The sequence below is a fragment of the Leptosomus discolor genome, chromosome Z, assembly GCF_034619465.1.
Source record: "Leptosomus discolor isolate bLepDis1 chromosome Z, bLepDis1.hap2, whole genome shotgun sequence".
NCBI lineage: Eukaryota > Metazoa > Chordata > Aves > Leptosomiformes > Leptosomidae > Leptosomus > Leptosomus discolor.
Genome location: NC_141419.1, coordinates 21,011,994 through 21,137,485, shown reverse-complemented (window position 1 = coordinate 21,137,485; position 125,492 = coordinate 21,011,994). Strand labels below are relative to the sequence as shown.

General features: G+C 41.0%; 1 protein-coding gene and 1 pseudogene across 1 annotated transcript; one reads left to right on the top strand and one right to left on the bottom strand.

The window, feature by feature from the left end:
• Positions 1-23,047: 23,047 nt before the first annotated feature.
• On the top strand, positions 23,048-27,186 carry LOC147413240 (uncharacterized; annotated as a pseudogene).
• Positions 27,187-27,256: 70 nt separating this feature from the next.
• MOB3B (MOB kinase activator 3B) lies at positions 27,257-102,119 on the bottom strand. The gene is made up of 4 exons (XM_086480044.1): positions 101,702-102,119; positions 65,363-65,565; positions 64,876-64,941; positions 27,257-27,367 (listed from the first exon to the last, which is right to left on the bottom strand). Exons 1-4 carry the CDS (start codon positions 102,117-102,119, stop codon positions 27,257-27,259), a joined length of 798 nt encoding a protein of 265 aa, XP_086336170.1.
• Positions 102,120-125,492: the final 23,373 nt, after the last annotated feature.

Here is a 125,492-nt window from a genome sequence, read left to right as displayed (position 1 = left end):
AGCATAACGCTACCAGTGCTAAGTTTTCCATTCCAAATACCCCACGTCCTAACATTCTTTATACATCTCCACCTATTTACACCTGCCCACATCTATGCACAAGCTTAGAGTATCATCAGCTATTCCCCATGGTGCCTTTCAGTATCACAGCACTAGTTTTCCCATATTCTCTCACATAAAGTTTTCAAGCTCCTACTCAGTACAATTTTTTGGTTGGGAAAGAAGCATTTCAGACAAGGGGAGTTGGCCATGCTTTGAGGAGTAGGTGACACAGAATGGCGGGCAACTGCTTACAGTTACATTTTATCTATAGTTTAAAAAGAAATTATCAGACACCTGATCAGAGAAAATGGAGCCTTTGAGAACAAAAAGGCAGAAGTAAAGCCTCCACACAGCTTCTGCCCCAAGCCTTCTCCCTCACTATCCTTAAATTCCATTTAGCGCCACAGCTCTGATTCTTTCCACAGTCTGAGAGCAGATAAAATAAAAAGTCCTTAACATGTCTGAGCAAAACTCAAGAGCTACAGAAGGACACAGCATGCTTGGCAGGAAAGCTAAGAAATTACCTGAGAACAGACATCACTAGGTAGCATAATGCAAGGTTCACTAGATACCATTGTGAGGGAAGCGGTGATAAAAAAAACCTGTAAACAAGCACCTTTACCCTCATTAGACTGGCTGAAAAGTAAGGTATAACTAGCCTTGGGGATGTCTGAATTCAGCTAATCCACTCAATGGCTGCATTTCTCCCACTCCTCAGTAACCCAAAAGGAAGCACATCTCTGGTCTTAAATGATATTTAATTCTTACTTCTCTGTGGACAGACTGCGCCTGACGCAACTTTAAAGTCGAACACAGCCCCTCTCTGCTACCCAAAATACAATGGTCAGCCTGTTGCCAAAACTAAAATACAAAATGTTGACTATTATATACATCTCATCAAAATGTATAAATACCTGATGGAAGAAAGTAAGCTGACGGAATTTATCTCTTCCCAGCATATCTAGTGACACGATGAGAAGCAGTGGGCATAAACAAAAACCTAGGAAGTTCTACTGAGGGTGATCAAGGAATGGAAGAAGTTGCCCAGAGTGGTTTTAGACTCTCCAGCCTTAGAGATATTCAGAACCTCACACTGCAAGTGACTAGACGAGATGACCTCCCAGTCCCAGCTATACTATGACTGTGAATTCTGCAAGATGGGGGAAGGGAAACACAGAAAATAAGTAAAGGCCCAGCTAAAGAGCATAAGCAATTAAATAACAAGGGCATAGTTAACCTGTGGCTAAACACAAGTTTTCCCTCATGCTGCTAACTCCCTCCCTGTGCTGGTACACAACGTTCCCTGCTCTCAACACACCATTTTGCTTTTCTCCAAGTCACATACTGATCAGCCATTCCCACATGCAAGGCAATGGGTTGGTCACATGGAAATGCTGAAACAACACTGGAACAAAGCCAAACCTTTCTAGGCTATAAGTCAAAACCCTAAAGCAAACCTAGTGTAATGTTTCTTTGTAGTACTCCAGTGCTCTTTCACATATTCACTCAATAGCACAATATATGACAGAGGTGGTGATACTCCCACAGCAGGAGCTGAGGGTCTTAGCAACTCCCTTCATAAACTGTGAAGGCCCAATCAAACCACACATCTCTCACATCTCCAAAACACGAGGTAAGCTTCCAGCTCCTGAAGATGCTGAGTCAGGTTTTCCAGAAGCTAAGTCTGTATCATAAATATATGTGGGAAAAAGTACACTTACAGCAGAGAGATGACAGTGATATGAATCTGAGGTAAGTCACTGTTCCAATATACTGCACTTATATGTACATCACCTTTCAGTTTTGGTGAAATTTCACTAGTTCTAGCATCAGAAGATTGTTTTATTTTGCCATTTTTACAAAGTTAGTATCTGAAATTATTTTACTTATTGTGCACAGTATTCTACCCATTTGATTTTAATAATTCAATAGTCAACTACAGGAAGTTATAAAGAAGACAAGTCAGATGATGGAGGTTCCTTAGATGGCCTATTGAGCCTCAGTTACCAGCTTGGTCACTGCCACTAGCTTGTTGGATGACCAACACAAGTTCCTCTGCTAAGAAGAACAGGTTCTACAACATAGACATTCACCGCTTTCCTTAGATTTACTCAAAGCCAAATAATAAAGGCAGTCTTCACTCAAAAGACCTACTTTCAAAGCTGGGAGTATCCCTGAGCAAGTCCATTCCCTTTGTAAAGAACATGCCAAAGCTGTAGCAGGGCCTGTATACAGCAGTGGTCTATAAATACAGAAAGAGGTATTACCTATTATTGTTGGGTAAAGGAAAGTCAGAAGCTTTATTTTTTCTTTGCCATTCTCAGCAGCAGACACAGGACAAATACACAATGCTATTGCTAACCACAGCTATCACCTGTCAGTATCTCACAGAACAGGACACGTCCCCCAAGTACTTTAATGCACAAAAATCACCTACAGTGATTTTTACCCTCCAGTACAGATTTAGTCATGCAGTGTACTCATTCTTCAGGGCACATCTGTGAGATCTTTACACTGCTGATCTACTCTTACAGAGTTATCAGTCAAGACCATTTCTCCTCACCACTCAGCTTTCTTTGACTAATTAGTGCAAAACATAACTTCAGCTCAGAGCCAGTACTGTACAAAAATGTGGTCCATTCTTATATTTTCGTTTCCTTCTCTCTCCACACAAAAATAAGAGGCAACAGACTTTAAAATACTCTCTCTGAAGGCAGATGTTGAATCCTATCTTAAGCAGGAGACAAGTAATTATGTCATGGAGTATAGTCCAATTTTAGCTGAAGCAGAAGTACTTCTTGAAATACTCTACTTTTTGTGAACCCTTGTAAGTCAAAGCTTATTGCTTTTACAGTTGAAAAGCTTCCTACAGGCTCAACTTATTTAAGAGACCAGCTGATTCAGCTCCAGAAGAGGTTACATTTCTACGATTACACCTCGTGTCGATTAGTACATTAAACATGACTAAGCTTGTTTTCTCTCTCTCTGAAAGCAGATGGGGAGGTAGAGAGAGGCAGGAAGGGAAAGGGAAAATGAAAACAATCTTAAACTTTAATTATGCAGCCAAAACTTAAGTTTTATTTCAGAAGCTGAACAAGGTGAAATGAAAAGTTATATCCAGAACTTATAAACAATCAGTTCTTTCATTTACTGCAAATAATAATTTTCAGCTACACAGAGTAGTAAGGATTATTATAGAAATAATACTCTTAACAGAACAAACGCATGGGCTTGCCATTCAACACAAGAATTTACTCTGTGCATCTTGCACATAATTTGTGCATTTGTGTTTTCTCCTTCCTGTACATCTTAAGCTTCAGAGGTAGATACAGTCAAATTTTCCCTTTGGATTGTCCCATCATCCTCTTTTACATCAGAAAAATACTTGTGACTGGAGCATTAGAGCAATAAGCCAAATCAAGGTTGATTTTCCTCCAAAACTTGTTCCTCCAAATCCATAATAATCACTGTTTCCTCCTTTGATTCTCCTTCTTGACCTTCCAAAGGATTAGTTCCATACAAGCGATTGCACTTTCCCTGGAATTATGGCCACCAACTAGAGAAGAGCAAAAAAAACCTGAAGTGTTAGATTATGTATTTTTTTTAATAAAAGAACAGTAGTTTTGTTTATTAAGCCGAACAATTGTTAAGAATAAGACAATACTTGATATTCAGACAGGTTTTGGTGTAACTTCTTGCTACCAGGATGCAAGGTAATAACCACACACTTCTAGCAGCACAGTGTTGTCTGACAATATTCAGTCTCCCACTGCATCCTCCAGCTTCAACACCCAAAGGAGCTTGGATTAGTAACCCAGGGTATCCAACATAACTGTCTTTGGAAAATCAGCCTCCAAGTCACATACTTTCACATCAGAAGTTGAAAAAGCAACAGATGACAACCTGATTTTGCAACTAGACAGTAAACTTCTACATTGGTTAATTAAGGACAATCTACTTTTCCAGATCTACTGAAATGCTTCACAAAATCTGAACAGAATGGAGTTAAAGGATTTAAATTATATACAGTTATACACTTTTATTACATGTTTAGTCAAAGCTACAGTCAACAACTTACAAGTTTACACATTTCATACAATTCCCATAACTACAAAAAGTAGAAAGGTCTTAATGCATTCTGGCCAGAAAACAGTGGTAGTCATCCAAACAAGAAATGCCTACAGTCCTCTCAGTAGTTAGCACTTAACGTAGGCATCAGAATAGCCTTCCTAACATTAAGTCAACACAAGAAAATGCTGGCTGCCAGGATAATGGTGGTTAACTAGAAGTTCTAAGCACTCCCTACTGAAAGCCAAAGCTGCATGTTGGGGACCTCCTAGAAACTTGAGGATAGGTGGAGAATAGATCTACTATATTCAGCCATCATCTTCACAAACAAAAATCTGACAGTGTAAAAATTGTCACATAAGGTGTCACATCAGCTCATTTGAAGATGTGTACCTCATTAAATCCTATATGAGCCGATCAAGGGAAATCTAAATCCTGTATGGTTTAAGTTATGTTAAAGATACCATTCTGAGTACAGAAGTTCTAATAAAGGTACAGAAGATTTCAGATAAACAGATTTGGGACAGGGGCTGGTTATTCAGAAACCAAAAAAGTTGTGGAAGAAAAATTTGACAGCATACAGTTCAGCATTCTCTCTTGAAGGTGGCAAAATCCCCTCCCCATTCCATGTTTCTGAGCTAGTGGCTCAAAAAGAAAAAAGTATTTCTTTGCACTATAGCACTGCATTACTGATGTGGAATCTACTGATTCCACAACTGCTTTGGGCACAGGAGAACACCACAATATAGTAAGTTGATACTACAAATAAAAATAGTTTTCTTAGATTTAATCAAGATGTCCCATTCCTCAAAGAAGCAGAGGACTTAAGTGCAATCACAACAAAAGATGACTCAAGTAAAAAGTACAAGCTTCTGGCTTTGACTTGTAAAACTTAAATGTCAGTGATGTGAGACAATTTTTCCTATGTAGCAGCCTAGACCCAGAAGTAAAGATCTTCAGACATTTACTGACATGTAGTTGCAACTCAGATTATCTACCAGCTTAAAGCAGTGCAGTATCTCCTTGCATGTGGACGTAGTTACACTTTCCTCACTGAACACATGATTTACACAGTCATGGTAGCCACCTGCAACAGCATTAGTATTACAGGAATGCTTTCACCAACATATTTTATAAGAACTATCCCTGCAATATCTATTGGACACAAAGAGCTGTGGAAGCTAACGGAGGAGAGTCACAGCTTTTAACTGTGGCAGAGAAATTACTACCACTTAGTAACCTCTACTATTCACAGATTCAGTAGATAGCTGGTAATAACCTTGCAGGTTCTAGTTTTCTCCTCTCCTAAATGTACCTTAAGACATAAAACAACAGTTGTCAATAATCAAATAGATTAACTATTTTGCCATTTCGATAAGCAAATGGAGGTGATCCTATGAGCTCCCCCTCTGTCCCCACTATCTTTCATCAGGGAAAGTTTCAATTCTCATTTATTTTCCAACCTAGGAAGTAGTGCTCTGCCCTGCCATTTCACCCTTCAGGTGCTGATATTTTTAACTGCTCAAGAAATACTTGTATGAGACACGCTTTTCAAGTAGTCCAAAAAGGCTCAATTAATGAAACCATAATCTTCTAGTTGTGTTATATGTTCTTCAATTTTTCACTCAAATCAAGTATATGATATACTGTAAGTCAAGCTACCTCAGCAGTTGCAGCTCTTGTACCTTGGACACCAAAAACCTGGAACTGAGGCTCTCTAAAATGCACTCCAAGTCAAACTCCAGTTTGAGATGGTCAAAAAAAGGTACACAGTTAATTAAATTCAGAGCAAGTTAAATCACCGCAGACCTACTGCTTTCTGATAGCAAAGAGTGTTTCATTCTACTAATCCCCAGGTTTACAAAGAAACACCCCCAAATCCAGACCTGAAGTTCATAACCTTTCTCTTGCACTACCACAAAACTAACACAAACTAGCACAAAGCAACAACACAAACCAATATAAACACAGGGAATGGAAGTCACATGTTGGCAATGTTTTTTTATTTTTTCTAGAAATGGCAGTTACCTAGCTCTATAGGTTAAGCTTGTATTTTAGCTCAGTGGTGATCAACAAAGAATGATTAAATCCAAACGTAAGAAGAGACTGATAAAGGCAGAGTTTTGGCTATTTGAGAATAGTTATTCCTGTAGAAACAACTTAGGACATCCCCCTTACCCCCACCACAGTGCTGTGCATCAGACTGTCACAGCGAACTAAACCAGAGGATATTATAAGCTTTGAGATGCAGCACCCAGCTACTCCACTGTGTATCAAAGGCCATCGAGTTTTGCTCAGTGCAACCATTCATATATTCCCCGGACAATGAAGATATGTTAGCAGAAAAGAATATTATTTGTTGTCCAGAAGGCTTCACTGATAAAAGCAAACATGAATCTGCCAGTTTATTAGAACAAATTTAATTTGCTCTAAAATCAGATTAAAAAGAGTTATTTAGAATGGCATGGTCAATGCAAAATATAACTGTCAAACGCAAATTTCAATAGTATTATATGCATAGAGTAGAACAGATTTATTGATTTGTCTTTGACAGCCAGCCAGGAAATTTACTATAATTTTACTACTGAAAACCCCAGCTGAAGAGCTCTTCTGTCAGCTTGGATAAGTAAGTGAATCTTGAAACAGGTGTTAAGACTTACCACACTACCTTCAAAACTAGCAATGTTGCTTCCACAAGGGAAGAAAACTGGAACGCTTTCATATGGTGAACACTTTGACAAGCCAACCGTACTGAGAGGAATGAATGAGAGGTTGTGTGGTGCTTAGTTGCTATCCAGTGTTAAACCACAACACCAACCATCTTACCCTTCAGGTATATCTTCTGCTTACACTATTGAATTAAAAGTATCCAAGACAAAGCTTTAAGTGACAGCAAGTATATTACCAATTTTTCAGTTTTCTGGGTTATTCCTGTCTCCCATTTCATGATGCAATATACTGACTGCTTAATAAGAACCTGTGCTCTTACCATCACCCTCATGAATCCTGCTGAGGTATTCAGCCACCAGACATCTAAGTGCTCTTTTGTAAGGCAAACCTAGCCGATGAGGAAACACTGTTGATGTGTCCACTACTGTGTCATGAATTAGCTGGAAAAGAGCAGAGGCCACAGTTAATTATTACACACCCAGTTACAGTCTTGCACCTCCTTTATTAAAGAAACCCCAACTAGCATCTAAACCATTTCCTTCCTTAACAGTATGCCCAAACTAATCCTTGAGCCCCAAATGCTAGGTCATCTGTCTTGTGTTCCTCTATTCCTTGTAGAATTGCAAACCACAGGCCAAGAACTGTGGAGAAATTGTGCTTTGTGCCGATTTCTGTACATTGCATTGACATTTATTCACTAGTGTGTATATATATACACACACAGTGAACATAAGCAATTCTGTTTTCACACAGCCAGTACTATACCACAAAGTCTCATTTGCTTTAGTCTTTAGATATCACTAGGAGGGAAGCCTATCAAGGCTAAATTCTAATTCCTTCATTAGTAATAATCACAGAATGGTAGAGGTTGGAAGGGACTTCTGAAAGTCATCTTGTCCAACCACCTACAGCTGGTTGCCCAGAAACATGTCCAAATGGCTTTTCAGCATCTGCAAGGTAGAAGACTCCACAACATCTCTGGACAACCTGTGCCAGTGCTTGGTCATCCTCACAGTGAAAGTGCTTCCTGATATTCAGAGGGAACCTCCTGTGTTTCTGTCTATGCCCACTGCATCTGGTCTTGTCACTGGGCACCATTGAAAAAGGCCTGACTCAGTCTTCTTCACATTCCCTTTTCAAGCATTTATATACATTGACAAGAGTCTTCCTGAACAAATGGTTCTGTTTCTTATGGAATATTGCTGCCTTTGATATTTAATAGCATAATTCGTGCATTTCAGGTACCTAAGATAATTACCTGATAGAATCTCTGTAACAGTTACAGAGATTCTAAGAGCAGTACCTTAGTATTACTTGAATTGTCACTGCCTTTTACGTATTTGCCAGCATGCGCTCAGCAAGATCAGAAAACATACAATTCTAGGTTTCTGTGAACCCAGAAATAGATGATATTATTCAGTAGTGATGTAGGGTTGCACAGTTAGGAGCACAAAAGGGCAAAGTAGGAAGCTCGTAAGTCAGAATCTTTACCATACTGTGTTTGTACACACATCTCTTCCTTCTCTGAATGTAATATTATCCTTAATACAGCTATCACAGAACAATCAAGTACATTTCATTCTTTTTCATATGTGTTGATCTGCTGAAATGCAACATTCTTTTCCTTTTTGAGATTAATTAGAACACAGTAAAGACAAGTAGTCACCTCTTAAAATTGGCTTGAAACAAGTTATTTTACCTTGAGAGCAAAGAAATCCTTTTCTAAGCTGTGTCCAATTAAAACTGTATCTGCACTGAACAAGTCTAGCAGTATTGCCTGTACATCCCGAAGAGATGTTGTGGCATTCTTCAGATCATCCTCTGTTACTCCTGAGAGTCTAAAGACAGATTTAGAAGAGCTTCATTAACAGAGACACTAAGTACTATCTAGAAGAACTAGGTTTACAGCTGTCCTTCCCCCAGCATCTAAAGTTAGCACTAGGCAGCTTTGAAATCACACAATGTTGAAGTCAACATAAGGCATTTTTTTCATTCTCTTCCTTTTCACCCAGGTAGTGTAAGATAAACTAAGCTAGGTGATATTAACTTAGTTCTACCACTGCAAATGACTGAGCCTGTTTTTTAAGCATGGACCAAAGACAGGGCTCTCAGCAAACAAACAGTGCTGCTGAACAGGTACGAGCACATTATGTTGGCTCTCCTCCAACATTTTTTAGAGTGAGGCTCAAAACCTGTGTTTCTTCTCACAAGCAGTTGCAGGACTTCAAAGAATTAACAGGAACCAAAAACAAGTCTTCCAGGTCTTAATGACAAAACCCAATAGGAAGACCAAATACAAGTGATCTGCACTAAATACAGCCAAATCTCGCCAAGCTGTACAGTCTTATGGCCTCAATGCATCACTTATGACTACACTGCTTTTCTGTGAGACAATATTTATTTGCATTTGCTCCTAGCCCCTTAGGGAATTTAGCAAGTTCTGGGAGGCTTAACTTAATGTTTTTTGAAGCAGAAAAAAAAATCTTCAAATGTAGAAAAAAATCAGTTGAACTAGGCAAGAAGCTTCATTTCTGATTGAAGGTCTTTATGTTACTAGAAATAGACATTTAAGAGAGGCATGTTTCTTTTTATATAGTTATCTGACAATGTATTAAGTCTAATCCTGAAGTATTATAGACTAAGTAGCATACCTTGTATCGTAGTCTAGAACTTTACCATCTGGTTTAACAAGCGTATCATAGACAACCTGTAGGTTAGCATCAACCACTGCCACTCTAGTTAGTTCCATGCCATGAGTTGTGTAACACTGAAGAAAAAAGTAAATTTAACAAGCATTTACACAGCAATGGTATTTCTTTACATTATGTAAGTTGTACAGAAAGCAGAACTGGCTACCAGCTCAACAGATCCAAACAATATTGTTCACTGCATATTCGACATTAAAGGTCTAGTCACATGGAGTCACTGGTCAGACTGAAGGTCTAGTCATGCAGAGTGACCAGCCAGAGTTCTGCAGACCTCCTGGAGACATGAGTGCCAAACTACTGCAGCTCGCACATTGCTTCATAAATAGCAATATAGGTTTCTATTAATTTTTTAGCTTGCTCATACCGTCTCGCAGTCCAGAGAATATATGCCATACGTTCCACCAAAAGGCGGTGATTTAACATATGTCTTCACAAAGCCTTCCAATTTCTCCATTCTCCCATCATGAACATGAAGCTGCAAAGTATTCATTAGTATTTAAGTGCAAGTTTGCTGGATATATCTTGCCCAAGTTTCCAGACAATTTTCTCTAACAGACTCAGAAGCTTATATATACCACTTCTTGTCAGTATTTCCCACATAATTTACACAATGCTAGTAAGTAAACCTAAAAGACTTATACCAGACCTTTCACAAAAGCTATGACAAACTTTTAAGTCAGAAGGACACAGAAAGGAAAACAGAAATACTGCATTATATAAACCTCCTGAGAACATTATTCCTACCTTTCCAATCTGACATCCAGTAGACCCAACTATTCTCTCACAACAGCTATAGCATTTTTCCATGCCACCAGGAACTGCCAAAAAGCAAAGATGAAAACTGAGCAGGTTTTGCAGCAACAGCAATAACAAAAGCAAATCAGTACCCTTACTCCTCCTCTCAAATTTCTTTTCCATTTTCTCCGAAGACTGCAGTATGGAAAGAAGCAAGTCCCACCTACAGGTCCTACCTATGCCAAGATGACAAACTGTACATTGTTCCCTTTTGAGCCAAGGTTTTCATCAAAAAATGAAAGAGAAATACCAATGAATGGGAGAATGAAAGCTGTAGTATGCTCTACAAAGTTCTCCCTGAGGGAAATATTTAGTGTGGCTTCCAAGTATTTAAGCTGTCTCTCAGAAAAGATTACAAGGTTCACAAGCATAAGGCCATACAATGAACACTTCTCTACCTTCATCCCACAGTTGTTTTTAACATCAGCTTTCCTAAAGTGATAGCATATTTAGAGAAAACAGGCTTTACTGATTATCCACAATCCCAAACGAACAGCAGAACACATCTCAGTTGAATCTTTTGCAAAAAAGTTTCATACTCTGATCTTGTTCAGTTTTGACACGATACACTAACTTTTAACAGCTTCCACAAAGATTGAATGCCAAGGATATCTACCTTTTTGTTCTAATACTCTACCAGAATGATAGTTGCACTCTTCTTTACGTATATGTTCTCCTGAAGAAGTAACAGCATATACTTCGCCACACCTACAGCACACTCTTTTGAAAGCTAAAAAAAAAAAACCACAATAAACAGATATTTCCTAGCTGGCTCTCCATGAAGTTAAAAAATGCTGAAGTATAAAAGTTACATGAACAGTAATTGTGAGAGAAGAGTATCAATACATAAGCAGCCTCCCAAGATTAGACATGTATAAAAAACCCCAAGTTTCTCTACAGTGCAGTAAGTTTACCTGCAGCTTCTTCAATTACTATGTTGAAATAAAAATTTAAAAAGACCTATGAAGCTTCATGGTTTAGTTATGAAAGCCTGTGAATTCACTGGTAGTCCAAGCACTAAATAGAGAACACTGTGTTAATGTGTAATTTTGTACACATGTATTTTACTGTTCTGTGAACGACTGAATGAAATTCAATTTTGTCGCAGTCTAGTAGGCACTTACCATCATATTTAGCATTTTTTATAATCCCAGTAAGTATAGCACTACCACTTTTTTCAGGATTTCGTCGAGGGAAGTTATTTTCATTCAATTGTTCCTCAGTCAGAAGATATTTTTTTAAAAGTTCATATAGAGCACCACCTGTAAATGCTAAAAAAACCCCAACCTTTTAAACCTAAAAGTAAACAAACCCAAAGCTTAAGCAATAGCAGAACATTTCTAAGTAGCACTTAAATATTCTAATACTTCCAAAATAAAACAAAATAAATTTTAAGATGTGCAATATAGTTTACGTGCAAAAACTATATGCTTGTACCTTAGAACAATTAGAAGTGACTAGAGGTGAAGCATTATTCAAAACACAAACACTAAACAATAGGGATGTTAATTCACTAGCTATCCCAGAAAGGCCAGGCATGCAATACTAAAGAACATGCTCTCTTCAAACAGAAGTTCAACACTTCTCCCTAAGAATGAGCCTTAATATATAAACAGGGAATTTTGTTGGAAACCTTTGCAGTAGCCAATAGATAAGGCTTGACCAAAACCAGAACATTTCCATACTGAAATAAGCCCATTTATAGGCTTAAATGGAGAACTGATATCTCCCTTCCCCTTCCTTTACCTTTTTCTTCTTCTGACTTTATGGATCCAGCACCACTGGAACACCTGCTGTTACTAAGTTGCCCTGAATGCAGGAAAACATATTTTTAGCATTTCTTCTCAATTATAGATTTCCTGTTAATATCCTAAGCAAATATTTATAAACCAAACCACCAACAAACTTCAGTGATAAATTTCTACAAAAGGATTTAAATATGCAGAAATACCTTCAGTGAAGTTAAACTAAATAATCTTTAAGACACATCTCTGCTGTTCCAACTCCTACACTTACAACTCATTTTAAAAAACATCTTATTACCATGATCCCTCAGCTTTTTGAAAGTCTTCACAGCATAATTCAGGTACATTTTTTTACTGCCACAACGGTCATAAACAGATTGCTCTTCTATCAGGGCCTGTATTTAAAAAAAAAAAAACAGAGACAAGACTGTTAGTGGAGTACTGTACAAAAAGTACTCCATTTAGAATCTGAGATTCTGAACCTAGAGGTAGATACGCATGCAAGTAGTGTCCTAAATCTGAAGTGCAACAGAAGCCAAAGTCAGATGGATGAGACACCTAGAAAGACAAATTCAGTACTTATGAAGCAAAGATCTGTGGGGGAAAACAATGTTCCAACTCAGAATTTAAATCTAATCCTTGGGAGAATTTGAACACTCTTAGGGTAACCATTCCAGGGGCTATGGACAGCTTTTTCTGGTCCTGCTTCAAAGGAGGCATTATTACTTCTTTAGGTCAAGAAATGTTTCCTTAATTTTCTTTCTGTAAAGTCATAAGAAGCAGAAGTGAAAAGAAGGTCCAGCACCTTTTAACTATGAATAAGCACACTCAAACTAAGTATGTTCATTTATCTTCCGGGGAAGGAAAATGCTTCTTCCCTGGTTTTATTTCACTGTTTACACTACCCATGTATTCAACAAAAGAGCAGCTCATTTCAGGCATAAACAGTGCCTTCTAACAATTGCTACAGCAAGTACAATTCACAAGTTACAACCCCTAAGCAGAGGAAAACAGAAAGCAGAGAACTGATGAAGCTGAGAAACAACACAGGAGGAAGATAAAGGGAAGGTAAAAGAAATATTACTTAGTGAGAATGAAAACTCAGGCATACAACGTACGCTGCATAACATACAGGACACAGAGGAAATGGCAGAGTAGTAACATCTGATGTTTTACAAGCTTTCATTCAACATATAATTAAATACATAATTCAACATATAATTAAATACACAGAGTGACTTATCAGGACACCTCCACAAACCCTTTTGATTTCGAGCACACAAGAAATTTATATCACAAAGGTTAAACTTAGGATATTTGCACCTGTCAAACTGTATCTGTTGGCTATAAGCTTGAGTAGCACTTAGTGTGGAGTAAACAGTAAACACAAGATCAAAGGTTCAAAACAATTGAGAGATTTATGGTTGTTCTTCAACTATGTTTTCCTCCTGTCCTGAACAGATCTCAAAGTCACTATTACATTCCAGAAAGCCTCCAGTATTCACAAGAAGATTTTTATTTCACATTTGCAAAAGAGCTTTTTCTTTTTAATACTAAAATTATGTATCTTTTTGGAAGTTAATTAGCAGTGCTGAGTGTTTTTACTTGGAGAAAACTGAAACTGACCGATAACACTGGCAAGTTTAAGATCAAGTACATTTTAACTTCTGCTTACTGAAAAGTCTGAAATGCTTGTCTTAAAAATATTAATCAAAAACCCCACCAACACCTCATGCAAGATAAGACCTACTGATTTAATTCAGGAGTTACAAGGATCTATTATACATTACAAACCTTTTCAGTAGCCTCATTCACTGTGCTACAAATTTTGAAGTATTCTGCAATAAACAACCCAACATATCGTTGTCTTGTCTCAAGTGGTACTTTGGATGCTGATTCTGGAAAGGAAGGTCTTTTCCGAGTAGAAACCTAAAAAAAAAAAGCACCAACCCATACTAATGTATTCAATATGTAACAAACAGCCCAAAGAACTAAAACCAGCTCAGACATATTTTTTGCCTGTCCTCAGAGAGAAGAAAAAAAAATCTGAACAGCTTTTCAGCTGTTCAGAAAACTGGAGCTGCACATGACCAGGAGCCAGAAAAAAGCTATCAGTAGTAGCTGTAGAGGTTTTCGCTGCTTGAACTAAACACAGTAGTATGCTCAAAGTTCTGTGAGGTATTAAAACTATTAACTACTTTTTTTACTACTTTTTTCCTTAGGAAAAGTCCAGTCCTTCAAGAAGCACTAGCAGCTCAGTTAAGTCACGCTGTCCATCTGGCCTTTATTTCAGGAAGTACTTCACTCCGAGCATAAACTAAGGACCCAATGAACTATACTGAGCAAAATGAGTTTAGTTTTAGGAATCTATATCCTTTGTTAGAAAATGCAACATGGAGTTTTTGCTTATCATGATATACGTACTTTAAAATAAAGCACAAAGTTTAAAATAATCACATTTCAAAAATCTAGAAGTTAGGTTAACCACGGTACTGTTGCACCCAAACAGTTACAAAGACGCATTCTGTATATCAAACAAGGAGTAATATGTCTATAGCACATTCATTCACTGAGGAAGATCCTTCAAGAGCCGCATTTAAATGTGCATGCTACTACCAAGAAGGTGGTAATTTTTCCATAAAGGGAACAAAGGCAATGTGTATCATTGTCACAGCCTAGTTTCACCATTACTGAGGCATGTAGTATTCTATTTAGGAAACAAGAAGGTACATATTGGATATAGGAAGCATGAAGTAATCTGTACTTAATATCTTAGAAAAATGTCAATAACTAAACTGACTGAAGCCATAACATTTGACGTTTTTAATTAAAAAGCAAAACTCTGATCTAGTAATTTAGCTGACCCCAAGAATCTTCAGAAACCTCTGCTTTAAAAAAAAGGTTAGTGTCATTTTTCTGAGAAGAGAACCTTATGACACTCTGCTACTCAAGGTCACAAAGCAAAGTTGGCACCAATAAACCAAAATGTGCCTGCATAAACTTTTTGACAAGTTCCTTGAAAGCCCTTTCATTCATAAGGGTACCTCTCTTGAAGCCAAATAAAGCCTTTCATCAGACAATCATCTCCCACTATATATGGCAAGAAGTTTTAAGGGAAAATAACCAACATGCAAGCATGACTTGACTGAAAACAAGCTAGTACTTAATTCTCCCATCACAACCACTTTGATTAACAATTTATACATTTAGTTGCTTACATTTGTGTAGGGCTGGCTAGTATAACCAAGGAAAACGAAAACAAAACTTGCATAGCAACTTGATTAAAGCACACAGAAAAAAAGTAATTTTTTAAAAAAAGCCATACTGTTGTTATCACATTACTGGGTCTACATTATAAAATACTGTTCGAAATCAATTGCAGTTTTTCCAATTCTGTTCCCATTCGTATATCCAAGATCTGCAGCAGTAACTCTACAGTACCTTGCAAGGCACACAAGTAGTCCTTTTGAAGGAACTAACAGAAAGTCCACAGGGCACTGATGTTGTCACATTTCCTCCCAGTAGCATACGCAGTTGACCACTGCTGGCTTCAATGGGCTGAACTTTAAGGAAATTTAAAGATGATGAAACACACACAAGATACAGACTGAATCTAAACTCTAACGGTAAGTTTTATTATTTAAATTACATTAATCTGGAACACAGGCATTTCTTAGGTCCTTTGTTAAAGCAGGGTAAAAGTAAACTGATGCATGGAAGCAAAGCTGGAATGTCAGGAAACACATTCAGATTTCACTTCTACCAACAGATTTTATGTAAAGTGTTCTCCCGTATTTTTGAGATCATACTTCAGTTTGGAGACATTAGAATAAAGCAGCCACACAAGTCAAGTTAAAAGCTATTTTCAAATTGTAATGACTATGATTTTTAAACACCTACTTGTCTGTCTTCCCCATCCCTTTCCCCTCCCCCCCCCAAAAAAAATACCCACAGGAGAATCACCACTCTAACCTCATCTTCCAAGGCAATCATTAAGTGCCTTGAAGCATTGCTTTGCCTTTTTAAAGTCAGGAAGGCTACAGATCTCAGAAATAAAAAATTGTCATGAGATTCTGGAGCTATCCTTGCAGTCATCTTCCTTAACTTTACTTGCATCAGTACCTATTATACAGCAAGACACATTAGTACAGCATGAGATTCACTAATCCTTTTTACAGTCATTCAGAAAGAATGCATACACTGGCAGAATGACTCAATTTTATGTGAAGATGTTTTACAGCATCTATACTAAAAACACAAGAATGAAACTAGAAGGCAGTATTTTACTAATTTAATTGCTATGTAGGTTACTTTGTGAACGTACATTTCAAGCAACAGTAGAACAACTGGAGGGGGAACTGTTTAACTACTATCAAATGCTGAAAATAACTTCTACTCCAGGACTATTCACATATGAAGGAGAATTTAAAAGGAGAAGAACATATGATTTTGAAGTCACAAGACTGAACAAATTGTTTCAAAAGGTCTGAATGCTTCAGACTAGAAACCTAACAGTTGACATCAGTGCTAAAAGGAAGTTTACCAGATTTTTTTTTATTATTATTATTTCAAATGGTGTATCAAAAGATTTTCAACAAAAATGTTTTTCAGGATTTTGGTTAAAACTGTACATGTTCAAAGAACTTAGCACAAAGTACTTGTCCCCTTTTCACTACAGCTATCAAGACTACAAATATAAACTTGTAGTTGGATAGGGTATCTATCTGCACAAGCTAAATGCTCACCACCATTCAACTCAACACTAACATTCACCACCACAAAATGAACACATTCACGTGGTGCCTAACTGAAGCAAAACTAAACTTTAGTTTGTCAAACCTACAGATCAAGCTGTCATACCCATTGGTCCAGTGCTTTGAAACCGAGTAGCTGAGAATCCAGACATAGTTTTCTTCTCTTTAGAAGTTGTAGCAATAAAAGCTTGTCCCTTCTGAACAGCAGCTGCAACCTCCATTGCCTCCCAGCGTGTCTGCTGAATTTTTGCATTGTAACCCTGCTGCCAAGGACACACTTTAAAAGCCGCCATTTCATTTTTGTTAGGTACCTGATACACACATACACAAAACCAGAGTTAACATTCAAGCAGTTCCAAATCACAGCAAGATGGTGTCAAAGTTAACACATTGCTGCTTAAAAGTGAATTTTGCTATCAGATTCAGAGCTCAGCATGGTGCCGCTGGAAGAAAAATGCCAAGCTGAAAGAGCATTGCCACCTAAAATACTGTAAAAGCAGAGAAAGCAACAGTCACTTTAGGTTTCCAAGTGCTGTATTTGCAACCCCATGTTACAAGCTTCCACCCAAACTGACTTTTTAATATTCATTAACTTCAGCTGCCCTGGGCAGCAGCTTACTTCACCGGTGTTAGGAATCAAGTAGTACAATATTTTCTACAACTTTTAACAGAGGAGTTGAGACATTTGTTCTAATTAATTTCAAAATATTTTTACAATTAGATTACAAGACATTGAAGTTCCACATGAGTCTACAGAAATTAAGTAAAGCTATGTTGACCTTCAGTTTATTACAAGATTACAACTCACATCAAATTTTGCTCTGTGTGCAATTCTTCTCTTTTGTCCAGGAACATTTACTTTGGTTTCTAGTAAACTGATATCTGAATTTCCTCCATGGGCCTATTAAAAACAAGAACAGCCTATTTAGACCAACTGTTATGAAGCTTTTGACTTCAGTAATATTCTCATGACCCATGCACTCCAACGCTTCAGGATATTCAGCCAAAAAACTCCCCAGGAAAATTATAATTCCACCAGTATTTGACAGTTATTTTACTCAGAATAGTTAAGCCACAGTACTTTGAAGCTGAGGCAGTGGTACTCACAAGTTCTCACGTTTGTTTATAAGAAGGAGACTACTGAATACACAACTGCCTCTAAAACTTTGCTTATTACAGTAAAAGGAAAAAGGGCTACCCCAAAGCAGATCACCCATTGTCAGACTAGAGTCATAAGTGTTCCTTATGATTTTGTCTACTAGCACTGAAGGCTCAAATATTTAACCTTTACTAACACAAATTTTGTAGAGTATTTGAACTTGACTGTGTATCACATTCCACTCATATGCTCAGAAGAAACCCCCAGGCTCTGAAAGGGAGGGAGGAGGGGGCGGGGAACTACCTGTTTATCATTGTCCTTCTTTTGTGCTTCTCTTTCAAATTCATCAAAAATTCTCCGACATTCCTCTAAAGGATCATCTGATTCAGAGATGTCTGTGTTCTCCCCTCTGGGTTCCTCTTCCTCAGCAGATGAACTTGACAGAGTTACTTCACTTTCTTTATTATTTAAGAAACAAGTTGCATATGGGTATGTATCTTCTGGGCTATCATTATCCCCGTTTCCTTCCATATTCTGGCTTTCCTCTGTATTTATTATTTGTTTATAAGGCCTTTCAATTCTAGTTGCATCTTTTGATGAGGGACCAGTACACAAGACAGACTGTGTTACTCTTCCACTCCTCACACAGTCTTCATTAATAGTATGCTCCTGAACAAATGCTTTCATCAATATACTGGTGTCTGCATTCCCTTGCTTCAGAATTCCCTTCTGCTTGTCTGCCTCAATAGAAGCAGCTGAAATTGTAGGTTTCTCCTCACTATAAGCAAGGGCACCACTTTCCTCCAAAACCTTCAGTATATCAGTGTTTACAGCAGGCAAATTACTCTCATTTGCTTTTGGAGAAACATTGCCTAGCTTTTCAGACTTATTTAAATCTTTGTGGTTCTGCAATATGACAATTCTGTCTGATTTTTCTTCTGTACACCCAAGAATTTCTGCTATTGCACTATCATGTAGTTTTTCTGCACGTACTACAGGAGCCAGCTTTTTCTCCCTCTTCCTATTTGTATAGGCCCTACTTACTCTCTGCTTTTTATTAACAGCTTGTGGTGACACATCAGTGATAAGATCACTTTCTTCATCAGATTCTTGAAGCTGATCTTCATTCACAGCAATTTTCATTACGGAAGAGTTTCTTGATCTCTTTGTGAATACACGACTTCTCCTAAATGTAAACATCTCTGAACTCCCATTCTGATTTTCACATGGAAATATTTCTTTTGGCTTATGATGCTGCTTAGCATTTTCATCCTCATTTGATAGAGAAGAGAGAGAGGGACCTGCAAAATAATTTTGTAGGAGACTATATTCAAGAACAGTTGCTAGGCAACTATAATAATAATGTATTTTTCTAATTAAAAAACAGGCACTATTTGTATACCAGGAAAAACCCACTTGACATGCATGTGCCAAAAAGATGCACCACAACTTTCTCCTTAGGAGAAAGTATCATATTTTAAGACCATTTTCAAGGGTTAAAGTGTTTATAATAATTTAATCATGAAGACTGTATTGTAGAGAGTCCCTTCTGTTCCTCAATTTCATTCTTGACTGGATCTACTGCTATTTTAATCCTTTTCAGCTTTTGTACATCATCTGCCTCTCTGAGGAAAGACAGCTATGACCTTAAATGAAGTCATCCTAAACTGCACTCCACAGATTTCAGCTGAGGAAAATGAAATACTCCATTTCATTAATTATGCACAAGACTACAAGTCTCATGGCCCAAATACCTGGTAACATTTCAAGCCAGGCGTATCTATAATTGTGCACAAACTTTAGCCAGCCTTGAAAGTCAAATTTTCCAACTGATGACTTAAGCAACTAATGGCTATATTTTTAGCTTTTATAGGCTGTACACTGCTTACCAAAATTCCACCTGGCACTTTCTCAAGGCACTATCTCCATCCTCACACAGATACTTTGGCAAATCACCAAGTATACTGGTTATTTACCTCCAAAAATTTCATTAATTTTATATAGACCCTGTCATCCAAGAGATCCATTAGCATCAATCACATATTTTAACAACAATGCTATTCACATTGTTATTTAAAAACACATGTCACCATTTGATTTCAGCAATTAATTTATCAGTGATTACAAAACACTTCAGGGAAGTACTAGAAAGTTACATTTTGTTAGTGAATGGGATCCTTTCCAGATCACTCAAAAATAAGTAATTTTGGCATTAACACAATAACAATACAGTAAAACAGGGCAGTACCACAAAGCCTCACTAGCCTCTTGTTGTGGGTTAACCCTGCCTGGCAGCTGAGCCCCACGCTGCTGCTGTCTCACTTCCACAGCGGGAGACCATAGAGAATCAGAAGGGTAAAAGCAAGAAAGCTCGCGGGTAGAGATAAAAGCAGTTTAATAGGTAAAGCAAAGCTGTGCACACAAGCAAAGCAAAACAAGGAATTAATGCAGAACTTCCCATTGGCAGGCAGATGTTTAGACACTTCCAGGAAAGCAGGGCTTTGTTGTGCCTAACTTACTTCAAATGCCTCCCCTTCCCACTTCTTTCCCCAGCTTTTATCGCCAAGCACATCATATGGTTTGGAGCATCCCTTTGGTTAGCTTGGGTCAGCTGTCCTGGCTGTGTCCCTTCCAAACTTCTTGCCCGCCCCCAGCCTCCTTGCTGGCAGAACACCATGAGAAACAAAGAAGCTCTTGAGGCTGTGCAAACACTCTTCAGCAATAACTAAAACATGGGTGCGTTACCAACATTGTTTTGGTCAGAAACCCAAAACTTACCACCATACAGAGAGCTACAGAGAAAACTTACTCCATCCAAGCCAAAATCAGTATACCTCTCTACCTCAAAGAAATACTCTGAGCCACTACGAGCTGGTAACTGTTCTTATCAGAAATACAAATAATCAGAGAGGTAGTGTTTCCCCACCTTTTATACAGCTGAGATACCATTTATGTAGTAATCCATGCTACAGGATTATTCTTTGACTAACTAGAGCCTGAGCAAAACTTCAGGGTTCAAGCTTCAAGCTGCTAGATATTGCAGAAGCCATTTAATGACAGATGTTGGTCGCCTGAAAGGAAACACCTATGGACTCAGCCTTCGACAAGTCACATCATGCTGCACAGTCAGCGTCCTGCAAAATCAGTAAGTGGAAGTCAGGAAGGGAATGACTCCACGCAGTTTGTTTGGGTTTTTTTAACCCAACTGCCACAGACCTTAGCAATCATCAAATTTTCCCAGTACTTTTTCGAGGCTGCAGTTCTTAATGGTCAAGCACATAAATCTTTAAGAAATAAACCATTACCATTTACAGGTAACTGTGAAAATGAAAGCTCTTGCTGTACGGAAAGAGACTACATGCACAGTGGGAACCTGTAGTGTGACTTAAGTTTTGGCACTCGTAAGCTGTGAAGGCAGAAAGTCAGTAGCATCTGCTGAAAGACCACAGACATGACAGAGTAAGAATCACTTTGATGGTTCCTTAGATTACACACTTATCAAGGAGCTCTTAAAACTATCAATGTAACTCACAGCAAACAACATGGAGGAGACCAATCCAAGTTCAAGGTAATCAGAAAGTCCCATTCAGAAGCAGGTTGCTTTTTTGATTAACATAGGCTGTTAGTATTGCTAAATTTTGTGGTTTCCACTTTCAAGTCATTTTAATACTCTTCCTTCACCTCTCACACCCATTTGGCTTTATTGCCAACAGTTTGAATACACTACTATTTCTGCTAATGAGGTCTAGTTTACAGTTGCCTGAAAACATGTGGTCATAAGAGGAACATGACAAACATCAAAAGAGTTTGCTACAAATCTTATTATGCTTAACAAGAAAGTGGAGCACCACTGGAGATGCACACTGAAGATTCAATAGAAAATGCCAGTTATTAGCTGACTTGCAAGCCAGCTCTCTGCAGACTGCTAATCCTGGAAGGATAGCAAGCATCTTACAAAGACTAAAAGAAATTCACATTAAAATTTCTGCTCTTCATTACAAGGGCTAAAAGTCATGCAACCGCAAAGGAACAGTGATAATTCTCCTACCAAGAAAACGAGAAGTCACCAGCTTTTATTATACTATCATACATCAGTTCAAGCAATCCTCTCAAATTCAGGTGTCTGAAGCCTAACCCCAGGCACAAACATCAGTTTATATTCTAATCCTAGGATTGCTGCTGCTGTTTGCTAAGGTGGGAGTGTTTGATGGTCTTTTTTCCTCCTAAGAGCAAAAGCAAAAGCAAGACTGTAAAGACCTCCTATGATGTCATGCCACTCCAGCTCTCACTCATGACACCACAGCTCTTCAACTACCATTCTCCAGCAGCAGAAACTAAGCCGTGCCCACGCCTCAGCGCCTTTGAGCACCTGCCACCACCACCTCTAACGATGGCGTCGCCACCCAGAAAACAACACCCTGACCCCCCCCGAACTGGCTGGGTCCCGCGCCCTCAGCACGGCAACCCCTGGCCGCCGCCTTCCACCCACAAGCCCCTCAAGAGGGGCGGCGGGGCCGACAGGCCGGGCCACCCTTGCCGTCCTCCTCACCCTGGGAGCGGGCGGCGGCCAGCTGCGCGCCGGAGGGCCGCTCCCCGCTGAGGGGCGCCTTGCGCTGGCGGCCGCCACCCTCGTCGCCGCCGAAGGAGCGGAGGGAGACGCCGAAGCAGCTGGTGGGGCGCATCGTCCGCTCCTGCCGCTGGCAGCCGCCAGGCGCGTGACGGGGCAGCGCGGGAAACCGCGGAGACCGCGCCTGCCCCGCCAGCAGCTCCTTTCTGCGCTACGCCGGCGGCGCGCGGGCCACGCCTCCCAATGGGAGCGGGGGGGGGGCGGGGCCACCAGTTCGCAAGCACGCGGCTGCCGGGCCGCTGTGAGAGAGCGTGGCGGGGGGCTGGCGGCAGATGGCCGGGAAGGGCAGGGCGACGGGAAAGGGCACTGCTGCCCCGTCGGGCGGGGAAGGGGTCCGCGGCCGTGGGTGGTAGGAGCTGGATAAGGTAGAGGCCCCACGGCAGGAACGCAGCGCGTGAGGAGACGTGGGGGCAAAGGGGGTGAAGGCATCTGTCGGTGTTGGCAGTGGCGGTGTGAGGAGCGAGTGTCCCGCCTCCACCGGTGACCCGCTGAAGGAAAAGGAAAGAGCTGCCGGGCCAGCCGTGCGGATCAGCGGCCTCATGGCTGGGAGCTGCCACGGGCGGAGCAGTCCTGCCCGCAGCGCAGTTAGCGGTGCTGCCCTGCCGGTCTGCAGCCTTCGCTGGTGAGAAAAGATGGTGTGTGGCACTGAGGGGGATACCTGCTCATGGTGGGGAAGCACTGTTTTGCCCTTCGGGTGGGGTGCCCTGGCTGCGGGTGTTCATTTGTGAGCTATGTACAAAGGCCACAGCTGTTCTGTCCCGGCTGGAGGAGAGCTACGCACCCGCCGACCGAGAGGCTCCCTGGGCTGTAATGACCAGATCCACCTCACCTGGAATGAGCCGCACGGCCTGCAGCTTTTAGCTGAGAACAGATGTCAGAGTAAGTTCACACCACCGTCCCTCTGTCCCAGTGCTCTGCCTCCAGCAGAGACCAGGAGCCAGATGACTAGGGAGCTGTAAAAAGACATACTCATACAGCCTGCCTTTACAGTTGCTGATGTGGAAGCAATTCCATATTTATGCTGATCCTTGTTGCCCTACACTGAAACTTTTCTGGTTTTGTCTCTTGCTTTTAAGAGTAAAGGACCAGACCTACACTCCATATTCACAATATGAATTAACAGGGAATTTGTAGAACAGCACTGTTATGTTTTATATGCTGTTTTGTATTCTTTTCCTATTAATTCTGGTAGGTTGAGTCATCGACACTTGTCAGCTCTTACAGGTGAGTTGAGCCTGAGTATCACCCCTAAGGCGAACTTTATTTTCAGATGTTGAAGGACAATTTCAAAACATGGAAAACATGAAGATAATAAGAAGAAAAAGGATGAAGAAACTAACTGAAAATGGGCTGCTAATGTCACTGTCTCCTGCTGGCCAGTAACGTGGCTAGAAAAAGGAAATCTGCTCTGTCAGGTGCCAAAGAAGATAATAACTAAATACCAGTATATAAGAATGAAGAAAAAGAAATCTTGCATTGCTATCTTGAATTTCTGCATTGTGGGACAAATTATTTTCAAAACTGAAGTCATTGTAGCTACTTCTGTGTGCAGGGTCCTGAAAGTTAATGGAAGAATTCCTGGGGTTTGAGCTGGCTTCAGAAGACCATGGCCGAGCAGTTTTTCTAAATTGATTGCATTGCCTTGAAGACAATACATTTCAGCTATAATCTGGAAACCCTGTTTTTTCATGGCCCACTGCTTAAAATCTCTCTATAGACCTGTCCTTGGTTTGGCTGGGATAGGGTTAATTCTCACCAGAAGCTGGGAGGGGGCACAGCCTGGACAGCCAAACCGAAGTAGCCAAGCGATATTAGATACCATGCTGATGTCATGCTCAGTATATAAGGGGGAGTAGTGGGAAGGCGCGTGGTGCAGTGTGGTGAGGCGAGCGGTCTGGGTGGTGAGCTGTTGCATTTCGTGTATCTTGCTGTACCTATTACTCCATCAGTGGTGGTGGTGTTACCGTTGTTTCTTCTCTTGTGTTGTTCCATTAAACTGTCCTTATCTCAGCCCATGGGGTTTGACTCTTTTTCTCCCTGTTCTCCTCCCCATTCTGCCACGAGGGGCAGGGGTGAGTGAACAGCCCGTGGTGCCCTGCTCCTGGCTGGGCCCAAACCACGACTGTCCTTTTTGGTGCCCAACGTGGGGACCAAGGGTTTGAGATAGCGGCAGATTGGTCAGAGCATGTTGAAAGTTTGCTACACACATTTGTTGTATTAGTTAAGTAGCCACTGCTCACCATGTTGGTTCATCTGTTCATGTGGTGGTGCTGTGCAAGCTCGTACATGCACTATGTGCTCCCTGGGGTCATGTTTGACTGCTGGGAGGGGGATCAGGGCTATTATCTTGCCGCACTGGCTAATGTCGACTTATGATATGATTGCATCACTGGTCATGAGGTTAAGCTGGTATTTGTATGCGGCATTGCTGTCCTGCCCATAACTCAGGTGCCTCCTCTTGGAATTTGTTGCTAATTGCACCCAGTTCACAGGAGGGGGATACTTTCTCCCACTCTTCTACCTCTCCTTCCACCTTCATGCTTATTGTAGCAGCTTTTGAGTATTTTGAATATCCCTGGGATGCCCAACCCAGCATCTTCTTATTGGTGTGTCTCCTGAATGTGCCCCAGGTATTGTTCATGGTTAAACATTTTTCCAATCTGCCCTGAGGCAGGGTGTGTGGGCGAGTATGGGCAGGTACATAGGACAGTGATCACCCCCAGCGTTTTGGAATTTCACCCCTGAACAAATAGAGAATTCTAAAAAGCTAGTAAAACATTTGGAAAAGGTATGCTGTCACCCTGGCAATTCCAGAGTCACAAATCATTGCAACATGCTGGGGCCTGGCCCATGCTTACCAAGCCCTTCTCAGCACTACTCACTGCCCTCAAGGGGAGCAGAAGGTCTTTGGCCTTGGAAACTGACCAACAGGCACTACAGCTGAACCAGAGAATGAACCTGTGCTGGTATCAGTTGCCCCTATACAGAAGAAGAAGCACGTAAAGAAATAGGTCCGCTTAGTGAGCGATGAAAGTGAACCAGGGTCCTCATGAGAACAGGAGGAAGAGGCAGAACCAGAGATCATCACCCGGTCCTTGTCCCTGAATGAGCTGTGGCATATGCAAAAGGATTTTGGTTACCATCCAGGTGAGCACATTGTCACCTGGCTGCTTCGATGCTGGGATAACGGGGCCAGTAGCTTGGAATTAGAGGGTGGGGAAGCCAAGCAGCTGGGCTCCCTGTCTAAGGAAGGGGCTATTGACAAGGCCATTGGAAAGCGGGCACAAGCCCTCATCCTCTGGAGATGACTCCTGTCGGGTGTGAGGGAGAGGTACCCCTTCAAAGAGGATGGTACATGTCACCCAGGCAAGTGGACCACCGTGGAGAGAGGTGTCCAGGACCTGAGGGAATCAGCTGTGCTGGAGGTGATTTATAAGGATCTGGATAAGGGGCAGTCACCTCTAGATCCAGATGAAGTCCGATGCACACAGCCCATGTGGCAAAAGTTTCTACAAAGTGCACTGCCATCATGAGTCAACTCATTGGCAGTAATGTCCTGGAAGGAAGGTGAGGGACAAACAGTGGATGAATTGGCTAGGTAACTCTGGCAATATGAGGGAAGTCTCTCTTCTTCCCTACGAACCTGTGTCTCAGCTGTGGAGGAACTGCCCTGGGAGTTCCAGCAATTCAAAAAGGTATGTCCTACTCCCCACCTGTACAGGCCCATATCTCAGCTATTAGAAATAGGCATGCCTCTGCTCAAGGGAGACAATACAGAAGGTACGCACCACGGGCTACCCTGTGGTTTTACCTACGTGACCATGGAGAGGACATGAGGAAGTTGGATGCAAAACTTACTTCAGTCCTAGCTGCACGAGTACGTGAGTTGTGGGGGAAAAACACCATGAAAGGGTGGTCTTTCCATCTTGCTGGAAAGATGCGGCTCGGGTTTCTAGTGGGAAATGCCCCAGGCATGGTAGAAGGGCTGATCCTATGTCTGATCCCCTTGAAGGCACTTCTAAGTCATTTTTACAAGAAGTGAGTGATTCTGATCAGGATTAGAGGGGCCCTGCTTCCAGCCAGGTGGAGGAAAGGGACAACCAGGTTTATTGGACTATGTGGGTCCGATGGCCTGGCATGTCAGACCCACAGGAGTACCAGGCTCTAGTAGACACTGGTGCACAATGTACCCTAATGCCATCAAGCTATAGAGGGGCAGAACGCATCTATATTTCTGGAGTGACCAGGGGATCCCAACAGCTAACCGTAGTGGAAGCTGAGGTTAGTCTAACTGGGAATGGGTGGCGTAAACACCCCTTTGTGACTGGCCTAGAGACATCCTTGGCATAGACTACCTCAGGAGCGGGTATTTCAAGGACCCAAGAGGGTACTGGTGGGCCTTTGGTATGCTGCCTTGGAGACAGAGGAAGTTGAACAATTGTCTACCTTGCCTGGTCTCTCGGAGGACCCTTATGTGGTTGGGTTGCTGAAGGCTGAAGAACAACAGGTGCCAGTTGCTACCACAACAGTACATCAGCGGCAATATTGCACCAACCGAGACTCTCTGATTCCCATCCATAAGCTGATTCATCAGCTGGAGAGTCAAGGGGTGATCAGCAAAACTCACTCACCCTTTAACAGCCCCATATGGCCAGTGCGAAAATCTGATGGAGAATGAGACTAACAGTAAACTATCATGGCCTGAATGAAGTCATGCCACTGCTGAGTGCTGCCAGAACTTCAGAACCTCAATGCGAACTGGAGTCAAAGGCAGCCAAGTGGTAAGCCACAACTGACATCGCTAATGCATTTTTCTCAATCTCTTTGACAGCAGAGTGCAGGCCACAGTTTGCTTTCACCTGCAGGGGTGTCCAGTACACCTGGAATCAATTACCCCAGGGGTGGAAACACAGTCCCACCATTTGCCATGGACTGATTCAGACTACACTGGAACAGGGTGAAGCTCCAGAACACCTGCAGTACATTGATGACATCATCATATAGGGTGAGACAGCAGAGGAGATTTTTGAGAAAAGGAGGAAAATAGTTCAAATACTTCTGAAGGTGGGTTTTACCATAAAACAAAGTAAGGTTAAGGGACCTGCATAGGAGATCCATTTTTTAGGAATAAAATGGCAAGATGGGTGCTGCCAGATTCCAATGGCTGTGATCAAGATAGCAGTCACGTCTCTACCAACTAGTAAGAACGAAACACGAGCTCTCTTAGGTGGTGTCGGTTTTTGAAGGATGCATATGCCAGACTACAGTCTGATTGTAAGCCCTCTCTATCAAGTGACACAGAAGAAGAATGATTTCAGATGGGGCCCTGAACAACAACAAGCCTTTGAACAAATAAACAGGAGATTGTTCACGCAGTAGCACTTGGGCTGGTCTGGAAAGGCCAAGATGTTAGAAATGTGCTCTACACCACAGCTGGGGAGAATGGCCCTACATGGAGTGACTGGCAGAAAGTATCCATGGAGACAGCGTAGCTTTCAGAGTTTTGTGCTGAAACAGTTTTTCTGCACTCTTTAGCCAAAATGGAGCTGTCTTGCCACCACAAGCCTCCCTCTCTCAGCTATTATCTCCCCTCGCAAGGTCTGTAGAAGAGAGAAGCAGATATCAGCACTCTTATCCTTTTGCTGTTTTTTGCCAGATGAGCAAGTTGCTCAGCTCTTGTCCTGGCTCTGTCCAGGGCATGATAAACATGTTGCTTTACTTTGCTTAAGTCAGACCTTACAAGCCTGGCATTTCTCCACATCATCATCCATACCTCTCACGCATCATTCTGTAATTTTGTTTAGTGGCTTGGGACTGCGTTAGGATTTATTGACCTAACCTCTCATTAATTTATCTTGTTCTTAGAACAGTTGTATAATAAGAAATGAGTGCAACACAAGCTATAATTTGAGATGCACAGGTGCCTGATACGTGTGCCAGGCTCTTCTTTCTGGGTCTTACTACTACTTAAGCAGCTGTATATAGTTTCACACTGCTTAAATGATATCTTCTGCTACTTACAGTTCTGCATACTCCTCTTTAACAGGTCATCTCCATCACCAAGTTGGGACACAGCTGTCCTTGCAGAAATTTCTAAATTAACACATATTAAGTTAAACTCCTCTCTTTGCTATATAAGTCTGGCATTTTCTAAAGAGCACAATGGGAGTATTCACAAAAACACTCACATCCAAGTGAGGGAGATTTTTTTCAAACTAGCTATTTGTAACTGATTCGTGGCTCATTAAATGCAGCCATTTTTAAAAGAAACCAACCATTGTCTTCTTTGAAAATTTGGATTTCACAATTCTGTAACTGCCTAAAGTGCAGTTGAAATGAGTGTTCTGAAGGACACTCATGTTTCTTCCTCTGTTTTTTTATTCATAATCTTTTTTGTTTCTAGTCTGCAACATGCTTGTAAATGAATAGTACAAATTTTGAATGTGCTTAGTTCAAGGACTGAACAGTACAGCAGAGTTCCTCTCTCTTCCACCTTCCCCTCCTGATGCGTTAGAGGAAGAAACAGTTAACTGAAATGTTTTCCTTTTATTTTATAATTCCTTTATTATGATTCCAACATTATAATGCCCTGGTATTACAACTCTGTGTATTTCAAACATTGCCAGAAAAAAGTCAAGCTGACCTTGTCCTTGAGATGTTCTAGTCCACTCTTTCCTCTGTCCCACCGGAGACAGGCTTTTCATTTCTGTCCTGTCTGTGAGAACTAGGCATGCCATTGCATGATTTAAAAACAGGGCTCTATTTCAAGGACATAGCTAAGAGGATCCTAGATGCATTTATCCAACCCTGTTAGCAGAGACTCCCCACTGAATTTGTGTGAATGTATAACTCATTCAGTTGGTTTGTGTGAAGCCAGCAACTCCATGAAACAATATTATGAGCAGGGAGTGCAAACATTAAGTTCACGTTGTATAAAAGGGAGAATTCCATGTCACATAAAATTTTGAATAGCTGATCCTGAAGTGACAGAATATCTATACTTTGAAACTTAATTTCATTTTACTAGTGTCTATAATCTTCTTACCAGGACCTTATTCATAATTAGTGTTTTTTTCACTGTCATCATTTTCTTCCTTCTCCTCTTCCAAATAATCTCCAGGTAGTAACCCAGAAAATACTTAGTCAATAATTTCTTCACAGGCGGGAGAGGTGGGCCCATGCAAACTTCATGAAGTTCAACAAGGCCAAGTGCAAGGACCAGCATCTGTGTTGGGGTAATCCCTGGTATCAATACAGGCTGGGGGATGAAGGGATTGAGAGCAGCCCTGCTGAGAAGGGGTACTGGTGGATGAAAAGCTGACATGAGCCAGCAGTGTGCGCTCACAGCCCAGAAGGCCAACCATATCCTGGGCTGCATCAGAAGAAGCGTGGCCAGCCAGTCGAGGGAGGTGATTCTCTCCCTCTACTCTGGTCTGGTGAGACCCCACCTGCAGTGCTGCGATCAGCTCTGGGGCCTTCAGTGCAGTAAAGACACAGACCTGTTGGAGCAGGTCCAGAGGAGGGCCACGAAGATGATCAGGGGACTGAAGCACCTCCGTTGTGAGGACAGGCTGAGAGAGTTGGGGTTGTTCAGCCTAGAGAAGAGAAGGCTCTGGGGAGACCTTATAGCGTCCCTCCAGTACTTCAAGGGGGCCTACAGGAAGGACATGGGAGGACTCTTTACCAGGGACAGTAGTGATAGGACAAGGGGTGATGGTTTCAAACTGAAAGAGAAGAGATTTAGATCAGATATTAGGAAGAAGTTCTTTACTATGAGGGTGGTGAGACACTGGAACAGTTTGCCCAGAGAAGCTGTGGCTGCCCCCTCCCTGGAAGTGTTCAAGACCAGGCTGGATGGGGCTTTGGGCAACCTGGTCTAGTGGAAGGTGACCCTGCCCGTGACAGAGGGGTTGGAACTAGATGTTCTTTAAGGTCCCTTCCAACCCAAACCATTCTATGATTCCATGATTCTTAGTCAAATACATGTTTTTTTTTTTAAAAAACTGTATTTGCTGATGGTTTGCAGGCTGCAAAACATGTTTGCTGCAACAAGTGACTAAAACCAGTTTAATGAATTATGAAGCAATACTAATTACTTTTTTTTAAATGCTGTTATTATTTAATTACGATCTAAGTAGTCGTATGACACTGTATTTCTAAATATGGCCTGGTTCCAACAGCTATGTATATACACTGACATTCAGGAGCTGTCTCCTATGTCAGGCTCCCACTGTGCTCTGATCTGTAGCCTTCATGGTACAGCATGCCAGTCAGAATATTTCTCAGTCAGGACAAAAAAACTATATATGCTAAGAAGACAAACTTCCAGTTTCCAGTCTGGAGTGTAAGATAACAGCTGCAACGGTCAGGAAACCAACAGTCCTTTTTTTACCTTGTGAAACAATTGGGGTTTTATTTTCCCTTTGTGAAACAGTGAATATGAGGCAGAGCCAGCCAGAGAAACAGTTGAGAGTGTTTCAGTGTTACTGTTTCACTGTTCCTGATGACTGTCCCTGCACCACTAGAAAGCTCAGGGGCAAAGCTTGTGCAGTTCTCAATTCAACTCATTACTTGGCTCACAGAATTCTGAGCAGAGGCTCTTTTCTCTGGTGTTATGAGCTCTAATGGGTATGTTCTGAATGGATGCTGTGAATTTTGCTCAGCTCTCTGAGGAAAAACTTCATTTAACTAAAAATTGATGAAGAAATACCTTCTCCCTTTTTTAATACCTAGCAGAGTATAAGCTCTGTAATAATTTTTACCAGAGTAAAGTTTTGAGTAGAACATACAGTCAGGTGAAATAAATTTTCTAGTAGTTTTTTCAGAAGTTGGGAGGGATAAAAAGACAAGCAAAATTACTTCCGTTGTGGAAATGGTGTTAGTTCGAACTCCAGAGATGACCCTGGTCTCTACTGCTGCCCTTCTTTGTTAGAAGTGGGATATATCTTCAAAGGTGGGGTACTGTGACAGCATCATCATGCTGAGAGCTGTCACGAGGCAGTCAGAGGAGTGGGTAAGCCTGCCTACCTGAAAAGACCCCACAGATTACACTGGAGGAAAGAGGACACTTACTTAACATAATACAATTGTTCTTTAGTCTTACAAATTGAGCTGCAAAGGGCCCTAGGGTTGTAGGACTGAACGGATCCTCCCCCATGGAACTCCTCACTGTTAAGCCACTCTGTGGGTTGCTCAGGGGAGAAGGTGCATTTGACACTGTAAAATCCAACGGATCCTATTAAAGAAAAAAAAAAAAAAAAGCCTGCTGCTTGAAGAGTCCTGTTGCAACAGGCATCCTGTGACTCCATCTACAAACACAACTTAGTTCTCACCGGTTATTTTTGCTTGGCTGTAAGCTACAACTGTTTCAAACGCATGTTTCTGATTACAAGGCCTTGTCTAGACTTCATTGCTTCAAAATACAGTGTTCTTTGTTTAGATAATGCAGAATACAGACTTCTAGTAATATTTGGCATGGTTAGTTTTAAATAAAAAACCTAGGAAAGGTGTCCTATTCCTAATCTGTAACAATTTGTCAAACTACCTATGTGACTGCCACTGTACTAGAGCCTTCTGAAGAAATTTTAAGGCATGGGAATCATTCTAGTTTATGTGAACTGAAAAAAAAGGGCAAAAAAGAAGATTCAAAGCACAAACCGCTACGGTCTTACATAAGTAAGTGACACAGCTCCCTCTGCTGACTACAGAAAGAAAAGCCTGGGTTTTAAAAGAAGTGAAAAGATCGGCGGTGAGAGGAAAGCGTGTTGCAGAACAAAAATATGAAGACAACCCGAAGGCTGAGAACAATATAATTATACTAGGAGAGTAGAAGTCCATACTTTGTAAATACTTATTTAATCAACACTCACAAAAGCTGACTTACTGTTGCCCCACATTACTCAGAGAAGCAAGAATTGTAAAGTTGGTGGAATAATGCAAATATGAGAAGGAAGAGCATTTCTGGTGTGGCACACACAGACCCAGTCTGTAGCTTTTGGCAGTTCAGTAAAATAGCTTTTGGCTCAATAAGATTGAACTGAGAGTTTGAGTTAGCAGAACTGGACACAAGGTAAACAGGAGGCTATGGAAAAAACCCCAAACATCTGAAACAACATTTCGGAAGATATTGAAGGGCAGGGACTGAGGTGAAGAAGTAACAAAGAACTCTGGATCGTCATCAACAGTCTTTTACCCCAGGGTTCAGTGATGTTGTATCACCAAAGCAGAGGAGTATTTTTTATCCCCCTTGTATTGCTGCTGTGGGGAGGATGAAACCTGCATGGAAGAAAAAGAAGGTGATGATGAACATAGAGGAGCAGGGGGAAAAAGAGAAGAAAAGAAAACCTTGCCAATGTTTAAACAAAAGCCACTCGCTTATTCTTCCCCTTTACACTGCACGTTGCCTTGGAATCAGCATGGTGCTCTTTCAACACTTCAGTTCAATGAGTGTAGCTAACAGGGGGAGCCCAGAGGTCCAGCAGTTTGCATAACAGTTTATGCAGAACGAGGCAGGAGCTCTGCTGAGAGCTGTGCATGTGTGCTTCATGATGGTGATGGTGATGCACCACCAGTCACAGTCCTGAGCACCCACTGGAGCAGCTGCTCCTGATCTTGACCTAAATGGGAGGACTCAGGTCTCCAGGTGTGGGGCTGAATGCAGTGCAGAGGACCAGGGCCTCACTGGGGCCAGGGTGAGGGTGATGGTGCCCATGCTCACAGGGGTGTGCGCGCGCTGTTGGAGGATCTCTGTTGCCAAGTAAAGGAGCAGCAAGAGGAGGTCAACAGGCTGCAAAGTCTCAGGTTCATCAAGAAAGCGTTAACTGGGTCATGTCCAAACAAGAGCCCCAACATCCCAGTTGTGCCAAGGAGGGGCAGGCAGAGTCTGTGCTTATCAATCTGGGAAATGGAGACTCCTGCGATGGCAAAGGCTGGGAGCTGGTTACCTCTTGCACCAGGAGGACAACTCCTGCTCCATCTGTAGATCTTCAGCTACAGAGAAGGTTCAGTGTCCTATCAACAGTGGAGAGGCTCGAAGCTGTGCCAAGCTCTGTGGCAGGCCAGCAGAGCCTGAGCCCTGCAGCAGTTCTAGGAGGAAATGTGAGAGACTCTCTGCCACGGGGATGGGTGCCCCATCTGCTGACCTGGCCTGCTGTAGGGGGGTGTTGCTCCTTGACAAGGGCTTGGACATTGTGGAGACACCACTGGTGCCTATCCAGGCCCTGGACTAATACCCTCCATGTTCCTTCTCATGTACACCAAGTGATGCTGCCAGGGAGGCCTGGAATGTACTATCTCCTGCAAATGCATGGTAAGATACCTGTATAAACATCTTGGTTGCTGTTTAAATTACTGACTTGCTGGACAACACACATGGGCAATACTGCCGTGCATGTGATCTGCCATAACTGAAGCTAAAGTAACATGACTGTGCTTAGTGTGGCATGTACTAATTATTACAGTACTGCTGTTGGGATATCGAGGCCAGCCAGCTCAGAGTACTGGGCAAACAGTAAATGACAGCATAGGAGTCACGAAGTGGGTTCTGAGGTACCTTTTATTTTCTTGCACAAGGTACTGATATCAAAAGTAGCAGACAGGCGATTTAGGTCTCTGCTTGAGGTAGCACAACAGCAGATTTTAATTGTCCCTTAATTAGGGGTGTCCAAAATTATTTTCAAAATTGACATTTGTTTATTTACATGGCCCAAACTACCTACCAACTTTAACAACCAGGCACTGAAATTATCCAGATTGGTTATATATGTTGTTTTTTTTTTTTCCATACAGAGAAAATTAAGAGATATGTGCACATCTGTATTATACATATAACCCATAACAGGTTTAATTTCAGGATACTAGTTCTCAGCTGTCTTGCAATTGATCTACAACAACCTAATTGTCTTATTACTTGCTTTTCTTGTTTTACCATAGATCACAGATTCTCTTCCATTTTCATTTTTCAAGAACTAATTATACTGCCTGCAATCTTAATGAATAGTCATTGCTACAGGATCAAAGTTAATGAGATCCATCTTGTTAATTTCCTGTCACAGCCTTTGAAAGTGCATTACTTTCCACATATAAATAATTGTTCTGTTTAGAAGTAAGTATCTCTTCTTCTCTTTGCCCTTGTTCAGTGCACCAGAAGGGGACCAGTTGAGTGTTCACCAGATCTGATAGTACCTCCTGCCTGTGGAGGATATTCTTGCATCAAATGACATAATTTTCTATGATTTCCTTACTTGTTTTTTCCCAAAACAACTACCAGAGGAGGTACTAACAACAACAAAAAAACCAACCCACAAACACACACACACAAAAAACCCAACCGAAAAACAAAAAAACCCAAAGAGTGAATCAAAAACCCAGAACAGAATGTGATAAGAACTTCATGCTAACCTATGAAGTAATTTCTGCTCAGAAAACTCTTAGGAATTAGATTTGTAGTTAAAATCTGCGAACACAGTATGTTGCATTTCACTTTGAAAGAAAATACAGCTTTTTCCATCTCAAAACTTACAGGCTATGTAGTGATTACACAGCAACCTTAAGCATTGGCAGCTCCAGTGCCATTTCTAGCATGCTGATTTCTTGCCATAGCTTTACTCTGAGCAGGATTTTAGGAATTTGCTTGCATGAACTTGGGTTTGACAACCAAGAAAAAGGCTTAATGACTTTAGCCTACAGAAAGAACAAGATAAAAGGATTTGGACATCTAATTTTTTTCACATCACCCTAGGCTCAGAACAGAAGGTCAGAGGCAATACAGCACAAACATTTCAACTCCAAGAAAAAAAAACCAAGAAAACCCAACCTGAAATGCTTGGTGTCTGGACAGTCAAAACAACTACATAAGAGACATTCTGATTTAATTTTAATTAAATAATATTTTAAAAAGTAGTTGGTAACAGTTTCTAGCTATTGCAATAGGTAAAGTTGAATACCTAGCAGCTCTCTTTATGGTCTTTTATTCTGTTATTTATTCAAACAAAAACATTTCTCCTTTACTCACTTGTGCTTCTGGTTGCTCTGCTCTGTTATTGCCTCTCTCATTCCTTTTGAGCAAAGCAGAAGCTATTTTCATCCTTCTGAACGTGGTACATAACAAATCCTAGCTGGATCTAATAATAAGCCTCTGTCTGGGCTGCGGACCCTCAGGGAACAGCCAGCCCGTTAGAACAATCCAGTGTTTTGAATTAATGCACCAGGTCTACTTTGAATCCTGCAAAACCTCCTCCAAACTAGGAACAGGAAATGGCAATAAAGTTTAGTCCCATTTGTTGTTCCAGCTTGTTAACAAGTGAGCTGCTGCAGTAAGGTTCTTTTATCACTTGCTTTATAGAGGTCAGATTTTCAGACATTTGTTTGAACTCAGGTGCAAGTTTTGAGTTTTGTTATGTTCCTGTTCCAGTAGTTTGAACAATTTTCAGGGAGCAGTTTGCATCATGACAACTTGTGGAAATGCAAGAGCCCACAAATCAGAAGTAACAAACTGAAGACAGTTTCCCAGCACCAGAAGTGGTGGTGTCAAAACCAGGCTGACCTTCACCACTCTCCAGGCCTGCAGAGTAAACCTCTCAGATTGTTTTGTTGGGCTTTTTTTTTTTTTTCTCTGCTAAGATATGTTTCTTCTTTGCTGTAGTTTGTATTTTGGAATTGTTTTTTCCAATGGTCTGGCATAAAGAATGATTCATACAGGTCCACCCAATGAAACCATCTCGTGAAATGTTAGCTAATAGCAACAAAATGCTGTGTCAGACTAAGAGAGCAGCTTTACCACAGTTCCTGCTCATCTGCAGGAGCATTCACGTTGTTCGACATGGGAACCCTGAGAGGCATTCAGACATTCAGCTATCAGTAAATTCAATTTTCCATGCATTATTTGGAAAAGACATTTTGAAGGTCAGCCACACATCACAAAGCTCAGGATCATGCACGGGTGACAAGTAAGTGCCACTTACAAGCTTCGCTTTGAGTCAGCTCAGCCTCTTCCTTTAGCTTAGCCTTTCTCCTCTTTTTATAACTATACGTCATATCCAAGTAAGTCAGAGCTAGAAACAACATAGACCAGGCAAGGCTGATTTCACTGCCATGGATGATCAGCTTAGAAGTACATTACCAGCAGGCTGGCTGACTGATGGGCTCCAAATGTCATCACTAAAACAAAACAACAGTGTTTGTGTAATCTTCTTTTCTAATACCTATTTTTTTTCTGCTAGGGAAATCTATCGCATCTATCCTTAATGAAGGATGTCCTGTCAGTGAAACCTGGTTACTAAGGAAACTAGCTCTGCTTTTCAGGCTACATGCACCAGCCCAGAAATGTATTGTATACCGCCCAGAAATTTATTTTATACTACCCAGTTTGAGAAGGATAAATGCAATGCATTAGATGATTAAGATTTGGAGTTTTTTATCCCTCAAGAGTTTGTCAACTGGTATGTACCATTTCTCTACTCACTCTTGATCATGTCATAGCTACTTAAAAATTAAGCAAGCAAGTATGCAGATTAATTTGACATAGTATTAATATGGTTATTATGGCAACTGGGAGGGCAGGTGACAATTCTTGGGCTTAACTGTGCAGGTCTTACATATGCGTGTCACTGAGACTACTGATAAGTGTGAGAGTTACTAGACTGCGCTGTTCGCATATTTCTCTGGTCATTTGCTAAGACAAAACCTCAGAGAGCCAAAACAGGTGGTGGTTTGCTTTTCTTTTTTCTGTTAACATAGTATAAAGTGCATATGCATTTAGTTTACTAAGCACTTGTCTGTTGGGAGCAGAACAGAGTAATTTGTGGAAACATCTGATGATTTTACAGCTTGAGCCCAGCAGAGCCTGAAAGACTCAGGGACTGTGAGTGAAATGCACTCCAGTGCAGCATGCCAGTACAAAGCCTGGATAAGTGCTCACAGCTGACCTTAGATCTATCTGCAGGTCACTAAGGAGGTCTCCAAATGTGGGCCTGAATTCTGCTACTATCACTGCATCCGCTGACTCTTTTTTCCTTATGAATATGAATGCCACTGGGTAGAAAACAAGTCGTTCACTGATTTGTCTAAAATGACAGCATCATGGAGCTAGAGGCTACCAGCAATAACGGATGCAGCTAAGTTCAGCAGACTCCCAGCCACTTTGCTGTTTTGTTGCTCCATCTACATGAAGGTGGGTGCATTCAGCAAACTTCTTCCCTGACTTGGTGAGAGCGATACCACTTCCTAGAAGTCAGCCTCTTCCTGTGAACAGCAAGGACACCTATGAGCACTGCCAGCTGACAGAAGTTGCCCATTTTGAGGCAGAAAGTAACATGGCAGATGCTTAACACTGAATTTTTTTTAAAAAAAGTGTCCTGATTTGCAGAGCTAACTAGCCTGACAAGATTTTGCAGTGCTCTAAGAGGACTCCGTGACACAACTCGTGCTGGTACAATGTAAACGTAAAATTGTAGAATGCTCTATTTTTGGTTATGTGTTGTTGGTGGTGTGGGATTTTTTCTGTTCAACTGCTAGAATGTGATATAATTTGGCTTACAGCAGGAGAGGGGCTTGATTTACTGTTTAGGCAATGAGGTGCCACCTCCCCTTCTAACCACTGCTCCACCTTGTGTGATATTTATTAGTGAATGGTTAGTAATTACCTACAGTGTGGCTTTTAGGGGTATGAGTAATGTGTGGCTTATACTCTGCTACTGATGGTGCCAGAATGGCTCCAGTTAGCTAAATACATGCATCAGGTGCGTGACACCTTCAGATAACCAGTCAATTTTCTTGAATTGCTCTGATTGCTGTGACATACTAGATACAATCCAAGGGCTCAAATCATGAGACCCATCTGTTGTATGTCAGAACTATTTTTTTAATCAGGCAGATCTGTTTGTTTTTCACTGTGTTGCCTGCTGTGTTTGCCACATTTTTATTTTATGCCGGCTCTGAGGACCACAAAGAACAGTACGGAATAGAAAAGGGAGGCTGAATCCTGCTTTGCCATCAAGGAAATTGACAATAGCAGACTGCACAGCCTTATCACTGCTGAAAAGCCTATACACGCTGCTGTAATGGCAGGCTCACCACACCTCTGGGTTGGAGGCAATGCTGGAGGTTGCTAGTCCAACCCCCTACTCAGAGCAAGGGTCATTTTTAACAGGTTGCTCGGGGTTGTGTCCAGTTGGATTTTTTAATATCTCTGAGGATGGAGACCCCACATCATCTCTGGGCAACCTGCTCATGGGTTTGACCACCTTCACAGAGAAAAAGTTTTTCCTTATGTTTAATAGGAGTTTCCTGTACTTCAGTTTGTGTCCATTGCTTGTGTCATCGGATACCACTGAGAAGAGCCTGTTTTCTTCACTCATCTCATCAAATATCTATACATATGGATAACAGCCCCCATGGGCCTTCTCCAGGCTAAACACTCCCATCTCTTTCAGCCTTTCCTTCCGTGAGAGATGCTCCAGTCCATTCATCATCCTTGCGGCCCTTTTCTGCACTTGCTCCAGTCTGTACTGTTTCTTGTACTGGTGCACCCAGGACTGGACCCAGCACTCCAGGTGTGTCTCAGCAGGGCTGAACCTGGGGAAAGGATCAGCCCTTGACATGCAACACTTCTCCTAATGCAGCCCAGGAGGCTGTTGGCCTTGTTCTGCCTTGAGGGCAGATTGCTGGGTCATGGTCAGCTTGGTGTCCACCAGGACCCCCAGGTCCTTCCCTTCCAGCTGGGTGGCCTCCTGCATATGCTGATACCTGGGGCTGTTCCTCCCCAAGCGCAGGACTTTGCATTTCCCTTCATTAAACCTCGTGAGGTTCCTGTTGGCCTTTTCTCCAACCTTTTGAGGGCCCTCTGAATGGTGGCACAGCCCTCTGGTGTATCGATATGCACATGCTGTCCTGAGAACCTTCCTGCTACCCTTGCCACTGGGCTTCTTTCAGCACTGCCAAATTCCTCAGCTTCCCTCAGCAGCTGTTCTCCAGTTACTCCACTAATCCCAGCATCTCTAACTTCAGCTCTTCCCCACCATCAGACACCCAAAGATGAGCATCAGTGCTTCTTCTCCTGGGTGCTGTCTCTACACAGCCAGCAGCCATTCTTAACCCCTATGCTCCCGGTCCCCTCAAGCTCCGTAACTGACTCGTATACAGTAGCTTTATATATAATAGTGCATATATATTTATGTTGTCATACATGTTTTAGAAAGTAGGCCAAACGACAAAGAGAACAGTCCAATGAGGTGTAAGTTTATATGCTCGAGGTAGTTTCTGTTGTCTTATTACACCTCCTTTTCCTTCTGTGGAATTCTAACCAAGGCTCTTCAGTTCTGTTTTTAGGAGATGAAACTTTGCCTTGTACTGGCTTGGTGCTACTTACATGTCCCTCCTGTCTTTGAGCGGCCCATCAGTAACCAGCTGAAGAACATGATGAAACCCATGAGTTACCCAGGCTCAAAGAAGTGTTGGGCAAGTACTAGCTGGCCAGCTTAGCTAAAGAAAGGTTACTTGTGGTGTTAGTCTGATCCTGCTGGTGTCGGTGCGAGGCTGGCCAGTTTTCATTAGCATGATGTTCAGTCAATTTTTCTTGGTGTTGCATTGGTGCCAGGAGGGCTGTGAGGAAGTTGGTGTGTTGGCAGTGATGGATCTCATTCACCTGTAAGTCCTGTAAGCCTGCCAGGAAACTCTACCCCAGGGTATGAAACCCACATGCATTTTTCTTGCTGAAGAGCTAGGTCCCTAACAACTTCACAACACTTCTGCAAGGTTATGTTTCTTTTATTTGTATTTGTATTTCACCTCTTCATCTACTAGGATTGATTGGAAAAGTAATCTTTCCTTTTAATAACTACAACCAGTGTCGGTCTCTCTTCCCATACAGTTGAACCACCATTTAACAACAAACAACTAAAAGAGCCCAAGGCACATCTGACATCATTAAAAATATTAACCTAGCAAACAGCGCTGATGCACAGAGGAGGAAAAGGAATCACTTATTTCTTAGAAAGATACATCCCACTTAAAAATTGCCAAAATAAAAAAGTGTATTCTGTGGGGAAGAGCAGGGAGTGTAACATGCACACACTGACACTTCCACATCCATAACCCCACTCAAACATATATATTTATACGTATGGGCGCACGCACATAAACACACATGCATGCATTAGACTGGACAAGTAATTTATTTTTTCCTTGGGAGAATATTATTATAATTCTTTATTATATTATATCTGTCTTTAAACAGGAAAACTCATTAAAACAGAAAATAAACAACTACTTTAATAGCTCCAACTTACTTGTCTAAACCTTGAAAAACACTGTCTCTCTATTTAGCATGAAATAAATGAAAAATCAAGTTTGATTATTTTAGATTTAAATGTATATCACTACCAGGTTCTTATCAGTGATTTGGCTTGGTTTGCCCTTGGAATAGTCTCCAAAATACTAAAAATGTCTTTAATTTCTTCCAATATATAGGAAAAAATGTCTAAACACTGACTACTTGTCTATACTGGGTCTCCCAGTGTTATCCCCTTTCTAAAGTACTTAAAGCATGTTATATAATAGCAAGCATATTGCTGTTTCATACATAGTGCATCCTGTTTTGCAGTGATTGCAGGTATCTCTTGCTCTCTGCTTCTGCTCTTCTGAAGAGATAATGCAAAACCAACCCTCGATGGTCTCTCCTCAGAGGGTGAAGGTGAGAGGTATCCTTTCCGGAGGCACAAAGAGAGGTGAGAAAGCTACTTTTTGTAACAACATTGTCCTTGGAGAAGCAAAAAGAAGATAAAAAGGCAGAAGGCCAGCTCCGAGACATCAGTCCTGGAAAATATGAGAAACTTGAAGAATATGCAGAAAAAGTAAAAAGTGAAAGGAATGGCTTTTTGTAAGAGGGCTCCAGAATGCGTAATCTACTCAACCTGAAGTACAAAGGTGCTAGAAGATGCTTTTAGTCCATTGTTAATAGAGACTTGATAATGTGGCTCCCCAACTACAAAGGGTACGGCTCTCTGTGACCTTTCCACAGAGCCCCAGGAGTTTTCTTGCACATGACCACTGAGACAATGACCCCTTAGGTTTCTGCACATCTTGAGTAACTGTCTGTAGGTCCCCACAGAGTTACACATTAACAGTTTTCCTCCTCTTTCTCTGCCTTGTTCTTAGTGAATCCATTGGTTAGAGGAATCAAATACTTTGTCTGGTATGTTTTTCTGCTTACAGCTTCAGCTGTTGGACAAAGCGCAAGTTTTCTGAAGTACGCAACTTCTCTCAAATCTGATGGAAATCATCAGTTTCACTGCTGTGTATCAGTTAAAAAAAAATACCTTTGATAAACCCTGGGACTCTATCCTTCATAAAACCTATGGGATGTTAAGTTTTTGTTTCATGTTACATTTGTCATTACAGTGACACTACTCTATGTTCACACCAAGTAGAAGTTCATTACAAAATCCCTTATTACAGAGACAATCGATGAAAGCTATTAAGTCTTTAATCACTGAAGGCATTTTTGGTATCACAAGAAACTTTCATACTCTGACTGAGGTCCAGTTAGCTGAAGTGATCCCTCTTATAGTGCCTTGAAGTTTAACACAGCAGCTCTTCAGTACGAGACTAAAAGAAATTGGTTTTAGGCAAGAAAAACAAGACCTGATTGAAAGACCAGAAAGTTGATTAAAAAAACCCCAAAACCACAAACCCAAACAACAACCCCTTCTCCCCACAAATCCCAGAACTGTATGAAATGCTGGAATGATTAGGAACATACATAATTTGGAAAATCAGGTAGAAAGTTTTTCTCAGTAGGTGAAATGGGCGCCTCTGCATTCAGTCATGTTTAAACTCAGTTCTCATTACATATCCCGAGGAATCACATAAATCAGGACCTTCAATTAACAACCAAAACGTGATTCTGTCCAGATGTGGTGGCGAGCAAAATCTGACGAAGCTGGAATCCTTGAGCATGAGATTCAAGATGCTGCTCCTCTTTCTTCTATGGGAAGGGCTAATATGGTACTTTTATGTAGTGATGCCACATTCCAGACATTATTCTTACTGGGATATCAAATACCAGGCGCAGAAAATGGAGAAATGGCCCACGCCAAGAGAGGCCAGGCTGTGCCTGAATATCTCTGCACTGGAAGCAAGAATATCTGTTGGGAGATATTCAGCTGAAGGCCAAACCCTGCCGTTTGGAGAAAGTTTATTTCATCACCTAGCAAACTCCATGTTCTTCCCAGCAGAATAAGAAATCAAAACAAGAGTATTTTGCACTTCCTTGTGGCTGGTTCAGCTCCTGGGTTGTGATGGGCTATTCCCATTACAGCAATTTTGGCCAGGTAAAACAAAAAACCCCTAGGGTTCAACTCCTCATTTCCCTCCTTTGCCTCATACAGTGTGCTGTACTAAAAGGAAAACACAAGTGTTTATGAAAAACAGTTTTAGAAAAAGAAAAATACTACAACAGATAAGTTTTGCATTCACAAAATTAATGCATTCACAAAAAGGTTATTAAAAAATAATTCAAAGTAACTGGGAACAAACTCTGCTTCATCTTCAGACTGAGCTACAGTGAATAGACTCAAACCAGCATATGGTAAGTAGTGTAATAAAATGAAGAATAAATTATTTTATGCACAAAATACCATGGTTTTCAATTAAGTAGTGACCTTGATCTTTATGTGCAAAATTCCACGCATTCGCATCTTCACGTTACTCTTTAAAATACAGCACTGCAGTACTGCCCAGCCGTAAGAACACCAAATGGCAACTGACCACAGTGAATTCAGGAGCACTGTGTCAGCTATAGCTCCATTTCCAAGAGTGCCACAGCCCAGGCATTTTGGAGGAGTACAAGAAACCCTTTTGTATGCAATTGATGTTGTAATTCCAGGCAGTTGTCATCCACATGTACCACATACCTTCTTCCAAAGATGTAACATTTCTCATCTTCTTTAAAATGAGGCAACTAAACTCAGCAGGAGCTGCGGCAATGAATTCCACAAGCTAGTTAAACCCTGCGAAAGTGCCAGCAGGCCAGAAATTATCTGTGTGAGCATTCCAATCCCCAAAGAATTAACCTGATTGCAAAGACCACTGAAGGAGGTAAGAACACTTCAGTCCATCCCCTTGAAAGCAAAGGATGATGCTGCTTGCATAATTCTAAAGATGTAGAAAAGCCTCCACTGTAGCTACACTGAATGTTCACAGACAAAAAAGCTCTTTGTCCCAGCAAGGACGTGATCACTAAGCCCTATTTTAACCAAGCAGGCAAGTAAATCAGAACGTACCACAATATGAGCTAGAAAAGGTTTGCAACTGTTTAGTGTCTGCTACCCCTCTATTTTAAATGTTCCTGTCACTGAACACTCTGTGAGATTTGCTTCTGATACTGTCTCAGAAGATGCAAACATACCTAACGCACTTTTAGAAGGCAGCAAGACACCAGCACTTACTAAGGAAGGAGTTATTCTTCACAATAACAAAAGTGTGAAAAATTCATTAGAAGGCACAGAATATATAGGTGTGTTCCACTTGATTCCCATTTATTCAGCTGTATCTCTCTTCTGACCCTTCTGTTAAGTATTGCTTTAATTTTTTTTTTTTTTTTTTTTGTAGAAGAAAGCCTCTTATCAGGGCATATTTGGCATAGAAGACTTGATTTACTCCAATGGATCCTGCTAGGCTGTCCATATATGTGTTAGTTAAGTTGGACTGAGAACTGGAAAGAAATTTTGTATTAGTCCAGTGTGGAAAGCAAGCCACACTGCTGGACACTGTTTAGATGCAACAGAGACCTTCACTTAGTCCCTCTTGCTCTAACCTTTATACTACTCATCTTTACTGTATCTTCCTCCCAGTTACTAAAATTTCTCTTTCCCTGAAAAGATAAAACTTTACGGTGAATGAGAGGGATCCTTTTCTAAGAGGATGAGAGGGTATCAAATTACATGACAGACTGGTGTACTTCAGTAGGGTACTTCAAGAAAATGCTGACTATAGCTGGTTTTTTATGTAATATAGAGATACTGAACAGATTTGCTTCAGTCACAGTATGAATTCAAAGAAAAGACTTCAACACTGCAGAGCTGTATCTGGATTCCTGCTCATGTAAGTGAGATCAGACACTGCCCCATTGTCACCCAATTAAGAGCTACAATGAAGCACAAACTGCCTGATCAGCCGAAGGACACACTGTGTTCCTGGAAACACAAGGCTCACTGGCATTTGGGAACGGTGGCCAAGCCTTGGGTGGCCTGGTGAGGGGTATTGAAGGCTAAAAAGTCTTCTGCAATTCCAGACCATCTTAATATTCTGCTGCACTTAGGAAACAAAGCACATACCAAGAAACAAAAGAAAAAGAAAACAACATTGCAGCGAACAATAGTTTTGTTTCCAAACAACTAATCTGGAGGTCAGCCCAGGGACCTGAATTTCAGTAAAGCTTTAGCAGCAGGAGCACAGTCTGGTATCATCTGTGGCTGAAGATGTTCTCATCCCTAACAAAGGAGCTAGACCTAATATGAAATTTACTCTTATTTTTCTCAGTAATCCATGATGCTCAGATGAGATGCATATTCAGGGTTAAGAACACTGACAGTGGAGGGCTGTCATGTTCTTGAACTCTGCCATACGAAGAAAACTGGATTTTGCTTTTCTTCAGTGGGTAGCTTTTTAGTGACACATCCTGGTTGTCATCTCTTTCTGTAAAACAAGAAGGAAAGATTAAAAAGCAGATGGCGTTTGTTGGTAAGTGTGCACATATCTCTTCCCAGTTAACATTTCTGCATCTCTGCAAATTCGTATGGTTTTGTATGCCACCGTGGTTCTGCTCCTCTCCGTCACTTTCAAGGACAATGAACATAACTGGCAATTAGCACGGAGAATTTTGTCATTTTTGACAGCTTTATTTCCCCACCCATGTCAGGCAAATGGTGCTGCATGCAACAAACAAAAAGAAATACATCACCTGCAAAAGCAAGAAACCTTTTAATTTAATGTAAGAAAAGGGATTGCAATCATCATTGAACCTGCAGCCAACAGGAAACATGGAGATACGTTCTTTGCCTGGTTATTTCTGCCTACATGTGGGTGCAAAGGGCACGTGGACACAAATCTTCTTTAAGACTTGACCAGAGCTGTGACATTTGTCTCTAGGATGGGGTTTTGGAGCATTCACAGACTCCATTAGGAACTGGGGTCTGGGATCCATTCAGCATTTTTTTGATCTGATTTACAGGCGCTCTGGTGCAAACTCTCTGATTATTGGCTGCCCCATTCTATAAAACTCTTCATATTTGTCAGCAGATTTTCTGGAAAGACATATCAGATGGTCTGTCCAACAGCCATCCACATACAAGGCACACGTGTGCCCTTTGCTGTCAAGGCTGAAGGGCTGCTGCATCTAAGGGTCACTATAGTTGCCCCTTTAGGTACTCTTTCACAGCATCTTCAGCCTGTACAGCATTTCCTTTTGAAAACCTATTTAGATTTACCAAGTTATCACAAGTTTATGAAAATCTTCACAGCTTGCTTGAATAATTTGTTATAAGATCATTAATATATAACATAAAGGGCTACCTGACAGTCTTGTAATTGTATCTTACTCTATGCTCCACCTAGAATCCTATCCAGAACTGTAGGACTTTCCTTCCCTTCCAGAGCTTTCATTAGATTTAATTTCTTAACGATTCATCTTGCATCATTTGTTATTTTGCTGTTGGACAGCTTCCTACTTTTTTATACATAAGTGGATACAAAATGCCTCTCCCTCTTCTTTCTTTGAGAAATCAGAAAAAAGCAACTATGCTAGGAAATACTGAAGAGCAGCATATAATTTACTACTACATCAACACCACGATAACTAGCTCTGACCAAAGTAGGCATCTAGAAGCTGGTAAAATCCAGCAGCACTCAAGTTTGATCTGAAGCCCTTGGGAAGCTTTTCCTGGGGAGGGCAGTGCAGGGGCCACAAGCTCTGATGTGGTTCAACACCATGCATACAGAGGTTTTACCGACAGGGCCTGACACCGTTTCCAAAGCTGGTTTTCCCAGCTGAGGATGCCAGGTGCTGCCCCGGCTGCTCCCCAGCGGTTTGCACCTCAAGCTGCTGCGGCAGGGTGCTGCCAGGCTTGTGGGGCCAGGCTTTTCGCTGTGGGCTGAGGAGGCACATGTACTTCAGAGACTGTTCAGCACCTTCCTCAGCAAAATCTGCCACAAGTAGAAAGGACCTAAAATACATTCAGGAATGGAGGAGTCATTACCAAAGTCAGTGTTTTCTTCCCAGACTTTAAATTATTTTTTTATTTTCTTTATCTGAAGATTAATTAGTGCTAATGCTTCTCGAAGCAGCGCTAACATTTGCAGACCTCTAAACTCACACATACTCAGTGTCTGCACGTCCACACTGTGTAACCAATAGCGACAGCTGATAGGTTTGCCAAGTACAATGCCACCACTTTCTGCAGCTGCTGCTGAACAGCTATTTGCAGTCAGACAGTAGCATCTTATCTCATCAGAAAAGCAGTAAAGAGGGTAATGTGGACCATATCGGACTTATTGTAAACTCGGCGACCCTCCTTCAGGAGCAGTGGAAGGCAAACTGCCTCCCAACAGAATAATAAAACATTATAAGCAACACATTCAACATGCAAAACACATCTCCATTCTTACCTTAAAAGAAAAAAATAGCATCAGAGGCAGGAGTTTAGACATGGATAAATGTGTCCAGTCAAAGGAAAGAGCAGGAGCCTAGATAATCTATGCAAGAGATGTAAACTAGAGTGCTTTAAACCAGTTCGCCATGTGAGTTTCAGCTATGTGCAGCTGTGAGTGTTTCACTGCTCAAAAGTCATGAAGCATGAACCTACCATGCCATTCCTAACCCTTCTGTAGAGGCAGAATTTATTTTTTATAGTAATATAAATTCTCCCCAAGTGTCTCTCTCTCTTCATTTTTGGATTTTTGTGTGGTTATACAGTTATGTTCAAGGTCCCTTGCACCCACTGTCTTCCCCCTTAACCCTATTGCCCCTACCCTGTCAGGAGAAAGTTGCTGCAAATGGCTCTGCAGCCTTCTCCCTGCTTCCACTGAACAGGCCTTCACGTTCCAAGACCTGCTTGGCTTTGGTTTTGGAAATGCTCACCAAAGTTACTAAGTCACAAAAATATTAAAACTTACAAAACATCATCATCTCCGATGCACAGATATTTTTCTGTATTGACCTATGTTGCTACTGGTAAATGATGGACACAGAAGTACAGACATATGGCCACACTCCATTCCTGCACACATGTGCATAAGCTTTTACTGATTTCAGCCAATGACAATGAAGAAGACGTGCTTTTCGAAAACAAACAAACAACAAAAAACCCTCATGATCCTTATAACAGTGAATAGGTACATGCTTTGTGAAAGTGACCTACTTTTAGGGTTTTTTTTTTCTTAGAGGAATTTACAATAGGGAAGGAAAACAAACAGGAAATGGTTTCTCAAAGAGACTGACAGAAACATGAAGCTGGCAAAGAAAAGGTTAGCTTCACTCAAAATGTTGGTGAGAATGAGTGGAAGGGTCATACCCACAGCATCCAGACTCAGCTGGGCAGCAGCACAAGGCATGCTGTGTGCCGCAGAGCCTACTGCTGAGCCTTTTACAGAGCAAACTGCTCCTACTTACCAAACTCTCCCTCTGAGATATTTACCTTTGAAACCTCATCACCCGCTCTTCACAGAGCCTGCTGGAGAATCTCTCACTGATTCTGATGGGCACCAGGGAACTTAGCACACAGCCCCACTCTACTTAACTCAGTGGAGAAGTCCCTCTCAGACCTCATCAGCCAGATGGCTTTTTAGTTATTCTGGTGCGCACAGCCATTAAGTGAGCACTGCCTTTAACAGAAACGGAAAGCTGAGTCTTCTTTAGTGTTGCCTGAGACTTTCCGGTTTTGTGCTTCTCTGAAACTTTACTGTTCATTTTAATTTGGGAAAGGTGTAGAGGTATGTTATTGACTAATAATTACCAATTAAAAGCACATAAGGGTACTTCCCAAACATGGGAAATGAAAACTAGCTGCTGAATGACTCTTCTGAGAAGGCAGGAAGACTGGAAACACTGACTCTTTGGCTTAAGGTACTACAATACCCAGCCCCAGCTGTATATTAAATGAAATATACAGGCTAGACAGACAAGTTAGAGAATCAGACACAGACAGGCAGACAACAGACACAAACATTTTTAAAGATATTAAGACTTCTAAAGTCTTTCAGTGCCGACTAAACACCCAAAACATCATTAACAGAAACTCTGCGTACCAGAGCCTTGATACCAGATGTGCTTCTTCTTGAAAATGAATTACAAGAAATTCCAGAGCATTATTCTGTATTGATGCATTCAGACTTGTTCCTGCTCTCAATTTTGGATTACACAATTAACTCAAAAAATGAAGGCAGAAATAAATGCTGTTTTTCAAAGCCAAAATACAAAACAGAAAATAAAATCTGGACCCTATCTGTGTGTTGAATATGCCCACAGATCAGCCACTGAGGAGAATTTAACACAGGACTAACTTCTAAGTAACTTAAAGAGAAACATTTGCTATTTTTTGTCAAATTCTTAAAGTACTTCCTCACTTGCTGGAGTTAATACTAACAAGCTGCTTGGTAAGCATCAGAAATCTGTCTGTTTTGTTAGCATTTGTGATTTCATGGAAGGATGCATTTCTCAATACTTTTCAGGGAGCACCAACATGACTTCCCAAAAGATGGGAAAAATGCAACACACAGTCTTAAAAGGGTAATAAAATCTTTATCTCTGATGGATGTCTGGTCTCCTCCCCTCCCTACTGCTCTAAAATGCATGTTAGATACATTCGGCATATAAATCTGTAAGGTTAAGGAACTTGATATCTGTGTAACAATCCTGTGAATAAATATATGGTGTTGGGCAGGAAGGCAATACACAAACAGCCCTGCTGATCAGTGGTTCATGACTAGAAGGCTCTGCTGGAGCAGACACAAGCAACATACCGTTCTCCTCCCTACTCTCACAGGCAGAAAAGCAAGCCCCACCCAAGGGGAATCCCATACATATGCAGAAAGGCTCACTGATGTACCCATGGAGCCAGTTCACAGTCTTTTCATTGTTCAAATCAGAACCCCAGCACAAATAGATGAAAAAGGTGTAAGAGAACATTTTACATACTGTTCTTCAAAGCACAAATCACTATGACTTCTGTGACTTTTTTTTGTTTTCTACACAAAGTTTTCAACAATTGGCAAATAATCATCATGTGGACAAAGCTCTTTGTCTCCTGGTCACCAAACAGGCTGTTTACTATGGAGTAGCACAGATTATGCGGTCCAAGATCCTGTGCTGCACAACTAATCTATATTCAGATGAGGACACGAAGGCTGAAGCCAGATTTGTAAGTCAAGCAATTTGCAAAAACTTTTTTTTTTTTTTCTGGCATTTTTAGTTACAGCCATGCCTTAAATCTTCATTTAGAAATTGTTTTCTCCACAGTTACTAAAAAAATTTCCTCTACTTCTTTAGCTGCCCCTGTCTCTGTACACTGACAGAAAAAAACCGACAAACTCGTTAATTGCTATCTGATGGGCATATTCATCATTTGGGTATTTCCTTTATTAGGTTTCAGGATGTCTTCCACTTGAACGAGTCTCAATTATCATAATATACTAGACTAAATTAATCTCTCCTACAATTTGTTTGTCCTCAGTGTAGTTATTTTGAAGCTAAAGATGGCCTGATAATAATCCTAGTTGATTACACTTAAATTTGTATGGTGATGTCTGTAGGACACAGTTAATATTCTTGTCTGCAAATGTAATACCTTATCACTGATAACAAAGGCGTTTTATCAACTGACTGCAAGCTGGAACAGGATCAGGAAATCACACTGTGAAATGCACCTGTCAGTAGGGTTAGATCCAGGTAGATATACAGAACACACATTTGGATGACCGACTTGCTTAAAGGCATCAAGACACTTTCAGCTTCTATGTGCTTTTGCCTTCTGTAACAATAAAATAAAAGTCCTTCTGTAGTCGGTTTCAGTGTATCTTACCCTATTAAATGGACTTTAAATGTGCTGCTTTTGACACTGAGGTCATGCAGAGTGAATAAGCAAACACTAACGCTACCTCTAGTATAAAATTTTGCAGAAATGTATGAGGATACATGTTAGTCTATTGTACTATTATGAGCAACAATTTGGCTGCATATAGTAGGTATTCTGCATAAATAATTGTATACATTAACAGATCTATTAAATGGGACAATAAATACATCTTTCCTTTTTCTTTTTCTTTTTTTTTTTTTACAAAACTGCCAACTTCATGAGGCACTAGCTTTTTTCTTTTGGCAATTAGAAAAACTGGACTTGCTGTTTCTCAGTTTTCTGGTTCGTGTGGGTTTAGGAAAAATAATAACAGCCCAGACCAACACTCAATAAAACTAAGATTCAAAAATACATAGTTTTAGTTAGGTAGAATAGCATTCCTGAAACTTGTTCTTAATAACGTCTTCACAATTCCTTTCTGATGCCACTTAGACTACTGGATTAAGCCATTAAGCGTTACAGAAAGGAAATTATAAATATTTTGTGAACAGTTATCCAAAATTTCAAGTTGTTTTGAGTTCTAGGAAATCTCAAGTTTTGCTGCTGTTGGGGTTTTTTAAGCAGTCTTTTATTTCTGAAGATTGACAAGACTAATTCAGTGGATAGCCTCCTTGTTTCAGTCTAGTAAGGGCAGCTGATCTATGCTATTCAAAGAAGCAGAGGATATATCTAAACTGGGAAGATGATCCTTTGCTGAAGAGGATGAACAGCAGTAGTTCTCTCCATAGTAATAAGAGCAGTGGAGATGCTAATGCAGACAGGACAAAAGCATTTCCAAAAGCATTACAGGAATCACGGTGGAGAAGCTCCCATCATATTTGTTGCAATGATGGCGAAAAGCTTCTTCCAATCTCTGCTTGCAGTTAATGTGCCTTCCCCACAGAGCACAATCAGCAAGGACCCCTTTTGCTAATTGTTACAAGAAATAGTATATATGGACCCATAGAAATCATATGCAGAAAAGCCTATTTGATTAAAGTCTTAACAGTTTTGCCACTTTCTCATCCTACCTAAAGCATATTCTCCAGGGTTTTTCCTTGATGAGGCATGAATTGCAACTCTGATTCACATCAGCGATAGGATTATGAGAGTCTTTACAAAAATATAGTACCATTTACCCAGGCTGATACATGATACCATAGACCTAAACAGTGATAGATAAGGAGGAGAATGTTTTTGCAAGTACATGGCACTGTTTATCCAGAGGAGACGTGTTTAGTAACAAGACTAAGACAAGGAGGTCTTGACAGATATACAACACTATTCAGCAGGCCTTGTAAAACAGGAGGTGCCATATATCTCAGCAATTAGACAGGAACCAAGGACAAGACTACAAAGCTCTGTTAGATAAGAAGATAAATCTTTAAAAAAATTTTTTTCCTTGAAAGTTTCAAGGGAAGTTTGAACTTTTCAACTTTAGGAAACAGTGCGCAGGCTTAATAGACTTATTAATATTAACTTCTCCGCCCAGGAGATGCATAATGACATGATAATGAAACATAGGATGCATGATGCATGATGCAAAGGGGGTACATGTTAAGGGGTAAAAATACAGTATATGTAGTAAGCGGATCGGGAAGTCTGTGCCTTCCTAGTACCTTAGCCAATGGGGAATGGGAGAGGGTCCTATGCGGCCGGGAAATTAGGATAAACAGGGGGCTGTGACCCCAGCAACTTTGAGAGACCCCACGGGATATGCCCAGTGGACTCTCCCTTTATTCGAATAAAGTTTATTTTACAGGACTCCTCTGTCTCCTTTGTGAACACTGAGCGCTGGTGCCAGGATTTTCCGCACATCAGCTACAAGTTACTAGAACAGGCAGAGTAAGGTATCACATTATGGTTAATAAGGAGCAATTTTGGATCTGATTCAGCTCAGAATTTAAACACGGGCAAGTCCATGTGCAGGAAGCTCACATGTGAGTAGAGTAGAAGAAACACGTATCTATCATGAAGCAAATAGTTTCAAATTCCTTTTTTAAATCACACCTCACCTGGAATGCCCCTGCCGTTTTTGTGGTTTTGCAATCACAATTGCCTTTTTCTACTCTGTTTTTATTCCTTGTTGCTGTAACCAAGCCAGCTACTCCCCACACATACTGAGCTAGCACAGAGCCACAGCCTACTGACTAGGCAAGATTCACATTAACTCATCAGAAATTAAAATTAATTAAATAATTATGGAAAAGATTTTTGTGTCTTATGTCTTTTGTATTATAGCAATCTCATAGGAGTTCACTGTAAAAAAAAAAAAAAGAAAAAAAAGAGAGTATAAGATGGATGCTATTTTGGAGTTAGTTACTGCTCTTTTAATGTTTTACAAAATTGAAGATATTTGGAGGAACAAACTTCTTCAAAAATTCCCTGTTCTTGCTTTATTCTGGACTGTTACCTGTATCTCTTTTTATCTTATATTCATAATCTTTTTGAAGTACAAATGTGGTGTTGTTTATTGCAAACTGAAATGTAGATTAATTTGGAGAAGGCCTTTTTATTCAACAGGCTACAATTTACATTCATTAGCTAAACTTTAAAACAGGACTTATGTGGTGTACTCCTCACCAGCAACAGACACCTGTACTTAGGTACCCACAAAAGAGGAGTAATTGTGTCAAAGCACGAGATGGCAGAGTGGTTAATCCAGAGCACCAAAAATAACCACTGCAAAACCTCTGATGAACTGAGGACACACAGAAAATTGTCAGTAGGAAAGTCCTTCTGTCCTCCTGTTCTCAGCAGCATGTGCTTGGGTTCAGTGCAAGCAAAGCAGCTGATGTGATAGAAACAGTTATTAAAAATATGCATGCCAGAAACTATTTACTCAGAAACTCTGGCACCACAGTGCATCTCATGACTCTACTTTCTTTGAGCATCAAAGCTGAGAATCTTATTTTTCAGGAGTGTTAAGTCCTAGAGTTCTCATTTCCTCCCTATTTTCTTGCAGGAAATGGAGGAGATGGAAAAGATAGCATTTATTTAGCTGCCACTGGTTTCTTGTTCAGTTAGTGATCAGATCCATTCATTGAGAAACTCTCATCATTTGTACAACGTAAAAGAAATCCTGTTGGATATTATTACCACATCTTTTTCAAGTAGATAAACTGGATGGGGGAGCAGGGCAGGGAATGCTTAGTTTCTTCTTTTATTTTTTACCTTTTTTTTTTTAAGAAGAAACAAATACTGCTGTCCAGTTGGCAGCAGTGACAAGCCTTGCCTGAATGGGGACTCTTTTACTAAAGCGAATAGCTAGGCAGAAGATAAAAGAAAGAAAATTACACCTACTTTAAAGCTAGCTCAGTAAGTATTTGTCTAATTTTGGATAATACCTGAACAAGTACTAAGTCACTCTAACACTTTGTGATGAGTGACAGCATTTAAAACAAACATAAGCAACAAATCTGTAGGAAAACTAAATTATTAGATAAATACATATTGTGAATGGTACTTGTGTGACGGATGCACTTGACCCCTTAACCAAACTCACAGCAGTTTGGTCCAGGCTCCAAAGGAGGTAAAGGCCTGAGCCTTTGCTGGGCCAAGAACTCATCTAGTTTCAATCTGTTCTCTGAAAACCCACAAAGAAGCAGAGTGACACAGCGAGCATCAATGCATATGAGCTTGGAACACCAATCATGCGATTGACACACGATTAGTGGGTGGCTTTTCATCCATGACAAACTGGCATGGTCAGCAGTATCCTAAATCAGGATTTGTGACAACAAATTTGTGTGAACACACAAATACCTGAATTTTGAACAGTTTTAGCATAGCTATATGCCTACATTACATGCCTAAAGAGGGCCACTGAACACACACACACACACACTGGTAAACGACCTCTGACTCAGTTATCTGCATGTACACATACACTGGGTATTTGTTCTGCATCTATGGGCACATGTACCTACTGGGCACAGTTTTCTACAAGGCACATGGTAAATATTTGCATTAAGAGAGGCTGATAGTCAATTTCATCTAGTAAAGGGCATGGTGTGCACTTTTGTGGGAGCACAGACAAAAGCACGTCAGTGAAGGGATAGAAAAGCTAGATGCCAGCTTCTCCAGAAGGAGCTATTTGGGTTAGGCTTGCCTGTTCTTATCAGAGTGGCAGGGGGTTGCCAGCTCTTCCTCTGAATGCTTCAATGTCACAGTATAAGGAAAGCAGAAAGAAAAGCTTTTCATACAGAAGCTTCACTGATATATTTTTGGGATAGAATCCGTTAATGACAGATTAATTAGGGAATGATTAATTATCCTTCTGGAGCAAGAGCAGCATCTATGACTCTGAACAAGATTAAACCTTATGTGCTCCCTGCCTAAAGCTTAAGCCATCCAGACACCACACAGAACACACTGTGAAGACCAGGAGGATAAAAAGCCAGAGATATCTTTAAAACAATGTATGTGTGGATATTATTGTTGTCTTGCTTTTTCTAAGTGCTATAATACAGGATACTTCAGAAGGATCTGAAGGGCTGTACTTCGATGGTAATGAACAGCAACACAAAAATAGAGTTGGGTAGCTATAAAGGATAGTGGTAACAACAAGACAGTGTCTTTAATGAAATTAGTTCTCCTCTACTTTGGAGCTCAAACTGTCCCCTGCTGATGGACAAATAATCTATATTTCACAGTCTATTGATTTATGGGTACCATCACTGCTTTCATAAAGACTGTAAATGGACATTTGGAGCATATGGACTGGAAAAGCAGAAACTTTAACTTTCACCATAAACATAAAAAAGTTAGCTAAGCAGACAAATCAATAATTTGGAAAAAAATCAAGTGAATTAAGAAAGGTACACTTTTCTTTTAAATATATGCTTGAAAAATCTCATTTAATCATCCTGTTTAACTTAGCTGTGTTTCATCTGAGTACCTTTGTCAAAATGCCAGTACTTTGCCATGTTTTGTTAAGACCGCTACTGCTGATTTTTCCACAGTGAGCACTGGATGAGGCTAGTGCCAGATGGGCTATGTTTATGGTATTCTACTACGCCTTTGGCATTTCTGGCAAAGAATTGCCTGATGAGTACACATTTTTGTGGTATAGACAAAGATGTAGCAAAGCTGCTAATTATTTTGTGAAAACATGTACTGTTTGTAGTAAATTGAGTGTGTAACAGCAGCTACTTGGGCCTCATGAACAGCACCGACAGAGCTGGGGGACTGATATTTGTGCCTTGCTGTAGCAAAGCAAAAAGCATAAAAGAGAAACTCTTAAGTGTTCACCTGAGCACCATCTGCCCACAGTACTTTCAATTAGCTCATCCCGAAACAGACAGGGTGCTTGGAGTAAGTCATGTGAAAACAGAGACTTCTTCATTTGGTATCCTGACTTCTGTGTGATTGCCTAAACACCCAGCAGGGCTCACACTAGCAACTGCTGCAAGCCCAAACTCCCATGTGAAGGTAGGGATGCTTCCAACATACAGTGAAGGACTATACTTTTGGCTAAGTGTTTGTGCAGTCTAAAGTGCAGGCTGCCACAAAAGCGGCATCACATTACACCATCACATTGCCCCCAGCTCCATGTTTCCACCACCTCTCTTGTGTCATTATTAGGCTGTGTGTCACTGCTCAGGGAAGTGTCCTAGCAAAAATGCCAGCTGTTCAAGGAGTTCGTCAACTCCTTGAAATGCCCACAGGGACAAAGGAGCAGAACAGAGCCAGCAGATCTTTAAGGACACTTCCATAGATCGAAAGAGCTCTCGATCCCCAGGTGTAAGAAACCAGGCAAGGATGGCAAGAGACCAGCATGGATGAGTCAAGACCTCCTGGTCAAACTAAATGGCAAGAAGGAAATGCACCAGCAGTTGAAGCAGGGACAGGTATCCTGTGAAGAGTACAGGGACATTGCCCAGTTGTGTAGGGATGGGGTCAGGAAGGCCAAGGTGCAGCTGGAGCTGAACTTGGCAAGGGATGCAAAGAATAATAAGAAGGACTTCCCCAGGTATGTAAACCAGAAAAGGAAGGTTAAAGAAAGTGTACAGCCCTGATGAGCAAGACTGGCAAACTAGTAACAACAGGCAAGGAGAAGGCTGAGGTATTCAACAACTATTTTGCCTTGGTTTTCACTGGCAATCTCTCTTCCTACACCTCTCAAGTGGATGGGCCATAAGACGTGGACTAGGGGAACCAAGTCCCTCTCACTGCAAGAGAAGATGAAGTTTGTGACCACCTGAGGAACCTGAACACATATAAGTCTATGGGACCTGACGAGATGCATCCCAGAGTCCTGAGGGAATTGTCTGCTGTAGTTGCCAAGCCACTCTCCATGATATTTGAAAAGTCATGGCAGTCAGGTGAAGCCCCCAGTGACTGGAAAAAGGGAAACATTGCACTCATTTTTAAAAAGGGTGGGAAGGAGGACCCTGGGAACTACTGACCTGTCAGCCTCACTTCTCTGCCTGGTAACATCATGAACAGATCCTCCTAGAAGCCATGCTAAGGCACACGTAGGACACAGAGGCGATTCGAGACAGCCAGCATGGCTTCACCAAAGGCACGTCCTGCCTGACCAACGATGGAGTGACTACATCAGTGGACAAGGGAAGAGCTACGGATGTCATCTATCAGGACTGCTGTAAAGCCTTTGACATGGTCCCCCCCAACATCATTTTCTCTAAATTGGAGAGGTATGGATTTGATGGGTGGACTGTTTGGTTGATCAGGAATTAGCTAGATGGTTGCATCCAGAGGTTAGTGGTCAATGGCTTAATGTCCAGATGGAGATCAGTGACAAGTGGTGTCCCTCAGGGGTCCATACTGGGTCCAGTGCTGTTCAGTATCTTCATCAGTGACACAGACACTTTGCAGATAGTGTGTCTATCTGCAAATTTGCATATAGTCCTAATTGAGAAGTCATGGCAGTCTGGTGAAGTTCCTGACGACTGGAAAAGAGGAAAAATAACCCCCATGTTTAAAAAGGAAAAAAAAAGGAAGACCCTGGGAATTGTAGGCCAGTCAGTATCACCTCTGTGCCCAGCAAGATCATGCAGTGGATCCTTCTGGAAAATATGTTAGGGCACACGGAAAATAAAGAGTTAATTGGTGACAGCCAACATGGCTTCACTAAGGGCAAATCCTCTCTGACAAATTTGGTGGCCTTCTACGATGGGGTTACAGTGATGCTGGGTAAGGGAAGAGCAACCAACATCACCTACCTGGACTTGTGCAAGGCTTTTGACACTGTCCTACATGACATCCTTGTCTCTAAACTGGAGAGACATGGATTTGACGGATGGATCACTTGGTGGATAAGGAATTGGCTGGATGGTCACACCCAAAGAGTCATTGTCAACAGCTCGATGTCTGAGTGGAGACCAGTGATGAGTGGTGTCCCTCAAGGATCGGTACTGGGACAGGTGCTGTTTAACATCGTTGTCGGCAACATGGACAGTGGCATCGAGTGCACCCTCAGCAAGTTTGCTGACAACACCAAGTTGTGTGGTGCACTGGACCTGCTGGAGGGAAGGGATGCCATCCAGAGGAACCTTGACAGGCTGGAGAGGTGGGCCCATGCAAACCTCGTTAAGTTCAACGAGGCCAAGTGCAAGGTCCTGCACCTGGGTTGGGGCAATCCTAAGCACAGATACAGGCTGAGCGATGAGTGGATAGAGGGCAGTCCTGGGGAGAAGGACTTGGCCGTGCTGGTAAACGGAAAGGTGAATATGAGCCAACAGTGTGCGCTCACAGCCCAGAAAGCCAATTGTATCCTGGGTTGCATCAAAGGAAGTGTGGCCAGCAGGTCGAGGGAGGTGATTCTCCCCCTCTACTCTGCTTTGGTGAGACCCCACCTGGAGTACTGTGCCCAGCTCTGGGGCCTTCAGCACAAGAAAGACATGGACTTGTTTGAACAGGTCCAGAGGAGGGTCACAAAGATCCTCAGGGGGCTGGAGCACCTCCGTTGTGAAGACAGGCTGAGAGAGTTGGGGTTGTTCAGCCTGGAGGACAGAAGGTTCTGGGGAGATCTTCTAGTGGCCCTCCAGTGCTTAAAGGGGGCCTACAGGAAAGGTGGGGAGGACTGTTTACCAGAGAGTGTAGTGATAGGACAAGGGGTAGTGGTTGCAAACTGAAAGAGGGGAGATTAAGATTAGATATTAGGAAGAATTTCTTCACTGTGAGGGTGGTGAGGCACTGGACCAGGCTGATCAGAGAAGCTGTGGCTGTGCCCTCCCTGGCAGTGTTCAGGTTGGATGGGGCTTTGAGCAACCTGGTCTAGTGGAAGGTGACCCTGCCTGTGACAGGGGGGTTGGAACTAGATGGCCTTCAAGGTCCCTTCCAATCCAAACCTTTCTATAATTCTACTCTTACACACACACACAAAAAAAAAAGACTTCTGAGGAATAAGCAAAGCAGATGGCCAAATTCTGCTGTCTTTTACTCCTGTCCTCAGAGGTAAATTTCAATAGTTTCCAAAGTTATGTAGGAATCTGCTGGGAATTTGACTGGTTTGCAACATATTTTTGGATATTTCTGAAAGAGCACCAAAGGTACTCTTTGCTCTGTAAGAGGACACTACATTAGTTAACCAGAAAAACATACAAAAATGGCATATTCTGGCATCTCTGGCAAAACAGATCTGTGCATTTGACAATTCCTAACAGCTGTGAAAGAAGCAAAGGTACTCAAACCATGTGAATCATTGCTTCCGATCTGGCAGGGTCCTCCTTACTCATCACTTCCCACTGCTCATCGGCACAATATGAATGCCTGACCTGCTCACAGTTCTGTAACTGGGTGGCTATGAAGAGATGAAATATACTTGGGTTTGCCACCTAGATTTTTTTACTAGAAACATGAGTTTCAAAACACATATTAAATATACAAGCCCTGCACACGTTTTCAGGCGCTCTATGACCTTGCACAGATTTGCACAGCAAAACTATCAAATTTCCTTTTTTGTTTGCCCTATCTCTCCTCTGTAAAGATATAATGTAACGTTTTGTTAATGAGTAATGATGCTCAATAGTGAGAAAAAGAGCTAGGTCCACACTTTGCTCGAGTCTGAAAAAAATAAATGTATCTTCGGAACCTTGTTCACCCAAGTGAATTACACCATGCTCAGACCTCCAAATTTAACACTGAAATCTTGCCACATTTTCAGGTGGCTTTTGTTGTTTGTTTTTTTTTTTCCTTAACTCTGACAAACACAAGGCATAGTGAAATATCAAGCAAATTGAAAAGCACAGATCTAGAAATCAAAACAAGATACTGCAATACACACAGATCAATGCTGAGAAGTTGTAAGCAGACTTGGCAGCATCACCAACTAACAGTTAGCCAAGAAAATGCTTTGGACTGAGATGCAGACGCAAATCTCTGAGGCCTCTGAATCAGAAGGTTCTTACATGACTGAAGTATAGCTGCTGGATTCTTTGCCTCTGTCTCTGTGTCCAACAGGAACCTTCCTGCCAGGGGAAAAAACAAAACAAAACAAAACAAAAAACAAAAAATACCCAACAACAAACAACACTTTGTGGTTTAATGCCTCTCTGGCATGAACTTTATTACTTTTCAGAAAGTTTTAGCCTTTTTCTTCTCCCTGCCTTTTCTAGAAGTCATGTTGCTGTAGCTGCACTGATGCTCAGGTTTCATGATCTGTGCCTGCTCCAGCTAAGCTTGGAGTGCAGCAGTAAACAGGCTTTGCAATCATCAAGCCAAATCAGGCATCTGAACATGGTCAGCAGTTACTGCTAAAAAAGAGACCCACTCCTTCACACTGAGGAATGGAAGGAGAAATTATTTTTCTTTGAAACAGTACCATTTACACCAGAGAAAGTTCTGTGACCTGCTGCTGCCACATCGCTAGAAGACGCTTTCAAATGATAGATTAGTTTAGGGGAGATTGCTCCACCTGTAGCAGTACTTTATTCCTGCTAGTTAGCCCTTATTTTCTGAGATGGGAGTAATGGACAGTGATGCATATCAGAGAAGGTACTCCTCTCTCTTTAAAGGAAAATCAGATTTATGATGATTTATGCTGTGTTGAGCTAAAGAAATAAAAAAATTATTTGGAAGGGATTATGTTGCCTTGCATACAGCAGCTTGTATTCCTTAAAAGTGAAAAAAGCTGATGCTTTTTTTTTTGCTATACAGCAAAATATATTAAAACCAAGTCTCAAGTTATCTTAACTACAAAGAGCTACACCTTTCACAAGTGGGGATGGAGTACATTGAGAACACTTTAATAGAGATGAGGTGTTCTACAAAGCAGTTCTGAAGATATCCAATCTACCCTGAGAAAGAAGGGGAACATGGGTCTGGATCTGTAGTTCAGAGCCCAGACTAACAGACTGTTAGTTTCATGTGAAGTCTACAGAGCTAGGAAGCATGATGGCAGCGTGCTTGCACACCTCCTGTTTTCACCAGTGGAACTCCTAAAGCAACAGCAGAGCAAATGAGTGAACGCCAAGTTAAGGAACATAGGAAATTTTGGTCTTCTCATTCCTTTTGTGTGTGTCAAGGATCCAGCCTGCTGCTGAAGGGAGCTGAAACAGGAGCAAGTTCTACTCTTATTACAACTTTTGTTTTGTGGCATTAGACTACTTTGCAAACACTGCTGAATTCAGTCTCACAATACTTCTCTCAAATGCTAAATATTCTTATACTCCACATGGGAAAAACAATGAAGAGAGCTATTACCCACAGACAGGCAAGAAACCCACAACAAAACTGGACCAGAAAGCAAGGCTTTAACCAACAGATATGACTTACTTTGCAGAAGATGCTTTATGCTGGCAGGATTGTGGTAGCAGGGGGCTACAGGGCAGATTTGTGGCAGGTGGCCACATGAACTGTCCTGTGCCAGCCACAGCTACTTCCAGCTGCCCCTGAAACCACTGCAAATAACCCACCATGTCAATCAGTCAGAGAAGCACATGGTGCCTCTGCTCACAAATATTCTGAGAAAGCAGCAGATGCTAAAAGGAGAGGACACATGGCTGGTGGCACTGCTGGCGATGTGGTTAGAGACGTACTCTTGGAAAGAAGTGCCCTGTGCCAGAGCAGGCACACCCCTGAAGGGACTGTGGATCATGGGCAACTCACACCAGAGCGGGGACACCGCGGAGGGACTGTGTGCCACAGTAAACACATGCTGGAGTGACAAAAACAAGAAGTAAGCAGCAGTACACACTCCCCTGATCTCCTGCATTGCCCCTCACCTTGTTACATGAAATAAAGACTCTCAAAACTATCAAAGTTTAGAGAGGAGATATTGCTTTATTCAGGCCTGGGTGTTAGGGGTATTCCACCACAAAGCTAGCACACCCTCAGACACCTTTATCAGTCATTTATACACAGAGGGGCACAGGTTTCGACCTGTCTAACTATTTATTTACAGGCCCTAAAGTGATTAGTTGACATATTTATAGGCCTTGCAGTGATTAGTTAGTTTCAAGGTTTCTTCCTGACAAATGTTAGTCTATTTCTTAAAGAAATAAACAATAGATAAAAGGTTAGAAGCAATTAGGCCTTTGCTCCAGGCCTAATAAGGGTTAGAAGCACTTAGGCCCTAGCTACAGGCCTGGTCCTTCAGGCTACAACCTCAGCAAAAGGATTAGGAGTAGCTGAGTGCAATGTATGGTGAAACTAAGGCAAGTTGAGACCCAGAAAGGGGAACAGAAGTTTTTTACTGAATTAGAGCCTGGGGAAGAAAGGTGTTTCTTCATCAGGTGATTTGTTTAATTATGTTTTTTCCTCAGTACCCAGATCTGTAATTAAAAGTTTTGTTAACTGGCAATAAATTATGTAAAATTCCCAGAACCAAGACTGTTTTGCTCATGATGTGCTTATAACGTACTCTGGCATATTTCTTAAGTCCTACATACTATTAAATCTGTTGTTAGAGAAAAGGAATCACAGGAAGGAAGTAGAGGGCATTGCTTGCTGAAGCTGGGCTGCTGTTTGAACAGTGAGTTACTGTGCTGAGGCAGCTACATTAAGATTCTCACTAAAAAGCATGCTTAGATGAAGCGTTTAAAGCACCCTATACAGGCAGTCACCTACAGAGGGTAAGGGTGAGATGGAGGGAATAGGCACTACTCCACTAGACAGTTTTGGCCATGGGAATAGGCTCAGAAGTGAATTAAGGTGAACTACTGCCAGTGGAAATTAAAGCTGGTCACACAGGGAGCCAGCACCAAGCAGATGCCACAACTTAAAATTCAAACCTTAGTTTACTTCCTGATAGCCTTTCCATGGAGGCATGCCTTAAAGGTCTTCTGAGAGCTCTCACAGTGCAGACTGCCTTGTCTGCCTGTTAGGTGCAGAAAAGGGCAGACAGGATTTTAGACGTCTTCTTTTCCCCCAAATTAACCAATTGGTCATGCTTTTTTTTTTCCTCAGGACCACCTGCAGGGTCAGTGACCGTGCCAGATTCCTTTTTTTTGTCCCCATGGAAAACAGATCTGTCAAATTAACATAGTGACGGGGATAGGAGAAAGATATGCAGCATTTTAAACAACAGCCCCCTCTTTGATTGCAGAAAGGACAAGTTATGCAACTCCCAAATGGGAGAGGGAATCCTATTTAGCTCATTTGCTTAATTTGATTTTATAACTGCTGCACTGGGTTGCAAAAGGCTGATAAAATCTATTTTAAACAAAGATCTTAAGTCCTACAGGTTAATATTACTATTTACCTACTGCCTGCTTCCCCAATTACTCTCCCTTCTTGAAGTTATGTTGATAAATCAGTTGCCTTCCTGTTTATTAAAGCATGTGGCAGTCTGTTTATTTAATCAGCTCTTGGCCCATTTTCTAATTAAGGGAGATAATGTGGGCTCATTTCCTGCCATAGTGAACCCAGCAGAGCACAGGTTGCCCTCAGCTACTGCACTAAAATTCAAGATTATTTGTCATGTCTGCTTTTGTTTGGCAACTCCTTCCCTTGTGTCTGCCCAGCTGAAGACAAAAATACAGACATATGTTCTTTTTCTGCGTTTCCACGCTGCTGACACCCACCCAAGTGAAGGACAGTAAGATGGAAGCAAGTGGAGCTTTGTTAGTTTCCTGACATGGCGCCTTGCCAGTGCAGGTGAAACATTTTTCTGCGAGACCCTGCATCCCAGCAAAGTTAATAATACTGCATCATACGATGATCCTAAGGATAATTTTGTGAAGGGAGGGAATGCTGGAATGCAAGGGGCAAGGACATACCAGTTGGAGCATGTTCTTATCTTGCTCTGCTGCTGGATTTGGGCCGCCTTCTGCGCCACTCTGGCCCAAATCCTTCATCTGTCTGCTTGGTGCGGAATATTGCTAACCACCAATTACAGCATTAAATCATTTTTGTGCTCTCTGTATTCCAAAGCAAGTAGGGATTTTGTAACAGCCTCAAGGTCACCTCTCTTCATACCTCTGAGATATCCTGCCTTGTATCTTGCTTGTGACACATTTTCAGCATTTAACAGCTACAGCTAATCTAGGATCACTAGTCTGGCAGGGAAGTTCTCTTTTGCAGAGCCTCCTTCTATCCCTTAGGACACATTTAGATGGCATATTAAGTTCTCCTATCTAGAAAGAAATCATAGATACATTGCAAGTTATCAATACATGCCACACGCACTGTCTCAGCGGGCCTTGTGAACTGCTGAAAACAAGACCATCCCTTTTGTCTCACTTTACAGGCTCTCCTTCAATCAACATAAGCGTACACATGTACTACACCTGCAACAGCTCCGATTCCTGCAGAAACAGGCAAACATCACTTTGCCACACTTTCAGAAGTGTTTCATAGCAACTATGCTATACATCTCCTTGCAATGTGCCTTTATGCAGAACAACTTAAAACTTGACGTGGTCCTGGGGAGCCCTCTCTAGGTGACACTGCTTTGAGCAGGGATTTGGGCTACATGATATCCATAGGTGCCAGCCAACATCAGTCGTTCTGAGTTTCTGCAGAAAAAAAAATCCCAATGTTTCTAGCACCTCATCCATAAGCTGTACAACACAGTATTTTCCAGACTCTGATCCACGGAGATATGTTGTCCTGATCCCTTTTAAAGTTGGCTAAATGCCCACAGTGAGGGTTTGTGCATAAACTGCTTTCTGAATTGTGCCTCACTTTTCCTTCTCTGCTTACACTTTTATTTTATTTACATTTGCAGGCAACAGCAGAAGCATTTCCATTTCTGGAACCTTACTTTTGGAAACAATGAATTTAGTTTTGATCTATTTCAGTCAAAAAGGAAGTACCTGGTTTTGTTATGCTGCTAATTGTCTGAACCTCTGTCTCACCTCATCTATCTCACTTAGATCCAGAGTGTGCTCTGGATCTAACACACTCAATACCTTCACAAACACCTACTTAAAGATTAAAAAAAAAAAAAAAGAGTTCACCTTTACGTAGACCACTGTTCCCTTCACATGCATTCAAGTGACTGTTATAGTACCATGCTGTTAATGACCAACAAAAGACAGAATAAAATTACATATAGAATACACAGTACAGGAAGAAGTAGAAGACAAATTAACTTCTATTTTCACATGGCAGTATTTCCTACCTTGTATTTTTCCATACAAAATAAATTGAACTTTTCTTTTTCCACTGAGATTACTGAGCATCTCACACATACTGCAGCAGATGGAACGGGTCTATGGACAGAGGCAGGAGTTCACCCCTTTAAATTGCCTGTGTTCAACCTCTGGACCTTATTCCCAGAGGAAACCCACTGCTACAAGTGTGGAAAATTTCCTAGAGCTTTCTCCCAGACCCCACACTTACCAAAGGCTCTAGCTCCCTGCGGTCTATGAGGTTGAGCTCTGTCACAAAGTAATAAAAATGCTTGTAACAGGTATTGATGTGGGCCTCAGCCCCCATAAGGATGATACGGTCAAAGTGATGGATGTAGACATGAACAAACACCCGAAAAAGCCGGCAGAGTATCTTCTTGCAGATCTGAAGGAAGTTCTTTGGAAAGGGAACACCTGTGAACAGAGAAGGCAGGTTTGTCATAACCATCCTGTCATCCTCCTAAGAAAACAGCTTTGGAGCAAAGCATGAGTTTGTAACTGCAAACTAGGCCCCCTTTCCAATCCAGAAGATCACTTAATACATACCTTTACCTGACTGCTAGCACCAAAGATAACCAAACACTTAAGCAACTTTAACAGGCCAAGACCGACAGGTACTGGTCCTTTTTCCTTAAATAATTTAATGGAGCTACATTCAGTATTGTAATGTTCAGAAACATGATTTTCACTGCAGTGTACACTGTCCTATTAACATCACTGGCTTTACATCCTGAGATGGCTGTTCCCCATACTGATACAGCGCTAATCCTAGAAGTGATAGACACTCTCCTGTTCATCTTATTCAACTGTGGAAATTCACAGCATTAAATTCAATAATGAATTTGAAATAACTGATTGAAGGACAGACCCCTTTGCTTTCACCTTCCTCCCAGTTAATTGTACCAATCTGATTGCTCTTTCAATAGAAAAACTCTTGAAGAGACACAGGAACAGGTCTTCCAAAATACTTTAGGAGTTACACCACTTTGCAGCTGTAGACTCCAAAGCAGCAGCAAAAGCAACACTTGCAAGTAAACACCCAGGCATCTGCAACGTGGCATCAATAATTCCTTCAAAACCACCCTTCATTAAAGACTGATCTTGCATAGCATTGTGTACCACTGAGCTGCCCAATAAGCCGAAGGGTTCATCTCCTTCTATGTGCCTCAGACACGACGACTTTAGTGCCATGCTCGAAACTCTACTGCTACTTTGTTTTGTTGCACATTCTCCAGATTTTTTAGTTATAGTTCAAGTTTCAGTGAGATATGAACTACATAACTGTAGTTACTGCTTCTGTTACATAAAAACCCACTCCATACTCCCTAAAGCCCAGCTCATGCTCTCAACAATAAAAATGTTTATTATTTTCAGAAAAAAAGATGGAGATAATAAATTAACACCATTGCAAGCTTTCTAGTTTTCAGATTTTAGTCTCCTGTTAAATACTGCTCAGTACTGCTAAGAGTGGTGAATTAATGGACAAATGGCCCAGTTAACTGCCAAAAATTGCCAAGTTAATACTGAAGGTCACAGAGGAGGAGGCCTACGTGCTTAAGCCATGAACTGAGACATTGCTAACTACGGAAATGATAATATGTACAGATGTCTTGGCAATATTTAAATCAAAACTCTGTGCAATTAGCCAAACACCTGGATTATAACAAATGATGGCTGTTACTTCCAAGGGCAAGATAAATACAATCTATCAAAGAACACAACAGAAACCCCCGTTAGTTGCTTATTAACCAGGAGGATCAAATGTCAGCCATCAGAACATGGCTAAATTCAGGAATGATTACAGCAGCATCCTGCTTTACATTTTTGTCAAAGCTACCCAAACCAAAATTTTGAAAATATACCCAGGAAAATGTTAAGTCTTAAAAATGGGAGAAAGGGAGGCTGGCACTTATCACTGCAAGCTGGTTCACAAATCTAAAGATGAATTCTTGAAGGCACTATGTTTTCTGATCCAGAACATGCATGTCCCAAAATGGAGAATAATTACTTTCACCTTCCATGGGCTGGCATATGATTGTTACTGAAGAACGTTACTGTAATGAAGAAGCTTGTACTTCTGTATTAACTGACCAAAAAAAGCTGAATAAACCAAGCTGACAAATCCTTTAACTTCCCTGCAGGCCATGTTCCCACTTAACAGTTACAGGCAGTAAGTACAAAGGCCATAGAGCGCTGTTTCTGCTGTGAGGACTTTCATCCAATAGCTTTTTAGATCTGTTAGGCAGTCAATGCGAGGACATGAAAATAAAACACAGAAAAAAAATAGCTGGTGCAGAACAGCCTAGGGTACATAACAAACTTGCAGTGTTCCCACTGCTCCTCACGTGCATTTAGTTTCCAGACAGGCTGTTTAGTTTCATTTGCCATTGCAGAACTTCTCCAATTTTGCAAATCTGTCTCTTTCAGGCATCCGAACCAAAGGCGTTTCATTTACTCTTAAATAAACAGCTAAACATTGCTGCTACCACAGATTTATCACCTGGCTACAGTAGAATCCATAATGGCTCTCTGACTTCCCTCCCCTTCCTGCAAAACTGGTTTACAAACTGACAAGGTGTCATAAATAGTTATAAAGTGCCCCCTTGTACCACTGAAAGCAATTGTTAGCTGTGCAGTGAGCTAGACTCCTCAGCTTTGGAAAGCCTGCCAGACAGTCTTTCCCTGGAGTACAGAGGAGGCTCAAAGTCTGGTCAGCTTCAAGGTACAGATGAGCATATGGAGGTGGCTACAGCACTAGTTTAAACATATAGTCTGCTGCTCTTTGTGTTCAAAATTAGACAAAAGGATGGTAGAAATGCAGTCTCAAAGAAAAAAAACCCTGATACAACAGAACAGATTCTAATCTGTTACAGCAGAATGAATCCAAAGTAATGCCATCAAAGTTTAAAAAAATCAGAGTGAGATGATTCTAGATTTATATTCTGAGGTCAGAATTTGGCCTAATGTTTTGTTCCCACTGCAACTGCTGCAGTTATAAATAAATCAACTACAGAACATCATCATTACAAGTTGCTCTTGGGAGTGCACTAGCTTAGATTCAGAACCTTGACTTGTTAAGGAATCTGTTCTCTGTCCTTCAGCTCAGCCACAGTAGCCTTCACATTCTCCCTCTCCAAGCCCTCATTTAACACGGAGTTCAGCTTTAATAATTCCTTTCCTGGAACTTTGTAGCTAAAAAAAGAAGAAGAGAAAAAAAACAAAAACAAAAACAAAAAAAACCCTCCAAACCTGCCAGAAGTCAAAGTGTTTATTTCAACTTGGATTCTTTTTTAACACTGAAAACAAATTCCAAGAGGAAAGATGACTGTCTTACTATCTGCAAGGTGATACTATAAAGAGAGAGAATGTAAAAACCCCAAATTAGATTTCTGAGCTATGGTTTTTAAAGCACAAAAAAATACAAAGACGACACTGAAATTTTCGAGCTAGCTGCTACTTCCTGAGAAAAAGGTATTTCTGGATGAGTGATCTGGCAGCCTTGGTTCATCTCTAGGCTGAGCCCCAGTGCTGCTGTATAAGAAGAAAGTAACCGAAGTGTCCTTTTTCTTAACCTGTTGTTCAAAACCCCAGAGCTTCCCATCATGTCCCAAGAAGGTGCAAGCAGCTTTCAAACGTCCCAGTCACACAGCAGAAGCTCCTTTAACTCAGGGTTATATATGCAATTGGGAAACAATTTAGTGGGGGTTAGATAGGCACGGTATAACCACTAACAAACACGACCAGCATGGCTGTACCCATATCTCTCTGGAGTATGTGCTGTACTTGCCAGTGCTGTACTAACAGATGGATTCCTCCTACAGAAAAGCTGCACACATATACCCCTCTGACAGATGCACCATAGAAGCATAAGGAAACAGCCCTGTCGTTTCTCCTGTGCTCCAACCTCTCCATACTTCCTTGACCTTTTTGCTTCTGTTGATTTGCTAGCAAAGGCAACTCCTAACATGAGCAGGAGTGTCTACAACTTCCAAAACTCAAGTTGCCCGATCCATTTATAACGTTCTTTTCTGTTCGAAAATGGAAGGATTTTCCCCTTCTTTTTGAAAACAGCCTTATACCCACAGCTGTCTGTAGGCTATCGACTTCATTCCTTATATGTTCTTAATTTGTTGTCACGTGATTTGCTCCTGTGACAGGGTGAAGATCCAGATCTAATCCATCCATCACCAAACGGTCATATAGCACAGTGCTAATAAAGTGAGTCATGCCATTGATCTGTTCTTACTTCTTTGAGTATTCCACATACATGACAACTGCAGATAGTGTCATGGCCCTCCTCTCAGGACACTCACTCCCCAAAAGCAGTATTACAACTGCTGTCTGCTCAAAAGGCTGGTCACAATAACATGGAAAAGTATGCTGACCATTTTGTGCAGTGATTACCAATAAGTAAATGGTCTGTTGGTTTAAAACATAGCTGTTCTAATGCCATGATGAAGGTCCTCATTTAAAACCTGCTTATACAAAACCTGTTCTTTGTATGATGCAAAAATATGGCAGAATAAGACAGAGATAAAAGTTAAAGAAACAAAATTTGGTGGGGATAAAGGGGGGTAACTAAAGGTCTGAGAATGCAACAGGCAAAAAGTCTGTCTCATTTAATACACAACAATCTTGAATCTTCTTACTTCAATATGTGTCACAACCTCCCCTGAAGTGGGTCAGTTGCACAGGTTAGAGAAGAAGCAGAAGAAAATTCATGATACATTTTGTCTTTGTTGCCTGAGTCATTATCTCTAGGCAATAGTCAGAAAGTATATGGTCCCAGAACGTGAATGCTGAGGAAACAGACTTTTTGACTATAATGTTACATGTAGTTCTCGACTGGCTCACACTGCTGCCTGTAACATGCCATGAAAATGACTGCCCAGTTAAATCTCCTGTGCTGCCAGATGCATGAGCGTTTTTGACCTTCTGTATTTGTGTGGTTTAGTCTTGCTTTAATCAAGGGAAGCTGGTAAGCCTTTTGGCAATTGTGCACAGAAATTTTGCTGCACATTTGAAAATCCTTTTACAGGCTACATACGTAATTAATTCTTTTTTTTAAAAATACACATGTGGGGAAAAAAGAGAGACTCCCTTCTTCCATTGGCAAAGGATTGACACTATACTATTGCAGCTTAAAAACACAGCAATTTCGTACAGTAAGATTTTTTTCCAGTTTTATAATAAGGAACAAGAAAACAGTGTTACCAGAAACTAACAATTTGGATAAGGCACCTGAACTAAAAAACCCTTTCTCCCCTCCTCCCTCCATGTTTTCTTTCTCTTATCCCCACCCCAAGTACAAAAACCTGCAAAAGATGCCTTCAGCTATTGCTGAAAACTTCGCTGCATAAACACCTATCTAGATCCAAGCAGATGTTTAATGTTATCCCAGTGTGTATTAGTCAACCAAGTGTCTGTCTCAAGGGCTAATGGAAACAATGTCAGTTTTGGTGGACTTTGTTCCTCACATAACTAAGCAGAGAGCTGCAAAATATTAGGGATAAACTAGACTACCATGTACCTACATCCTCCTGACACTGCCCTCCTTTCTGCTTTCATATCAGAGAGAGCAGATAAAGGAAAACACTCTTGAGAATATATGGCTTTCTAAGCAAAATGGCGTGCTTTTCTCTTTCTAAGCAGGAGTGCCTAAAAAGTAACACTGTAACAGTGTTACTCTTGAGTGAATTAATAAGCAGGCAAGCCCACAGCCAAATCTTCAACAAAGTTTCTCATGTGCTGTCCTGGAGAGAACTCTAAATGGAACAGGTTACAGATCAGAAAACTGAGGCTTTGCACTACTTGAACATTCACAACACGTTTTGCTGCTGCTGTATATCAAGAAATGGGTGATAGCACTAAATTTTGCCATTTAATCAACAATTTCACCAGAACAGGTGTCTTACAAAGCAAATACTGCAAAACACCTAAGTATGCAAAGCACCCGTATTGGCTCTCCCTGAAATCAGAGGACAGAGGGACCTAAACCCTTGTGCTGCATAAGCCAGATCGCTTGGATCTTAAGCAAATTTACAATGGCTGTTCCTGACTACAATCTGACCTCCTCCCTGTTCCGTATAACTTCTGCTGCTGCAGAGGAACGGAAACACTGCAATGTCAGAGAGCAGGATGCTCCTGCAGCCTGCACCAAGCAAGGCTAGTTTTACCCCAGCCAATAATCATGCTGATAAACCCATTAGAATAGATCTGCAGGTCTTCAAGGAAATGAGAACACTGAATGCCATAAAAAGCTTCAGTCTCATGCTTGTGTGACAGCATAACTCATCTGCCCTGGAAAATCCATCTTCACCAAAGTAACAAAATGAAATTTGTTGGAGCATTGCATTTGAACAACTTTATAGGGCATTAATATAGACATAGTCTAAAATAGGACGGAGAAGCATTAGAATAATTTAGAGCTCTCCCTGCCTTAGCAGAAACTATAGTATGGGTGAACACAGTGGAGCTTCTTCTGGGACAGAAAATATAGCAGCCATTTGGCAGTATAACAGCTTAGGATGGGAAAGGAGAGTTTATTAACTTGATCAGAGAACGGAAGAAAAAACTATGTATGAACACTGGAGCCTGGACAAGGTACCAATAGAAAAACTTTCCTCCTGACCTAGCAGAGGTTTGTTAATACCTCTGTGCCTATAATACTTACCATGGCCTGACAATTTCTAGGTAAGGACATGGCTTCAGCTTTCCATGCTGAGTGCACCACTGGCCAGCACGGCTTTTATTTTTGTTATTAACTTTTGACCTCTTCAGGAAACAAACATTCTGGTTCCCCATTATCTTCACAGGTATACTGGAAGAAACTTGCTGTTCTAAGGGCCCCTCTCAGGCTTACTGATGCAGCAGTATGAAACATTATCAGAAGCAACAAGTAGCATGGTCTTGGAGATCACTCAGAATCAGCCAAAACAGCCTTCTGTTCCCATGACATAGATAACTGTTGCAGCAGTTAACTGAAAAACAGAGGCTTCACATCTGCCAAAACTCTTGGCATGACATTAACAAGTAGCTGTAGTTGAAAGATTAATATCACAAAAGAAATGTTCTGTTCTTCAGATTATTACTGTGCTAAATTCCTTTTCAGTGGGCCACTAGAAGAAACATTCAGGCAGTTCTAACACCTCGGTCCACAGCCCCTGTGTCTCCTAATGCAAGTAATTTTCTGGGCTTTTGGTATCTGTGGTGACTTAGGAATCTTGTATTTGTATGATACTACCCTCAGTGAATACTGATAGTTCCTTGCAGAAGTGATTTTGAAGTTTTAAACAAGCTAGTTCTGCCTCCAGTAGAAAGTAGCTCTTTCATGAGACAGGGAAAGACAATTATAATGTGTGAGGGAAGTTTAATGGAAGATTGGAAGCTCTGATCCAGAAAACTACAAACAAAAAAACCCCAAGAACAGAATCCTGGTCCCTGACTTTGCTTGAGTTAATCCTGATTTACAACAGCGCAGCCTGGAATAAAGTCTGGTGTCCTGGGAGAGAACTCTGCAAGCTGACAAGCAACATCCAGTCTGGGATTTTAAATGTGCTTTTACAAGTTTTTAACTATTTTTGCTTTTGTAACATCAAATCTGGGGGTAACACAACAAATACTTTTCACTACTGTTTTTACAACTGTTAAAGGGCTGTAAAATTGAATGAACCCATCAGCTGAAAAAGAAAGAGCCAAGCAACCCCCTCCCAGCACACTTAAGCACTCTCAAACATCAGAGAGCTAAGCCAGATTCACTCTTCAGAAGTCTGTAACTGCAACCTGAGCTACTCTGTCTTCAGTTGCTGCCAATCTATGCCCTTGCTAAATCCAGGACCTCCCCAGGCACAAGTTTTGCTTCTCTTGTTTTCTCAGAACTGCCTTAGTGGAAGAGGTCAGTCCCTCACTCCTATGAAAGCATTAACTGATGTTCAAATACTACACAGGATACCCAGCTTTCCTCTGAGGAACGCTCAGCACATGCCTAGTATGCACTGGTTGCACCAGATTCAGTACCAAAGGCAGTGGTGACTTTTCATTTCAGAGCAGAGCCAGAGAAGGTAGTGTTGTCTTTTATACATCACTCAGTTTTTTTGGCAGTATTTCCAAAGCTAAGGACACTCAAATCTCTTTCTACTGTTTTGCAGGAAAGTATATTTATCAATACAAAATTGATGAATCTGGGCAGCAGCACTCTTCGTGACATCTTGAAGCCACTGTGCCGAAAGGAAAAGACGACTCGCAATGTCAGAAGGCAGCAGAAGACATAGCATGACTCTGTAGCCCAGTGGGTCATGTCTGGCTCCTGGGAGTGCTCCTGCATTTTGCAGTAACATATTCATCTCATTAAAGGAAACCCATTTCAAATCATTCTGGAATAGGAACCAGAGTACATGGGACTTTATGCTCACAGATGACAGCACTTTCCAAGAGATTTCAGGTTATGTCAGCAGGCATGTTCTTACACCCACAAATCCACACATGCAAACACAGCCACACACATTCACACTGGGAAGCCTGTGTAAAAGCTATCATTGACTGACAGGTTTTGGATCCAGTGTGACTCCAAAACAGGAACTAAAGTCATATACAGAGGATTTGAGTATTTTGATTGCATATACCCTTATAAGACTATCTTTACTATTTAAGTATAGGACAATGATGCTTGCATTTACAAGGCACTCAAAACCTATTTCCCATGCAAAGGAGCAGCTATCACTTAGACAGATTCTTCCAATATGTCATGAATAGGTAAGAAGTGTCTCTTCAGATGCTTAGGGCTCCATCTGGTACCTGGAAGCTTTACTATTAATTTAATTGAAAATTAGTCTGGAAAAATCAATGAGCAAGAGTATCCTGTTTCTTTTAAAGCATCATGAAGCTAAGCAGCATAATACTATTTTAACGTCACTAGCAAAGGACAATTACAGAAACAATTTCAAAAGTTATATTATCTTGACCTGAATCAACTACTTTTGCAAGATTCATGTGCTAATAAAAATTTTAAATGAAAATAAGTCAATACAAATCAAATGCACTACAGGACCAGACGTTTTAAAACAGAATAAATGAAATTAATATTTTTAAAATGTAACGAGCCAAAAATAAGTTGATTTGCTCTACTATCAAATTTAGTTGAGAAAGGGAGGCACCTGATTTCACTACAGTAAAATTTTCTCCTTAACAGATCTTGTACAGGGTTAATAGACTTTGAATCCTTCCCTAACTCAGTATCCATTATCCAATTCCCACTCACCAATGCTTAGAATATCAAAGATTTTTGACAGCCTTGAACACAACACTATCTTTAGAAGAAATACCTGAGGCCCCACTAGTTATGGGCAACACCATCTTAGCAACAGACCTTTTAACTATTATATAAAGAATATTTCTATATTGCAACAGCTGCATGAACTCTTCTTTGGGTCTTAAAAACTGCCTGTAAACTTTTTCTGTTATTCCATTTAATGCCTACTGAATGTCACAGACCTGAAAGGAAAATAAGGCAAACACTATTTTAGCTTAATATTTTTTTTCTAGAAGCTAGAAGCTAGTTCTGCAGGAATTATTTTATTTCATTCAGAACAACAAGAAAACACTCATCAGGCCTTAATTTTCATAAATGAAAAGCTTAAAGAAATTAAAACACAGAATCATAAATGTTTCTTTAGGGTGCCTGCTTTCCATACAAATTAATAAAACACTTTTTTATGTATGCCAGAGAAACAGTATATACCGCACTCCACTCCCCAGACGCACAACAGATACCATCTATACTTCTGCCTTTCCTTTCACATTGTATCTGAAACCGAAATACTGGTCAGATCCCCACATGGTTTTCATTATGCAGGGACAATTTAACTGAAGGTGGGATTTACAAGGATATTTTTGTTGTTTTTAGCACCCCGTTAGAAACCTACAGTAAGACTAAGTGCACTTATACCAGCAAGGTATAGTAAACATATACTCTTAAGTTTCTTGCTGAAGAGACTGATTTATCCGTACGTGTAACATTAATCATCTGAGGAGCAAACATTCATTTATCTTCATGTTTAATGTTTTAACGTCTATACGGTTTTATCTATAGGTTTAACTTAAGTTTACATTATCTCTGCCACTGCTCATATGGTGTATAACATCAATCACTTTTTAAGTTTACGGTCATTTATATGGTCATGCTGTAAACTACCACAGCCTGAAAGCTAAGACATTGAAGGACAGATAAAACTTGTGTGTAAGACCTGACAGAGAGCTGGCAGCTTTATGTATCTGGACATTTAAAATTTCCTGTGTGTAAAGCAAGACATTGGGTCAATGTGGTCTTTGCTCAGCAATTATCCTCAAGCATCCTTAACGAGGAGGCACACAGTAGCACAGATACTAGCTGCCACCTCTTTTGCGCTTGCAGGCTTTGAGTCTGGGTGGGCCCTGAGCACCAATGAACTGCCTAAGATGCAGAGCACCTACATCTCAGACAATATTGCCAAAGACAAATTAATTACTAGCACCTGGAGAGAAGTCAGCCGTGTATTACTGAAAAAAGGACTACCAGGAAACTGGATGGGGAGCTTCAAACTATTACAGACTGTTCTGATATGGCTGGGACAGAAGCCCAGCCACACTAGGCAGGCTGTTAGCAGTTTCACGTCAGTCAGCTAGAGCAGCTGACCTGAGTTAGCTACAGGTGTAGCCCACACCATAACGTCCTGGTCGTTATAAAGGAGGAAGGTTTGCTAAGGAAGGGGAATTCCTGCTGGAGCTCTTGTGAGGTTTCTGCTGGAGTTCTGTCTGAGGTCGTGCTGAGGTTTCTCGTCTTCCTGCTTCTCTTTGGGCTTCTGCTGGCTCTTAAGGACTGTTCTATCAATTGTGACTGCCACATATTCATTTGGCTGAGTATAACTCTGCATACCTTTGTTGGTGTTTGTGTTGTTTCATTAAATCTTTTCTACATCAACCCATGGGTCTGCTCTCCTATAGTTTAGCCCTGGGTACAGTCTAAATGTAGACACACACCCATTTCTCTGACACATGGTTACCAGCAGAGTTCTGATGGGTCAGTGTGCTAGCAGGCAAGGACAGACATTCCAAAGGGTTTTGCTTTTGCATTTTGAAGAGTATCTTAGGTGCTGGGCTCAAGCTGGCTCTTCCATGGGACAAAAAACCATAAATAAAATCATAAGAGAAAACTGTTTTCTTATTTCCTGCTGCTTACCCACAAGAGACCTGTTTATATTTTAGATTTCTAAAATCCTGAGGATGGCATCAATACTAGTCTCTCACCCTCACGATTTCTGGTTCTCATTAGATCTTCATGACAGTGAAGATGCTAGCCTGCCAACTGCCTTTAGTAATGTTCCAGGAAGCTGAATGTTATGGACATAATATCTAATGGGGTGCAATTTGTTATGAGAACACTGAAGAACTCCACCTGCGACAGAAGATACGGAGAGGCTAGAGAGTTCACGTGCTCAAGGCATTGTGCCTTTATCTTTCCTTCTATCTCAGAGAGATCACAGCAGGAACTGTGATTCTGCTAACAGCAAAAGCTTAACATGGCTGTGGAAGTGGGACTGTTCAAAGAACAAAAGCAATAAACTCATACATTTTCACAGCAAGGAGTTCATTGCAAGTCACTGTAATTAGATAAAACTGATGGTCTGCAAAGACCAAGTACTTGACTTTCTCTCATTGGATCACACAGTTCTGTCAGAACAAGAGCAGAACTCTGAGCAAAATATTTAATTTTTAACAATAGCATTGTATGCACCATTGATGCTCCGCAAGAGGCTACTGCATGGTAAGTGGAAGCATGGGAAGAGATCTAGTGATATGTTTCTACATGTCTACAGTTTTAATACAGTGCCTTCATCTGCAAATACACGTAGGCTCACTGAACCTCAAAAGCAGATTTCTACAAACACTAACTTAACAATTGTGAACTTTGACAATATGCTTTTTAGGCAAGCAGTTATTTGTGCATGCTCTGAGATCCAGCAGGTTCATCTATTACATTTAAGAATTAACACGATACTCAGAAGAAAAGAAAGCATTGTGGAGGTTCTGTAGGCCACCTCTCAGATTCAAGCATGGATCTGTGCTGGAAAATACAACGATGTTCAAAGAAAAATGATTACAGACTGTGTTCAAAAAACTTCTGTGACAAACATGCTATATTGAGGGTAAAAACCTAGACAGAACAGAAGTGGTAAGAAGAAAGAGATGGCTGTCATACTCCATATGTCCATAACAGACTGATACTACAGTGTAGTGTTGTGCAATATGGAGGGCACAGAACTTCACATAATAATTTCTAGCATCAACTCATACTTTCCGGCTATACCATGGTTAGGAATCCACTCACTGTTTCCTAGAAATGTCAAAATGAGTAAATATGAAACAGCATCACTGCATCACTATGGACGGTCCATTATTATACGTTCTAGTAGAGTTTCTAAATTTCTACTTAAGGAAACTGAGTTAAGTTTACCCTGAACCAAATGGATACAATTGCATTGAATTCCACAGACTTGAGGTCATTGTCAGTCTGTTTATTTTTCCCCCAAAGCATCACCATGATTAGAGTCTTCCACTCCTGCTTCTGATTCAGGACATTTTTTCAGTAGGACTATTTCCAGGACAATGCGCTTACCAGTCTCGGGACTTGGTCAACATGTTCTAAACATTGTGAAGGCTGCAAGACGTTAAAAAATGACTGACTTTGTGCCCAGACCACTGTAAAGGCTTAGGAGATCATGCTGCCTTAGTGAGCATAGAGAGCTCTTACAGCACCTTCACAAGTGCTCCTACACGGACATTTTTCTTGCAGTGCTTAAGCTCCTGGAATTATTTGGCATTGTGAAAAACTGGGCTGGTTTTATATACATGTATACACAAAACCTTTGAATATCTACCCCAAAATTAAATTCAAGGTTTGAGCTTGAATTTAATCTTGGTTCTACAGAAAAAAGTTTGAGACGTGAATAATAAAGACAGAATCCAGAAGACTAAACAAAATAAATTCAGTTAAAAATCTGTTCTTTTTCAGTTATTACATCAGACCGAAGGTTCAGTCAAAAGATGCCTTTCAAGTTGTGTTTAAGTTTGCGTACAAGATGACTGAGGAGCACACAGAGACATCACATCAACACCATTGTGTGTTCATTCATTCAAAATTTGCTACGGATGGTCCTTTACTAAAAACTTTGCTACAGTTTTAGAGCTCCTCTAAACTGAGTCACAATTAAGTCCCAGCAGAAGTGTTGCCGCTACTGTGGACAATATCACTTAACAACCAGGCAAATGGAATAATATACATATATATATTAAAAGTTAGTACATATTTTTTTGTATATATTAAAAATATATAAAATATACATAGTTTTATTTGTGTGTATATATATAGAGAGAAAGTTCTCCTCAAGTACAGATCATGAAGCAGTGTGTACAATCTGTAATACCTTTGCTTCTTTCCTAGCAGTAAACTTCATGTTAGAATAAAGGCTGCATCAGTCTCTGAATCTGAAATGTCTGTGCCACCGAGCCAACTGAAAAAATCTGTTTACAGCACAGATGTTTTCAGGATGCACTACTAAGCACTAAGAGCACCTGCAATATCTCCGCTGAACTTTCTGGTGCAAAAAGGAGAATACGCAGCAGATCTACAAATATTAGTGCAAAATATGTAGCCTCCTTAGTCATCATACAGATCAACCTTCCAGATCCACTTAACCTTTAAATTACCGTTTTCAGTTAAATTTAAACTGTTCCAACTGAAAACATGCAATTAAAACTTTCTCTTTAATTTTTCTGACAAAACTTCTGTGTGACACAGGACGACTTCTGCCACTCTGATCTGTAATTCTTTAGAAATTTCCCCCCCATAGTCTGAGGGGGAAGAAGGGATAACATTACCTACGAAAGTAACTTCCCTGAACTACTTTATGTGATTCCATCAAAGCATGACAATCCTGTTGTCAGAAAGCTTGAGGGGTCAGTGAAACAACCCACATAACATAAGGGCAGCCGATGGCAAGATTCCCCACTACTGCCATGCCAAGTTTTACATCTTTGCTCTTTGGTGCTTACCTGAAGAGGGGTGGATGTAAGCACAGGCTTAATATTAAATATGGAAGGGAGGGCTTTGCTCAGAACTGGAAAGGAAAACAATGAGGTTGCTTAATCACAGTATTTGCAAAAAAGGACAACTGTATTTTTCCACAAAAATACAAGCCCTGGGAAGAAATGGAACAATTACTCTGCATTGAGACTTTCTGGATAAAGCTTTACAAAGACTCCCTTTTGGATGCTGCATAAAATGCCTAAGGACAGTTCTTTCTCCCACAGTGACAAAATTAGTAGGCATGAAAGCCCAGGAAAATTATGGCCAGAATTCCCTATGATTCCTGGGACTTGTCCAAGCATCAAAAACCCCCAGAATCCTGGGGTTATTATCGCTAGTCCTTTATAGTGGCAAAACGTACTGCCTGATTGAATACTTCAAAGGAGGATGGTGTACTCCAAGAAGACCAAAAAATTTTTAAACTACAGCTCCTAAACACCTACCTTTGTAAAGTGGTAAAGCTTCTTAAAATAATTCAGTGCACAACATGAGGTGACACGTACAAGTTATATGCGATACCCTAGTGTGACAAACCATTCTCATTGCAGTGTTACAAAATTTCCTACCTTTCTATCATGTCCCTTGAAAATCTGAGTATTATTAACAAAGCTAGTAAGAGGGGGAAAAAAACCTGTTGCACTCCGTGATTAATGTAGCACCACATCGATAACTTAAACCACCTACTACACTGACAAACATAACGCAGATTTTTGGCTTACCATCCACAAATGTGTCTGTCTTCTCTGAAACTTACAGCTCAGGCAGACAGACCTTGGGGCACAGCAGATCAATTGGCTGTTACTGCTTCAACCTGCCACCCCACTCCCTTCACATTTGCTATTATTATGACAGTATGTACAATCTACTTCTGAAAGTTAAATCAGAGCTGGTTTACTGTGACATGCTGGAAAGTGCAGCAGTGTGGGTATTTGTTCACAAGGGGGCCACAAAAGAAGGTACTGTCTGATAGGGCACAACAGACAACTTGATACAGCAGCAGCTTGGGGTATGTTGCTTCCATTTGTTTCTACCTGTTTGTCCAAGCTGAATTAGATGTAGTGGCAAATATATAACATCCAAAGGACTTAACGAAGAACAAGCAATTTACTTCATAACCAACATGAAAACAACTGTTCTGGTTCAGGCCAGTATTCTATATATGATGCTTTCTCCTAATGCCCTCCTCGCCTTTGGTTACTTTCTGCTTAAGCAATCTGCTGAGCCTACTGTAGCTTGCCTATTTAGTAGCCTGCAATGGATCTCTCTTCAAACCGCCTCTCCAGCTACCCCTTAAATCTGCCTGTAGTTCTTCCACTCACAGCTTCCTTTGGCAAGGTGTTCCGCAGTCTGCCTGGCATGGTGTTTCTTGTATGCCTCACTCTCCCTGGTGAGTTCTTGGGTTGGAAGAGGCAGTAAACAGGCAAACCCTGCCTGCAACACTCATACCATATCCTGCTCGTCAGCTCGCCTCTTTTCTATGGAGACACGTCTAAGTCAACTCCTCTGTTCCTAATTCAGAGGCACTTCTATACCTTCGCTCATCCTCATTGCCCCCTCTGAACCTTTTCCAGTTTTAACATTACCTTCTCTGTGATGAGAGAGCTGCAAAAAGGTGTGGGAGAAACAGGGATTTATACAATTGCATAATTATGCTTTATGTTTTGCTCCCAATTTATTTCCTAGTAATTCTTAAAATCTGGTTGTCACTGAACTGCCTTCCTTCATTTCCATGGTAACAGTCACCTCAGAGATGACCCTTTTACACAGAAACCAGGACTGTTTTCCCACATGCATCACTTCTTAATTTTTTACACGGAACTGTATCTGCATTCTTACTGCTCAGTTATTGTCTCACAGTATTGCCTTCTGCAACCCTTTAAAGTCAGTCCCTGCCCTGCTACCTTGAATAACTTCATAACACCAGCAAACATTATTATCACCTTGTTGCTCACACTTTTTTCCAGCTTACCTATGAGTGTGTTAAGCAATCAAAGTCCCAACATGTCAGGCTGCAGAACTCCACTGTTGACCTTCAATTCCACAGTGGAAGAATTAGACTATCTACTTCTACTCTTTGCTTCCTTTTCTAGCCAATATTTTCTGCATTTATCACCTGCAGTCCCAACACTGCAAAGTAGCTTTTATGTATGCAAATATAATTGTATCACGATCAAGAGACTATTTTCTTCAAGAGGATTCATAAAAAATGGATAAAGAACAAGGACCAGACAGGGAAAACACTTCATATACAGTGTTCTTCAATTGTGTTTTGTTCTTAAAAAGAAAAACCCTCTACATATTAGGAGGTAAACTGAGATAGTTTATGTGACAAGGTGCTAGAAGTGAGACAAAGAAAATCAAGCCATCCTGAAATAACTTTTCCAGAGAAACTAATGTACAAAAAAAAAAAGACTCTGTGATGATGGGTCTACTGAAAATAGACACATTTTTTTGAAACCCCTTCTGTTGGCTACAGCCATACCCATGTTATCATAAACAGTTATCCAGATCATTGTTAAAACGCAGTCACACAGCTGGGAAAAGCTTACATGAAAAAAAATGCAGGGTATAAGGAGAGTGAAATAAATACAGACACAAAAGGTAATCCAGAAGATGGATTTCACTAATAAAAACAATGTTTGGGGTCAATTGATCCAAGAAACAAAACACCAGCAAGGCAGATCAACAGGGTAACACTGAATACCTAATTCCTAAAGTAAAGCAACAGTAGGAAAGTTAATTGTCCCATTCCCTGCAGTAACACCTCATTAATAGGAATGATCAGATCTTTCTGGGAAGAAAAGACCAGTTTCAATCGCCACTGAAGCTGGGATACAATCTACTTCAGCTGTCTATGGCTTGTTGCTCCTTCTTCTGTTAGCTCAGCCACTAATAATCCCTAGGCCTGCTTGACTTTGGCAGTTATTCACAGTCAGGCAACCATGGCAGGTTAACCATTTTCTGCTATTTCAACTCAGAGCACAGGTGTATGGCATCACTGAGAACTAATCTAGTGCCCTCAGTGTATAAAACTTTTGTAAACAGTTCCCCACACTTTCCAGTTCACAGAAAACTATTACAACTTTCCTACTGATCTTTTTATTAATATTATATTAATCTGTAACTAGTAAGCTTGATCTTCACTATCCTATGTTTTTTTCAATCAGCCACACTACTATGAAGGCAATTTTCAGTTTTAAGTCATTCAAATTTTATCTGTGATTTGATTCATAGTCTATGTTTCCATCCTTTTTTCTCTTTGCCTATGAGACGCTGGTCTATCATCCAAGAAATATTTTCTGAACAAGTAAGAGTGTATAACTAGGTACACTCTGGGAGGTTTTATAGAAACTGGTTTTGTTTGCCACATCTTCTGTTACCCCTCCCCAGAGAGTCACCTGCCCCTGTCTCCCAGCACTGCTCCCAGCACTTCTGAATTGCTGTCAGCTACACCATCCCAAGGGCTTGTGAAAGAGGGGAGCTGCCATCCACCAGTTATAGCAAGGAACAGTTTGGCAGGGTCTGTTTCAGGCTAGTTTGCCATCTATGATTATACCACAAAATTCCATTTAAAAGGTAGTTGTAAGCACATCAGAAATTGTAATGTTTGTTCTAAGTGACCACATTATAAACATTGGTGGATATGACTGGAGAACTGCAATGCAGGGGTGTGGGCTTTTAAGGAAGGAGGGGGAGGGAAGGTGAGGAGGAGAGTGACTTGCTCTATGACAGCAGTAGTATCCTGGTTTGGCTGGGAGAGAATCCCAGCCCAGCCACGCTAGGCAGGCCCTAACCATTAGCAGTTTCAAGTCAGCCAGGGCAGCTGATGTGAGTTAGCTACAGCTGTAGCCCACACCATAATGTCATGGTCATTATAATGAGGGAAGGTTTGCTTTGTTAAGTTGCTCTTTTACAACATCATATTAAAACTACTTTTGCTAATACCTTTGACGGTGATTCTTTAAGCACTCTAAATCCCTCATCCGTGACATGGGCTGATTCTGTTGAGTATTTTCATTAATGATCTGGATGATTGCTAAGAATGCACCCTCGGGAAGTTTGCAGATGATACAAAGCTGGGAGGAGTGGATGATACACCAGATCGGTGTGCTGCTATACAGAGAAACCTCTATAGGCTGGAAAAATGGGCAGAGAGGAATCTCATTAAGTTCCACAAAGGTAAATGTGCAGTCCTGCCCATGGGGAGGAACAATCCAGGCACCAGTACACTCTGGGGGCTGAAAGGCTGGAAGGCAGCTTTGCTGAGAAGGACCTTTGGGTTCTGGCAGAACAAGCTGATCATGAGCCAGCAATACACCGCCACAGCAAAAGAGGCCAACGGTATCCTGGGCTGCATTAGGAAGAGCATTGGCACCAGGTCAAAAGAGGTGATCCTTCCTTCTGCTCAGCCCTGGTGCAGCCACAGCTGAAGTGCTGGGTCTAGTTCTGGGCTCCACAGTACAAGACATGGACTTAACTGAACCGAGTCCAGTGCAGGGCCACAAAGATTGTGAAGGGACTGGACACCTCTCATCTGAGGAGAGGCTGAGAGGTAGGATTCTTCACTCTGCAGAAGACTCAGTGGATCTCATCTATGTATATAAATACCTAATTGGAGGGATGAAGATGAGGGTGCAGATTCTTTTCTGTAGTGCCCACTGACAGAACAAGAGACAATGGACACAAATTAGATGACATGAAATACCATCTGACCACAAGAAAACACTTTTTTGCTGTGAGGGTGGTCAAACACTGCAACAGGTTGCCCAGAAAGGTTGTGGAGTCTCCATCTGTGGACTGGATAACCTGCTCTACATGACCCTGCTTTGAGCAGGGAGGCTGAACCAGATAATCTCAAGAGGTCTCTTCCAGCCTAAATTATTCTGTGATTCTGTAATTCTGTCCAGTGCAGCTCCAAGTGCCAGGATCAGCGTCAGAGTACTCACTGTCTTACAATGCTACACTCAGGGCCTTTAAAGAACACCTTTACGCTGCAGCTGCTAGTGAACTATTTAAACATGACCATATTAGGAGGTGAGGAGGCCTGTTCCCACCTGCCAACCAGGAGTTGCACTGGAGTTCTACTGTACATCTCCCATCTGCAGTTGGAGTACAACAGCTATAGGAGTACGCACCACACCCAGACAAAACATCTTGACAGGTTGAGAGAGCAATTCCTTCCCCAACAGCAGGAGAGGAATGCACATAGACTTCCAGCGCAGAGCAACAGCACAGCCTGGAGGCTGGGAGCAGACTGAGGGGTGCGGATAACCTAGGTACATGCTCAGCAAGGTTTTTGTGTACCTCGGTGAAGGCAGAATATGACTCTGACACTAGGCAGTCTTCTCTTTGCTTGACAAGAGTGAAAGTTAGTTATCACTAGAAAAATTTGTAAATGCCTATTTAGTAGTCTATTTAGTAAAGGCCAGAAATGTAGCAGGTGACAGTTTACATTATCACAATACGCAACATGTGCCAAGATGGAAAAGGAGTTGCTCAATTTGAAAATGTAAGACTCCGAAAGCCAAACTATTAGAAAAAGCGAGGACTCCGAATTCATCAAAGGAACAGTGCTTTAATGAGACCTCTAACTCCATGCGTGGCCTCCATAGCTATACATGCCCATGATTCCAAAAGGCAGGTACAGTTCATTAGCTGTTGCCATTTCGGGCGAGCTTTCGAGGTTTTGGTTGCAGGATAAAGCAAGACACGAAATAGCTTTCAAAGGCGGCTCTAATTTTGCACAGGCTTTCCGCAGCTGCTTGACACAGAACTCTTTGCCAAAGCAGAAATCAAATTTGGTTGTCCCATGCTATATCCCCCCTAAACTGGATTGAGTGCATTACAATGGTTCTGTTGTCTGAGGATCCCACCTGTTGGAGAAATTTTCCCAGACTTTTAGGACAGCTCTGGCTAAGCGGTGAACACAGACTGTAGTTGGTGAAAAGAACTGGGCTTTTTCTTTATTTGTCTGTTTTAGCCTATACACTCTGAACTACTTCCAATGACAGAAATCATTAGCTTTATGCACCCAGTTATGCCACATAGAATCAGTCTGCCTTAGAAAGGTTTTATAAGGATTTTAGACTCAGAAATCTCACTGGAAGTCAATGACATTTGTCAGAGTCTGACTCTTGTTCCCTCCATATTTACAAAACCCAATGTGATGACAAAAAATATCAGGGGAAATTGCACTACCAACAAAACAAGATCCTGATACAACAAACACAACTTTTCTAAATTAGCCCTATAAAAATTTGCATAAAGAAAAGAGTGCTCAAAAAATCAAGGAAGATGTCATTGTCACCAGCATTTACTCCAAGAATGGAAAGATTTAAAAAATTTATTTAAAGAGAAACTGTTAAGACATATTTTAAATGGAAAGAAAAGAAATTTTGTGCGTTAACAGCTGAGCCCTCATAAGAGGAGACATGCTAGGATAAGCTTGGGCAGATGACAGGAGAGATAACAAGGAAATCCTTCATTTTAGCCAAAGGCTACATTCCATGTGACAATTTTTTCATCTTGAATATTTATGTCATTGCTTGCTTTACTGTAAAGCTTCTCAGCTCATCTGCAAGCAGCTGCAGCTTCAAAATGAAGTTTTCAGTATCCTGCAACCAAATTGTCTGCAGGAGACATGGACTATGCAAAACTAAAACTTTATCACAATCCTGGTAGCAAATGTACAAATAAGTGAACAGCAATTAAATTGCTGTACCATTTTTTAATTTTCTTGACACCTGTTGCTGTGCCTTGGGACAGTTAGAAATGTTTGCAATCTTTGCAGCAAAAACATAGACTGTTAGTTAACAGGTAATCAACTAGTTCAAGTTACAACACAACCTGAATACTAAGACAAGCACTGAATTTTATTCAAAAATTTGGGCTCTGGATGTGATGTCTACTGTGACATAAAGAGGTTTTAAAATATGCCTGGTCCAAAGACAATTTATAAAGTACTTAAAAGAACTGCAAGTGTAAATGAAAGACAAAATGGGCATAAAGTTTTACATTCCTTATTTTCACATCTAAGGAGAACACAAGGATGTATCTTCAGCCCAATGGCTCTTTTCTTCACCAGGAAAATTTATGGCCAGAAATTCTCAATGCAGCCCAAACCAGTAGAAAACTGAAATGAGCAGAACAGGGAGTCACCATAGAGATAAAACAGTGGAACTGCCATTTGTAAGATCCTCATTCTTGAATGATGTTCTGACACCTCTGACAAAAGCTGGGAAATCACACCTTCCCCTTTTCTGACACTCTTCTCCCACAAACATCCTCTATTGTCTGGATGGATCCTTGCTTTGAAATTTACAGCCTTTCTTCTGCAAATTCTGTGCTCAAAAGCCCTGGATCTGGAATCAAATATTCAAAAGACTGTAAACTTTTAGGTCCTGAGTAAACAAACACCCAGGCAAAACCTTCCTCTGTTTGATCTGCAATTTTAATTCCTCCAGGAACTCTGTCAAGCATTCTCCTGCAGGGCTAGAAATGCATGGGTTTGGAGTCTTTCTAAAGCCTTCCAGCTTTCATTTCCTTTACTCCAAATGCACACACAAAGCTAGGGGTTTAGGAACAGATCAAGAGTATTCTTGGAATCACTGACACTACCTCTTTCTGGATCCACCAACAAACCACCGTGTAATCCAAGAAAAATCACTTCTGCTCAGAATTTCCTATAGGAACAGCCAGTCATACATTACTTGTAGACTACTTTGATTACCCGAGCTTTGGTCTCTTATTTGATAAATGAAATAGTAGCATTTACATTGCTTCATAGGGTTCTTCAACAACTAGAACTTAAAAAAAAACCCAAACAAAACCAAAACCTCCAAGAGAAAGGCAGCCATAGTATGCAACTAATTTTAAAGCACATAAATTCTAACCAGACATTGTTTTAATGCCCAAATATTCACTGGCACTTTTCTAAAAGGTCTGAAGTCATCCAGTATGTGGTTTGGAAGTGTCTCTGTTGTCAAGTACTACAGCTTCAAGCTTTAGGGATCTGTGTATTGGAGGGCTGCATTCTTTCTATTAAAGCTGATTAGAGCTGATGCTGTATGAACAACAATTATCATTATTTCACCATGCTAATGTTAACAGTATACATTTATTGGTAAACGATAATGTTTTTCAGTTCAGCTGAACATCTGCTTCTTAAAAGAAAAAGTACTTCTTTCCATATCCAGATGAGGGGTTTGTCTTTCAAAGACAAGCTGTTCATCGTCCTCCCCTTCCCCTTCCAACTATTACAGACTTTGATTATTCCCTTCTTGATCATCTCTGATTCCAGATGTCTCGGCAACCTTCCTTTTGTTTCTCACGAGTCAAAGTGTCACTGATTCATGTTACAAGAAGGAAATACAAGTTTCCACTGTATATTTTCAAGTATATGAAAGGGCACAGCTCCCCTGGTGTTCCTCAGACATGTGACTCACTGTGAGATGGAAACAAGAAAAAACCCCTCTGTGTCAATACTGTCAGTAAGGCCTGTTTCACTCCATACTGTGTTGCTGAGATGCTCTAAGCAATTATCAGATCTTTTCTAATCTTTGACTTTGCTGTAAGTGAGTTTTTCTGCTCAGTCATACAAAACAGTCGCTTACCAGGTACCACAGCCTGCATTTACCCCCTATTCCAAGGTTTCTAAGTACAGCTCATAGGATTTTTCAAGTAGAGAAAAACTTTCGAAAAGTGAGACTCATGAAACAATACAGAGATCTGTGTTTTAGGAAAGTCCTATATCCATTTGCATGTGGAGGCACCAACTACTGTGGTGCATCATCTGCTAGACAATGTGTCAGTCTTCAGGGAAAACGGAACAATTTAGACCTTGGCTTTCTGGTTTTCTCTACTTAAAAACAATTTTTTGAGGTTAAATGTGTAAACACAAGACTTTGAGTCTCATACAAACACTGTCAAACACTGAAAATTATTTGATATTTCCACAGTCCATATGCTGTGCATCTTTTATGGCACATGGCCTACTATAACCAAAGAATTTTTACTGTAAGAGTTGTTCACCCCTGTGACACACAGCTTACAAGTCAGCCTAAGAATGACTGTCAGGCTGCAGAGCCTTACTCTGTGGATCCTGTCATCAATGTGAGTTACAGCGTAACAGCAGTTGTCTCGCACTGTTCTCACAATGCACTGTTTAGGCACATGCAAGCTACATTAATCATTAATGGAGACGGAAAGTTTGTTGCTTTAATTAAGCAAGCTCATGCAGTTCTGTCCATACAGCTGGTAGAAGGTAAGAGTGAAAATAACTATTTTACATTACTTCTGTGACTCATCAGATCTCTTTGCAGGACAGCTACATTGATAAGACTGGCCTTCATCTTTTGTTTTCAAACACCAAAAGGCATATGCAGAATGCACATCTTGTTTCCTGTTTCACTGCAAGCAGTTCTCGGACTGCATTGGCTGATGAGTTCCAGTCAAAACTGCCCAGCTTGTGGGGAAAAAAAGACAAACAATTGTGCTGGCAGCTCATATGTTAAGAGCAGAATGAAAGAGAACATCAATGAAATTCCATCTTCTGTTGCGTATCTGTGCAATTCCAACAGTCAAATAGTAAGCAGATTTTCGCAGGGGGAACAGCACCATGTAGAGGTATCTTGAGGGTAGATTGGGAGACTTGATGCAGTTCTACAGTGCTTGAAAACTATAAACATGTAAAGTTGTACATGTCACATACACAGCCACAGGACAGCAAGTTTGCATGCACCAGTGGAAATGAAAAACACAGCTCATAATTATCAAGGAAAAAAATCCCTTCGCCACTTACAGATATGCTTTGTGTTGGTCATAGTTATAGAAGTGTTCGCATTGCAGCTGTGGAAGGCCAGCAGCCAGTACTTAATGACTTCCACTTGGATTTCTCCAGGACATCAATGAAGGTGTATGAAAGCTTTTTATCCCTGCTTGGATAGAGCCGTAGAAGCACAGAGAGGAACAACCTACCAAAGCTTTTAATTTTTGTTAGTCTGCCTGAAGTCAGACGGTCCCCCAGCATGTAACAGTTGGCAGTGTTAGAATGAGAGCACACATAGACTCCACTGAAGAACAGGGCATAAGCTGACTACATCCACTTCTGTTCTGTTGTTCAAGTGTTTCCAGTTACTTTATTTGCTACCACTCAGTGTGGAACTATACACACACAAATACACTTCAAAAACTCCTTCTGTGCTGCTTACTTTTTGAAGTTTCCATTAGCAAGGATATTGCAGAAAACATGTTTTGGGAGTATTACAGCACAACTGGTTACTATGAACAATTCCACACTCAAAACGCATTTTTGACAAGAAAAAAAATTTCTATTTTAAAATGCCTTGTTCATTACAGAAATATAAAAGGAAGAAATATATTTTACAGCAGTATTGCTAGTTAACATCTGCGTACACTCCTAAACCATTTAATGGAGTATTTCTTCATCTACTACTGTTGGATGCTTGCTGGTATCAGCAGCACATGCCTCATTTAACTAGATAAAAAGCACTGGGGTATACTACATGATGCTGAGACAAGGTAAAGTAAGGTCCATTCTTGTAACATATGTTCTGATCAAAGATCTTGAAGACCCTCAGTACACAGGTATCAGTAAAAACAAGAAGGATGCTCTGTATTACCACCAAGGATGACTACTAAGCAAAATAACTATTAGCTTGAACACGGAGAAATTCTGATAATTGGCATTCATACTGATTTGCATCACACCAGATTCACACCTCTAATAAAACACAGTTTGATCCATTAATTTTAAGCTCACTGAATGTGAACTGGTTGAATTACTATGTCTAATAAATAATTAGTGAGTTGCACATAAACCAAAAGTTTGTGCACGTACTCTGAGTGTTTAAAAAAAAAAAAAAATCATATGATTCAAGTGTCAACTTTAGACCCAATCCCCACCTTGTTAATTTCCATTTCTTTCTGCTAGGCCAATGCTAGGTGAGTTGCTGAATAGAGACCACTAACTGTGAATCCTGTGTGGTGATGGTAACTTAGTAGCTATGACAAAAGATACTGGCAAACGCTTCCCCATTATTGAGCCAATGACGATTTGAACCTGCTTTCAAGAGTAATTCAGCTTTTCCTCAATGTAGAAGATAAGGTTAAATTTGTTCCATTTTAATGAATGGCTAAATGACTCTTAACTCAGTCTTGTGGAAGAGAAACTACAAGCCTCGGTCCCCTCTGCTGAGCTCAAAGGGACAGTGAATAAGCATGATGTTTGAGTGTACTGTAGAAAAGTTGTTCTAACAAAATGAACATTGTCCTTAATGGTGCTAAGACTGACATCTGCTTTTTTCTTCTCCTCTACTTCCTAAGCAATCTTATATGCTTCTGTTCAGGGTTGCACCAACTTACATTTTTCCAAAAAAAAAGAGGAGACTGTTGTTCTTCCTGTTATCTGTTAAGGTACAAGGCCTCTCGTCATCCTTAAGAATCAATACAGAAGAAGGAATAGAGCTACCTTCTTTAAGATCACATCAGAGTTGAGATTTCAAGTTGTTTCCTTCAAGGTGCCAAACAGCTAAGGCACTGAGTATTAACAATCCCTGTGTGAGGGACTACAGCGACCCACATACCACAGAAATGGTGAACTCAACAACCACAAACTTAAAGACTGGCCATAAACTCCCTTCAGAACCACCATCACTGTCCCCAGCTTTCACTTTTTGGTATCACCTTTTCCAGTGTAAACACATGAAAACACACTCATGAAGAAAAGATAAACTGTAAGATGCAGCCATGTAGACAAGGGCTAGTCATGTCACATGCAGCACTACCAGTGAATGTTCAGCTGAAGACAGTGGTCAAACTAATCTGTGCAGAAAAATAATTTCCAGCAGAAACCATGCTAAACCACGCTAAACCACTTTTCTCTGAGAATAATTCTTCTTCCAACTATCTCTTGCTGAATTTTGACTCTCCAAGCATGTAAGCTCCTCAAGGCAGAAAACTTCTGCATAACTAAGCACAGAAATAGTACTCCAGTTGTTTTCAGTGTTAAACACACAAGTGACTTAATCACACTTTTAAAGAAAACTGATAAAATAGTATGACGGTTTTCTCTGCAGCATTATCAGAATGAACACTATGCTTACAAACGTTTCAGATTATCTGAATATGTCATTCTTGCTTCTGTGTATAAAGAATCATAGTATTATTTAGGTTGGAAAACACTTTTACGATCATAGAGTCCAACTGTCAACCTAACACTGACAAGTTCAGACTAAAACGTGTCCTTAAGCACCACGTCTACACATATTTTAACTCTCTCCCAGTATGGTGGCTCCACCACTTCCCTGAGCAGTCTGTTCCAATGTTTGACCACTCTTTCAGTAAAGAAATTTTTCCTGGTGTCCAATCTAAATCTCCCCTGGCACAACTTGAGGCCATTTCCTCTTGTCCTATCACCTGTTACTTGGGAGAAGGGACCGATCCCCACCTCACTACAGCCTCCTTTCAGGTAGTTGTAGAGAGCAATAAGGTCTCCCCTCAGCCTCCTCTTCTCCAGGCTAAACAGCCCCAGTTCCCTCAGGTGCTCTTCATAAGACCTGTTCTCCAGACCCTTCACCAGCTTCGTTGACCTTCTCTGGACACGCTCCAGCACCTCAATGTCTTTGTTGTAGTGAGGGGCTCAAAACTGCACACAGTATTCGAGGTGTGGCCCCACCAGTGCCAAGTACAGGGGATGATCACTTCCCTACTCCTACAGGCCAGACTGTTTTGCTATAAAGGCTCACATAAGCCTTTTATCAGCACAAGCTGTTTTTAACCATGTACTGTTAAAGCCCATATTTGACTTTCCTCCAAAAAAAAAAGTCTATAAAAGACATGAGAAACTCATTTAAAAGAAACTAATGAATTTTACCCTGTTAAGGTTTCTAATTTTGCTCTATTTACACACTCTATGTGAATCTAGAAGGCCAAAATTCTATTTGAAAGAAGGTGGCCAAACTTAAAAGGCAGTATTGGTGCATATACCTCTGGCTCAATCAAAGACTTTGTCCTTGCTTTAGGCTTTCCAGAAGTTCCCTTAGAACCACACTGCTGTAGCACTCCAGCTGTTCCACAGTGAAGTTAAACTGATATTGTACTTTATACGGGAATAAATTACTTCATTTTCATAATTCTATGACCACACCTTATTCTGATGATTGTTACCATACATCTGGGGCAGATGAGATATGCCTCTTCCCTTGGCTAGATTCTGCATAAAACATGACCCAAAAGTACCAGCATTGTCCTCAAGAGATTGACCTTAAGGATGAAAATACTTTGTGTGAGTAGGAACTATCACTCATTTTCTACAGTATTTTTGAGCTTGAATAACTACTTAAATTTGGCAAAATAAACATAGCCAAAAAGTAGCCACTAAGAAAGCTGATATTTGTGAATCTTATTTCATTTTCATTCCAAGAAATGAACCAGCAAAGTCATTATGATCTGTAAATGCTACTCCTACACACATTCTGCTTTGCAGTATATCAGACAAAGTCTGCTTTATAAGGTTTCAAATAAGGAGCTATTCTCCTTGTTCATCAGGGAAAGGAATGCACACAACACTGTGGAATGCAGACTTCTCAGTTCACACAAACCCACTTTCCAAGGCAAAGCGTATTCAAGGTATTGAATTTCCTACACTTTTAAGTTGGGCACAAGCTCAACCCCAGTATGCTATAGACTTAACACACTGTAGACATCAGCCATGCTGTGAAGCTAGCTAAAAAGAAGCATTCACAAGTTCAGTTAGCGTAGAAGCTGTGGTGTGAAGTTGCAGATCCTTTAAGGGACTAATTTAAGTAATGTCCCACAGTGTATGCAATTACAACATGCTGGAGAGTTAAATTCCTCGACAGAAAGGGACCTGGCAGCTACAGGACAGACTACCCCAGTTCCTACATGGGATACCACTCCTTGCAGCTGTTCCATACTTCTTTCTTCCTCCCTAAGCAGTACCAGAGTTGAGCAGAGATCCTGAAACCTTTCAGCCTGTCCAGAGCCAGCAACACATCCCCTCTCCCCATAAGCTTTCGCTCCACTATTCATGACACTGTTGTCAGGAGAAAACGTGTTAACACTCACAAACATTCCAGGTTTTGCAACTAGGTGGGCTTGAATGGAGGGGTGGGGACGTCAGACCTTGGTGGCACCAAACTAATTTCAAAGTCAATACGTCAGACCTTGGTGGCACCAAACTAATCTCAAAGTCAATACGTCAGACCTTGGTGGCACCAAACTAATTTCAAAGTTAACATGAGTATCAACATAAGAGAAAGTTAAATGTCTGTCTTCACATACAAAATTAGGAGTGACATTGTCTGCTTTGCTGCAGTTTCTTCTTTTGTTGTCTGTTTGTATATAAGACCAGAGTTGTTTCTCATAAGGTGTGCCAGCTTTGTGGAGTTTCCACCTAACATCCTTCTCTGCGCAGAAGTGGAATTTAACAAGTACCTCGACTCTGTATGTTTTTCTGCTCTTTGCACACTGGGTAAAAGAACCCTGATTTTTGGGCCAACAATACCACTTCAGTTATTTATTTCTGTTGGTGTTCGTTTGTTTGTTTTGTTTGGGTTTTTTGTTGTTGTTTTTTTTGTTTGTTTGTTTGTTTTAAGTTTCTGTAGCATGAAGAACAGAAGAAGAGAACTGCTGAGACCTGCTTTTCTATGTGGTAATGAAAGTGCTTTTTAGCCCTGAACAATTCCCATAATACAGAAAACCTGGCATATGAGGCATCAGCCTTCTACTATGCATTCTCCAGGTGAGGCAACATTCCTTCATATCAGCAGTGTCAAGTCCTTCTCATGGAAAAGCACAGAATGTGCTAAAGAATTTGCACTTAGAAATTTGCAATTTCTGTTGAACATATTTTCTAATCTTTTCAGAACTAGACTGAAGAATAAGTTAATTTATATGTCTGAGCAAGAAGCCATGTTCCTCAAATGGCACACATAGCATCAGATCAAGAGGGTACGCTGGGGAGGACAGCTTTGGGAGCAATCACCTGTAAGTCAACAATAATTGTCATATGGGATTGTCTAGACTACTTCTAAGCTTCAGTCCCTATTGTATAAGCAGAATGCGTAGACTAATCAATGCATTTTAGATACCAGATGAAAATAGGGAAACAAATTCCTCCAAAGTATAATCAGTCATCAAGAAAGTATTGCAATGCTAAGAAGGCCAGACAGCTAGCTATCTAGTAAACTGCATCATTCACCATACAAAAGGGGCCAACACGATTTTTAGTAATCTTCTTTGACAGTACTCTTGAACAAACGTACTAGGTTTGTGGATTGATTCATCTTCCAGCTTAGTTTACATAGAAGCATCTGTCAGATCTTGAACCACAAGAAAAGGAAAAGGGGGAGAGAAGAAGGAAGTTCTGACATATAATCTAGTTGTAAAATATCTACCTCATATTTTCCAGGCTCATGTATTTTAGGAAACCAAACTTGGTAAGAATATAGCTGTGCTGCTGCTGTAACTTTGCTATAACATACCTATATGCACAGAATTCACGAAATTTAATGACTAGAGGAAAGCTACAGCCATACAATGGTTTATGGCTTGCAGAATATTCTTTATTTCATTGGCACAAAAGATTAACTCAAAGCTCTTGGCAAACATGCTGAACGAGGGACCAAGGAAGGGCAGCAACAGTGAAAAGAAGATAAGCTTTACAAAACAAAATTCTTCTTTAGCCCAAATCCAGCATTGGTGTGACAGTTATAAAGATGTCGAAGATGATGTTTAGAATTTACAACAGTCTTCAGCTGGTAGCCTACAGCTATATGCATCCACCACTGGGTGACTGAATGACTCTGATTAACAGCCAGCAATCTGACCCCTCCCTTCAGCCCCTGACAAAGCTTTGTCTTAAAATGAAAGAAAAAAAAACAGCTGTAGAGATTGTACATTTTTTTTATTGCAGAGCAGCTGTGCATGAAGCTATGGCAGTTCCTAGATGGCACAATTGGAATAGCTGCAAAGAATGAAGAAAAAGAATATACAGCAAATGCCATTTTGCCCACACCACGGGCACCTCCTCACACTTTGGAAGAGCAGTAAAACAGGGACAGTTGTAAGTCAAAAGTCAATGATGTCAAACACTCTCCCCACGTTTCTACAGGCTGTACTGTGAAGAGGCCTATGCTCAGTAAAAGTAGTTGAGGAGTCTCTATTCACACCCACCAGCCAGCTGCTCCCCTGCTCCTGCAGAAAAGTGGCTCAAGTGGTAAATACTATTACTGGCTAAAGAACCAGAAAAGTACTACCTCAATATTAGCAAGAAACAATTGAAAAAGCTTAGTTCTTGATTTAGTGGTTGTTTTGAATAACATCCACGAGGGCCCTCTAGAGTCTTGGTCTGCTTTTGCAGATGCATTGTGGTGACATATTGGGCTACTCTATTGGAAGTAGCGGCACACACATGCTCTGTGCAAAAACTCTGAAGCTGCCAGCTACAAAAATTTACTAGTTAAGCAGGGACCAGGCAGTGTATTTCTAAAGATATATTATTTTTCAGCCAGTCTTAGGCTTTAAACACTTTTAAAGTATGTTTTCATTTTGATCAGCCATAACTAGGTTATTTGATTACAATAACTTTATTTGATTACAATAACTAAGTAACCTTTGAAATCCTTCTGTACAAAACCTCACAGTTTAAAAGTGATTTTATACTTTCATTAATTGTGAAATTGCAGCTTCTTAAACTGATTATTCAGTTTCTAATCAATTTAGCTCTTGTTCCTGAAGCAGCCTGTCAGTGCTGAAATTAGAATTAAGAATCACAGGATAATTCATGCTGGCACAGATTTTGGGAAGTCTGTGTCCTGGCTTTCTGTTTCATACAGCCATCAGATCAGGTTGCTCAGCACTTAATCCAGCCTGGTCTTGAAAACCTCAAAGGATGGAGACAGCACAACCCCTCTGGGCCCCCTCTCAATTGCTTTTTTGTCCTCATTGGGAGAAGTCTTTTATTATGTCAAGTCAGAAAATAAGTTCATGTCCTCCTTTATTTCAGCCGAACTCTGTCTTCTGACTGCCTTCTCATTTCAAACTACGGTCCTGATGAAGAAATCACATGGAGATGTTCTCTGGCCTGTGTTATGCTAGAGGTCACATTAGAATGAATGAAATAATCCCCTGCGGCCTTAAATATCTGGGTATCTTTCCCAGAGACTCTTACAACCGAAAAAAAACATTCCATTAACTGAAAATCCAAACAATACAGAATTATTCCCAATTTAAGGCTGTAATAAGGAGGAGAAAAGGCCAAAGGCAACTGAATTTATCTTGTTTGGGAATCGGGGCCTGAAAGGAGCACAACAGTAGAGAGCTGCCTCCTTGCTTAGCTCATTTTCTGACACTGCCTGAACTCATATGGTGAAAGCTAACCAAGAACTGCAGCTGTCCCAAGGATCTACTCCTTCCTGCTCCAAATTATTGCTTCAGCCTGTTTACCAAAAAGCACAGAGATAAAAAAAAGGGGGGGGGGGGGGGGGGGGGGCAGGGGAAGAAAGGCACTTTTGAAGCTACAGAGTATTTAATTTGTCCATATGAGCCTGCAAAATGCATCCCCTGAAATGTGTTTAAATAGCAAGACTACTACATGCCTTGAAGAGCAACTAGTATTTACTGAAGAAAAAGAGTTCACCCTAAAGCTAAATATAACTCCAGCACACTACAAAAATTCATGCTAGGGACTAATAGCTTCACCAGAGTGGCCTCAGCAAGCACACAGAATGAACTCTCCTCTGCTCTGTTCTGTATTTCCTCTCAGTGAAGACTGAGACAGGTCAGGGTGTATCTCTGGTTACAAACAGAACTTGTTTTCAGAGGTGCCAGCCTCTTGCATACCTTAAAACCACTTAAAATGGATAAAGGAAATTGAGAATAATAGAATGAGGACAAGGACATAACTATGCCTACATCTTCTACAGGCTGTGAGGCCATTTTACAAAGACAGTCCTTAAAGCTTTGCTATACAAAGTGGCGGTCCTAACATTCAGCAACTATTTTTGTCACCTGCACACAGTTCTTGACAGCTCTTCCTCTCCCATACTAGCTCCCTTTTCTCCTGCCAGCCAGTTCAGTATTAGGAGAGTGGCTGCAGGAAGGGGCTCTTTTCCAGCAAATGAATAGACCAGAATACTGGAGAAAGCAGAGGAAATAGTACCAGACCACAAGAAGTACAGAAACTGGTAAGTGGCCAGAGGTCTTTGTGCCAATGTAAACACCAACAGGGTTAAATATAACATTCATAACAATCTATAACTCAACCGCATTCATGGATTTTTTTTTTAAAACCACAGAGGAGCAACACCACCACCACAAATAAAAAAAAAAGCCCACCAAGCCTGTCTATCCTACCCCTATCCTGAAATTATTTCCCTTGAAAGTAGCTCCTCAATGAAAGCTGCACTTAATCACAGTTCTTGAAATCACTTTAGATAGTTTGCATGAGATATGTCAAATGAAAGAGGTCAAGTATAACAGCATTGAGCTGAGAAAAACATGTTCAGGTTTCTGTGGACAGGACCTATAAATCCCACTCTGGATCTCTTCACCAAACTCATTTGCCAACAGAAAGGTCAGGCCAAATCCCATCCACTGGACATACATACACTTTTCCAGAAAAATTCTCTGCAGACCATATGCTACAAAGATTTAAAGTAGTAAGTTAATCTCTTTAAGTTACAGCCACTCAATGCTTTAAAACTGTCTTACTATTACTAAGGATGTACCTAAGCCTGTTTTGTTTTCACATCTGAGTATATATCTTTCAAGATCTATTTCAATTGCTTTGAAGAATGAACAATCGAAATTTTCACTGTCATTAATTTCTCTGAATGAAAATAGAGGCTTGCATTAATACTAAGCCTACGGTGCACCTAACCAAAGGCTGCAGGTAGGAACAAAGAGTGCCAAACACAGTAACACGGCTCCTCTCTCTGATCAACTGTGAAAAGCAAAACATGTAACAATATACATGCTGAGTGACTGCATTTCATTCAACAACTTTGTAAGCAGTATTCAGACAGGCTGGCATAGTATCATCTCTATTTTATAGATGGGGATTGATGTGCAAATAAATTAGAAAGATTCCCTTAAAAGAAAAGTAACTTACTCAGGAACAGACCCAAACTTCCCTTTGACTGTTCTGGGTGCCTAAGTAGGGACTTGCTGAAAGAAGAGCCACCCAGAATCACAAATTTAACGCACCGTGCATCTGGTTTTGAATTGTAAGATCTAAGGCCTCCCAAGATATTTTACCAACAGTTTCATACCAAAAATTGGTGAATCAAGGAAATAATAAGTGTGCAGGTGGCCACTGTGATATTTGCAACAAAGGCTCAAGAGAGGGGGAGAGTGGAAATAGGATACAAGTACTGCTCTGTGGAATAATGCTTCAAACTGTATCTATAAAATCTATTTATGGCCCTGTCCAATCATCTCGGTCTGCAATACAACCATGGAATCATTAGGTTGGAATAGACTTCTAAGATCATCAAGTCCAACCGTTGACTTCATACCACCATGCCCACCAAACCGCATCACTAAGTGCCACATCAACACATTTTTTGAACACCATCAGGGATGGTGACTCCACCACTTCACTGAGCAGCCTGTTCCAATGTTTGGCCACTCTTTCAGCAAAGAAATTTTTCCTGGTGTCCAATCTAAACCTCCCCTGGCACAACTTGAGGCCATTTCCTCTTGTCCTATCACTAGTTACTTGGGAGAAGAGACCGACCCCTGCCTCACTACAACCTCCTTTCAGGTCTTCCCTCAGCCTCCTCTTCTCCAGACTAAACAACCCCAGTTCCCTCAGCTGCTCCTCATAAGACCTGTTCTCCAGACCCTTCACCAGCTTTGTTGCCCTTCTCTGGACATGCTCCAGCACCTCAATGTCCTTCTTGTAGTGAGGGGCCCAAAACTGAACACAGGATTCGAGGTGCGGCCCCACCAGTGCCGAGTACAGGGGCACGATCACCTCCCTACTCCTGCTGGCCACACTATTGCTGATACAGGCCAGGATGCTGTTGGCCTTCTTGGCCACCTGGGCACACTGCTGGCTCATGTTTAGCCAGCTGTCAGCCAGCATCCCCAGGTTGTTGTGACCCAAGTGCAGGACCTGGCACTTGGCCTTGTTAAACCTCATCGCATTGGCCTCAGCCCATTGATCCAGCCTGTCCAGATCCCTCTGCAAAGCCTCTTTACCCTCGAGCAGATCAACACTCCCACACAATTTAGTGTCATCTGCAAACTTACCAAGGGAGCAATCAATTCCCTCAGCCAGATCATCAATAAAGATATTAAAGACAACTGGCCCCAATACTGAGCCCTGGGGGACGCTGCTTGTGACCAGCCACCAGCTACATTTAACTATTCACCACTACTCTTTGGGCCCAGCCATCCAGCCAGTTTTTAACCCAGCTTTGTGTGCACCTCTCTAGGCCATGAGGTGCCAGCTTTCCTAGCAGGATGCTGTGGGAGATGATAGTGCAGTCCACTGCTCCATGAAAGCTCAAGCAGACTTTTCCCCTTCCTTTGGGTCAATTCAGAGTGAGATGAAGATTTTTCACAGACATCAAGCATTCCTGTTCTGACTTGTATCAGAGTCCAGTTGCATTCTAGAGACCACAGGTCGTTCCCCTTCCTCAGTTTCTTCAGATTCAATTTAATCTACAACAGCAGGAGCTACTCAAGGAGAAAAACAGTATATTGAGGGTATTTACTCATTCCACTATTGTGCTTACAAGCAATAAGGCAAGCCTTCAGGATAAAAGTTCCTCCAGATGTATCTTACTACAAACATAACAGGGGAGCATCTAGAGCTGAAAGGTTTTGTGTTATAGATTATTTTGTTGGTTCAGTAAAGTCCATCAGCATGCCAGTGTGTTACCTGTTCCCCATGCTTGCTGACAGACTACATTTTCTGCATATGCTAACTGCAAGAGCAGAGTAATACTGGAATACTCCAAGATGGAAACTTGGTACAACAAAACCCTGCAGAAATACTAATGGAAGCCAAATCACATACTTCACTGCACCTTCAATTCCAAAAATCATGCAGCCTGAATAAACATAAAACCCCAAATGCTTTAGAAATTAAACCCATTTTTTTCACTAGACAAAATATATAGTACTGTTTCCTTTGAAATCCTCCTCCTTCTTGCTGTGCTGGCAAAGTCTAGATTAAAAGCTATAGTTACTGACTTCTTTCTACCTGTTAGCGTAGAAAAGAAAAGTAATAGGAACTGGGAAACAAACCACAAGTTTGTCCAGACAAATAGCTGTCAAGGCCAAGAATAAGGTATTTCAAAGGTCAGGAAATACTGATAGACGCAGCTTCTTGATGTATCACCTAACAATTAGCTGGAGGCCTAGTTGCATATAAACTGCAAAATATTGGGCTGAACTATTTTTAACATACAAGAATTATTCTTGTTTGTTACTCATCTGGGTCAAGTATTTACATATAACATCTCCTATTTCTTACAGCAAGCTCCCAGCTTTCCCACTTGCAAGAATAAAATCACAGACTCTCTTCAGAAGAGAATCAGAACTCATTAACTAAAACGGCTAAAATTATATAAGTACACTGACATCTTTAAGGTAACACACGCTGTCTTTTTTTATTTATTTATTATGTGCAGCCACAGCTAAAGATTCAGGCTGTCTGCACTACACAATGCACTCTTCTGCAAAGTCCTCCTCATCCAGAGGGAACTATTCCAGCAAAGATACTTCCACATATTTCCCCCACTCTTCAGGAAAACTATGTATTATAAAACGAAAATTGTGCTGCCCTTACCAGCTCTCTTATCTAGGCTGCCTGGTGAAACCATAGCAAAGCTTGTTAGTTACACATAGTCTTCGAAATAGTAATTCAGAGAATAATTCACTTCCCAATTCGTCAGTTTTAGGTAGGAAGTCAAGAAAGGGTGTGAGGGCAGAGTTCACTACATTCCTGACTCTCCACTGCCTTGTAGATCGCTGTACACACTTCAAAGGGAGGATACCGCTCTAATCAGGCTTTGCTTTCCATCCATTCTGTATCTGACAAGGTGGCCAGGCAAAGAACAAAGCAATGCAAACTTGATTAGCTTTCAACAAGCTAATAATGCAATGCAGATCACCCTTAGTGATTAACCTGAGAGGCTTACAAGGGACAAATGGCTAGAAAGAAAACATTTTAGGCTAAGAAACCCCACCATATCTAGCAGCCACAGTTAACACTTCATACATTTCACACTACTCCTGTAAGACACCCTCCTCCTCCCCACCTGCTGTTTAAAGGCTTGAATTTCACAATACCTAAAAATGAGGGTGGGAAAAGAACATGCTTAGTACACAGAATGAAAGGCAGTTTATCCTTTAGGACTTCTTCCTCGCACTTACCTACACTCGTAGGAAATATAGCCTCATTGTTGATTTGCACCTCAATCCAGTCCATGAGAAGATTCATATACTGGGGTGCTGGCAACGCTGTGGGCTTCTTGTACTTCATGTCATCCTGCCACCGGTACTCATACTTAGGGCCTCCAGACATCACTGGGCAGGTCCTCTCTGTGCAGAACTCACAGATAGTTCCATAAATGAGGTTGATCCTATTGAAGAAGTCAACAACATGGACAGCCACCCAGTCATTTTGGTCTTCTCCGCTGGGCAACTGCACAGCTGCTTTCAAGTCCACACCTGAATTCAGAGAAGCCTGCGCTCGTTTGTGAAGTTCAAACCTCTGGGTTCCAGGTTCAAACTTGCGTTTTGGCCGAAAAGTCTTGTCTTTATTAAAGACTTGCTTGAGTGCTATGGACATGACTGCTAATCTTCTGCTCTGCAGCAGCTGGCAGAAAAGTATAGCTGAGATTTAATGCAGGTATCTGAAAACTGTTGCTCCCTACCACAGGTCCTCCAGGCCCTGCTCTTTTTCTCAGAGAAGCTTGTATTAACTTCAGAGCAGTCTACTAGCTCTTCTTGAAAGCCTTCCCGACAGGCTTTATGTCCCTAAGGATATGGAAACAATATACATTAGTGGTAAGCTCAAGTCTGGCCCTATCAGTTCATTACAGTTTTAGCATCATTTTCTAGTTATTATGAGCTGAAAAGCCAATATATAACAAGCAAGCCTTAAAAAATTGGCCAACTCCTAACCAGATGAACATGTAAAAGAAAAAAAAAAATCCTCATTTTTTAAAGTATGAAGGAATTAACTTGTCTACATTTAGCCTTTACATGTACCCAGGGCTAAACTATAACAGTTGCTCTGTCACTCAATGCCCCCTCACCAGCCAGGAAGGAGAATCAGGAAAAGGAAAGCAGACCCATGGGTTGAAGTGAAAAAGACTTAATGAAAAAAACAGGTACCAAGAGAGATATATTTGGTCTGAGTTACACTCAGACAAAAGAATACCCAGTTGTCACAATCAACTGGAGAGCAGTCCTTGGGAGAAGCCAGAGAAGGAGCAGAAGGGACCCCAACAGGAATTCCACAGGAACTCCCCTTCCTCAGCAAACCTTCCCCCTTTATAATGACCATGACATTAGGGTATGGGCTACACCTGTAGCTCACTCAGGTCACCTGCCCTGGCTGACTTGAAACTGCTAACAGCCTGCCTAGTGTGGCTGGCCTACGATTCTATTCCAGCCATACCTGGACATAACTTCTCTGTCCTTTTTATGTATCTAGCCAAATAGAGGCTCTAAATTATCATAAAGATGAGAATTCAATAATCTTCCCATCTTTAGATCACTTTTAAGCAAGCCTTTTAATTTTGCTGCATTTTTATAGTGACTGCATACCATACATAATGTATGTACAAATTCAGTAGATAAAATGCTATGTGACAATTTAGAAGTCTTATGTAACTGCTCCTAAAGCATCTAACGGTGCCTCTAAATGTTCACCACAGTTTCAGTGCTCTTCTCTGTAGGGGAAAAAAAACTCCCGAGCAAGATTTTTCCATATTTGTTCTCTAGTTTTCATTAACAAGGTATTTGTTTTTGCAAACATCATAGAACCTAGTTAAGAGTGAAAGCTACAGTATTGCACAGAAATAATTCCTGTTTCCCACATGTCAGGGGTAGAGGCTGGGCTGGCCACTAATGAATGACAGATGCTCCCTATTAACCCCTCTCCCCTCTCAGAAGGGGAAGGGAGAGGGAACAAGGGAGAGAGACTTACTGGTTTGGAAAGAAAACAACTTTAATGAAACAATGACAATAAAAGAAAAGATAATAATAAAAATAAGAAAATATTGAAATATATATAAATATATACAAAACCAATACCGAACCCAACTCCCCCCACCCTGATGACGATATCTCACCACCACACTGCAGGGCTGGCACTGGGGCAGTCCTGGGCTGGACTCGGCAGCAGACAGGAAAGGGACGCAGGAGCTAGGCTCAGGCACTGGATTCAGGGACTTACGGATTGGGATCAAAGACAGAAGAACAGACAGAGTCCTCCTCAGATGTCAGCCATTGAAGAAGAGAGACTGACCCTCGTGATCCCTCAGCTTTATACCGAATATGACGTGTATGGGATGGAATACTCTGTTGGTCAGGTTTGGGTCACCTGTCTGGTTCGCTCCTCCCTGGAGGTGCGACCCTTTTCACTCCCGGCACCCCAACACGGAGCACAAGATTTAGCAGTGACCTTGGTCGCTGTAAGAACAAGTATAAGCAAAGGCCTCTCTGCGTACCATTCCTTGGTACGAACTATAAACATCAGGCCTTATCACTGCTAGGAGCAGTCACTGTCTGGAAAAACATGCTGCTGTTTCAGAAAGTGCAGTTAAGTCTCAGAAGAGACTTAAACGAAAAGTAAAAGCACTAAATCAGAATTAGTTCTGGTCTAGCTCAAACCAGGACACCACAGAACTGTACAGACATTGTTATTTTTCTTGACCCACCTTCAGCAATTCAATAGTGGTCTTCATTTTCTATTGGATTGTGTAGAATGGTTAGAAAACAATGTTGAAGCTGCCACTTTCTTTATAGCTCTATTAATCTTCTCTATGGGGGAATACTTGGCATAGTTGTTCTTACAAAAGGAAGAGCATAGTCTTTGCGTTGTTCCATCTAACCTACTCTGGCAAAAAAAGAACAGTTTTAACAGCCAGTCCAACTGAAAAAATATGTTCTTACAAATACATGCAGAAGAGTATTATCCTCAGTAAATGCAGGCCATTAGTAGGTGATAGTGTAGACAGGGGCTATCTCAATTAGACTTTCTAGTACTGAAGATTTTATGATTAAAGACAGAGAGTAAACTTTTCATGCTGTGTGTTATTTAAATAACACAATATGTTTTAAATTTGCACAGCACTACAAAAATCCTACCCTATGAGTGGCTGAGGAATTCTCATCATCGGATTATGTACACTCCACTGTTTCCCTTAACAGAAATCACATCCACAAAAATTTTACTAGGCTGTGACTGGAAAGCACTAAATTCTTCTGAAGACAGTTGCATGAAGCTTTGCTGAGGGGCAGAAAGGAAGAGAAAAAGGTGCTTCTTTTTTCTTAAGCACCAAAAGAAGACAACATGTACATCAGAAAAGAGAAATCTGGTGTACTAGACCCTGTCCCCACACAATAGAATGTAAGGACCATAAAAAAGCCTCTCCCAAATAGCTGAAAAATTAGAATCCAGCCAATCTGCCAGCAAGCAGCAGCTAAACAAAACCAGTAGAGAAGTGCTTGTTTTTCCTTTTGCTCATGGCATGATGGACGGAACTCCAATCATGAGTTTATGAACAGTCACTCTTTCTGTGTGTCAGCAGTGTCAGCAAAATACAAGAAGTTCAGGGATGATCTGCAGGGAGACTATTGTATCTGACGTGCTGCTTGGAGTAATGTTCAAACTCAGAGATCCTGAAACCTGACAAAGGTTGGGGAGAGGAAACTAAACAGAGCTGGCTTTGGGACAATTTAGTTACGTGTCACTGGCAGGAAATGAAGGCACTTTAAAGAGACAACTTCGCCCTACACTTCGTTGTTTGTTACTAAGACCCGTAACCTCCAGCTTTCAAATGCTCTGTGGCAATCAGCTGTTTATTTAAAAGCCTTTCAAAGAATAGGTGAGTACTGCTACACAGACAGAGCTTGTGACTGACACTTTGAGATGGCATGGAGCCAATGTCCCAGTTTGCAGTAATAAGGATGTTAGCTCTAGAGTTTTACAGCTCAGGTAACCACTTTTTTCCCCACCTTGATACACCTGGTGCTCTTATGTGGCTACTTTGACTCACTTCCTCACCTGTAAACATTCACCAGAACATGCAAGGAGTTTTTATTTAAAACAACAAGCTGAGCACTTATCTTCAAAAGGCACATTTTGAAGCACAGCACTCACTTAAACCTTTTCAAAGAAAAACAGAAGACACTATATTTTATAAGCTATTTTCTACTGGATATGCAAACATAATTAATCATATTAAATATGTATTCTTTCTCACTCCTCTCTATACATTCAGTAAGTCTGTATAAAACCAACTAATGCAGAGAAAAAGCAACCGAAACATTCAGCAAACAACTGATTACCTCAAGTCTTCTGTGGACTAGGACTCGCACGTTGACATTGTCTATGGAAACACACATACATCACAGTCAAAGATGACTCCACTATGCAGCCAGTTGAAACTGTTCTTTAACCCACCAACACAGAATCAGAACAAACAAGAATTTCCTATACATCCACCGTCTGGAGAGTCTTCTGTTCAGCATATTGCAATGAAAGCTAGGGCTCTTCCTCTTTTATCTTTCTACCACTTTACACAACACAAACTACTTACATTCAACCAAGACAGGCTGGATGGGGCTTTGAGCAACCTGGTCTAGTGCAAGGTGTCACTGTCCATGTCAGAGGGGTTGGAACTAGATGGTCTTTGAGGCCCCTTCCAACCCAAACCATTGAACAATTCTATGACCTTTGCAAAGCTGGACTGTAGATGTCAAACTCACTGTTTAACTTCTCGTAGAGACATAGCTCTGATAAGAGCTTATTTTTTTCTTCTCTCTCTTAAAACATCACTGAAGGCTGTGCAAAGCCAGGGAATGGATAGACTTGTTTTCTCATGCATTTTCACATGCTGGAATATAAAACAGAAAAGTGTATGACCTGAGTTTCAAAGAAATACTGCAGTGAATCAGCCCTCTGAAATATTTTTTTGCATCCTGCTTCCTGAGGGTATTTGCTATCTAATTAACCCTTGTCTTCACTCAAAAGCTACCAGAAATGAATGAAGAAATAAACAAGAATTTTGAGACTCACACCCTCACTTATGAAACAGACTGCTTTCCTGCAGGTTACGCAGCTCACTTTACTCCCTCTACTCAAGCACTCAGCTCAGTTCAGCTTTTCTCAACAGTTACTGACAGCACCACCATTACTTTCTGGGAACAAAGCCTTCACTTTACTCAGGAGAGACAAAAGAACAGGCTTACCTGACTTTCACCAGAGATTAAAACACAGGCACTTTAGGTTTGGATCCTTCAAAGGCTGAAGCTAATAGGAAAGCTCTAGCCAAATCTGAGGGCTCTAAAAGCATCTTTACTGCTTAGGCAATAAAGTGGTGGTAGTCAATGGTAGGATGGCCACTCCTCTGCTTTGGACTGAATCACTAAGCCATTGCACGAACTCATTCACCATTAGAATTCCAACATGTTGTTGCACTGCGTTTGAATCAACAATCAGCGATTAAAGGTTTGTCATTCCATCCCAGATCAAGATATTGTCAATTAAACTTTGCAGTGTTGGACTTAAAAAGTAAAGCTATTACTTCGAAATTGCACAGCATTAGCAAAAAGAAAACTCATCAGATAACTTCAATTACAAATGGTACACAAAACCTTCTGATTTATAAAGCACTGAGAATGCAACTTGGCTTGCTGGCCACCACTTTCACTTCCATGACAACTGGCATCTGACAAGGATAAGAAATGTTCCCAGTTTCATTATCTCAGTTGGTCTTGGGAGACTTATTTCAGAGATGAAACACTGTGAATCATGTTGTGGTATTGGTTAGATTGGATCATAACTTCAAAACGGTCGTACAGTAGCACCCACTCTCCTTCCACATAAAATTAGATTTTATTATTGCTAACAGATATTTTGCAGTCTCTTCTCATATCATAGTAATGCCAGCAGATCTGCTCCTGACTTACACCTGTGTCAAAGGTGATAGGCACTGGCTTCTGATCTTTTATGACAGGTCCTAACCATACAATGGGGCATAAAGAATGGTGATGTGGCTCATGGTGTAACACAACAGAAGACCAGATGACCTTGGTAACGAGCAATAGCAGGGGACTGTATGGCAAGTCTAAACATACAAATCAGCACCACAAGGGCACAGCTAGATAAGAAGGGAACTCAATTTCTAAACTAGGACCTTTTGAAGAAAGTTTTATGGACTTGTTTTGACCAGATCGTGGGAAGCAGAAATCCCCAAATCAGCAGAAAAGTGACTTATCATGAAAATTAGTAAAATAATTATTAATAATGGGAGTGTACACTGTAACCAATTTCTGTATAAGTACTGCAGACATCCTGTGTTGTGCTCGTGCTTGATTTGTGGAATGCCACTGAGCACCGGGGGTTGCACAAGGCTGAATAAATACGCGCTATCTCTCCTGTATGTGTTGAATTGATTTATGGCACACCAGGCAAGGATCCGCTTTTTTGGACAACAATGGTGTTTGGTTTGATAGTATACAGAGACAGTGTTCTGGACACTCTTCTGAATTGGACACTTAATGTATATCTGTCCCGGTACGGACAGCTCACATAGACAACTTTTTCCAACACTTCAGCTTCTCTTCTTTCCTTTCAGAGTAATGTATTTCTGAAGATGTGTGACAGTCACCAACAGCTTTTCCTGAGGGACTATTCCATGGCATGAATAATGCATTTGAATGTATTCCCTTGCTGGTAGAGCCATGACTGAGGAGATGATATTAGACAGAGAATCAGACCCTTCACCCATGGCATCAGCATCACAGTAATGAATTCTGTCCCTCAGCCTAAATATCTGGTATACCAAGTCAGCATATGGAAATAATAAACCAGTCCTACCCATTCAGATACCACCAAAAAAACCACCCACAACAAACCACGCACCACGATCACCATCATGTCTGAGTCACTGCTGAGTTAAAAACACACCACATAATTTCATCATGTATTTTCTATTAAATCACAGGTAATAAGAATGTTAAATGACACACTGTTTATAAACACACACCTTTCATCACAGCACTCTAGTGAGCATTACGCAAGCTTTAGAGGGCTGCTGAGCAGGTAGCTGGTATAATTCCCATTTTACTAATCACCAAAGTGGGAAGACATGACTTCTCTAGCATCAAACATAGTAAGCTGTCTACCCAGCAAGACACTGTCTGAAAAACAGCTCTGCATCAGCTGATGTTTACACTTTCGTTTCTGAAATATAAGTCCCCATTTTGAGCACTCGCATAGTCTGGTCCAAAGCCAGCTGAAGCCTGTAGGAAGGCAGACAGTTTGATTTTATTCAAATCTGTTAAGGTCCAGCATTTTGTAGACATCACATGTTTGGCTTCACACTTGACTATCCATACAAGGGTCCATTTTGCCACAGCTATATCAGACAACTGGGGTAGCAAATACGTTATACGGAGACACGTACACGTATCATGCTCCTTTCTGATCAAGCAAATGTACACTTCTTCTACTTCAGGCTCTTGTTTGAGAGCCAGTATTATACTATACAATGAACAGGTTCTCTGTTTAACACACTGAGGTACGAGGAATTCTTCAGTAAAGAAAGGCCTATCCTGAAATCTGGAAATATCTTTCCTATTTACAAAGTAAGTATCAGTCAAGTGAGTAGGAAGAATAATATTCCACGTATCTAATTTATATGCTTAAATTTGTGCAGTTCCACTAAGTTTTATCTGAAATCACAGGGAAAAAAAAGGTACTGCAATTACTTGTATTCATAGTGATAACTTCATGATATCAGAAGACATCCTCCCCTTACTAACATATAATGTGGACAAGGAGACTAAGATTCGCCTTATGGTTGTGCTAGAGTTGAAAAGGAAAGGAAAAAGGATCAAAGCAAATCTAGGTTACTGAGGAAAAGTGTCTTATATGCAGCATACACAAACACAGGAACAAGGTTGCTACATTTCATCCTATCCTCAATCTTCTAAGTTCCATAAAGACTAAGCTCCCAGACTTAAGGGTGTCTGAGTATTACTGTAAGACTCAGAAGAAGCATACACAGGTATGTGTAAACAATGTCTCAGTTTCCCAGGTGCTGGCTTGGATAGCTTCTCCATGGCTTTTAGAGTGAAAGTTTTCAGGCAGAACCATCACTATTAAGGACAACGATGTCCTGCTGCAGCCTTTGTCCATTGTTTCTGCGTTATTTACATGAAACCCAGAGCATGTCAATTCATACACAAAGTAACAACAGTAAATAGCAGCATCCAATGAAAGGAATCTTACTGATGCTTCAGGTCAAGAATCTGCTTTTGTTTATTGTGGCAGAAGTCCCAGAAATTTTAGGAAAAAAATTCAGAATTTGGCTTAAGAAAGGATTCCTGGGGTTTCTCCAAGTCCTTCCTTTTCCTCTAAAGCTACTAGGATTACTTTACACTAATTCATATGTGATAACCACAGCAACAACACTGCAGCCTCAAGGTACTCAGGTGGAAAGCACTGACTAGAAACAAGCCTTCCCATAGTCAGAAACACTTCCCACATATAGCAACATCTATTTATTTGACATGCAATAACTAGCCTTCGTTTTGTCTGTGCACGTAAAAAAAAAGGAGCAAGTGACTTCCTGAGATAAATAAACCCCACAATTGTAAAAGATCACAGAAAACAGCATAAATAGTATTTTCATAATCATAAGGCTTAATGCAGTAAATATAAACGGCCTTTTATTCTTTTCTTGTTTAGACTAATAACCACTCCGCCCCATTTCTAAGGTAAAAGATTGGAAAGGGGAAGCAAAACACATATCTGTCTATAAAACTGGGTGCTTTGAAAATTAACATAGTTATGCAACATGTGACAATGAATAACTAAATTGGATCAGCTTTGTGCCTGAAAATCTCTAAGCTATGCTAATATTATAGCCATATTTGACAAAGGGAATAAAATGATGCTTTATGACCCTGCCAAAATACAGAGATTCTCATAAATACAGAGATTTTCAAGGATAAAATTGAAAACTAATAAATGGCTAAAGAACAGGGTTGGTCCCTCTGTTGTGACTGAGTAACACTGGCTTGTGTGGGTGTCAAGGGACAAAACACGATGTTTGCAGTCCTTTTTAGACAAATGCCATTAATCATATTATAGTCATATTTTTCATGAGCATATTTCAGAGGCAGTGGTAGGTAGAACTACTGCATTTTAGTATCCCAATGCTTTATTTACAACCATTTCAGTCCACTCCTTTCAACAAATTTCCCTTCTATACAGACTACATAAAGAAGTCCTTCTTTCCTTTTAGGAAAATTGTACAAAACAATTAGAAGTTGACTTAAACAGCAGTCATTTCTACGATGAAGTACATCCATTGTTTGACAGCAGCAGAAACAAATATGACTGTGCAAGCCTTAGGTGGTAAGTGCTGTTTATTAACCCAAATGAAGCATGATTTTCACCATGGGGGTAAGTGCTTGTGTTTTAACAGAGGACTCACCTCTCAACCATTATCATTCTAGTGCCTTTTACAAGTATTAAATGTAATTACACCTCGTCTGAAGTTCTGCAAAGGACACTGATCACCATGAAGATACTGGTATGCTACCCTAGCACCCTAGCACTTACTTCTTCACAGGAAGTTTATATTGTAACAGCATCCACAGCAATCCAGTCACAAATATGGACTTACTGTAGCATACGGTTTAAGGTGAACTAAGTATCTTTCAGAACTACAGTAAAGATACTGAAGTGTAACTTGCAAAACTGCATTTGTCTGTCATCCAGATATTTAAGGTCTTGACTCTCTACAGACCTCATGCAGGGGTATGTATAGCTATAATTTTTTTTCTGCCTCACGTCCTCCCCTTTCATGTACCTGCCTCTTCGCCATCTACCCTACGATATCTGGCCCAGGTGTTTTTATATCCCCTTGCAGGGAGCTGTATGAGACTAAGACATAAACTGCAATAATTAAATAAACCAATGATTTTTCATCCCAATCAATTTCTTTGTTCTCCTGCTTGGCCACACAGCACAGGGAACAGGACAGCATAAGGAAAGGTTTCTGTGGAAGGCAGAGGGTGAGACAGATGGAATAGGAAACCTGTGGGAGTGCTTTTTCAGCCATGGCCACTTCAGTGAATCACAGTGTTTCCCATGATCATCTCAGATCTCCCAAACCTTTAAAGCAGGTGGGGAATTCCCTTTACCTGCCTTTACTGAGGCTGAAATTTTTCAGAGTGACAGATCACAATGAAGCATACAGTTCTGACAGTCCCTTTGAATGCTGTTTTTTTGTTACACACACAGGTTCTTCCAGTTCTCTCCCTAGTTCACAGGCTTTTACTGGTCTGAGCTGTGGCTCGCATGTATGTAAGCACAGTCACTAAACCACGTTCTCTGTGGTACACAAACAGCCTCTTCTTTCAGCTATCAGGCCCTTGTGACCTGCTACATCCTTCCACCACTAATAAAGCAAAGCCTTTCTGAGTGCATGTGCCTTGCTCTTGTAAACAGTTACCATACTGGTGGATTGGGTGGTTCAGCTTACTTGCTGTGGTAGGAGTGGCAATAGAACCAGCTGACTAACCCTGGTACTGCCAAAATCTTTTGGTCTCTGTAGATGGAGCCCTCACCACAACAGCGTATGGTTGTTACACTTTCATAGCATGCTTATTGCAGCGTTTACTGCAACAGAGAACTGTTATCCTTCATTCCATTAAAAATAATATACAGATGACAGGTGAAAGGAGTTATGAAAATTTTAACAGCCTTGAAGAAGAGGAGATAGAAATTAAATTACATGGTGATTCTCTATGATAATACACATTTGTCTCCTTCAGCTTGTTTCATTTCTGACTTCAACCTGTTTCTGAAGATTAAATTTTGACTGTGCTGCAGTCAGTGGGAGCTCTGATACTGACTTCAACAGAGGTAAAATTTTACTTTTACACTTTGAACACTCTCCTTTGACAAGACAGTAAGAACTTATTATTAAACTACGGTTCAACTTCACAAATCTCTTTGTTCTGTTCAGCTTAATTCCTTCTTAAATCTACATTCTGGCCTTTAAAAGCACTGGTAAAATTGAATACACAGAGAGTTAAAATATGATTTCTTGCTCACTCCTACACTCTCAGAACATCCACACAATTCCCATACAAAAGCCTAATACTAAGTCCACTGAAATCTGTTGAAAAAATTCCAGTCAGGTCATGTGAGTGACAGGGAACAGCAAAACATGCACAACACAAAAATGTGGTCTGAGACCTCATTTCAGGACCTTACTCTTCTCCTTTATGTAGAGACCAACCAGAGGGCAGGTCTTTCTGTACAAGGCAATACAATGGCTTATCTGCCAGAAGCCAGCAGTTTATCTCCTAGAACTTCAAGCGCCCTACTCTGCATGCAGTGGCCAAACTGAGTTTTATTTTTGGTCTAAATCTTAGGTTTAGTAAACCATGTACATGTTCGGCTTTATGAAAAAAGTCTAAATCATATGTTCCATGTCAGCAACATTTCAATTAAAACCATTCATTTTCTTGTCCAGGGAAAGCACACAAAGGAACAGAGATACAAAGACAGACTCATGTTACGTACACTAGACTGGCAGAGACAAATAACTAACACTCCATGGAGAAAACAGGACTTCCTGCAAGCATAGATACTGTAAATGAGATGTAACAACGTCATCGAACACCCATTTAGACCCTTTAGCCTTAGTCTGGCTTCTCCCACCAAATGTTCTCAAGTCAATACGGGGCGGGTAGAGAGGGGAGAGGCAGGTTGGTGACACGGTGCTTCAGCAACTGTCCTAAGAAGCTCAGGATTTCTGAAATGTTTTCCAAAGCAAAGAGCTGCAAGGACGCTATAGCATCTTCAATTCGTGTGCTGTATCCTTTCTGACAAACACTGATATTTCTCAACATGGGTATGGTGATTTTCAGTTACAAAGATTACCCTTAACTTCATGTTGCTGGGAAACAAAATTTGCCTAAAATCACGTGGGAGTTCAGTAGTTGAGGTCAAGCCTGAGCTTTGCAGCCCCTCAAATTGACTGCCAACAACTCAAAACTGGCTTGCTATGGGCACTAAACACTCCCGTACAATGACAGCGAAGGTAACTTCAGTATTAACAAAAGGGAGAAAGGATGTATTTGTCTTTATAAAGCAAGGCTGATCAAGACAAGGCAAAAGTGCTTTACAAATGGAGGAATGTGGAGGAATAAAAAGCAGTAATGTAATTGCTAATATCTTTCAATTATTTATACCATAAATCTAAAACCTTGTCCTGAAATGGAACTCCAGTAGCTGTGGGACCCAATCCATTGACTTTAATCACAGCTGTGCATGGTTATCAGATAAGCTAAATCTTTGAAACAACAGAACAAATCTTTGTTTCCCATGGTTTGGATCAAAGTGCTCAATATGGCAGTTGGGGAGAGTGGCAGCAGCTACAGTTGATAACGGCCCTTTTCAAACTCATACCAAGGAGATATAAAGCCAAGGCATTTGTACCTGTGTCTTTTGAAGAATACAAAAGATTTCACAGGTCTGAGAGACAGGATGACTTTATAAGTCAAGGGTCTGGTGCACTGGTAGCCTACAACTTGGCAAGTCACACTGTGCTTCAGCAGCATGCAGTCACAAGGCTTCTGCATAGCTTCTGCATTGGTGGTGGAGTCATACGTGTCTAGTTGTGTGATCTGTGCTTTCAAAGTCAGAGAAATAAATCATCTGCTGTGTTGATTTATATGTTGGTCTTAACTTGCAGAACTAAACTGACTTGATGGCAGAAGAGATTTTTCTCTGGAGAACCATTCTGATCATCACCCTGCAACTTTATCATGTTCAACCTTATCATTTGGTCAAAATGACCTACCGTTATGCACAAAGAGACAAGCAGAGAATCTGCTACATATATGCACCCCCCCATAAACCAGGCTAGAAACAGAATACCTGGGGTGAAGTAATCATCCACACTCCAAAGTTCTAAATCAGCAGTCTTGCAGGATCCACTTGGAGAAAAAAAAACAGTGTTTTCTTTGCCATCTGTGATACCTGAAACATAATGAAAGCAAGTAAATGAAATCAGAGACCTGATATATCAAACACTTCATACTCGAAAGGTCTCAGAGGATAGTAACTACCTCCTCTGAGGACAGCCAGCCTCCTCTCCCATTCATGATACAACCGTTGCTGTAACAAGGATTGTTCACCTGGGTAGAGTATAAGACGTGCTGTACTTCAACACAGTTTAGCAGATAGTAAGTAGCCAGGATCATATTGAATGGACAGCTCTGCACGGACCATAATGCACCAGCACTAGTGGAGCAACGCACCAGCAATATGCGGTAGAGAACAACTGTGGAACTGCCTTCTTCCCTCTGAAGAACAACTTCCCAGTTTATGATTCTACTTTACCTTTCTAGTGAACTAAACTACTTTCAAAGCCTTTTCTACATACTGCCTAACTCATGCTGTCCTTCAGAAGGCGTTTAACACAACAAACAAAACTTCTACACACAAACTGATCTGGAAGGAGGGTTTGGGTGGTTTTCTAATTAGTCCCTGCAGTAAGCACTTTATAGGCAGAAGTACATTATTTGATTACTCTTTACAGTTTGTGGTCAGAGCAATTCTCATCCAGCACTAGCTCTGACATCAGGGTTTTTTGTGTTCCCCTAAACCATCTTGCACTATGCAGTACTCTGCTTATAAGCATGAACAAAGAATTTTACTGTGACAGATCTATAGGACCAAGCTCTTAACAGGTATAAAAAGAGGAAAACTTCCTTTGCTGCAAGCTAAGGATCTGGCTTTTCAAACCAAGTTGCCCACAGCTGTGGCCAGTAAATAACCAATACTATAGAAAGAAGGGAACAAAAATCATTATTCATACAACATGCAAAAATGACCAGCAGGAAGGGTTAATATAGGTTCTTTCCCAACCATTATAGCAAGCAGTTTACTTTGAAGCAAAATAATTGAGTACTTCTTGTGGTCTGCATGGCCATAGCTGCCAGCAAATGGGGAAAGCACAGCTGACAATCTCTGGAAAGTGCCATTTGAAGGACTCTGCTTTGAACTAGAGTGGTTCCCCACAGCCAGGCATTGCTCAGTTTAGCTCTAACTAAAAGCCAATTGCTGATTTTAAACAAAAACTGACTACAAAGCTGGCACAGTTTGAAGGTGGGAGTTGTTGAGGTGGCTACAGAACTAGTTGATGCAGCATGTTTCCCACACCATAATTTCAGTAACTCCCCAACAATTTCTGACCAAGAAAAAAGAAAACCTGATAGTTTCCCATTTCTGTTTGTACGCTTGTGTGTAGCACATGTTGTGAGTCAAAAGCAAGGTCTCTATCTGTCTTAGGCCATGACCAGAGCAACATCATTACAAACTTTTATTTGCTGGTATAACTAAAAGTCAGTAGGGAGGTTCTGTGGTGGTGTTTCTTAATAAATCCTTGAAACATTAGGGCCACTTTCCACCATACCTCATCCCATGGCCTCACATCTCCTAAAGCAGAGCTGGACAGAAGATCTTTAGACGGAACTGCTAAAAGGCACCTAAGTCCTGGCGCTTTTTGCTACGACAGTGTAGATGCTGGGGAGCATGTGCTGCAAGAGAGGCTGTCATCAAAGATACATCCAAACCAACAGGTGGCTACGGTGGTTACAGCAGCGAAGGAATTCACAGCACCTCCAGTATAACACTATACACCACTAAGACTCTTATTCCCTCAAAATAAGATCTCGTAAGACTCACATGCTCACCTAACTCTTTAGACATCAGAAGCAGAGGTTGGTTCAGAGTAATTATAGCAAAAAAACCCCTAAACAACAGAAGTTCACTGAAGAGAGAAAACAGACTTTGTGAGATCAGAAGCAGGAAAGCCACCAAAATGTACGGAGGAATCACTGGGGTAAACAGCACTGTGCTATCTGCACTACCTGCACTCAGACTCACAGAATCACAGAATGGTAGGGGTTGGAAGGGATGTCTGGAGATCATCTGGTCCAACTCCCCCACCAAAGCAGGTTAGCCTAGAGCAGGTCACACAGGCTCATGTCCAGACACGTTTTAAATATCTCCAGGGAAGGAGACTCCACAACCTCCCTGGGCAGCCTGTTCCAGGGCTCTGCCACCCTGAAAGGAAAGTTTTTCCTCATGTTCAAGTGGAACTTCCTGTGCTCCAGTTTATGCCTGTTGCCCCTTGTCCTGTTGCTGGGCACCACTGAGAAGAGCCTGGCCCCATCCTCTTGGCATCTGCCCTTTAGATATTTATAAATGTTGATAAGGTCCCCTCTCAGTCTTCTCTTCCACAGGCTAAACAGCCCCAGGTCCCTCAGCCTCTCCTCGTAGGAGAGATGCTCCAGCCCCCTCTGCTACGAAGCGGAGCTTCCTCCAGTAGCTCCCCGTCTCTCTTGAACTGGGGGGCCCAGAACTGGACACAGTACTCCAGACGTGGCCTCACCAGGGCAGAGTAGAGGGGGAGAATGACCTTCCTCGACCTGCTGGCCACACTCTTCTTAATGCAACTCAGGATGCCATTGGCCTTGGTGGTCACAAGGGCACATTGCTGGCTCATGGTCATCCTGTTACCCACCAAAACTCCCAGGTCCTTCTCTGCAGAGCTGCTCTCCAGCAGGTCAACCCCCACCTGACTGGTGTGTGGGGTTATTCCTCCCCAGGTGCAGGACCCTACACTTGCCCCTGTTAAATTTCCTTTGGCTCCTCTCCACCCAGTTCTCCAGCCTGTCCAGACTTTGCTGAATGGCAGCACAGCCCTCCACTGCCACTCCTCCCAGTTTTGTATCATCAGCAAATTTGCTGCAGATACACTCTGTCCCTTCATCTAGGTCACTGATTAACATATTGAATAGGACATGCCCTAATACTGACCCCTGGGGAAGACCGTTAGTCACAGGACTCAGCACCACTGATCACAACCCTCTGAGCTCTATCCTTCAGCCAGAGTCTTCTACCTTATTCTTTTAACAGCTCACTCCCAATTTGAGAATCTGAATATATGGCAATCCACTATCCACTAATATTTTGATGTTGGAAAACTGACTTAAAAGTATTTCCAGGAGGGCTGCAAGATACAATTTCTGCAGATAATTCGGAGAACCTTATGTAAATCATAATTTTTACATTCACGTTAATTGTACTTAACTGAAGAAAAAACACTACCAAAGAATATCCTCCTGAAACATCACTTACTGCTTGGTCTTAGAAGGTGATTAGCATCTGAGGTTTCTACCCTACCAGCCCTCCCCTCACTTTTGTACAGTCTCATAAATGGGAAGCACTTGGATCAGCAACACACCTTTCACCCATTCATCTAGACCGTGGAGTAGATGCCATAGCCTGTCTCACATCATAACAGAAACAAGAGTAACTGTTACATTGTTGAACGTCTCCATGACCACGTTCTGTATTTCTTTCCTTCTCTGACTTCCTACCAGAAACACACATCCTGCAACACCCAGAAGATAATGGCAGAGGTTTTTTTTCACTATATATTTAGCACTTCTCCTACATGGCTTTATTATATTTATTTTAACATTTTAATTTATCCATTAGAATTTTACAGAATCTTTAACAATACTGAGAATGCTGATTACATTCACACAAATTTTAGCACTTGTAATTTATTCTAAATTGGCATTAAGCCAAAACAGTCTTAGACGTTCTGCCCTTTAGGATACTTTCATCATTCTGATTACTACATAAATGGTTAGGAAATTGCACTGCTACCTTGCTATTCTTTCTCCCATTTCAATCACATCTTTTGCCACCCATACATTCCATACATTCTGGTTTCGATCCAGTCCCAAATTATTTGGGTAAACTCAGCTGTATCACACACAATATCTGCTATTAGAGAGGCAGATGCCATTATAATTTTTGAGGCAGCAATCACCGCAGACCCCAAGAGTACTCCCAAATAATAATACATCTGCTCTATGAAAAACACGCCACCCAGGTGACTAACTGTGGTCCAAGTTTTCTTTAGAAAATGAGTGAGAACCCAGGATAGCAAGCCATACAGTCAGTTTCTAAGCAAGCAGGTTTTTGAGGGAGTCATTGTCTTGCAGTCCACTATTCTGGCTCCAGCAAGACTCAAAAATTAAACTACAGATACTTCTTTAGGAACCACCGATAATATTCAAGGAGTACCAAGGTGCAAATCACTGGAGGTGTATTTGCAGATGCCATAATTACAGCAAATTGGATGGTAGTTAATAGACAGCTTCTCCCACACTGCTTCACACACTGAAAACACACATCTTACCAATGCTATAAGATCAGACAAACATTCAGAAATGCTTTCCCCTATTGCTTTTTCTCTATAAGGAATTCCTATCACTCCTAGTCCTTTCTTCATGCCAAAGTATCCTTTTCGTTTTCCTGTGCTTTCTCTTCTTTCTCTCTCTCCTCCTTCACTCTTCTACTTAGTGTTTCTCACAGTCATGTCAGGAACTGCAACAAGCTTTGGTTTAAGTAGCAGCTAAACAGCAATTTAGAAGGCTGATAGCACACACCAAAGCAAAGGCTGCTGGCTACATCCCATTTGTTGCTATTGAGTTTCTAACCCTAGGTTCAATTATGGAAAACAATCAGTCAAATATACAAAGATAGTGTAAACCACCTACATTTGCTGCTTTTTATATCATCATGTGCAGACAGGTTAATCATTAAATTATTGCATGTGTGTGGGAGTACACGCAATCAGAGAAGTATTCTTCTTGCGCACTTCCTGTTGTAAGAACAGGGCAGCATACCACAAGTTACACAGCTTGTAAGACCAGAGTCTCTTACCCAGTTCTTAACCTGCTTACTCCAAAATAAAATGAGAATAGCTCCATTTAGGTCAAAGCCAAACTGGTGTGGCACACCTGGGAATTCAAGATAAAATCTACTACTCTGTGATTCATTCTTTAATACACCTGCTTAAGCTGGCATGAAAAGTGTGGTATAAGTAATACATAAATTTAGAGACCATGATCACTAGAAAGGAACACGATAAATATAGGAGAAAACTTCAAATACCAGTTTGAACTACAATGGAATAATCTATGACTGCCAGGAAATCAGGATTTTCCAAATTCTGCTATGCTTTACTACTCTTCTGTTTCAGCTCTAACTTCTTTATTTTAAAACAAATATGAACACTGGCACTGTATTTTCCACTACTTACTGAAAGAAAAAAAAAAAACACAACCTAGTCAAAATGACAAGCAAAACTGAAATGTTCTGAATAAGGAAAAATAAAAGGCTAACTTGCAACACAAGCATACATTCAGATTCAAATATATTTCAATCACTGGATTGAGTAGGAGTTAAATGAAGCTCACACCAGTAAAATAGTAATGCCAGTACAATTAGTCCGAAGGTAGTAGATAAGACAATCACACGTCCCAGGCTGGATGGAGCCTTGAGCAACCTAGTCTAGTGGGAGGTGTCCCTGCCCATGGAAGGCGGGGTGGAACTAGATGGTCTCTGAGGTCCCTTCCAACCCAAACCGTTCTATGGTTCTGTGATTCTGTAACTTTCAGAAGTCCACCCAGACCTCTCTACAGACCTAACAGAGATTTACCCGTGGAGGCTGAATGTAGCTCTTAATTCCTAAGAGACAGGTACCTATCCAACACCCCTTAAGCCAAATGACATAATACCCTGAAAAACTCCACAGAACAGTTGTCAACTACAGTAGGCTGGACATACAAAACTTTTGCTTGTTGACAGCAGTCTTTGGATATACTGACTCATATTTCATCTGTGTGGCAGAGATACTGTATTCAACCTGTGAAACTGCATACTCGGTACCTGAACTGTCCCTTGCACAAAAGAGATTTCAACACACGGCTGCTAAAGGGTAAAGAGTAACTTTATATGCTCGCTTCTGATCTGTCACATCCCTTTGTCATTAGGACTGCTAGATTAATTGCAGTTTATTCCAGTATCAGGCAGATGTTACAGAACAGCTTCACTGAAAAAATGCAGGAAACATTATGTCAAGCATTACGCTTCTTGTCTGCTTAAGACTTCATAATGTTTTGGTTTCTAAGACATTATCAGACAAATAGAATTTGTTTAGGGTGCAGCTAGTGCACTGCTGTACTATGGTTCACGTGAGCCTTAAAAGATGAGACTTCGCAGGAACAGACTCCAAGAGTGCAGACAGCAATCCAAACAAGTGAATTGGTTCAGCTGCACTTCTTTTTTTTGTGTGAAGGTATAATGAAATGGACTGAGCAAAGCGGCCATCTATGGGGAATACAAGGAATCAACTCACTGCTTCAGGCCTCAGTATCCCTGAAAGCTAAACAACTCCTACTGTTATCTTACTGTCTGCTTTGAGTTGAAATACTAGCATGCACACAGAAAGTTCTTCAGGAATAAACTCTCAGTATAAAGAAAAATTCTCATTTAAGCTATACTTGCTCTAAGGAGAGAGTAATAACTGAGACATGCCTCGGTTCGCCAAGATAGAGGTAAAAAAGAGCACAGTAGCACAAACAGGTGCACAATAGCACATCAGTACAAAACTACCTTGTAAAGACTTAAATTTACCCCACGGTCAAATTAACACCTTCTTAAAGTAAAGCAGCAACCTTTTTGTGAGTAAACATGTTCCCACTCAAGTTCAAATTTCAAATCCAGTTTCCATGTCAGTTTTTGCAGACTGAGTATCAGTCCTTCCCTGCTATCATACCTATGCACGTTCACTCATGTTTACAGATCCAAAACAAGTATCTGCTAGTAGTAGTGCAGGACATTAGTTCCAGAGCAAAGCTATGATGATGACCCTGTGGAAGATAAATAGTAACACTGCCTTTTAACTATTTTTGTTAAAGGAGGAAACCACCTCTGGAAATACTATCCCTGTCAACCATGAGATGTAATGGGATGTTAAGGACCTCCTAACTATCTAACTACAAAGCTTTAAGAGCAAATTCTTCATGAGGATTTAACATTTCAGAAAATGCACTTGCAATTGCTCCTTTCTATAATATTGTACTAAACCAGCCCACTAACGCTAGTCTCCTTTCTAGCTAACATAAGTGGTAAGAGAGTAGTCTGGAGGGCCAACAAAGATCTGGCCTTTCAACATGAGAAATCATCGCAAAGATACACTTTTAATGGATCTGATATTTTTGTGTGTTTCCCATAAAATGCTTTTGAAAATAAATCTTGGAATTTAAGAGTCCTAGACGTGTTTAAAAAACAGCTTTCACATCAGATGAAATATACTGGACCATTGTCCAGCATATGGACCTGTTGGTGTGAGTCCAGAGGAGGGCCACAAAGATGATCAGGAGCACCTCCCCTATGAGGACAGGCTGAGAGAGTTGGGGTTGTTCAGCCTGGAGACGAGAAGACTCCAGGGAGACCTTACAGCGGCCTTCCGGTACTTAAAGGGGGCCTATGGGAAAGATGGGTGAAATCTTTTTAGCAGGGCCCATTGCGATAGGACAAGGAGTAATGGTTTTAAACTAAAAGAGGGTAGTTTTAGACTAGATAGAAGGAAGAAATGATGGTGGTGAAACACTGGAACAGGCTGCTCAGAGAGGTGGTAGAAGGCCCATCCCTGGAAACATTCAAGGCCGGGTTGGACGGGGCTCTGAGCAACCTGATGTAGCTAAAGATATCTCTGCTCACTTCAGGGGAGTTGGACAAGATGACCTTTAAAAGTCCCTTTCAGCCCAAACTATTCTATTATTCTACAATTGTACATTCATTCCTTTAGTTTAACTAATAAAACAAGACTGACCTGTCTAAAAAGAAGCTGAGCTTTAATCATTAAAAACAGTACAGATCATGCTGAATTTAATACTAATGCCTGACAGTATTACTGTAGCAATATAAACACAGTGATCAGGACATTATCAAACCCCACAATTTGCAAGTGACACGACAATAAGAACAACACAATAATATATTATGTATTAGCTTAATTTACTGCATTGCTGAGCACAAGCCCATATCAAGTGCAACTAATGGCCCTGTCTTAGAAATCTAATAACTACAAAGAATAACTCGGCAACTCCACCTTTCTGGACCAAATGTCAAATTATACTGCATAATAAACAATCACACATATTAAATCAAACAAGTGCATGAACAAAGTTCTTAACAAGCAACTCTCTGTTATCTATCAGTAGCTTATTGGGTGGGAACTTGGAGAACGGAGAGTAAGGCAACTATACCTTTGGACTGACATTGCTTAAAATGGGCTAAATTCTGATGGGGCTTAGGACTGAACAAATTTTGACTGTACAATTTACAGGGACATCACAATTCCAGCCAGGGAGACAATTCATACTGAGCACAACCTTATCACCTAAGCCACCTGACCTAGCCAACACTGATGCTTCATCACTGCACATCCAGGACACAGAAATCTGCTGGCTTTGGGGTTACCAGCCCAGACTAGTTTCCTCACAGTATTGCTACACTATGCTCCTCTGAGCATGAAAACTGGGGAGGTCTTCTGGCCCTTTGGAGCACACTTGTGCTCCACAGCACACAGCAGCACACTCAGGTTTATCAATGCTCCCATTGTGCAGAACACTGGTGGCTCTAGCACAGATAAACACAGTACTCCAGCAGAAGCAAGCGCAGCTGCCGCTGCCAAAACTAAAAACATGGCAAAAGTTAAAGCTTTCAGGAAAGCCATGTGGGTTTGTCCATTTGTCATAGCAAAGTACATAAACACAGGGAATTTATTTCTTTTGAGATGAGGTGTAGGGTAGTGGTAAGATACAGAGGTATTACAGTAAGAACCTCTGGGAAGGGAATCATCTGTTCAAATATAGGTATTTCTGTTGTAGATTTTGACACATTTGGTTCTTGTCTAGACTTGCATTATAGTTAATGAAGAGAAGTGCATTTCTACAACACGATTAATCTCATCCGAGCCATGTAAAATACATCAGATGCATCAAACTTTAAAATGCTTATCTGTCTCCTCTGACAATAAAGGCAGCCTAAGGTAATGAGCCCAGATGTGCAAGACTTACAGTGTAAGCTGGTAGCAGCAGATCCCATCCTTAACATCCCTTCATGCTCTCACCAGTAGCACATCATTAGATTATGGGCATCTCCTCTGCTCATTTTTCTCCTACTGCCTTAGCAGAAGCACAGTAATGGTTATATGTAAAACAAGGTTTCATTAATACATCCAAAGAAAACATTGTATAATTCCCTGATGCAAGACATTTTTAGAAATTAATACTTATTGTGTAAATACTGTGTTTGGTCTTCATGAAGAAGACAGAGTAACAGTTCTCTATTGAATTTTAATACAGCAGTGTAGAAGTGCTTCCCACAGCAGATGTTATTGCTGTAACAGATTATGAGACTTAAGATTCTTATACAAACACGACTTAAAATCTACAGGACAAACAAAAAAAAACCCAAATCCTGAAACTTTCTATCTAATCCCACTGGGGGCCTTACGGTTTTAATGCAGCTACTGGTGTCCACACACTGGAACTTCAAAGTTACTCTTTCCAAACTTACTCCTCTTAAAACACAAGGCAATTCCATTGACTCAATACATGCAGCTATAAAACATAATACAGAGTTTAGAGATGTAAGCAGGTTAGCCACTACCATGGGATAAGAGCCCTCCTGACCTTCATTAAAGTAACTTTACTTGCAAAGGTATGTAACACCCGAAACTCCATTGAGTGTGAACACGTTGGTGAGAACTCAGTAACAATTTTTAAGCAACACTCTTAGAAATCTACTGAACAATTTGACCCCACTGAAAACACCAAAAACTAACATACCTTTCCTGCTCACCCTTGCTAGTTCCCTGGAAGCTATTCATGCCCTTACAAATGCAGTCGTCTTCCAGTTACTTTATTTTATTTTCATTCTATCGAATAGGTAGCCATGAGACACCAGGCATTACATTAAAAGTCTGTAAACAATTGAATTCAGACTCTCAAGGTTAAACCCTTTATCTACTAAATGATATGCACTCCCTATTATTGTGTGAAGCTTTCTACTACAGCATAAATTAACCCCTTATACCTACCTTACTCTCTCTCAGAAGACCTCAAGCTATGACCATCTTTTAATCCTAACTAGCTCCTAGACAAGAACAGCGTTATGCCAGATTTTGGAAAACAGAAGCTATATTGGTGATGACTGGCACAGCTCTCTATCCGGGCCTTTATTTATATGGTAAGTTCTGTCTTGTTACCATGTTAGTTTACAGGATGATGCAGAAGACAGTACCTGGAAAAAAAGGTATCAGTTAATGAGGTCATGATAGAAGACTTTCATCTATTATCCCATGTGGATTCTGCAGCCTGTGTCAATGGAAAGCAGCCAGCCTCGAGAATTTTGGAGACTGGCTCTGCAGCAAACCTATCTGTTGGAGTGGGAGAGTCGGCTTACACAGGCTTCTCCCAGCTGATGCTCCAGTTTTACTATTAAGAGATTTATCATTAATAACATTATTTTCAATTCTGCCTAAAAACGTAACCTGGCACTTGCATTTGGGTGATTTTGTAAAGCAGCACACACCAGGACTTAAGACTGTCTAAAGCAAAAAGCAAAAGCAAAGTTCTGTTTTCTCCAAATCCCTTATTAAAGAGAGAAAAAAGCTGCCTAGATATGCAGTCAGGAAGGAATGCAAAATTCTCAAGGATTTTGCAAGTAAAAATTTATTTTTGCTATGTCTTCTCCTCTGAGGACACTATTAAATCATGCATCCCTTGTCCTGTGCGCTACAGAGATCAGCCATATTTTTTAGCAGCTCATTCTATTCTTTTCCTCCATCACGAGTGATGAGATGCTTCAGCAGAGGGCTTTTCAGCCTAAGCATTTTTGTTGCAAGATAAGGTCTCTTAAAGGTAGTATCAAATCAAGATTTTATTCCAGGATTACAGTGGAATGCCATCAGTATTCTACATGCTTTACATTACACTTCAGGACTCTCTCATCCCCTAC

What these genes read in the sequence shown, in the direction of transcription:
- MOB3B (XM_086480044.1), bottom strand. Translation starts at nt 102,119, where the DNA reads ATGTCCATAGCACTCAAGCAAGTCTTTAATAAAGACAAGACTTTTCGG. An exon ending in TATATTTCCTACGAGTGTAG is followed by an intron (nt 65,566 to 101,701) that starts GTAAGTGCGAGG and finishes CTCTGTTCACAG; the next exon opens with GTGTTCCCTTTCCAAAGAAC. An exon ending in GCAGGGAGCTAGAGCCTTTG is followed by an intron (nt 64,942 to 65,362) that starts GTAAGTGTGGGG and finishes ATCTTTAAGTAG; the next exon opens with GTGTTTGTGAAGGTATTGAG.